Below are 121,266 nucleotides of genomic sequence, written 5' to 3' on the forward strand. Positions count from 1 at the left end.
ATAATTATCTTCGTCGTCGTAGCCATCGACGATGACAGAATTATTATGTCATGATGTACATTCATATATGTCATTATAATGATGATAATCACATAGGCGTCATCGTCACCGCCGCATTCATCGACGATGAACAAATTATGACCATGGGCCCAGGCGCGTACGAAGGATTTTTTCAAGGGGGGGGGGGGGTTAACATTAAAAATCGGGCCGAAAATTTCGCAACGACTCAGCCAGCCGCTGAATAAGCGGGGGGGGGGGGGGGGGGGGTAAGAGGACGCTTTTTTTTGTTTGTGGTCTCTGAAATTTGAAAATTTGACATTTGCTCCGTTGGTGGGGGGGGGGGGGGGGGGTAAGGTCAACTTTTTTAGGTCAGTCATGGGAATTTTTTTTTCCAAAAGGGGAGGGTTTTAGGGAAATTTAGGGGGGGGTTACACAAAAAAAATACCAAAGGGGGGGGGTTAACCCCACCCCCCCCCCCCCCCCCCCCCCCCCCCCCCCCTGTGTACGCGCCTGCCTGGGCCTGTTTCTTTGAACTCTGCAGTTATACGAGACATTAAAACCGTATAAACGATTTTTACAATTTGTCTTCATAAGATAGTAAAGTACTGTCCCAATCATGAGGGAAATTAACATCAGAAGGCGGGGTGGTTTACCCAAGCTATTTTCGATTAATACAATAGTTTCTCTTCACATGCATCTTATTCATGGTGTCTTCAAGAGGGAACTCGGGCCTCCCCACCTGCTATGAATGTGATATTTTGAGGGATTGGTATCTGAGTAAAGTTCGATGTTTATGGATTTTCTTTTCATTCAGAGGCAATCTTTCTTCAATTTCTCGACGAAGTTATAGGACGTAATGCTATCTTCTACGAAAGAGCATGTTTAATATTAGTAATGAAGGGGTGGCAAGGAATCCCGGACCCCAACCCCCGCCCCACACACACACACACACACACCCACCACACACGCACACACACACCCTCACAACACACAAACACCCGCCTCTCTCTCTCTCTCTCTCTCTCTCCCTCTCTCTCTCTTTCTCTCTCTCTCTTTCTTCTCTCTATCTCTCTCTCTCTCTCTCGCTCTCTCTCTCTTGTCAATTCCCAGTAAACTGGAACGTGATGGCGCCATTTTCCTCTCCACTGGTGTGTTTCGAGCAATCGCTTAACTTTAATCGATCAACAAAATGCACACAGACTAGACCACTGCAACATGCGAAGGACCATTACTGCCACATATCTTTCAAACTATATAAGCACGTCGCATTATCTCCCTGGTTGTAATGTAAGTGTTGTCGCTAGAAACAATATTCAGGTTTCTGTTCTTAGAACTCTTCTCCGAAGCCAAGTGAGTGTTCGAAAAATAGCCGTCTTTTTGAAGAAAATTAGTATTTTAAAGGTACAGAACATTCACAGAAGACAACTCAAATCACTATGAGCTTGGTATCAGTACGAGCATGAAGAAAGAGAGCATGCATTATTTATGATATTAAATGCGAATTTGGATGATGGACAATGGAATTAAAGTAATGCAAGGAATACAAACAGGATTTTTTTCCCTCAAAATATTTTTTTTTTAAGTCTATATTTTATAAATCAATATGCTTCTTGAGAAATAATTACGCTGACTCGAATGCTCACACTCACGAGTACTAACACCACGGTGAGCTGTGCAAAGATCTACATTTATGCAGTGGTGGACTGAGCGAGTGCGATGAAGCGATGCCCCATTTCATGCCAAACCAGCCTTCTTGGTCGATTTGTCAGTCGATCACATCGGCACCTTCATTTCCCACTGCTCACATTCCAAGTAATAGCTTTATCACTTGGGAAATGAACGGTGGCGTATCCAGGAATTTGGAAGAAACGGGGGCGTCCTCTGGCTCTTTCTTGGAATAGGCTACCTTTAATACTCAGGCAATCATCATCTGTCTCTTCATTCAAAAACGGACTTAAAACATTTCTTTTTTGTAATCCAGATTTTTAGGATTCTGTAAGTTTACATTTGTGTAGGATTCTTCTTGTTGCAAGCGCTTGGGCCGCTCTGGAAAAGCGCAGTATATAAATAATAATAATATAATAATAATTTGTGAGTTAACTTTACATACATGCAGGCGCGGATCCAGGATTTTCCAATAGGGGGGGCCGGAAATTTGGAAAGTGTGCAGACCATTTTTACAATCAACATATCAATACTGACAAGGTCATATCAGAAGCACCATACAGGTACAATTTTAAAAATTTTCATCGGGGGGGGGGGGGGGGGGCTAAAGCCTCTTTCATGACAAAAGTTTCATTAAATTATTAGAGAAAGAAGATGATTCGTTGTTATATTTCGACTCTAAAATAATCCTTGTCTGAATTCAGTTTTCCCCCGCCCGCGCGTAGCGCGTAATTTTCGGACGCTTTATTAAATTATGAGAGAAAGAAGACCATTTGTTGTACCATTCTCGACTCTTAATCCTTGTTTGAATTCAGTCTTTCCCCTTCCCGCGCAAAGCGGGCAGCTTTGACGTTTCATTAAATTATTAGAGAAAGGAGAGGATTCGTTGTACCATTCTCGAATCTAGATCCTTGTCTGAATTCAGTTCCTCCCCCCCCCTCCCGCGCGAAGCTTTAACTTTCCATAGTTTAATGATATTGTTAGAGGAGAAGATGATTGGTTGTTCCATTCTCGACTGTCCTACTTGTAGCTACCTGCTCCCTCTATATAGAAAACTTCCCCAATCGGTGTCTGTTGGTCCCCTCTTTTTCTTACGTTAAATGAGAGCTGAGTTAATGAGATAGCCACCTGTCACAGTGACCTTGCTGGCTCGCTTGGTGGTCTAACCCCTTCTGGCTGAAGTAGTAAAGCCTGCCTTTAATCCTTCACTGAATTCAGTCCCCTCCCCCCTCCCGCGCTAAGCGCAGAAGCTTAAAGGTAAAGACCAGTTATGGTCATGCGCAGTGGCGGATCCAGGGGGGGGGGGCCCGGGGGCCCGGCCCCCCCCCCCTGGCGCTCAAGGGGGGGGGGGGGGGGGGGGGTGCAAAATGAAATTTTTTTTTTGAGGATCAAAAAAAAAAAAAAATGTGCTCACTACCCCCCCCCCCCCCCCCCCCCCCCCCCCCCCCCCCCCCCCCCCCCCCCCCCCCCCCCCACTGAGCGAATTTTTGGCCGGCGCGTTTTTCAAATTTTCGGGAGCAAAAAAAAAAAAAAAAAAAAATTGTGCTCTTTGTCTGCTCCTTTTTTGTCTTATGTCCTCTTACTGCCCCTACCGCCCTTGGCTACACGCCTGCTTTAAAGGGAGCATGAAGCAATCATGATTGTGATAGCACACAATTAGGTTAGTAGAAACGAAAGAGAAAAAAAGATCTATTACACCAACCATGGATAAATCACGGCCGGGAGCGTCATATCATATCATATCATATCATAGTTTTGTGTTATCGGGCGAGGGCCGGGGCGTAGCGACCAAGCGAGATTTTGCAATGTTGAATGCTGAAATTATGCATTCTAGAAAATCCCTAAGCCCAATAATTCTTTCCGCTATATGTCTTTCTAGCTGTATTTTTAAATTTCCAGGGCGACGTGTCCCCCTATCGGGCCCAGGATCGCCGCCCCTGCCCCTGTCCATGTACTTGTGTGTTGGCTAAGTCAGTAGAGCGTCCGCCTCACAACCGGGAGGTCGAGGGTTCGAACCCGGCCGCGTCATATCAAAAGACGTTAAAAGACCTTGTTTGGCGTTCAACAATAAGGGATAGAGCAATGTCGATCTGGCGCTGCTCAGTGGCTGCCGGGCTCACGATCAATTGGGCAAAAAGAATTTCCATTTTCGGTCTAACTTAATAAAAGATTACAAAATATGGACTATAAAAGATTATTATTATTATTATTATTATTATTATTATTATTATTATTATCATTATTATTATGATTATATGCTGCTTAATGGTACGGGTATTTCCACATACCCATGTATTGTCCAACTCATATTGTCGGAGCTTGGCTTCACATATGTATACTACTCTCGATCACATTATAACACCGGCTTTTAGCCCTGCGGCCATGATAAGCATTGAAGCAATCTATCTCTTCCTACCGGGTACCCATTTATTTCACCTGGGTGAAGGATGGCAAATGTAGATTGATGTTTTGCCGAAGGACATTCGCGCTGTGGCAGGGGTTCGAACCCTAATATTTAACTCTTTGTTAATAGTGCGTTTATTTATCCAATAATCAAACTACATAGTCTCCATCTATATTAGTTTATTTTACACAAGGTCGCAGCCACCGTCTATTAAAGTCTAAATGACGAGACGAAATAGTAATGACGGCAATTTCTAATGACAGTTATTGAATATGGTTGAAGACATAAATATCTACAAATTCAAGTTGGAAGATTGTTTTACAAGTTTCATCATTTGTTTTTTGTTTTTTGTGGATTTGATTTGATTTATTTTTCACTCAAATATCCACAAATTAAATGACATATATAAACCATACAATAATAGAACAAATGAATTATACAAGTAACGAAATACTGACAAGTATGTTCGTAATCAAATAAGTTTACAGAGTACATTCAAGTTTGAGAATAAAACAAAATATTTTACTGAGAGGGGGGAAAAGGGAACCTCAGAAAAGCTAGGTTTGTTGAGCGAGATTCCCAGTATAAATCCAATAATGGACCATCAACAACGTGCATCAAAATCTGCACATGTCCGCCAGATCCTCGTGTCTCCCCGCCAAGGCCAAGGCCAAGGATATGAGTGTACCTGTACTTTTAAAATCAAATTCATCATTTGCAGACATGCAGGGTACCATTTTTAATATCTTTTGTAGATGTGATGCATGCAACAGAACGTTAAAAGAAAATACATCAATAAGTGCCACGTGATACTATAAATTCTCATGACAAACAAAGAAAATATGAAATCCGTTTCATTTTTTAAATCAATCACTCTATATTGTTTGCACGACATACAGCCAGCAAGAATAATTTTTGGTACGTTTTATTTTTATCCGTAGTATTTAAAATATACAGTTGCATATGAAGTTGGAATACATGTTCTTACCTCTCAACCTGAATAAACCTCCGACAATATGATTTATAAGTTTGTGACTTCTCATAACCTTATAGATCAATCTTTTACCTTTTTAGATTGATCAATAAAGTTCGGAGAAGATATTAACTTTATACAAACCATATTGGCGGAACCATTTCATGAAAAGGCGAAGGACAAACTTATTCCAACTTTACGAGGAAAAGTGCAGAAAACCAAAGAGGGAAGGGCGAGGAAAATTCATGTCCACTTGTCGATCCTGAACCCTGTAGCTTGTGATTTATCCACTAGACCACAGCACCTTAGCTCTAAACCGTGTGAGTCAAAAAAAAAGTTTACACCTAGAAAATGGCTAATTATTTTAAAGATCATCTATGGACAGTAACTTATTATACATCTTATGAAAGAGTGTTATATCCCAAATCATTTGGTATCTTTTTTGTGTGGTATGTGTTCACGCTTAATAAAGAGAAGGTTGGAATCTGGGAAGAGGTGAAAAATAATTTGTGAGCATTACTCATTCTTATTATGCAAGTGTGGAAGAATATCAGTTAAGACATGTTCCCTGAAAAGCTTGGCTCTTCAAATGCCTTCATATTCTAAATATACATGTAACATCGTAACAATCGGGGGCCGGCTTTTTACGCCACGTGTTCGTGTAGTCCCATATACATCTTTCTGTGCAAGTGTTTGTAACTTTACCAAGACTTGGCCACATTTCTTATCATTTTGATGATTCCAGAACCTTGCAATACACACAAATTCTTATATGCTAGATGATCAACCTTTTCTGGTCGGTTCCACACCGTTTCTTTCACAATGCAATCGCATGACCAGAACTCAACTTCATCTTTAAATGAACAGGAGGCATTGTTTGCAAGGGTGCAAAAATCGACTTGCGCCAAAGTTGCTTATGTGATGTATTAAAGTAATAGAGGATGAATTAAATGTATCAAATAAGATGCATTGCATAGGCTTTTTGCAGAAGCAAAGTCACACACACATACATTTGATATTTGATGTTGTGTTAAAGCCTCTTTCATGACAAAAGTTTCATTAAATTATTAGAGAAAGAAGATGATTCGTTGTTATATTCTCGACTCTAAAATAATCCTTGTCTGAATTCAGTTTTCCCCCGCTCGCGCGTTGCGCGTAATTTTCGGACGCTTCATTAAATTATGAGAGAAAGAAGACCATTCGTTGTACCATTCTCGACTCTTAATCCTTGTTTGAATTCAGTCTTTCCCCTCCCCGCGCGAAGCGCGGCAGCTTTGACGTTTCATTAAATTATTAGAGAAAGAAGAGGATTCGTTGTACCATTCTTGAATCTCGATCCTTGTCTGAATTCAGTTCCCCCCTCCCGTGCGAAGCGCGGAAGCTTTGACTTCTCATAGTTTAATGATATTGTTAGAGGAAGAAGATGATTGGTTGTTCCATTCTCGACTCTTAAAGGCACACTGTCCTACTTGTAGCTACTTGCTCCCTCTATATAGAAAACTTCCCCAATCGGCGTCTGTTGGTCCCCCATGATCCTCTTTTTCTTATGTTAAATGAGAGCTGAGTTAATGAGATAGCCACCTGTCACAGTGACCTCCAGTGTGTAAAGTCAGTACGGGCCGGATTTTGTGTATTACGGGCCGGACTTTGTTGCGTGAAAAGTTACCCTTTATCGGAGATTCCCGGAGTGGGAGGGAGGGGGGGGGGGGGCTTTCTTTTTTTTCTTTTCTCCTTTTTTTCTCTCTTTCTGCTTCTTTTCTCTTCTTTCTTTTCTCTTCGCTTTTCTTTCTTTTCTCCTTTCTTTTCTCTTCTCCTTTTTTCTTCTCTTCTTTCTTTTTTTCTCTTCTTTTCTTTCTCTTTTTTTCCTTTTTTTGCGCCGCCAATAGGGGGGGGGGCCGCGGCCGTTTCGGCCCCCCCCCTGGATCCGCCACTGTACATGCATGCTATATTTTTCAGGTGTGGGTCTGAACATTTAAAGATTTTTTAGTCAGACGTGAAAGAATAATTCAAAAGCTATTTTTAAACGGCTTTTCAAGACCTACATATTAAAGATAAATTTGCTGAAAATCATGATCATGCAATTGAATTGTGAAAGAAACTACATACAAGTTATCACATATGGTTGTTTTATTTTGTAGCTTTAGAGTTATCAAAATGATAAGGAATTGTCTCGATGTGGCTGAGAATCACATTCTTTGAAAAGCACAAATCTGAAAATCTGATTCAACGTATTAAGAAATTTCTAATCAAATCTAGAACATAAGGACACTTCAGGAACACTCCTTTTCATTAGACATTGCAACTATAATGATTCTAACTCAAGAAGAAGAGGAATGAGAAAGATCAGATTTTACATGACACAGGCTTTATAAGACCTCTACCCTGCCTTTTACATCAACATCGCATGCCATTAGGGGTACCCCCACCATGGTTTTATTTCCTTGTATTTATATGGTGTTCACATTGTTTTAAACTGGAAATAAATGAAATTGAACATCCGGAGGACACGATTCAGAATCAAACACAGAGTTCCCCTATCTCCTTATAAGGGATTGAACCATAGTCTTCTTTTGAAGAGATAGAGGTGATCGGTGATTGGATGGAACCCCAACTCCGGGATCAGAGGGACCGCATTCATGTTCCCTAAACGTCCGGTAAAGGGGTACTTTTCACGCAACAAAGTCCGGCTCGTCGTAATACACATTAAAACAAATCGACCCGTATTGACTTTACACACCCGACGTAGGGGGTGTGTTCAAAGGGAGGGATTTTTTTTGGGGGGGGGGGGGAGGGTGGAACCCAACAACAACATCGACAACAAAGACATAAAATATTTGTTCATTTTATTTCTGTGTGATGAACTCAGTTATTAATGAATGAGAGATTTGGGAGGGCAAGATTAATCATAGGTACATGGGATAAGTGTCCCTGCCACCCCCCCCCTCCCCCGGTCTGGTTCTACCACTGAAGGAGGACCTGAGGGTGAGCGGTGCTTCTGCAAACACGATAAAACGGGTGTGCTGTGCAATACTATACTAGTACCATGGACCTTTGTATTAGGTCCATGCTAGCACATGCTTTATTCTTGGGAATTCAGTGATGGGATTTACTTCACGTTTAATAAAGAGAAGAGATTTCTACTGAAAGAGTGAGCGGAAACGGAACACCGAGATGAATGGCCAAAAAAGTCAATACAAGATCCACAGTGGCAAAGAAATCATTAAACGTGTGATCCTAAATATATCTTTGTTTTCCAAGAAGCGTTTACGTCCCGGCCCCAGACTCATTATTTAGGGTACGCATATGCATGTTCCCTCCTTTTGAACCCCCCCCCCCCCCGAATAAGTCCGGTGTGAATAAAGTCAATAAGGGACTGATTTTTGTGTACTACGAGCCGGACTTTGGTGCGTGAAAAGTACCCCTTTACCGGACATTTTGGTAACACGCATGGTATCCCTCCGTTCACGGAGTGGGGGGGTTACGTACACATTTTATGACAAAATGAATACACCAAAGGGAAACAAGCAGTGATTTTGATCACATATGTTATCATGAATAAAGAATTAATTAAATAAACATTGTCATTTTGCCTTTCCTCAACGATAAACAACTGTGGATCACATTGTAAATGATTCGAATCCCCGGCACGCCACTAATGCCTTTTTAGAAGACATTAATTAACATTTGCAGATCTTCATCCAGGATACTTCCCCCATGTGCACGACAGGAAGAAATTCCGGAAAGCCCCGAACACCTTGTCATGGGATCTCGGCTATCAATGATGGGATAGGCCTACCTTTGTGTTAAGCGGAGTTAATATTTTTTCTAGTAAACGCTCTACCTGTATATTATGAATTCATCATCTATTGTTTCAATTCCTTATAATTTTTAGTTAAATTGTGAATATCAGAATTCACAAAAATATCACGAAACTGTTTAGGGGGCTTCCCCAAACTGAACTAGGCTTCTAACAGATTTAATTGGGCCATTGTTATTATTTACGACCATTTCTAATCATATAATTTTGTTCAAGGACTCATAGAATATGAAATAACTATGCTCACACTGCGTGACTGGCATGATCCCAATTGCCAATCATCTTCAAAATGATCAATATTATGTTTCTTTTGATATATGAAAGAACACTTTAGTTTAATATTTATTTGAAAATCTACATTATGACTAGTGTCCTTTCTATTTTGCTGACTATACGGATTGAGAAAATGTCTCCCAAGTTTGACCTACATAGTGTTGGTCGGACGCTTTAAATAATCTTCACGTTGGGTGATCTTTTACAGTTTACAAATTCAGCAAAAATATCACAGAGAAAATTGGCCGTCGAAAACTAATGGTTAGACGTTTTGCTTTATCCCCCCATAAATAAATCATACGCCTTCGTATGAATGTCAAAAGCCTTAATTAACGTCAGTATAAAGACGTCTGGCATCGATCAAATGTGTTCTGTTGGCGTTTATTTATGTAATAAAGGAATCACACTCACTAGGTTAAAGGGAAACCCGATCTTGATAGCAAAATACTCAGGTGAAAGCAGAAGAAACAGAAAAGTAGTCAGCTGAAAGTTTGAATGAAATAGGACGGCAAAATGAGAAAGTTGTGATCTTTTAAAAAGTTGTTATCACTACAATTATGTATAGGCTCTTCGAATTGGCCCAATCGGTAATGTCTCTGCATGTGAAGTAGCGGCGGACAACTATCAACTTTATTCAAATCAATCGCAACTCTATATGAGATGGGGCCCAGGACTTCACCTTGACCGAAGTCTTTTAATAGTAATATTTAATCAATTCAATAGTTATCAACCGACCTCGGGAACCGACCTTGGCAGTATTACCATATAGGGAGTCCAAAAGCAAGATTCTCGATGGGGATCAGACAGCTGGTGAAGAAGAAAAAAGTTCGACCCGTACCAATATTTTCATGTTGTGTACAGCCATATCCTCGACCAAACATTACCCCCCCCCCCCCCCCAATAAAAAGGGGGGATATGGGGTGGTAAACTGAAAGAAAGTTGGGGAACACTGCAATATAGGATATCTCCTCACATTTTAAACAAAATATGTAAATGGCCCCACTCCGAGAACACTGCGCTCTAACCCCCCCCCCCCCCCCCCCCCCCCCCCCCCCCCCCCCGCGTACGGAGTACATTCAGTGATGTACGACCGTGGAGGCTGAGTGGCAGCAATAATTAGCACTTGGTAATATTGATCGGATGACCCTCATCCACAACGAAACTACCGAGGGAATAATATATCATTTAGATAATGGATCCAAAGCCCGGCGGGCCGTGTCAAAGACGGAATTAACCATGCCGTATCTAAACCGTTCTCCATAATAACAAGAAAATCCCTGAATGGATGCGCTTTTCAATCCCCACTCACTAGAGACAAGATGGATACTGGGCTCGCAGTGTGATCACACGCATGCAGCGTTGTCATTGGTTTAAAGAGAAGGTTGAGTTCTGGGAAGAGGTGAAAAATAATTTGTGAGCATTACTCATTCTTAGTATGCAAGTGTGGAAGAACATCAGTTAAGCCATGTTCCCTGAAAAGCATGGCTCTTCAAATGCCTTCATATTCTAAATATGCATGTAACATCGTAAAAATCGGGGGCCGGCTTTTTACGCCTCGTGTTCGTGTAGTCCCATATACATCTTTCTGTGCAAGTGTTTGTAACTTTACCAAGACTTGGCCACACTTCTTATCATTTTGATGATTCCAGAACCTTGCAATACACACAAATTCTTATATGCTAGATGATCAACCTTTTCTGGTCGGTTCCACACCGTTTCTTTCACAATGCAATCGCGTGACCAGAACTCAACTTCATCTTTAACACTTAACGCAACAGCTATAGTCCTTAATGGTTGTTATTAGAAAAATAAAATCACAGAATGTACGGCTTGACATCATGTCTTTTATATGTTAACAAAGAGAAAGTTGATCTAGATCTTGTCAGTTGGCATTGAATAAGGTTGTCATGAATTTGAATGGGTATTACAGCTAGAAGTTGATTACAGTAGGCCTAAAGCATTTTTGTTCTTGCAGTTTTCAACGTCGATTTTCACTGTATGATATGTAACATGTACGGGATACTGTATCTCGGAGAAAAGTTTCAGATTTCCCACTGTAGAAAATATCCCGAACGTTCCAAGAAAAATAACCAGCTTTCTGTATATAGTAAATAGAAAGGTAATGAAAATTCGTATCGCGTTTCGAATAGCCCTAAAGCGTCAATTCAGGTAATATCTGAGGAATTCCATATTCATTTATTTATTTATTTATATCTGACGTTTGTAGCACATTTTCACTTTAAGTGGTGGTCTTTCTTGACTGTTCTCACTGTTCGGTAACAACACATGTAATAACCATCATGAATATAAACCCATAACTTACAGTAAGAGAACAAAAAAAAAAATACAGAAAAAAACTAAATACATTTATTTATACAAATTCTTTGGTATCCTCGTAATAAATGTGGGTTTTTCAACAACGTATTGTTACATATTTGTTTATACCGTATAGCATGTATAGGCGGGAATCTGTTTTCTTAATGAAAATAACCTCATATAGAAGCTCATAAACAAACATACCATTTTCACCATCCATAATAATGTTGATTTTCTTCACCAAAGGCGAGTATATTTCAAAAGTTTAACGGCATCCAAAATTTACTGGCGCGTTGCGTTTTTATAGAATTTGAGGCAACAATTCTTACAAACTACCCAACTAATACTCTGACTACGAGGAATACCTATTAAAAACAACAACAAAATATTTTCATTTGTCAGTCTTATTCAACTGCTTGGCGAGACAGGGCGGCAAACAGAGATTTTATAGAAAAAGACGTGATTTCAAAGAAACAAATATAATTTTATGACCCCAAGCCTTGAAGGGTAATTCGAGCTGTCGTGTCTATTCATACATGGTGCATTGTTGAAAATATATATGCATTCCGTGAAAAAGCGGATTTAATAGCGACCTACTTAATTCACGTCTATGAATGATTTCATATCATATGCCAATACCGTGTATTTAGTTTCTCTCTCTCCCTCTATCTCTCTCTCTCTCTCTCTCTCCATCCCTCACCCATTCCCTCTCTTTCTCTCTCTCTCTTTCTCTCCATCCCTCCCCCACTCCCTCTCTTTCTCTCTCTCTCTCTCCCTCTATCCATCCTTCCCCCACTCCCTCTCGTTTTCTTTCTCTTTCTCTCCCTCCATCTACCCTTCCCCTCTCTATCTCTACCTCCTCTCCCTCATTCTCTTTTTTAATCTCTCTCTCTCTCTCTCTCTCTCTCTCTCTCTCTCTCTCTCTCTCATTCCCTTCCTCCTCCTCTCTTTAAATTCCTTTTCTTTCTATTCTGCATTTTGTTCATTATATTACCATTCAATGAGCAACCTTAGCGCTATACTGTCGAAACTACATACTCCAACTTACAAGGTAAGATAATCATGAAACTAGGTCTGAAGATGTCACACAAAACTGAGTTTTTATAAAAGGAAACGAATTTTATATACAACACGAAGTTGTTTATAAAAGGGAACGAATTTTCATAAATTTAATACATTTATATTCACGTGAACATGATTTTCGCGAAGTTTGACTAAGAATATAAAATAATCTGCTCAGAGAGTTGCCTTCAAACTGCGCTCGAACTATCCACATGACCACAAAGAAATCACACGAGCTTTTCCTCTCCATCAGTGGCATAGATAAGGGGTATGCCCCCTCCCCATCAAATGACAAACAAAGGAGGGGGCAGGCCCCTCCCTTACCCTCACCCTATACGCAATAAATTACTATACTACCTGAGGTCAGATTGATATATCTTGTCTTACTTATTTATTTGTGACTAATTGTATTTTTTTATCATTTTTTGTTCGTATCTTGTATTATACTGTTCCCCACATGGCACTCTAGTATTAAAGCATTGTCAAAAGCAATAATGAAACCACCGTGGTAGAAATACCTTAAATTAAAACAATTCTTCCCTCCATCCTCCCCCCCCCCCCCCTCTCCCCCCTCTCTCTCTCCCTCTCTCTCTCTCTCTCTCTCTCTCTCTCTCTCTCTCTCTCTATCTATCTATCTCTCTCTTTCTCTCCACCCCCACTCCCTGTCTTTATCTTTCTTTATCTATAAAACAAAATAAATAAATAAATAGCCTTGTTGGTTCACATTCACTGAATGTGACTGGCGCCCCTCTCTCGATGCAGCTTTCCCCTAAATCTCGTAAAATCTGGACCCATGCTACGCCAGAATTTCAAGGAAAAATTAATGACACGTAACGAGAACGTGTAATCGGAGACGAGGATGACATTGAAGAGGATCCGCTATTCACGCCTCAACACGGCTGACCGAAGGAGGGTATTAATAAAAAATGTTATGTGGAATTCCAGTAATTATGATTATTCTGTTTACTACTACTACTATACTACTACTGAATAATAGCTATTTTAGCGCACATTTATCCACTCAGGGGGTGTTCAATGTGCCTTCAAAGTAATATAATGACTACACTGGCTTTAGCCCAACTGCCATAAGGCGCCCAAAACATTTAAGGAATAAATTTCTACCATGAGCATGCCCGTTTACTTCACCTGAGTGGAGAGTGGCGAATGTAGATTAATGTCTTATCAAAGGACATTGTAAAGTATTGTGTTGTGTTTTGTGCATTCTTACAGGGAAGGTTGAGTTCTGGGGAGAAGTGAACAATTATTTGAGAGCGTTATCATTGTTATTATGCAAGCGTGGAAGAACATCAGAGAAAAAATGTTCCCTGATCAGCATGGCTCTTCAATTATCTTCATATTCTAAATATGACAAGTAACAGCTTTGAAATGAAACCCGATTTTTATGCCACATGTTTGTGTAGTCCGATATATGTATTTCTGTGTTGTTGTTGTTGTTTGGTATTATCGGCGTTTCATTCTTTTTTAGAATATTTACGCCTTTCACTTTTTTTCTTTTTTTTCTTCACTATTTGTAAATTCGTACTCTTCTCTTTTTTGGGGGATAATATAATCTCAGATCTACTGGTCCATGAAAACCCCTCACCGCAATTGGCACCTTCCTGCCAGACCGGCAGGAAGGTGTACTGTGTACAGTTCTTGTTACTTTACTGAGACTGGGCCAAATTTCTTATCATTTTGATGATTCCAGAACCTTGCAGTACACACCAATACTTATATGCTACATGAACAACTTTTTATGATTGCACACCGTTTCTTTCACAATGCAATCGCATGACCAGAACTCAACTTTATCTTTAAGCAGGTTCCGCGACAGGATTCAAACCGCGAACCATTGCTTGTGACGGATCCATTAGACCAAGACACCTCTCATTATCATAATCAATGCTGGAGCATTCAATAGAGAGGCAATATTGTGTCTTTTTGCCAAACAGACAATATGAACAAGAATATTGTGAAAATCAAACATTGCAGACATGATTTTGCTTTAAAGAAGCATGACCGCAAAGATGATTGAAAAATCATCATTAGCATATAGCTTGTCCAGGGGCGGATCTAGGGGGGGGGGCACAGGGGACACGTGCCCCCCCCCCCCGGCCCCCCAAAAAATCATTAAAAAAATAAAAAAATTAGTGCTCACTACCCCCCCCCCCTTATTCAGCGGCTGGCCTGAGTCGTTGCAATTTTTTGGGAACCAAAAAAATAATATATATATATGTCCTCTTACCCCCCCCCCCCCCCGCTTATTCAGCGGCTGGCTGAGTCGTTGCGAAATTTTCGGCCCGATTTAAAAATATTAACTCCCCCCCCCCCTTGAAAAAAATCCTGCGTACGCTACTGATTTCACCCTATGCAGTTTTGTGCCCCCCCCCCCCCGGTAAAAAAATCCTGGAACCGCCACTGTTGCCCATCACCCATTTCCAAACATTGCATTGGCGTGCTGGGTAATGCCATCATGCTTGCTACAGAAAACAGGATATAATAGGGGGGGGGGGGTTAAAAGTTGCCCTTGAGTTAATTTCCTCGAAAGCATTTGCGATAGTGATAAACAAAATTGCTTTTCGAATATCTCAAAAGAGATTCAAGTGAACTCAACAATAGTTTTGAAAGATTTTAACGTCATGCTACACAGCACCTTTTATACTCGACGGGAAATTCCCTTTAAGCGTAATTTCCTCGAAAACATTGTCAGGCTTAACATGTCATTGACATTATCAAGTGTACAAAATGTATTGATCTAGACATGTTTCAGGTAATGTCCTACTTTAAAATTGTGCGGGCTCACATATTACTAAATATTTCATCGAATTACAACAACCAAAACAAAATTATAAGGTAATTGAGTACGTGTTGATAACCTGTCCTGTCAAAATCAATTTTTAATGGCCCTTATCAAGGTCAGTTTTATAACACCGATGGAAACAATGGAAATTCGATTTCAAAATGTCAGTTAATTTCTACGAATTAGATATAAATTAATTACAAGTATTGATATGTAGCATTGAAACCCAGTATAAAGTCCCGTTCGCCTATGTGGATCAAGAGGATGTAAGGCCACCCTCCCTTTCCCCTTTTTAGGAACAGATTCCCCCTCCTCGCGCGCTTAGAGTGCTGGAGATCGAAGATCTGGAAAATAAAATAAAAAACACGTGAGAACATTGCTCAACCCCGACACCTCCCAATAACCAAGTGGAGGATTGGTCCGGGAGTGGTCCAAAATCACACGATAAATATTACCGGTAAAAGATCATGCCGCTTAAAATGCATTTAAACGTATTCATAACTACATTTTTAGATAACCAGCCAATGTCTTCCCTATCTTTATAATCATTTCATATTTAGTTGTTAAAGGTACTATGTCCCATTTGCAGACCCAAAAAATGAAAAAGTTAAATTTCAACTGCATTTGAAAGATAATAATAATTTAGAACTTCTCTAAAAAAGGTGGGGCTTGAAAATGTCTACAAGTGGGAAAATAACGACTATTAGTTGTCAAATCGACTTTAGGGCTATAGAGCCCAAAAGTAATAGTCTTGATTTTCAGACATTATTGTACCGAATGGTCATACGTTTTATGCTGCGCAAAGACTCAATCAGTTTAATCTTGGCCATCACAAGAAGTGGGTTATTGATGTAGACAAATGCTCATGTACCCTTTACAACTCTTTTCATGTATGTTATTACCAAAGAAGAAAAAAGCCAGTCAGTCACTCAATAGTGTCTGACAGTGAAGTCTAGCAAGTAAACAGGTTTCCTTGCATAATATGAATATGAGGACACTGCTAACGTTTAAATTTCACAGATAGGACATACATGACATATTCATAATTCCTGCAAAGTTCTACAGCATTTGCGGTTAGCTGCAAAAGGGACATAGTACTTTTAACAGTACTGACTGCTAAGAAAGCATGTGTATCACAGTAAGCAGCTAGACGACCGACGGTTTTCAATCCTCTTCAAGAGACGTGGCAATGAAAATTACTGCCCTACCAATTGGCTCTAGCGCCCCTACTTGGTTTTGAACCAGGGACAACCGAATTACGAGACCACTGCACTATAAGTAATGTAATCACAGCATAATTACAAAATAGAAATTCCATAGAAAAGCACATACTTGTTTGGTGGAAAAATTCAATGCGTTCGTGTCACCATTTCAGTGTAGCCATTAATAAATGAGAGATGGGGAGGCAATGAATGCTTTTAATGCCATTATTACGCATGAATGCGAATGTTCACATTATTTTATTTTGGTATCCCGGGTTCGGATTAATTTTCCCGCGTTCTCGCTCATCATCTCTCATATTCGACGAAAACCCAAGGACATCAAAATAAAGATTTTTTTTGTTGGTTTTCCCGCAGCGACTGAAGCACACAAATTAAAATCATGTCATTTGATTAAGTAAATGGAGGGTACGTAATATTAGGTAGCGTGGTTGGGAGAAGATGTTATACCTTAGTCACACCGACATTAGATCGGCACTAGACCGACACTACACCGATATTTGGACCGACATTAGACCGACGTTGGACCGACATTGGACCGACATTAGGCCGTCATAAGACCGACATCGGATCGACATTGGACCGACATTGGACCGACATTACACCGACATTACACCGACTCTAGACCGACACTAGACCGATCAACAACAAAAAATATCTCCTAATCAGTGGCGTAGCATGAATCTATCGCTTGTGGGACCATTTGAAAGACTAATTGGGGCATTGTTCTTACTCGGTAAAAAGAAATGGGAATTTCCAAGGCTACTGGTCATTTTGTAGGGCCCGGGAGGTGTTTCAGGCCTAAGTAATTGTTCGTTCTTTTACTGTGTTCCCTTTCTATCTGTCTCTTTTCTCGTCTTTTCTTTATTTCAATTAAGAATCGGTCGATTCGAAGTCAGTCTGGAGTCTGTTGGCTGGTGTGACCGGGGCCCTTGTATTGAGTGTGATTGGCGTTAATGTTCTGCATGTGAATGCGAGTGAGTATAATATATGGAGCATAGTAATTTGCCATGTGCACTTTTCGCTGAAAGTAATGAAATAGTCCATTAAGGGAACCGGTAACTTTGTCTCAGATTCTGAAACAAAATTCTGGATTTAGCTCATGATGCAGTGATAATTATAAACCTTTAGGTCAGTCAGGAACCCCATGACTTTTACAAGCCGATCGCCTGTCTGATTATCAAGATATTTATGATTGGAATTACAAATTTTGAAAACCGTTCGCCTGACGGTTTTAATAACACTACAGTCTATTGGGGGAAAACGAGTATGGTAAAACCGGTCACTCAAAGATTTTTACTTTTTTGAGGCACTTCTTGATCATTTTGAAGCGCAATTTTTTTAGGGCTTCAATATTACACCATATCACAGACACCGATAACACGTAGGGCCGTGCATCTCAGATTTAACATTGTTAAACGATCCCATTAAATTGAACGTCTATTAGATTTGAAGTCTATTTAATAAGGGGCCTTCGTTTTGTATAGCTGCTGTCTAGTTAATCCATCAGTATGAGACGGACAATAAAATTCTACATCCTGAGTTAATAGTGCAAAGTTAGGTATAGAACTCACTTTTTTAACGTTTGGTTCCCCCGGTATATTATGCACTTAGACCTTTCTCTCTTTTTTTGGCGGGAACATGCAGGTAACCACCACCCCCCCCCCAAAAAAAAGGAGAGACTGACATAGAAGTTCCTCAATCATGAATTTGAGTTCTTTAATTTAATCCTGCTTTCTATAACGTCATTGTACGCTTCTTACAATAAAGACCTACGACTCTACCCCAACGAAGCCCTGCAAACAGGTTGTCGGTAGAATCATCTTCTAGAATCATTATTCTTCCCCCCAGAATATATATTTTTTGTTTTCTAAGCATATAGAGAGCAGCCCCAGTTTATCGTGCACCTAATTAAAGTATCTGTTATCCTTTTATCATTATATCATTTAATATTATTATCGTTATAATTATTATCCTTATTATTATCATTACTGTTATTATTTTATCATTATTATCTTTATCATTACCATTATTTTCATTACTATTATTATCATCATCATTATTATTATTATTTTATTTTGTATGTGAATGTTTCATTTTGGATGATTTAACTAATGTGTTGGCCCTTTGTAGTGGTGGACACAATATCAAACATTTCAAATTAATCAATTGATCACAGTCATGGATGCAAGTCATGCAACAGATGAAACTGAAACAATCTAAAACCGTAAACACCAAATAATTATAATCCCTAGACGAGAGAGGGCGGTATGATTCTAGGGGGAAATCCAACACTACCAACCAACCAGCACTGCGAGCTACCTGAAAAACAGACTCATCGGAAGTTGCCCGTATAAAACAAAAAGGACGGATAATACCAAAAATAGTGGCACACACTGCACGCGACCAACGCGATTACATCCGCATCTGACACACATACTGTGCACGCATATCCGAAAGCTGAATGAAAAGAGGGGCATGAGCTGAAGTGTTGAAACATGGAGTGCAGACGACAATCGCCAAAATGACTTTGAAATATGATCGCCCATTCGGCCGACACAGACATTTTCATGACCATGGTGACACAGTTTGGAATACCAGGATTAATAATGCAGTAATAGACGGACCTAATATTGATAAAGTTAATTGTTGCATCCAGGGACACAGGACTCGCACATCAAGACAAATGCGGAAGAAACGGTATAAACAAAATACAGGAATATATAGCTGCGGGCATTGTATACGGACTACCAGTGACAGAGGTACCAGTGAGGTACGGGGGAGGTCCGGGGGACCGCTCCGATGGTCTGACGGTGGAAGTGGTGGTAGGAGTTTTGTGACGCCGATGACTCGGCCAGCTTCTTTGGGGTCTTCAGACGTTGCGATGATGAATTTGTTATGGAGTTTGCTTCTTCTCGCCACTTTTGCTTTTAGTGAGTCCTTCTCAAAACTTTACACTTTCAGTATATTATTTCAATTGTTGTATGCGTAGAACTAAAAAGTTCGAGTAAACAGTGCGTGTGTATGTGTGCGAGTTAATGATAATATTTCTTTATTTGTGCATGTATATGCTCTGATGATTCCCCCGTCCTTCTCGTCAATTATTTCGAGGATGAAGACGAATGAGAAAGGTAGAGAGAGGGAGAGAGAGAGAGGGAGAGAGAGAGAGAGAGAGAGGGAGAGAGAGAGAGAGAGAGAAAGGGGGGGGGGGGAAGGGAGATAATACATCTATTCATCTCATCAATAATATCTAACATAAACTTCCCAATAAATTGAAAAGAAAGAGAGAAAGAAAAAAACAAGAAATTATAAACCACAGTGATGTGTCTGTCCAAACCTCTTGACTTCGAAGTGGTATCAATTTTCCGATGAGGATCCCAATATATTAATGTGGGCATAGTTTGGCGTATTCAAAATTTATCACAGAAAATCACTCTTGTATATTAAAACAAAAATATGTTAAACACCCAACATTGTACTAGAACAGACTTCTAAAGGTAAAAACCAGTATTGGAAACGCCCCAATTTTAAAAAAATGAAATGGAAGCTCTCATTACCAATCATGCGAAAGAATATATTTTGACTAATACATGATGATAAAAAATTTGCCGGGAAACCGCCCACTTATTCATATATTTGGTAAATTTGTTTTTCTCGTGGTCTGTGAGAGATATAGGGTAGTCCCATATACATATTTCTGTGTATAGTGCTTGTAACTTTACGAAGAATGGGCCAAATTTCTTATCATTTTTATGATTCCAGAACCTTGCAGATGCTAGATGCTAGATGATCAACCTTTTCTGATCGATTCCACAACGTTTCTTTCACAATGCAATCGCATGACCATAACTGGTCTTTACCTTTAAAAAGATCGAAATGTTGTAACTTTAAAGATACGACAGGCTACTTTGATATAATATCACCCAAACAAACCAAGTATAAGGGAACATTATTTGCCCTATAGTCTAGCAGTATTGACCCAATGTCCAAATCTTTTGTTTGAGTGTATACACGAAGGTCTATTAAATCTTACGGAAACAGGATATTGAGCGAAATAAAGCCACAGGCCGATTGTTTACTAAAACAATGGTTCTAAAAAACAACACAACGAGGTACTCTCAACTAACTGTGGAACTTGTCTCCCGACAAGGAAAATAGTTTTGAACTTTTTATCACCTGCAAGGTGCTCAGTTTGCAGTGATTGCAATACACGTGGGTTACCATTGTATGTAATATTCAGATGAGCAATTTGATATTTATCTTTTAAAATTTGACCCTAATACCGAACATTTTAAATGAAAAGTTGCACGCAGCATCACAATTTTGTCAAGGTAACATTTGTCAAGGGTGTATACTGGAATCGAGAGCTAAATCGTTTACTACTCCCGTGAATTTGTTACTATATACATGTATATAATATACTATATACTTACTATCATGTAATTTGATTTGCAATCCACATTTTTTAGTTTTTTTTATATCTAGATCTAGTGGAAATATTGTCTGTGATATATTTTTGAATAGGAGTTTACAAGTATTCATAGAACAGTCAACACCTTCATACATGTAAATCCTAATACATAAATATCCCCCAAGAATTGATAATAATTGATTATAATTTATATCATGCATGGTGAACTGTGAACTCATTTACCGACTCTATCTATCTATCAGGCTATAGTTCATCCAGACGTTAGACAAAGCCCTCCTCATGAAATTTCCATTCTCTTCTGTCTCTAGCTGTCCTAGTCCAAGCGACCGATTCTGCTTAAAGTTAATTGGATGACGAGTTGAGAATACATGGACCGTTAACTCATTCATTAGGTGCAATGGAATGCGAATAGATGTGTCACTTATGATATGAATAATTGAGTTTGTGGTTTATGTCAACTCTGAGTCATAAAACAAACAAACATACAAACCCAGTATACATCCTGTATCTAGAGGTTATGGCCCTAGCATGATTCGGGAAAAACAGTACTTACAGATAAACTTGAGTTCTGGTAAAAAAAAGAAAATTAATTTTCACAGAATCTAACGAAACTTACACTGAATGTTCAAGATTACAAATAAATGACATGTGTCAAACAATTTTGGAATAAAATGTATACTGGCTGAGTAATGAGCATTGAAAGATAAGGAAATCAGGGTAGTACTAGCCCCGACACCATGTGTGCTGTCCCATCTTCCTGTGTAAGTGATTGTTACTTTACCAAGACTCTGCCAAATTTATGATGATTTTGATGACTCCAGAACCTTGCATTACACACCATTACTTACATGCTATATGATCAACTTTTCTGATCCATTCCACACCTTTTCTTTCACAATGCAATCGCATTACCAGTACTAAAGTTTATCTTTAACTAGTTCGTACGGATTGATTTGTTGTACAAACAAACAAGGGACATTGAATGTAATTAGGCCTACTTTCTAGGTGTCAACAACTGCAGATTTCCTCTGCTAAGACAGCTGTACTCAAAGCTACGATCATTGCATTGTCATGGTTATAATATCAAAAGCTGAAGTATCTTGTAAGTATTCGCTTTCTTTATAATAATAATAATAATAGCTAGTTCTTATATAGCGCTTTTCAGGACCGGAGGCCCTCTCAAAGCGCTTTACAGATATATATCAGGCTTACCCGCACACAATGTATGCACATTCTCCACTCCCTGGGGAGCATTCTAGCCAGGCGTCTTTTTTACAAGCGCACACATGCTAATCTCACCACATTAGCTTTCGCATCCTACCGGGTACACATTTACACCTGGGTGGACACTGGAGAGTGGCAAATGTAGATCAATGCAGGGACTTGTTAGTTGACAATGTACGTACATCATCTTCGCTATAGCAGGGACAAGTCCCTGGCTATAGCAAGGAAAACTCATGTAGGGTCCATGGATAGAGCACGGATTTAAGAGCACGCCATGGTTATAGGCTATGTAGCCCTTTGCCTTTGGAGATTACAAGTAGAAGAAGGAAGAGAATAAGATGAAGAAGGAGAAGATGATGATGTAGAAAAAGAAGTTGAAGAAGAAGAACATGATGATGATGATGAAGAAGAAGGAGGAGAAGATGCAGAAGAAGAAGCATAAGAAGGAGGAGGAGGAGAAGAAGATGGTGATGATGACGATGATAAAGAAGAAGATGGTGATGATGACGATGATAAAGAAGAAGAAGATGATGACGATGATAAAGAAGAAGAAGATGAGGAGGACAAGGAAAAAAAGAAGAAGATTTACGAAGCAGGGCTTTTGAAAAAGCTATCGTACAAAAAAAAAGCTTGTCATGCTGAAAACGTGAGAAAGAATCAGATTATTAAATTGTGAACAAGTTTTGATGCACCATCCTTATTGCCTAACTATACATGTACATGTATGGAGCTTGACTACATCTTAAGTAGCCTAAATCATATAAATGATGTTTTCAGCTGGAAATGTCCCCTTTGGTTTGACCTTTCTGATTATAATAATATATGATATTATAATATCATTATATAATGTATTTAATGAACATACAAGGTTGACATTGACTAGAAAAGTATTTGAGTATAACATGAGTCATATACTTAGCGTAAGCAAGGACAGATATTCATTTCTCACAATCGTCATTTTAGATTTCGCCAAACTTTTGTATATGAAATGTACTTTTTTGACCCGGATGTTTCAGTAGTAAGGTCCTTCCTTCCTTCCACACCCCATTATACCATAATTTTCTATATTTTGGAATTGACAACTTTTCAAGAAGTAGTGCTGACACTACTGCATACAATTTGTAGTACTATTGGAGTTGTAGTTCTTTTACACCCCTCACGTTCTCTCTTTCTCTGTCTCTGTCTCTGTTTCTCTCTCATTTTTTTATAGTTTTTTTTAGTTTTTTTTTTTTATTTTTTTTTGGGGGGGGGGGGGGTATGTGCTCCGTGTTCACCCGTAAAAGTACTGTAGATGTACATGTGCAGTACGTAACCCTTCTATTCTTTCTATTTGTTTAACATCACTTTTCACTGTGCCGCTACAAAAGTAAGGGTTGTTCCTACATGTATATATAGGCCTACTGATTGTTCCGAACATAAATATACATGTTTAGCGTCTCCGTCCGCTTCCTTTTTGGGGGCCTCCTCCTATTTTTATTAATTAAAAAAAAAAAAAAAAATTTTTTTTTTTTTGTTGAAATTTTGTTTTGATTTTTTTTTTTTAAAGAAAAAAAAACATGAAAAACACTGCTAAAATGGATCTATTTCTGATCGATTGAATAACTGATTAATTAATTAATCGATTTACTTGCTAAATTGAATCCAGTGACCGGGGTATAGTAAGCGCTTTGAGTCAGTAAAGCGCTATTATTATAATGAGAAGACGAGGAGTCATGCTTCATACATTTTGTAATCATCAGTCAATGTCCTTGTGATCAGTGTAGTCAGGAAAGACGGATGGCTGTCTAGTGTTGATTTACTTCCGGTAAACATGGTGTAATGTGCATGTCATGTGTTAATGTTAGCCAAAATCCTCCCTGCCTGTTTCTGTGCTTCATATCCGATTATTTTCCTGAGTAGTCGCAAACGCACAATCTAGAGACACACCTGTGTTAGTGCCCTTTGGTAAGGCATTAATCCTCATTACCAGGTCCCTCGGAGAGGACCTTTAGCAGTCGGTCGGCTGGTTGCTTACTAACAAGCATTTACGCTTTCTTAGCAGTCAGGTAAAATAACCACCACCACATAATTATACCACATATTACATGTATATGTCTGCGATTTCATCACGATCCGTTTCATAGAGCACGAAAATGTACGTCCACACTATACGATCCAACTGCGATCTTAATCTTTGAAGAAATCATAATGCTTATTTTAACAACTTTAATCTTCCTGATTTATGTTTGATTGATTAAATGATATGACCTAATTGAAATCAAGATTTTAGTCCGCTTGAGATTTCTATATACAGTCAAACCTGCTTTAGTGACCACCTGTCTACAACAAGCACATTTTTTGCTTCCCTTGAAAAGGGTTTCTCATTGAAACATGTACTAAAGTAACCTGTCTACAAAGACCACTTTTTGTGTTTCCCTTGGGCGGTCGCTGTAGACAGGTTTGACTATAGTTGAAATCATGACCAAATCGGCATCGTATCGTAGATAATCGCACGAATAATCTGACGTCACTACTTATTCGGAGCCGACTTGATTTTAATTCCTGTATGGATGCTTGAAAACACTGAAATTTAAGTTTGATTATTAAAATGACTATTCAAAACCCCATCATTATTATTTCACATGTTCGATTGTTCATGAATAAAAGTTGCGAATTCTACCCAAATCGGATAGGCTAGCAGTCAGACCGTTATTGCGCCTTATGCGTAAAGAAACGGTTGCTAATAGAGCGAAGTCTACCTTTTGAAATAAAAAAGCCAAATGCTTTGTGAAATATTATTACAAACAATGACTCAAAGATTAAAGTGCAGTTTGTTTGTTGACAAAACAAATACGCCATATAAATACAATCGGTGAGTCTAAGAGGGAGTGCTATAAACAGATTTTAATGGCAAAATGATTTAGCCTATTTGTACATGTATCGGCTACTTCCTTTACGCTTTACACCATTGCCAATTAGCCCTTGCAGTGGATAGACCGAAATAGATATTACATAATTAGTAGACGTATGGTACAACCAACAATTAACGACGACCTCAATTTAAACACTCAAGGCTAATACATTGTACCATGCATGATAAACAGTTATATGATAATGCCATAATCCTAGGTAGTCGTGAGAAACGGGCGGGGAGGGGGGGGGGGGGGGGTGATACACACAAGGCCTGTCAATAGCGGGCTATTTTGGGAACAAGACCAAGATATCTCTGGATATTTTCTCGACCAAAATAACCCGCTAATTGCAACTGCGGGCTGATGAAGATGCAAATTAGCTGGCTATAATTTGAGATCGGGCTAGTTAAAGCCCCACTGCAGTACTTATAGCTGATTGCGCCCTTTAACAAACAATGTCTAAGTGGTGACCATTGGTCCCCCATGACCCCCTTTTCTTATGTTAATTGAGAGCTGATTTGATGAGATAACCACCCTTCAGTGACCAATCATGGAGATCTAATCCCTCCTGGTCAAACTAGTGCAGTGGGGCTTAAAATAGCGGGTTATTTTGCAACTTCGGTCTGATGAAGGCCTATGGAGATAGTAGGAGGGAGCTCAAGCGGGAAGAGAGGCGGAGAGGGAGTATATGCGTAGTAGGTCCATGCTGATAGTGAACATTGTATCTTACCCGAAATCGGCGCTCTTTAAAACCACCGCGATCTTTTAAAGGCAGGCTTTACTACTTCAGCTAGAAGGGATTAGACCACCCAGTGAGCCAGCGAGGTCACTGTGACAGGTGGCTATCTCATTAACTCAGCTCTCATTTAACATAAGAAAAGAGGATCAAGGGGGACCAACAGGCTCCGATTTGGGAAGTTTTCTATATATAGGGAGCAAGTAGCTACAGGTAGGATAGTGGGCCTTTAAAAGTGGACTTTTGCTTTTCTGCAAATAACTGATTTATATATTGACTACAATATTTCAATTCAATTCGTATTTATCTCATTTCCAACAGAAAGATAAACGATATTAATTGCCACGGCGTCACTGTAATACAGGACCAATATGAAAAACAGCATCAGTTGATATTGTCATCCTGTATAAATATTTTTTAATAAATATATATAAATAAATAAATAAATAATCATCTTTAGTGAAGCCGAAAATCCTGTACGAAGATGCGTGTACTGATATACATGTAACCTATTTCAATCTTGAATATTTATATAGTTAGTCGCACGACAGTAACTATGTCAGTAGGGCACGTACACGTAACTGTAATCTAACGTTTATCAGCATTTGTGGTAATTATATAATATTGACTGGCCTTGAGGGGTATATCAGAAATATTGACCAAGCTCAGATCATATTGCCCCGAGTCGAAAGACGAGGGCAATATGGTCTTAGCGCGGTCAATATTTCTGATATCCCCCGAAAGTAAAGCCAGTCAATATTTTTATTGTTATCCAAATCAGACATCTAGAGCAAATACAGACATCCACCATGACAATCTCAAGAACTGAACAAACTTTGTCACACCAACACTGTGCATCCAGTGCTTCACAAAATTTTCGATACACTACAAACAGTGTATATTTGGTGTGATTATTACGTCACAATAGAGTGCGCAGGTTCTCGTACGCATAATATTAATAGATGCGCAATGAAAATGCGAGACCGTGGAAAATACCAAGGTATATTTTCACTCGTCTCTACACGCAAAGTCAATACGCGCAGGGAGACCAAGGAAAATACAAAGAATATACCCCTCCGTTCCCACTGCTAGTGAAAACTAGGGCAATACGGTTTTGTAAATGACCAGCTCAGATGTCTGATACGGGTAATAATGATGTATAGGCCATGACTAAGGCTTGTTGTGAACATGAAACATGATTTGACAAACGTGTATGAACAAAACAAAACAAAAATCCATTTAGACTCATAGTATATAGACTCTATTTTGAAACTTTACCACAATTCCCTTACATTTCATTGAAAATAGACATGTATAAGTAGGCCTACGTCAATGTTGTGATTATTTGCTGGTATATAACTGATTGAAAATCGTATCAAATCATAAAAAGTACATGTACAATGTATTTATCTTCTTCGACCAACGAATACACAGACTTGTTAGAGAAATGAACTATTTTTTGATATATTGTTTCTTTTCGTTGTGTTTTGTTTATTAATAATGGACACAAATGAGTAATAAATAATTGGGTCGAAAGTGAATGTGATACACGAACGCGCGTTAAACTGTCAAGGGATAATAGATCTTTGATTTATGTAGGTCTGTCTGTACACTTTTGAAACGCTGGTTATTTCAAGGAGTTACCAGCACCTTGTAATAACTCCTTGGTTATTTATAGCAGGCACCGCGGAACGTTTTTCAAACTATTTACGATTGCATTGTGAAAGAAATGATGTGGAATCGATCAGAAAAAAGTTTATCATGTATATTGATATGTTACATTACATTGTAAATTGACTTATATGTTTATAAACAGAATATTGATGTACATCAATGAAGTTTAATAAATACAATACAATACAATACATGTAGCATATAAGTATTGGTGTGTACTGCAAGGTTCTGGTATCATCAAAATGATAAGCAATTTGGCCCAGTCTTGGTAAAAGTAAGATGTATATGTGACTACACAAACATGTGGCATAAAAATGTGGTCCTCATTTTTAAACTGAATACGTCATATTTAGAATATGAAAGCTTATGAAGAGCCATGCTTTTCAAGGAACATCTTTTCTCTGATGTTCTTCCACACTTGCATAAACAACAATGAAAACGCGCACAAATAATTCTCACCTCTCCCCAGAACTCAAACATATCTAAAATTTAAACGCGAGCCTGTGTATTTCATCGTTGTACTTGTTTATCTTTTTCAGTGTTAATTCTTTACCCTCTGAAAGAACAGGTACACTTCCTGAATCATGATACAGTGTACACATATAAAGTCATCAAACCGTTAATACTTACGTAATCGCTCCTATCTATTATCCGTGTGTATCGACCATTGTCATGGCAGACCGTTATTGATTCAAGGTCTCTAGACGTGTGTAATCGACAGATAAGCCTTTATTTAGATGACACACAGTCCCAGACATAATACAAACACATGTACATGTACACGTAGACAAAATGCGGGTACGAGAGGACAGTGGTGAAAATTATGAATACGTTCTATCACTATGAATATGACGGACAAAGAGAGAGGACAAAAATACAGTTCCTCATTCTACTCTCAACAATTGCTGTGGTAGACAAATGAACATTTCCTTCACTGCTATTATGTAAACATGTGTAGGACAGGTGAATATGCATGTGACACCTGTTTTACATAATATCCGTGAAGGGATGTTCCTTTGTCTACTACAGCAATTGTTGAGGGTAGAATGAGGAGCTGTATATTTTGTCCTCTTTCTTTGTCCGTCATGTTCATAGTGTATATAAATAGAGGTATCCCTCTTGCAGCCAACATCAAATTCTGTAGAACTTTGCAGGAATTATGTATGTTATGTACATTGTATGTCCTATTTGAGAAATTTAAACGTTAGCAGTGGCCTATAGTGATCAAATTATGCAAGGACACCCGTTTACCGTCTTCTTTTTTTCTTTGGTAATACCATACATAAAATGAGCTGTAAAGGGTACATGAATATTTGTCTACATCAATAGCCCACTTCTTGTAATGGCCAAATCAAACTGTTTGAATCTTTGACCATTCATTTCATTTCATTTCATTATTGTGTCCATATAGGATAATTGTTTATATTTACATGAACAATCTCGCTTCAACATAATAGTAACAACATATAATTGACAATCATAGGGCCCTGTTTTAGTATACATTCAATATAATATACATGGTCATGATGAATATACTTTTCAATTCTCTTTCTTCTTCTTCTTCTTCTTCTCTCTCTTTTCTTACATACCCTCCCTTTTCTTTTATTTATATGCTCTAACCTGAAGGTACACGGGTCTGAAAATCAGACTATTTAATAAAAGGACTGCAATCTTTAAAGTCGATTCGACAACTAACTGTTGTTTTTTCCCCACTGAAAGACATCTTCATGTCCTTTTTGAAGGAAGTTTGTATTCTTAGTAGGTCCATTATGTACCTATATTTACAATGTACATGTACGTCACGTACGTCTACGTACATTAATGTGGCGCCCCTTAAAATACACCTTGACGTTCATACTGGTGGTCTGCATGTGCAGTGTACGCCTACGTATGGCGACACCATGACACTGGAGGTCTGTGCATGCGGCGCGGCGCCACGTTAAAAACGACCTTACAGACCTAGGCCTACATGTTGGTCTACATTACCGGTATTTGGCACCACAACCTCATGTAAGACCTACGAGAAATGCGTAAAGGCTCTAAAGGTCCATGGTTTGTGTGATGCCTCGACCTTGTTGAGTGTAGACCAACATTTACGTATTGAGTATAACGAACATGCGATTTATAAGGCAAGGTGCTTTAAGAAACAGAGGGTATAAAAGATTTAAATAAAGAAAAATAAGCGAAGTAAATTTTTAATGCTTGGTTTTTCTATGAGATGTAAATATGCGATGCATAGGCCTAAATGTTTTATTACAGCTATGATATGAACTGAATTGAAAAGGTTTGACTAGCTGCATGACTATAATGAACCAATGTACTAATCGTTGACGGCGATCCTTACAATGATGTATACGAATGCAGTCAAGTACTTTGTTTGGCAAACACAAATAAGGAAATAATTCAAAACGTGTTGTAATCTTCTATTAATGACAGAACGTAAAGGTGAACACGACAGTAATTGTTTCTCTTTGTTTGATGAACTTCTCAACTCGGTCGTCATGTGTCTACTCTTTCTCACTTCATTACTGTCATGACTGTAGTAACTACAAAACCCGTTCCATGTTATTCCCCCATTCCTCATGAAAACTTTGACTAATTTAAATTTTCCCTTATGTTATGTTTTAATATATCCGATCAAAGTTCGTTGTGTTTTTCCTGTTATGCATGTGGCTGCAGTAACGAGTTATTCCTCATGAAAACTTTGACCAATTTAAATTTACACAAATTTGATCTTTTAATATAACCGATCAAAGTTCGTTGTGTTTTGACCGTTTCCTAAATTAGATTAAGGGCACTGTGTTCTTCCAGTTCAAAGTCTGCTCGAAAATTATATATTGTGATATTTTATTGATTGCTCATTCCAACTTCATGGGGTAAACTAAAAAAGCTCCTATAAAGTGTACATGTAGCTATCTTTTCGTTTATACAACAAACATGTAGTCATTCATATAGGGGATCTTTTGATTTGCTTCGTTGTAGTCCATTCGGTCAATTCGAGAATTTATTCAAATTTTTTCAAATGATTTTTATTTCTCATGCAAAACATAATACAAAAATAATTATATCACAACAAATATGCAATGAAACGATAAATATAGTGGAAATAGCACGAGAAAAGAGTAACTTGAAGCAGAGCTTGTTGAAGTGTTAGTTCCTCAGATGCAAATTTTACAATAAAACATGAACAAAGTATGCTTATAGATCAATAAATAGACAATATGTAGCTAGGAAGAAGAAAAAAAAAGAAGAAGAAAAAAAAATATATATATATATATATGAAGGCAGCCGCACGCATGTCGGTCTGGCTGCGTTTGAAAGTACAATATGATTAGACAAGTATGAACATTTACAAATGTAAGTTTGTTAAAAATGAAGGGTTGTTACATTATTGTAGGCGCCACCCAGTTCGAAAAGACCCGATCGCATGCGAATCGCGTTGACGTCAGATCCGTCGCAATACTTGCACCGACTTGTTATCTTTTCTAATAGTAATATTGTATTCAATGCGATTATTTCGACCGTCAGTCTTTCTTCTTTTTTCTGCTTTTTTTTTTGGAGGGGGTAGGTTTTTCCATAAAATAACCCATCCTAGAGCGAACGTCTTTGACTACATGCTATCATTGCAATTTAAAACTATTAATTCAGCTTATGTTAGCTGCCCTATACAGTTTATATACGCCATACACCCGGAATACATTCGACTCAAATGCTCTTGTGGATATACAAAGCCTCATTTAAAGTCCTAGGCCTACCGCCCTCGTTAACCATTTCTGTCCCTATATTTGACTATGTATTTAACCTTTCAAATGGTTCGGTATCTATATCAGTTAATACGTCCCCATGGGCCATGGACTTTGTATTCGTCTTCATCCGTATTCAGATCTGGTAAATACTGCACACCGGTATCAAATGAATTGAGCGATAACCCAAGTAAATGAAGGGTAATTTGTGTCTCCGGTTAGGATATGGCGTTCACATTTATCGCAGCAAAACATCCCGGAGCACCACCTATCTATCAAGGTATCTTCTCCCAGCTCGTAGGTTTATTGCAACACATGTATCTCTGTTTTCTGCCACACTATACACTATACTCTGTCAGTGTCGCTCCACTCCATGTAATGTTCCCCTCTATGTAAGCTTTTGTTTTCTCTCTTGGTCTGGTGTACCTTCCTCTATTCCTTCTGATGAAATTTTCAAAAACTCATAAATTCCTCATTTTTGTACGATTTTATTTAAACTTTCACCGTTGTAATTCACATTTTATCGCTTTCCTTTAGAGTAGTTTACTATCTACAGTATGTTGACTTTCCCTTTAAGCCCTGCCATATGCAGAGTTTACATGTAATATATGTTAGGGTTCATATATTTCCATGACATTCACATCATTCTCCTGTACGCCCATTTTTCAAATGATGTATTTTTTTCTTTTCCTCCCAATACTAGAAGCCCTAAATCACCTACAAACATGTAATTGTCCCTATATACGACCAAAGAGCTTCATGCATATTGTAGCTCCATTATGATATTACTTCCGATGCTTCCAGGAAGTGGCAGTGTTCAGTCTTCCTATTTCCCATTTCTGTGCAAAATATAATTGTCAATATGAGAACGGACCAGCGTGCTCTCAGCCAGAGAGGGAACTTAACCAAGCGCTCGGCTCGGGAAACCCATTTCGTCAAATCACCAGATTTCCGGCCGGTTCCCATGGTATTTGTTTTGAATAAAGGGTGTGAATGAAACAAAAACAAAAAAGGTTTATTAACCTACATGCATCATGTTACAGACAACCTGATATTCTTGAGTCAAGCTCAAGTTTGCTTACATGTAAGTGATGGGCAAAATCTTGCAGAGAAAGTCAGTCTAATGTTTTAAAGGCACACTGCACTACTTGTAGCTACTTGCGCCCTCTATATAACAAACAATCCCTAATCGGTGACCATTGGTCCCCCATGATCCTCTTTTTCTTATGTTAACTGAGAGCTGAGTTGATGAGATATCCACCTGTCCAGTGACCTTGCAGGGCGGTATAATCCCTCCTGTAAACTAGTACAGATAAGCTTAAAGGTATTATTGCAAGTACATGTACTGTATCAGACTCACACAGTGAACATCATATTCGATTTCACTGAACATGATAAAATACAGTTTTTAAATACATGTACATATCAAAGTTTAGAGTTATCTTGATATCATATTTTTTTTGTCACTAAACAAACTGCAGAAGTGCACTCGCGAGCAAAATTAATTTACATGAGGAATCAAAATTTTATGTTTAACAAATTGTTTTCGAAGCATTTTTTTCTCCCGTTTTTTTCTACATAAAACAATATTCTCCGATGATATAAACCAACCTATTTTGCTGGTACCTTTCAGTAGATTGCTCAGTGTTGTATAGTAGATTTCTATAAATTAATCAACTGTTTTACTTTTTATAAGAGATAAAATATCTGTTCTGAAGCCCCTTCTCGCAGAAGCCATTCTCAGACACTCGTCACAATATAAGTATGCTTCGTGATTGTTTGTGTTACATAACTACTGACGTAAGAAACCACTTGAACATTGAAGCTCGATCAAACGTTCAACGAGTGGAAATTGGAATGAGGTGAGATGATAATTAATCATCTTGAAAGAAAGAAACCCTTTGCATGTCAACATGTGAATAATGTGTGCAATTGGGCTTTTACAGACGTGTATCAATCAGAAATAATTAATATAGGTCTGAGACTGACCTTTAACGTCGCCATCCGAAAGACGCGATTCAGTTTTGAACCGGGGTCGCCTGAGCCAGTTTGTAGGCGAAGACAGAGAGCTGAACCTACTCACATCTTTCTCCATCACGTGTCACAAAGACATGGGGATATTGGAAATATTAAAATCCTTAGCTGCGTAAGAAATATAATAATATACAAGTAATACAGTGTACAAGAGAAATATTTGAAAAATGTAAATTCTTACGAAAAGTATATGTATATAGGAAAACTATTCAAGTAATGTATGAACGTGTACATGTATGAGAAACATATTAATAATTTATGTGACAAAAATTATAATAATTATTAATGAATGTATGAAACGTAATGAAGAAGTAATAGGTTAAAAAATAATAGAAATGTAAAGGTATTTTTTTAATGAATTAATGGAAACACTGAGGATATCTATATGAGATAATATATATTTTAAGAACAGGAAACGAATAAGGAAAAAAGTAATGTGCGTGATGCATACATATTAATGCGAAACATAATTAAGTTTTATAGTTACAGCGAGAGCAACATGTTTAGAAAATGGTCGAGAGTGAAGGCTAATGTCGCCATGTCGGACATGTTCCCTTATAAATTTGTAATATAAAAACTATATTAATAATTCACGGGACATGTCGCTAGACAGGTCAACTTATTAATGACCGTATTATTATTGATAATAATGATGATGAGCGTGTCCATGTAATTACCTCCGGACCTCATCTCGGCAAGAGCGTGGGATTTTTAACACGTTTTTATTCTCAGTTTTCATCGTTAATGATGCATGGCAAATTACGACCCGAGATGGTCTAACACACTGCGTTATTTATAATTAGGAAGATGTTATTTGTGATGCTTTCTCTCTTTCGAGGAAACTGAAAGTTTACTAGTTCTGATGAATATGATGAGGGTGTTCTAAATTTAGCGTTTGTCATTAATGGGGCAGTGTTATCGAGGGTGGGGGGGGGGGGGGGTTAATTAAATGCGAATCAACAAGGCCACCTTTACGGTTGATGACGAGGAAGGGGTCTTCTCTTTTCTTCTTGCCCATTCAACCCCCTTTCCCTTTTCTCTTCTGTTTCCTCCACCTTGTTTTCGCCAATCTGTAATCTATAGGCCTATATGTATATATCGGACTGGGAAAAAAGTAGGCGTTTCGATGACACCCCCCCCCCCCCCAGTTTACTGGAGATATTATCACGACTTGAGGAAAATTCCTTTCACGGTTTCTATCGTCGGTGTCTTAGTATAAACGAGATAAGGTTAACGGCATGACGTGCTCTCTATGAGGAATGATGGGAAGACATTAATGTGATATAATGAAAAATGAGACTGATAAACCGCTCTTTCATGATGTTGATGACAACGAAAAGTGATCCTCAATTCCTCATACATGTAGGTGTAATTTCTTAAAACATGTCGTCCTTACAGGTGTTTTGTTCATAGGCTTAGTACCGGCGTACGTGGGGTGGGGTGCGGCGGCCGGTGTAATTATAATAATAATAATGATGATAATGATAGTACATATCGTTGATGAAAAAAATGTTTTTCTCTGTAAGAAAGTGTCTATTCAGCTGACTCGCTTCGCTTGATTAAACGACAGAAGTTCACCCGCGACAAAAAATAAGCTGTGCTCGTACACCCTTTACTTGGCGGCTGAAGGGTCGTTCGTGCATAACTGGTAATTTCTATATACTGTAGATATAAGCACAAAAAAAACCCAAAAGGGTAAAAACGTAGATTGATTTTGTGATCTCACTGGATTTTAACAAAGTTAAAGCCGGTGGATGGACCTGAAATACGAAATGTCTTTGTATCTACATTATTCTGTTTTCGGTGTGTTTAACTTATAGTGTACCAATGTAGTAAGTAGCCTACATTGTACAAATCATCCATTTGTTACCAAGTCCAGCCGTCGAATGTGATAATCATGATAATGCTAAAGTGATCATGGTGAATTAAATCTGGTTCAGAAAAGCTAGGGATGTGAACTCCTCTAAGTCCCTAGCCAGTTAGCCATATGCCTGTAGACACGTTTTGTAGTTCAGACGAAATAATGTTAATGTCCAATTGTAGAGAGAATGGTTTTCTTCCTAGCGGAGCCCTGTGTGTCTGCTGAGAAGGTTTTTTGTCACGATTTACGATTGCTAGCTGGATGATTCATACGTGAACAACATCACTCCGCTGTTCAATGTTTCACCTTGGGACTACATTAAAACACTCAGAGCTCGACCATGTCATGGAGATAACTCCTTGATCATCCATCCACCATGTCGTCTTAGATTAGGGAAACCCTGTGGAGAGGAGAATTCCAGCGCCCCATCACTCCCCCAACCCCCTACCTCTCCTACCCCGTCCTCATCTCGTTAAATAGATCAAGACAGAATTCCACCTCCTTGGTGAGATACTACGTTCGTGAAAGCACGACCTCCGCACCGGCATGCTTGCTTAGGCCTACTCCATCACGTCGATTGATTGGAGATCTCTTGTAAAATTAAAACTGATGTTGATTTTCGGCAATGGAATTTCACGTTTCCAGATAAACTGTCTTGCAAGTAGTCAGAATAGTAGATCACAATATTGCATGTACGCAAGGGAAGATATTATTTAAAAAAACGACTTATTTAAAGATACGTAAAGCATCAGGTACTATTCTTGTGAGTTTCAAAGATGCTGAAAACACTGCACATAATTGGCAAACATCTACTCTAGGGTGTTCCCTCCAGGAAAAGAAGCTTGCTGTAATAAAATAATAAACTCAAGGAATGAAGATTAATTCCCCTTATTCGGTATACCTAAAATTTTGAAATTTGTACGCATTTAAAAAAGGAATTTTGTCATAATAAAATATTGTGTATAGGGTTATCCATGATAAAAATGAGACGATTCAAATTTGTTTTATTACTTAAAACCCCCTTTCTGTTGGTCAGCTCAGGGAGGGGGTAGATTCTCTCTCCTTCTTTCCTAGATGTGTGCCCTGTGGTTTTAGATGAGAATAGTCTACGATGAATCGTAATTGATACTGGGAATGCGTCTATGACGGGCTGTACATGCCTTTATTATGTCCACTATTCGTTTGTCGAATGGCTTTATTGATTTGACCAGCCAGAAACGCTGAAAACTATACAACAATACAACTTCATAAAGTTCATATTACATTCAAGTGTACATGTTAATATGCAACTATCCAACTAAACAATTCCGAATGGACGTTTACGTGTAGTTCCAATCAATCCTTAAGTTGTCCCCGTAACCCGTTATTATAATCTTGCACGATGAATAAACATTTTATAACATTTTATTTTTCTGGGTATTATGAGAAGTTAATGTTTCTTTTGAATCTTTGTTATATCATATTGATTGTATTTGTTTAGTTTTTAACTAAATGTGGAAATAAACTACTGTATAACTATACAACTATGCTTGTATCGTTGTAGCTGTGTAAGTAATGGCATGTATGGCCTGCCATATTAATTATGCGTGAATTTATCATGCTTTGATGAAAGTCGGTCTCACCTGTTTAGCGAGAATACAGGTGATAGATGTAGATCATATTGACCTGGAAAAACAGTAAAGTTTCCGTTTTTTCCAACTATTCCAATGATTGCACCTGCTCTGATTTATGGGTAATTACCAGAGATTGAGACATGCTGCCTTGAATTATGTGGGTAATACCGTCCTGTATCACTCCACTATAATGACCCGTACGTGTGTAGAGAATTCCCTGATGTGACAATGGTTGACCTATACAGTAAAGTCTCTTCCGTATGACTGACTCTATCCATTAATTTTCACCCACAAATTAGAAATTTCTTGAAATGAATAGCGAAAAGTTGTTCTTTGGTATTACAATCAGTAAGAAGAAGCAGGAGAAGAAGACGAAGAAGAAGCCGAAAAAGATGAAGAAGTAATGTAAATCATAATCTATTTTCTCGTGAAACTAAGTTCAAGGAAAGTGATGTTTCAGAGACCGCGCATCAAACCAATAACCTCTTGTTTTTCAATATTCGGAGAAATATTACTAGCTAGCACTGCCGGCGTTTTCCATCTTCGTAATCTCTGACGACAGCAATTTCGATTCATTTTGCATCTAAGCTTTCCCTATAGGCCTGTACATTTAATATCCTCTGCAAACCTTCTTATTCGTCCGATTGACGTCATTGTCCGAGGAAAACTAATGAGTCACTTGTTACGTAATTGATATGGCAGCCGCTCGTTTGTACTGTATAACCCTGCCATAAGTCTGCAGTAAACTGGAATAATCGAGAAACGATTTGTATATCCATTAATATATGATGATCCTTTTACAGCAATTTTACGAGGAAGAGTAACAAAATTAGAAAATATAAAAGAGCAACGATATGTTTTGCAACTATATTGCTATATTGATGACGACATCAATGGTACTTTTATCAACCACTGAAATCTATTTCGTATAGGCCAATTTGCCCTCTAAAACACAAGAGTTTCCTATTTTTATTTGTATTATTTTATGTATTTGTCTTTTAGGATATGATGTAGTAGCACTCTCATTTGTGGTAATAAATGACGGTCTCGTTCATGATTGGTTTAGTTTGTTAGATTTATTGAAAACACTTCCTTAAAAATAGGCCTCGCTACATCGCGTGAAGGATCTTGCTGGTTTAATAGAAGGTCCATGGTTCGAATCCCTGACTGGTTGGTGCCCATCTGTCGGATAGAGATATGGAAATTATAACTTACCGCTATGTATCATTTGATGCGGTTATGGTAATAAAAAGAAATACATATCAAAGTAAATGCGCTGGCCAACAACAAGAATAACAGGACATAAAACAGCAGCAACAACAACAACAACGACAACAACAACTTAAAGATAAAGACCAGTAATGGTCATGCGATTGCATTGTGAAAGAAACGTTGTGGAATCGATCAGAAAAGGTTGATAATCTAGCGTATAGTTATTGGTGTGTACTGCAAGGTTCTGGAATCATCAAAATGATAATAAATTTGGCCCAGTCTTCGTAAAGTTACAAGCACTGTACACAGAAAGATGTATGGGACTATACGCACACGTGCGCGACGCGTGCGTTTATCTCTCACACACCAATAGATAAACTAATTAACCAAATATATCAATTAGAAGGCGGTTTCCCGGCAAAATATGTATCATCATATGTTAGTCAAAACATATTCTTTCACATGATTGGTAATACGAGCTTCCATTTCATTTCTTTAAATTGGGGCGTTTCCAATACTAGTCTTTACCTTTAATCACCGCAAGAGTATGTCAGCAATTCTTAATCACGATATATACGGGCACGAGAATACATGTATCTACAGCTCTCATTTCCCAATAATAACCAGACAATTTCCTCCCTCACCTTTCAAGATCATATGATGAAACTATTGATCTTCAAACCTGCATGTTTTTTTCTAGCCGAATTTAATATGACGTCATCAAACATTGAAAATGTGTAAGATATAATGTACTGTACCTTGACCGCTACATTTCGCCAATATGAGCTTAATGAGCTGCAAGTTGTAGCGCCATATGTTGATGGGTGTATTCTAATTTAAGATGACGTCATGGGAAAGCAAACACAAGAAAGCTCACACAAACTAATGTTTTATTTTCAGCAGATCGAAATCCTCTCTTTTAATGACAATGTCATTAGACTTTTACAGTTTTGCATAGTTTGTCATGTGAAAGATGAATAGCTTTTCATGCCTCATCTCTCTTTCCGTATATTGCCCTTCCCTCCCTGTCTCTCCCTCTCTTTCCCTCCATCATCCCCCACAGACACGCTATCCCTCTATTAACAAAAATGGAAACAAATATGATCATTGATTGTTTTCTTCTTGAGTTCATTATTATCTATTTTAATACCTTGTATGGCAAAGTATAAGGCCTCCATGCGGGGGTCATATGACATGCCGAGGTTTCTGTCTGAAAGTACCGATGCTGAAATGATGTGCAAGATGTTAATGGATCCCGAGTACATGTTTTTTTAAATTGAACTGAAGGGCCCTTTCATATTAAAGGTTGAACTCACATTTGTGGTATAATAAACTAATGTAATTCGAAGGGGCTATCCGTGTCATGTTTATGAAGGCAATGCATATTTCATGAGTCGAAAATTGTGTATTTAGACTTCGCGTTTGAACCCATAATCATGCGTTCTTGTAATGGAATTCCATTTCGATTGGACGGGTCGAAGAAAATCCGAACGAGTGACCGGACCCTTCTTGAGAGAGAGAGAGAGAGAGAGAGAGAGAGAGAGAAGAGAGAGAGAGAGATAGAGCGAGAGGGGAGTGGTTCAATTATTTTTCTTTACCTGGCCTGTGCAGTGCAAGTATTCAGAATGACTTTTCGACATTTTCACTGATTTCAGGATGTAACGACTGTCTCATTAAAACATACTAATCATCACGAAGCCCCTTTATCATGATTGCTTTCTACGATTTATTTCTCCTTTTCTGTTGGACTGTAAGGTAGCCGTCAAGAAGCAAATTTCAAAGATAATATAACCAATTTGTTTGTACCACGTATCGTAACTCTGAAGATTAATTTTGATGATATGTTACGTTTTTGTTGTCTCAGAAAGTTTACATATTATATTTTTGAAACTTTCTTTTTCAAAGTAGTCGATTGAAAACCAATTAATTAGTACTTTTATGGATTTATTGATATGATTACGATCATGCAGGGCAATTCCCCAATCTCCATTTCATACAAAAAGTATCAAAATTCGAAGAGATCAGTAATGCTATAGACATCGGTATGTCACAATACATGAAAGTAATACATGGGAAATAACATGAAGCAGAGGGAATGTAGGTCTAAACCACCCCCAATTATCTTCTTGTTCTTGTGACGGATGAGTCTTACATTGACCTAGTCTACAATATTCATGTTTTGTTATTTTGTTGCTTACAAAGATACAAAAGAAAATTTATTTCTTCAGAAGTTCAGAGCTGTTATTGTCATAACGAAAAAATTTTACAGTCAAATCATACAATTACATCTGGTGTGAAAGCCATACACTTGAGACATTTCGGCAAAAAAAAAGTAAATCATGGATGATGTGCACGTCTTGTAAACACATTGACATACCTAGAGGGAGTTTCTAACGATTTTCCTTCTACATATTTAGAGATCAACGGCACGTTCTGCATAATGATAGTCGTGCAGCAATTCAGATTTTATTTTCTTCTTCTGCCTCATGCAACCTCAAGCTTTTCTTAATTGTGTACTTGTAAATATTTATATTTCTGTTCGTCTTTTCAAAACAACTATCGATGAAGAGAGCGTGTTAACGGAAATTAATATTTCTTCTGGGCAATCCCCTGGATTGGTTATTTGTGTTATGGTGCACCATAGTAACTCCATGGATGCACTTAACCTTTCTTATTGTTTGACGGTCTGGTCTTGGACATGTACTACTTCCATACACCTTCCCATACACCCTCACACACACACCCTCACGCACACACTCCCACACACACCCTCACATACACTCTCCTATACACCCTCCCATACAAACACACACACTCACACACATCCTCACACACACCCTTAAATACACCCTCCCAGACACCCTCACACACACACCCTAACACCCACACCCTCACGCCATCCCACACACCCTCACACACACACACACATACACCCTCACACATACCCTCAAATACACCTTCCCATACACCCTCACACACCCTCACGCACACGCATCCTCCCACACACACACCCTCACATACACTCTCCTATACACCCTCCCATACAAACACACACACACTCACACACATCCTCACACACACCCTTAAATACACCCTCCCAGACACCCTCACACACACACCCTAACACCCACACCCTCACGCCCTCCCACACACCCTCACACACACACACATACACCCTCACGCATACCCTCAAATACACCTTCACATACATCCTCACACACACACCCTCAAAGACACTCACTCACACACCCTCACACCCACCCTCAAATACACCCTCACACGCACACCCTCAAATGCACCCTCACACACACCCTCCCATACCCTTCCATTTACCCATCCATTGGCCTACATGTATACATATGTAAAATACGTACGCGTACATTCCATATAGGCCTGCAACATTACGAAAATGCATTAATACATTAATAGATTGATAAATGTAAATTAATGAATACATGTACGTAAAGGAATAGGCCTTAATAATAATAAAATACCTCTTCTAAATATTTGCTGTAAATCCAGGGCGCTGGTAAATCGGCCGCATGAAAAGCAAAGTAACAGAAGCCTAGCACCATCGACCAGCTTTTCTCCCAAGAGAGGGAGCGGTAATGAGGGCATCTCGTTCCCGGGGGGGGGGGGGGGTGGAGAGCTGAATCCGTTTACTCTTTGCATCAACCTCGTTTCCCGCTTTCTCCTAAATTCCCTTTAATTCCATTCTCTCCCGATGAGATCAGTTACGTGATTGTCCTCATTCCATCCTTCATTGATGTCCACCTACGAGATGAAAGGACCGTTGCTATACCAGTGAGGACCGTGTTCATATCGCTTAGGACCGTGCTCTTTCACCAACTACATGTAAGACATAATACATCTAGAGGTTGATTCTTCCCGATTAGTCTCATGCGTTTATTTTTAATAATCTCTGCTCTGTCCCTCTCTATTTTGGATGCACTTTATTTTTTTAATCATTTTCTTGTTGATGCTACGTGATTATATTTATTTACGATCCATCAAGGGTGCTTTTGTGGGCGTGGGGGGGGGGGTCAGCAGTTTTACTTAATCTTATCCTCATGGATGATTCATTTAATCCAAACATAACTACTTTCCAAAAATCAACCTAGCGTAATTTTAATTACATGTAGGTCATCCTTTGAACTGTGCGAAAGACTCATATTAAGTAACAATAGTTACTGCTCTTTCTGCACACTGGAATTATTATTACCACATTAATTGCCAGGCACCCATTTACACCTGGGTGGAGAGTGGCGCATATAACGTACTACCGAATGACGTTAATGTCGGGCTCGGACTAGACCCTTTAACCACTATACTACGACAACACTAGTATTGGTCATACATGTATGTAGGCATATCGATCGCCTATGGTTATACCAAAGATAATATGGGACTGTATCATTCCTGTAGATCCACTGGGGAAAAGAAATATATCAAACTATATATACTTTTTATTTTTGATAAACATGATGTTGTTGATGTATATTTTGTCACAGGATAATAGGCTCGCCTCTACGCAATGTGTGCATATTCTCCATTCCGTATGGGGTGGAAAAAAGATTATGCCTTGATGAATATAATACTAGTCTCCGATTGATTTTCAGTCGATTTGTGAAGTTGCCATGACACTAAGGTACCGGTTCACAGGTTCAGTCAGAAATCTCACGTAGAGGTCATGACCCGAATCGAAGGTCATGCATCAAGACTGAAAGTCAGCGTTCATTTCCAACAACCTCCCCATAAACAACGCGATTACCAGAAGAGCAGTGTTTTTCTAGACAGGGCTACATTTCATGCCTGTAGTGATCTGTGCTACTGGAGCGATCCATCTCATGTATCCCTTCCCCTCATAACCCCCCTCCCCCACCCCTCACCCCGTCTTCCCCCGCCATTACAGTTTAATAGAGTGTGTTGGGGGCGGGGGGGGGGGGAGGTTAAATTAACCCTCGGTTTAGCAAATTAGATATAATGAATACCATCTGTAGAAAAAAACTTAAATGGGATATTTGGAAAGGTTTCCTTATAATTACCCCTTCGGCAGTATACATGTATGTACATGTATGTTTGGGAACATATGGAATCAGGCCTATGTAGAGTAACAGCCATCATTTTTTTGTTACTGAGATTACGCGGATAGCACATTCTAAGTCCTATTCAAAATAGAATCGTTACAAATGCATATAATAATGTACTTCGGATGTACAGAAGATATTGCAACAACAACAAAAACAGCAGCAAAACACTGTATTTTTAATGTGGATAATAGACTTACAATATGAAACATAACAAAACATTGTATTCATGTCACGAGTTGTAATGTATCGATGCCAAAATCCGCATTCTGTGGCAGATTTATCGGAAATGAACTACTGTTACCGAGGGCAAGGTAGCCGGAAAACGAAAGGATTGACGTCATCATGTCGTGTCTCCTCATAACATCAAAGCAGTCTATCGAACTCTCAAATGGTTAAATCTAAAATGTCATGCTTGGAACCGTTATGCATACTATATGTTTGATATGTTTACATTTCTTATATAGGCCAGAGATCAACGTGATTGCAGATAAATGATAATAAGAACAAATACAAATAAATGATAAAAACAAAATTCCTTTGGCTAGTTTGATGTTCTTGTCGAAATAATTAATGTCACCAAACTGCCAAAGGCAAATTTGATGACGATACCAAATCTGCCAATGGGACCGTCACTCAACTTTTCACCCTCGAAACCTGAACATTGGTGGTCATACTATCTCTCCATCAAGTTGAGCTAGGAATTTGGGAGTCGTCTTTGACCATCTGTTCAATATGGAAAAGCAGGTTTCATCCATTTGCAGAAGTGCAAACTTCCACCTTCGGAATGTCAGGAGAATCCGTAAATACATGTCGAAGCAGACTACAGAACAGATCATCCATGCCTTGGTAACTTCCAGATTGGACTGCTGTAACGCCCTCCTGGTCGGTGTCCCTTCCTCAGCCATTTCTCGTTTGCAGCGAGTACACAACAACGCAGCCCGTGTTCTTACTAAGGCAGGGAAGTATGCGAGAATAAGTCATATCCTTCGTCAATTGCACTGGCTACCGGTACAGAAGAGATTCGTGTTCAAGATTTGTCTGACTACCTTCAAGATTCTGCATGGTCAGGCCCCCCAGTACCTCTCTGAGATGGTATCAGTAACGCAGTCAGTGAGGTCACTGAGGTCTTCAGAGGCTACGAGACTAGTCGTGCCAATGACAAGAACTGTTACCTATGGAGACAGGTCCTTCGCAAAAACTGCACCCGTCCTCTGGAACTCTCTTCCTTCTCATCTTAGACAATTAGATTCCACAGAACAATTTAAATCCCAGTTGAAAACGTTTTTATTTATCTGATGTTTAAGTTTGATTACCTAAAGAACTATATTATGTTGAATTGTATTATATATTTATATCTGTTTATCCAATACTTGCATTTCTGTATATATATATAAGATTTGAATTCCTATTTATCTAAGATTTAAGTTTAATTACGTGTAGAAATAATATCTGTTGAACTGTTTTGTGTAATCTGCATCATTTTTGTCTGTCGCGCCTTGATCGGAAGTTCCGGATACGTGCGCGTTATAAATTTATATTATTATTATTATTATTATTATTACTACCGTCACATGGTATTGGCCAATCAAGATTCAAGTTTTAATGAGTCTCAAGCGATCGCTTATGAGTGATTGGCGATTAGTCGTGAACTTGTGCAAAGAGGTCTCATAGCAGTTAATCTAGAGTTCTCGCAGTAAACCCGCATTTTGAAACAAAACTGTCTAAAATGTCATTATGCTATACGTTACAGTTTTTGATGATAATATAGATACTTCACATACAATATGACGCTGCCATTTTGTTTTGTTCTTGTTTAATTCTAGTCCAGAAGGAGAATGTGTTTGTTATATGAGAGAGGATTCAGATATGCAGTACTCGGACATGGCAGAAGGAAAACTATGATATGTGGTCACGTTTAAATGACGAGTACGGGCCTTGCCTATCCGTAACACTACCCTGCAGTTTCGAAATTGGTCATTTACCCTTTAAAGCCGGGGAATGTAATATTTGTCACGTTTTAAACCTGGTCAACAAATCACCATGGTAACTTGATTCGCTGCTCACTCCACAAAACCTTACATACAGTTGTAGCTTATTTACCACTCTTTACTACTGCGAGCAAGTAGACGCGAGGGTCGCAGATTCTGTGTCCATTTTTTTGATGACTACTTCATTAGCTTTTTTGGTGTTAGTGTCTTCCCGCCACGCACCAATGGAATATATAATGTGTTTCCTCATGCGTTCAATGGAATGAAATCCTCGATGTGGTCATAACGTCCGTGACTGGGGAAGAGAAAGGAAGATAAAGAGAGAGAGAGAGAGAGAGAGAGAGAGAGAGAGGGAGGGAGAGAGAGAGAGATGGTACACTGTGTGTGTGTGAGCGTAGATTATTGAGAGTGAGGGGGTGTGGATAAAATAAAACTCTTTCACTTTCATTCAAGAATCAATACATGAAAGAAATCAGATTTGAAACTTTAATTTTGTTTTTGACCCCAATGCATACAGTTATCACGAAATGAATTATAGTATGTGTCGTATACACACACGCACACATATTACACACACACATATATATTTGCGTGTGTGGGTGTGTGAGTTATTACCTTTTGGTTGGTTTCTTTCTTTCTTTTAGCATAATTTTTACTATTCTTCCATTTTGACAGTGCCAGTAACATGCCAGAACATATTGGTGACGGTCCATCCAGATACAGTGCAGGTGACCGAAGGATTAAGTGCAACTCTCCATTGTAATTACACCGTGCCCATCATTGACTCAAGCCTAGACCAATTAGACCAGGACCTAGAACCAGTACAGGTGTCCAATCAAGACCCAACGATCACGTGGTTGAAAGATGGCGCCGTGCTTCGGACGTACAGTGGTGTGGGCCGCAATACCGTTACCCAGAGCGATAGGATAGCCATAGTTGCGCCCACGTCGTTGATGATATCCCGGGCTGTCGACGAGGATGCTGGTACCTACACCTGCCAAATTGAGCAAGGAGCTTTGATAGGGTCAGCATCAGCCACTCTAAACGTTGTAGGTACGTAAATGTATATCTTTATCTATTGGTCATATTGGGGAAAAATTCGCTATACCACCGCTAGAAAATACCCCTTAAAAAATTACCCCCAATTGAATACCACCATTAGACTGTTTGTGGATTTTTGCCCCACTCCCTAGAAAAATACCCTCCCCCCTGCAACCAGCTATTATAAGAACAACTGCACCCTTGCATTACCACCCTTGCCCGACATCTAATCCAGCCATAGGGGTAACATGGTAAGGTGGGGGAGGGGAGGGGGCATACCTGTCCAAAAGATAGGAGTAGTTGTCGTAGATGAGTACATGTAGCTATCTTTCACCCATCACATTGTTGCGTTATCATTATGTCTACATTGTGAGAGTTTACATTTTACTGTTTACATAGTGAGCCAAGCTTTGTCATTTATTAAAGTAGCTTTCCATCTCCATTTTACTATTCAGCATTCGAATTGTTTTCCTATTATGTACACGCATATATTCCTTTTTATTTTGATTCATTGTCTTACTTTTAAATGAACTATAGCTATATTTCGTTGATGATATCATGCTTGTATATATTTCACAGTCATCATGATATCAGTGTGAATTGAGCAAGAAAGGAGTTAATAACTTGGGGGGGGGGGGGGGAATGCATTTCCGAAATCAAAGATACCAAAAATTTGCATCACATTCCATGAATACATATTGGGCAATTATATCCCATAATAGAGGGTTTCCAGCTATCGAGGAAGTAAGGATAAACCTTGATATTAAGTTCTCTTTTCCAGTCAAGGAATTTGAGGAAAGTTACTCAAATAAGGAAATTTTATTGGCAGTGAAGAAAGTTGTTCAGTACCTTATATTTCGTCTCGTAGCCAACATCGTATGAATTTGTATGATTGGTTATGATAACATCTTAAACTGGAAATAGGTTGAATTCGCGATCCTGGAATTTTGAAACTCCGTCAGGGCAAAGACAGAGATAATCAAGGATTCCTTTTCTCATGAAATGCTGGAAACACTGTAATATGCATGCAGCTATTTCGCACCAGCTGACAAGATAAGAAGGAAATATAGAGTCATACAACATTTATATAATTGAAATGATTCTTGTTCATTCATATCCCGCAAACTTTTTGTTGGAACAGGGGTTATCGAAGGTAAGATCATGTATACCTGCTTTCATGTTCCTTCGTAGTATTTGCTCATTTTGATTTGCGGGAATAATCTTTACTAGGTACTTACCATTAGCATGCATGGGCATATGGATTTGTAATGAATTTGTGTAATTTTATAATTTAATATGTTTATAAGATGTCGAATAATAATTATTTGATTCAATGGATGTTCTTTTGAAATGAAGAAGGTCCATTGCCTAAAAACTACGGTCCTTAAATGTTGTTGTCTTTATCTGAATTGTACGTGTACAGTACATGTATGTCGACCAAACTACAAAATTTGAAAACGTTTGAGTGCTTGTCGATTAATATATACGCTGCACAATACTATTTTATCTATGCACTTACATGTATAAATAACTACAATGTTTATACCCGTATCTTTCTTAATACTGCGCTAGTTTTGAAGGTTTATAAATATTCCAGCCATTATGTATTATAATTTGTGCATTTAGTTTGGTAACCTCCTGTTATACTTCGAAAAATGATGTTGAATTTTCCATGTCGAGACTGAGCTCTAGTTATTTGCACATTTTCCCATTCTTGTATACACCTGCGTTTGTATCCACCCTCTTCTCTCTCTCTCTCTCTCTCTCTCCCCCCTCTCTCTCTCTCTCTCTCTCTCTCTCTCTCCCCTCTCTCTCCCTCTCTCTCTCCCTCTCTCTCTCTGTGCACCCTTTCTCTCGTACTACATGTATCTCTATCTTCACCATATCCATCTTTCCCACCCACTCTTTGTCTGTCTCTCTTCGCTGCCCCCTTTCTCTCTCTTATATATTTCTCTCTCTCTCTCTTATATATCTCTTTTATCCCTCTCACTTTCTCTCTCTCTCTCTCTCTCTCTCTCTCTCTATTTCTCACTCTCTACGCCATTTCAATTTCTTTATGTTCCTCTTTCACATTATCAGCCGTGAGCACTCTTACAAATTTACCACTGTTTTTGTCTATCTTTATATATTTAACTGTTGACACATTTCTAGCTATTTTTCGTTTTTCGCTCATATTCGTTCTTTTGATTAAATTTCCATTTATTTTCTCCTCAGTCCGTATCTAGTAGAGCATTTATGTTTTATTTCCCAAATTGGATATAAAATAATCTACATTTTGATTCCATTTTGCAATTATTATGCACTAATTTTTAAAATGTCGTAGTGCATGTCAAATATAGGAGAATGATGATTCATGCATTTCAAATTTCTTTCTCCGACTCAAATTCTTTTATAGAGTCTATATTTTGCAAATTAGATAATTTCAATTTTTAACCGCTTTTTGCTTGAAATAGTAGTTATAACAAGTAAAAAGGAACGTATTATAATTCTCCTCCCACAGGGCCATAAATGACTTTTCCTGAAATGTTTTCTTGTTTTTTTTCTTTCAGAAATTTCAATCATGCCTTTATTTTTGCACGATAATTGTCTATTCATATCATGTGTAAAAAGCTTTGATAATTAACTTTTAAAACAAAGCAAACACGTGCGTTCTGCACATACCACGCGCCTGCACATGCTTCTGCTGATTCAATGTTTCAATTTTGTTGTGCCTGACATGTGGTGATGTGAAACTCTGAATGTCAAATGGAAATCCGACCCTAGTAGCAAACTATTCTAAAAATGAAAGCAGACGACAAAGGAGAAAAGCAAACTAGTGAAAGTTTGAACGAAATCGCACAAAGATATAAGACAGTAAATGTTATGAATTTACGAAATTTGTAATCGTTTGTACGTGCACTTTAATTTGGATGAATCGGTAATGTGACGAAGTGCTGGATAACTTTCCCATTTTTACAACACAAAGTGACTAAAATTTGTAATAAGTCTGTGACTCGGGAGCTTCTTCTTTTTAGAGTCTTTTAATAATATGCTATCCATGATATATTTGGAGTAGTACCAGAATGGAGAAGGCGCTGGAAAGAAACATTCCCATTATGCTTACTGACAAGTTGTGTCTGCTTCACGCTTACCCTGAATAAACATTGCTAATTTTCCTCACTAACGTTCACAGATGTTTTTTTTTAATATAGCAAAATCAAGAAACAAAACATCTACTACCACGACCATGCATGGTAGAATAGATGGTACCATTAACCTTTTGATAATTGTCTGAACAGATTGCGCCTCTACCACCATCGCAACTGGCGCCCTCAATATAATTATGATGATGCATTGGGAATATGTTAACAGTTTATTATCTGAGTTAACATGATCATGATGATTAAATGGTGCATAAATATGTTTTTGAATATTTGAAGAAGATAACAAATGATTATTCTTCATTAAGACAGACGTGACTCTTATTTCGTTCATTTTCGACGCCCGCGACCTTAAAACGGACACACACAAAATTGAGAAATATTGTACACTTTGTTTGTTCGGTTTTTCTTGTTATCCTGTTCTGTATATTTGTTTTTGTAATGTTTTTTTGGAGTTTGTTTTGTTTTTGTGATTTGGTTATCATTCTGTTCGCAGCGACAGAAGTTACGTCAAAATTCTTTTATTGATAGAACACAATTTATCCATTGAAAAAAAAACATTCTGAGGTTCGTTAATGACATTATCTACAACAAAAGTCACTTGTATTAGTATCAAAGCTAAAATTCTATGCAAAATATACCCTGTTGCCGATACGGTTGGAATAACTTATTTATTACCTCTTTCCATGAAGTGATTGTGTCAATACGAGCATTATTGATCCAACTTCATTGATCAATCTCTATTGATCAATCTCTATTGATCTATACAGTTCTGAAAAGCTATGAATCTTATCTATCAAGAATACAATATTATGACACAGCCATTAACCATGTCATGAGCAGATGTTAGAAAAATTGATTCCAAGTTTACGGGCAACAGCGTCCTTGGCTGACATTGTATTTCAAGATACCATTATAAAGATTTGGTTTTATCATCATCCTCCTCTAGGAAGCACCCCTGACCTCTTGGGTCACGAAGGCAGCTATGAGACGAGTATCCTGGAGGGAGAGACACTTCGTTTACAATGTAAAGGATCATATCCTCTCAGCTGGACTTATTATCAAGGCATTGACCACAGCAAGGTGTTCATCCGTTCTACCCTTACTCCGATACCAGGTAAACTATTAAACTTCACCTCTTACCCCGATACCAGGTAACTATTAAACTAGACCTCTTACCCCGATACCAGGTAACCTATTAAACTAGACCTCTTACTCCGATACCAGGTAACTATTAAACTAGACCTCTTACCCCGATACCAGGTAAACTATTAAACTAGACCTCTTACTCCGATACCAGGTAACTATTAAACTAGACCTCTTACCCCGATACCAGGTAACCTATTAAACTAGACCTCTTACTCCGATACCAGGTAACTATTAAACTAGACCTCTTACCCCGATACCAGGTAAACTATTAAACTAGACCTCTTACTCCGATACCAGGTAACTATTAAACTAGACCTCTTACCCCGATACCAGGTAAACTATTAAACTAGACCTCTTACTCCGATACCAGGTAACTATTAAACTAGACCTCTTACTCCGATACCAGGTAACAATTAAACTAGACCTCTTTACTCCGATACCAGATAACTATTAAACTAGACCACTTACTCCGATACCAGGTAACTATTAAACTAGACCTCTTACTCCGATACCAGGTAACAATTAAACTAGACCTCTTTACTCCGATACCAGATAACTATTAAACTAGACCACTTACTCCGATACCAGGTAGCTATTAAACTAGACCTCTTACTCCGATACCAGGTAACTATTAAACTAGACCTCTTACCCCGATACCAGGTAAACTATTAAACTAGACCTCTTACTCCGATACCAGGTAACTATTAAACTAGACCTCTTACTCCGATACCAGATAACAATTAAACTAGACCTCTTTACTCCGATACCAGATAACTATTAAACTAGACCACTTACTCCGATACCAGGTAACTATTAAACTAGACCTCTTACTCCGATACCAGGTAACTATTAAACTAGACCTCTTACCCCGATACCAGGTAAACTATTAAACTAGACCTCTTACTCCGATACCAGGTAACTATTAAACTAGACCTCTTACTCCGATACCAGGTAACAATTAAACTAGACCTCTTTACTCCGATACCAGATAACTATTAAACTAGACCACTTACTCCGATACCAGGTAACTATTAAACTAGACCTCTTACTCCGATACCGGGTAACAATTAAACTAGACCTCTTACTCCGATACCAGGTAACTGACTAGACTTCTTGTTATGACGCTGGGCCTATTTGAAAGTTTATATATCTTGCTTCCAAAATTTGATTGAATTACTACCCTAGCTGTTAGTTAGGTCGTCTTGAAAGGAAGAAGTTGAAATGAAGTGCTTATAAAAGGTTCTTAAGCGATATTGGAGAATATGGACTATTCACAGATTGAGGCTTTCGGTTACAACCACGTGGTAGCCTTATTGAAAAGGCAGTTGATATATTCTCTGTCAGAAAAAACCCGCTTAAGGGGAGGAATTGAGGAAAAAGTATAAGGGAATGAAAGGAAGAAATGATAATGAAATATTTGCTGTAAAACTTTCATACGGTCACTACACCTGATTTAAAAAAAATGGTCTGTTGTGAGCCACAATGATCTTAGCTATGTGAGCTATTAAACAGCTTCTGTTTCTGAACAGACGATGTTTCTGGACAGACGAGATCACTGTTGGTTTATTGATTGAAGTTTGCAGATCTCTGTAAATCCTGTAGGTGGGAATAGGCGGTCACAGTTCCAATAGTTCATAGCTCTATACTTCGGGCTCATGTTGCAGTGTGCAGTCGTTGAATTGATATAACAGCAGACAAGCGAAAAGAGCAGATATTATTCCAAGCATTTGTGAACTTGTATGTTCCAAGTCAGCTTTGGGGACTCCTGCTAGGTGTTATGTGACTCTGTTTGAAAGGCAGCATGTAATGATATGGTAGCGTGTATCGTTCTGAAATTGAGTAGCCATAGGAGAATGAGAGTAAGGCCATAATAATAATAATAAACATTGGGGAGGTAGGATCTATAGCTAGTTATATCGACTCGTTTGTCTGTAACCCGATCCTTGAATCCGTATTAAACTTGACATGGCACGCAACAGCTGATGATGCTTCACAGCGTGCTGTTAATGAAAGCTATATCTTTGGAGTTATAATGGATGTGACAGCCGTCCCTTCTGTTTAACGTTCCTGATCTCGTGAATGGTCAGTTTAATGGATGATTTTCTGAGAAATATGATTAGTGGGAGAGTATTAGGACATAGAGCTAGACAGCTCCATGATGGAGATAGGCTGGAAGTAGGTTACACGGATTTTGTGCATTACTGGTTACTTACAGAATTAGGCCTTCGGGATTAGGGGACTTCTCAACCGTGTAGTATTTCAATTTCGTTATTATCATGCATTATAATATAAATCCTTTCCCCTATTACTACTTAGTAAACCAGTTTGCTAGTGGAAGGCATATAGAAAATGTTTTTCTAAATACAAATCTTGAGATAAAGATAGTACACTACAACATCCATACATTGTTAGAAATGTTTCCTCAAATAACAGTTTGGGGTTATTTCATTTACTCTTTTACCATATACAATCGGTAGTGGGATGCTCATGGGCTATGTCAGACATAGGCAAGGAGTTTATAAATTAAAAGCGAAAAAAAAAATATCACATCGGGTGTAATGACATTGAAATACTACCTCTAAATGATACCCCCTCTAAATGATACCCCCCCCCCCCCAATTCCTATCATTCCTATATTTACTGGTGTTAGGCTTGTAGGAAGATAAACAGGATGATAATTGCGTTGAGTTTATAATAGCCAAAAATACAGTGAAAAGCATCCCCATTTGGCATTTATACCATTTACCACTAATTTTAGAAATGTTATCAAATTCAAAACATAACGATCAAGGTTTTCCTAAGGTATCATATAGGCCTTTACTGCAGAGGATAATAATAGTGAAAAATTAAAAACTAAGAAAGTATTTCAAATTTTCTCTGTAGTCGCCACGCTGTGCATAAACCTCCCCCCTCACATTTTGTTAAATAAGGGTATCCCATATATTTATTATAAGAATTTTCCTAGTCCACTAAGGGTTTCACTTTGAATAGCTCTTCATTCTTCTTCATTCCTCTTTTATTCCATGCATTCCTTAAGATTATAACAGGGTTTCGCTTTCAATCCAATTTCATTTAGGGAGTATATTTTCAGGGTTCAGTGACACAAAGACGTAACCAGACCTGCCAACCAGTACGATTTAGTCGTATTTAGTACGATTTTTAGAAGCAATTACGACAGTACGATTTTCCTTAATAAAATACGATTTTCAAAAACAAAAAAAACAAAAAAAAACACGATTTTTTAATTTTTTTTTTATTATTTTTTTTTTATTTTATTTTTTTTATTTTTATTATTTTTTTATTCATTAATATTTTGTGTGTGCGTCCGCTATTTTCAATGGCAAAATGTCCATTCTGTCCTGTAAAGTATCCTACAAGCATCTCACATCGGCAATTTGGGGATGTTTATTGGTTCATCGAACACACCAGTCGTGACAAAATAATGCATATTCAACCAATGATCAAGAAAAAAAATTCTTCCTGTAGGTATAAACTGTAAGAGGCATTGATCCGCGTAAAAATCCGTGTTTATTTTCAAGAATACAACTTTTGTCAGTGAAATACAACTTTTGACACTAAAGAATACAGTTTTTGAACTCCAGAGGTTGGCAGGTCTGCGTAACTCCATATTTTGCCAAAATGAGTATTTGATATCAAAATGTTCGGGAAAATGTGGGCTTTCCAGGAAACACAAAGAGTTTACTCCACCCAACACTCCATTGAAGTCAATGGTTAGTGAAACATAGACTTTACTCCTTAAGGCCCAAGTGCTCAGTGACACATAAACCACTTTTTCTCAAAATGGTCAAAATGGAGTTACGTCTTTGTGTCACTGACCCCTCGCTTTCTTCTCTCTTTTCACCATGCAGATTCATCTTCTTGGAACGAGACCAGTGAACTGCTTGTAGTGAATGCAACCACCACAGACACAGGGTATTTTACCTGCACACATACCCATGACAGTGAAGACTTCTCCAGGGATATATATGTCTATGTCAATGCCTCTGGTAAGTTTGAAAAGGGGGTTAGGGTACATGAAATTTTTCAAATTACGTTAAATCCAACTGTTCAGATAAAAGTGGCCTAAGTGAACAATGAATGTGGTGGGTAAGTTACCTTTATTTACATGTAGACCTGCAAAATGAATTAATAATCATGAAAACAAATATGCTTGTCTTTTTTTCGACTCATTGGTCAGCTGTTAGAGATATTATATTGTTTTCATAAGGCAGATATAATTTATTCAAAGTCTGTAACGTAAGGAATTTTGATTCTGTAAAGTATATTTGCATTGATTACTAGAACTCAATTACTTGGCAGTATACATGCATCAGTGTCAGACTGCTATGCAATTGCATTGACATAAATGTGCTTTACTCCTTGTCGATAGATGCCAACAGGCTATTCTTGCCAAGTGACACCACAACTATTTCCGTGTATGCTCTGGACCCGTTTATCCTGCCATGTCGTGTCACCGTACCTTCGACCGAAGTGAATCTGGTCCTGTCGAACGGTGGAGTAGTGTCGCGAGATGAGTTACCAAGTTACGATAACAAGATAGGGTTCAGTGTGAGTGGTGTGGAGGCAGACTTATACCAGGGGGACGTGTCCTGTAGAGCAACCTATGAAGGATCCACAGTGGAACAGACATACTTCGTGCAGATCATCAGTAAGTTACAAACTCCATAAGGGTGTTGATCGATCAGGGGAGTGCTTCACAAAGAATAAGATTGACTTTAAGTTGGACTTAACTATGGCAGGCAATTCATGCCACTGCTTGCTCTTACCATTTACTGGCATTGGTCTCTGAAGGGACGTATAAATTGTAGTCGCAAATCTACATAATTTACCTTATTTGACAGTTCATTATTGAAGGAAAATTTATTATCTGAAGATCATAATTGAGCAGGGGCGTAAATCCCGGGGGGGGGGGGGGGGGGGGGGGGGCTGCTTCCCCCCTGGTTTGAAGTAGGGGGGGGATGGCCTGTACAATCATCCCCCCTGATATTACCCAAAAAAAAAGAGAGGAAAAAAAAGGAAGAAGAAGAAGAAGAAAAAATATGATTGTTTCAATTGCAGCATAATGCATGAGAAATGAGTTATTTTGTTTATGTATAGCCTACACGTATACAGTATGTCACGATAAGGAAACGTCAAGGCTTCCGCGCTTCGCGCGAGAGGGGGGAACTGAATTCAGATAAATAGGGCTTATTAAGAGTCGAAAACGGTGCAACGAATCGTCTTCTTTCTATAATAATTCAATCAAACGTCTAAGCTTTTCGCGCTTCGCGCGGGAAGGGGAAACTGAATTCAGACGAGAATTAAGAGTCGAGAACAGTACACCCAATCGTCTGCTTTCTCTAATAATTTAAGGAAACGTCAAGGCTTCCGTGCTTCACGCGAGAGGGGGTAACTGAATTCAGATAAATAGAGCTTATTAAGAGTCGAAAACGGTACAACGAATCGTCTGCTTTCTCTAATAATTTAATGAAACGTCAAAATTTCTGCGCTTTGCGCGGGAGGGGTAAACTGAATTCAGACAAAGATTAAGAGTCGAGCACGGTTTAACAAATCGTCTACTTTCTCTTAAAATTTAATGAAACGCCAAAACTTCCGCACGGGACAGGGGGGGGGGGGGAAGGGGGGAACTGAATTCAGACAAGGATTTACAGTTGAGAACGGTACAGCAAATCGTCTCCTTTTTATAATAATTTAATGAAACGCCAAAGCTTTCGCGCTTTGCGCGGGAGGGGGGGGGGGGGATTCATTCAGACAAGGGTTAAGAGTCGAGCACGGTTTAACAAATCGTCTACTTTCTCTTAAAATTTAATGAAACGCCAAAACTTCCGCACGGGACAGGGGGGGGGGGGGGGGAACTGAATTCAGACAAGGATTTACAGTTGAGAACGGTACAATAAATCGTCTTCTTTTACTAATAATTTAAGGAAACGTCTAAGCTTCCGCGCTTCGCGCGGTAGGCCTATCACCCACACACCCCTAATGAGCGAGGGTGTGTGTGTGTGTGTGTGTGTCTTTGTTGTGTGTTTGTGCGTGCGCGATCGCGCGCGCTTGCGTTAATTAGTGTGGGCGTGTGCTCCTGCTAGTATGTGATGGCTATCGCCGATCATCCCCCCACTCCTCGGTACGGATTTACGCCCCTGTAATTGAGAGACCAATAGTGAGAGCAACCAGCGTCATGAATGGCCTGCCATAGTTAAGTCCAACTTAAAGTCAATCTTAGTCTTTGTGAAACACCCCCTGGAGCTAGGTGCCCCCATTATGAAATCAGGGTACTATCAGGGGGGCAACTATAGCATTCTCCCTACTAAAAAGAAATCCATAATGTATGTATTAAACATATGTGTTTCTTCCCTGGTTGTTTTTTAATTGCAAAATATATAATTGGGCTATTTTCTCTATATTTGTGTGGTATATCCTAGAAAACTAGATTATTTTTCTGCTATTTTCATATGGAAAAAATTGAGAAGGAAAAAAAAATCTATTTTTTCCCCATTTGATTTACGACTAGTTTTAGACTTTTCTCATTTGATTATTTGCCATTACCTAAGAATCTTATCATATTACAAGCAACTATCCATTGTTAATGGTGTGTTTTCTCAACATTTGATCAAATAGATCAGTGTAATGACTCTTCAAGCAACTGGATCGGCTTTAGACTGTACTAAATTGAGTGAGTTTTGTGAACACTGGCATGTCACTTTAAAAGGCGTTCACTTTGTTTTCCTTTCAACAGGAAAGCCTACTATCTTGAATTCAACGGCTGACATTAAGATCAAGGAGTTCACTAAACTCACCCTGGTGTGTGAGGGCGCCCAGCCACTTATCTGGGTCCACGAGCTCCCTGACCTGGAAGTGAATATCATCGTCTCCACGTTACGGCGACCCAATGGAGACGTGTATTACAGGAGTATCTTAGATATAGATCCTGCACAGTATAGCAACACAGGGTATTTCTCTTGTCTCTTCTTGCGGTACATCAAGTCTGAGGACCTGTCTCTGAGAACCTCGGTCTATGTCTTCGTCAGTAGTGATGGTTTGTACTATCTCGTTCTCTGTTTTGCTCAAGAAAGTTGAGTTTTGAGCCAGAAGGCCGTTAAGTCATATACTTTAACACAGAGTAAGAGTTAACGTCCCCCTGACTCTGAAGAGATGATGCTATAGAACAAGGGGCATCTTATTGAGGAGTGTGAAGGGTATGGCACTCATTCAAACTATGCTACAATTGCTGAACAAAATAAAGTTTGAAATTAGAATTCTAGAACTTTTAATAGAGTGTATAATTTATTGAATGTTTAATTGTGATAACCTTAAAGGACAAACTGGGGTTGGCCTGTACAAGACAAACCATTTTGATCAAAATCTTTAAGGTAAAGATTTTGGATTGAATAAGCCCCCTTTTCATCTGTCCCAAGTGAAAAACTGCAAATAATGACAAGTGCATCACTCTCATATATGAATCAAGAATATGCAGACTGTATATGCATATGTGAGCCCATGACAGGCAAAGCGGGCTAGCTGTTTTTAATAGTGTAGTAATTCAGTATTTATAAACAAAATTGGGAATAAATATTGTAGAATTCAAATAGTGTTATTTCTAAAAGATATATGTTTAATCTGACATAACACATGTATGTACAATTTTTGATTATTGCATTATTATACTTAAGGTTTTATACTGTTATTGTATTATGCAGGGCTTTCTTGAAAAGCAGGTCCACTGGCTTCCAGTGGAACTGAATGAAACTACCCTGTTGAAAGAAATCGTGAATAAATAAGTCAATAAATAGGGTCACCCATTTTGCTTTTCCGTGACTCGTGTGTATCTGTGTTTATTTCCCAAACAGATGAAACCCGCATATTCCTTCCAAAGTACGCTACAGAGCATATAGAGTACAACAAGTCAAATCCAGTCACCGTTCCCTGTCGAATATCTGACCCAAGCCGTCTTGTGACCTTCAAAGTGTTCTACAAAGACACTTACAAGGAATACCTGACTTTCTATTGGACATATACATATGACCCAAAGGTTGGCTACTTGCTGGAGCCAGAGCGAATCGATGTTGAGGCGATAAGCCTCATCTTCACGTGCTATGCCATTACTGCAAATAGGACTAGCAACCAAACATTACCAGACAATGACCGAAACTTGGCATCTATGACTATGATCTTGGATGCTGGAGCGAGTAAGTTTTTAATCAAGGAATCGGGTTCAATTTTTAGAATACTGGAGTTACCCTAATATGTGCTAAAACTTTTTAATCAAGGATTAAATCTGTCTTGTGATGTTTGATATTACTTTGATATTGAGCTAACAAAATGAGCCTCCCTGGACGGTGTGTGCTATCTAAAGTTTACACTATTATTATTATTATATTATCATTGTTATTATTATTATTATTATTGTTTTTGATTATTATTATAGTAGTATTATTAATGTTATTATTATTATTATTATTACTGTTATTCTTATAACTATTATTTGAAGAATTATTATTATCATAACATTATTATTTCCACAGATGAAAAGCCTTTGTTGAAACTGCAAGTTACTCAAGACAAACAAGAGGTTATCGCCTACAAGGAGGGGTTTCAACTGAATTGCATAGGAACGGTAGCTGCCTATCTTCTGTCTCTGGAAAACTCAGTAGAATACCAACCCAGCTTTGCATGGGTGAGACCAGGGGGTCAGAGACCTACAGAGGTAAAGTCTAAGTCATATCCTGAAAAATGTTCCTTTTAAAATTTTGGAGACTATTTTCAAAGTGGGTAATGCCCAGGTTTAATAACCCCTACCAGGGATTTACAAGCCCTCAAACTTATCTCAAATTGTATCTCTAGCACCAAGTTGAGTTTATGAATGTTTGTGCAAAAGTTTTGTACATAACAAATCAGGTGAATAAAACACTACCAATTGCGAAATTTGAATTTGAATAGAAAAATTACTGAAATTTTTGCTAACAATGAGTATTTTTCCACCAAACTTATAGGGAAGTTTTCAATTTTAATACTATTCTACATTTTTGGCCCTTTTACATGTTTCGATATGTTCACCTTGCAAATCCCTGGCACACACTTTCATTCTTTTGACTAGTTTATTGTATGATGTACTAGCTTATCTGCATTTTATACATATACCTCTTTCTGACCTTGTTAAAATACATATATGCTATAAAGTGCATTAAAAAAATACACACTTTGAATATATTCTCAAAAATTTGGATTTAATGATATCTGTATGATTTTTCTTATGAAATCATGGGTAAGGGTCTATCTATTTGGATGACAATAAAATGAATCTACACTATTTTAGGCTTGAGTGAGCACTGGCTAATTGATTGTAATTGAATGAACTGACTTATGGCATTCTGAAGTCAATTTCTCCTTGTCATTCATTACTAAATATTACCCTTGTAATTTTTTGCTCAATTATTGAATGACAGTGATTAATGTGGAATATAGATGGACACTTTATTGCTTTATAAATTACTAGGCTAAATGATTTTAAATGCATTTCATTTGGCTTTCATAAATTCTCTCTATGGTAACTATGTTGCTCATGAGAAATTTGAACACATTTACCATGCATGGACCTTATGCATATTTTGAGCTTTTGTCTTTTATCAACTAAAGTTAGGTACACATGTATAACAAATCACCAACCCCCTCCCCCCCCCCCCCCCCAAAAAAAAAAAAAAAAAAAAAAAATGTGCACACAGATCTTGCCTGAGACATAGTATAGGAACCTAATTCATTTCTTTTCTTACACAAAAGGACTAGAATTATAATATATCCAAATTGTTTATCACTAAGCAGATTATTTTATCGGAGAAAAATATGCTACAGGGTATCTATATTACAACCCCAAAGCAAAAGTTACTTTAATAGGAGAAATCTAGAAATTCATATTATTTCACTGTTAGAATAATTTGGTGATTTAAGCTCCTCGTACCATTAGTGATTTAAACTTTGAATTTTGTGCTTTCAGCCAAATCGAAGGATGGATTGCCCCTCTACTGAATTTGGGGTAAAAAATTTTATGTGTTAGCTGCTAACCAATATGCAATTTATTTGGTTTTGAGATTGAGCCAAAGAGTTTTGATTACTTCCATTTCTCCTTGCAGCTAGAACGTAAATATGATGAATTAGGTTTTGACACTACCACATATGACGCTCAATTCATCAAATTTATGATTGTTGAAAATGCTACATTAGAAGAAGATGGCACCTACACATGTTATGCTGAAAATATTGGACTGGCGTTAGAAGAAGAGATCACCGTTCAAGTGCATGGTGAGAAAAGATAGTAATGATAATAACAATATTGATTATTTTTTTACCCAGGGAAACCTCATCAGTATCAATAATGTTGTTCCTGAGGGTCCTGCCATTATATAACTCCAGTAATTGCCAGGTACCCATTTACACCTGAATGTAAAGAGCATAATACATATATATGAATAGACCTGGGCCCTGTAACATCAATATATATTTTTATAGTATTTCCTAAGACACCAGACTATTTTTCTTCTACTTTCTCGTAAGAAAAAAAATGGAAAATAGACAAAATACATATTTTTAGGCTAAGGATTCAAAACAACAGATTCATAAAAAATATATTCAGATTTATAAATGGTCAAAAAACATATTTTCTGTGCTTTTGTTTCCCCCCCACTATTTTGTGACTCGTTTGAGACTATTTTATTGTGAATAGGATGTGGTTATCTATCTTTCGCTTCATCGAATAATGTCTACCTCTACATAAACTCTTGAAACATTAACTGTCCTTTCATGCAGCTAGGGGATACGCAGGCATCAGCCATCGTTACAATGCTACGGATCCTTCAACCAACCTTACGGCTATTGTTAATCATCCCAAGTGCATCTCCTTTGACGTCCCCGCATACCCACCGCCTCAGGTCAAGCTTTCTCCTCAAAGGAACTGGGTCCTCACGATGGATTCTAGCACAAAGATTCTTAGCATGTGCAGTCCGAACGTCTCAGAGGCTCACGAAGGAGACTACACTGTGTATGTATGGAACGAGTATGAGAATGCCACTATTAGCTTCTTCTTCTCAGTACAGGGTAAGACTGATAATAATGGTTAATGGTTATGATGATAATGATAATAATGATAATGATAATAATGATAACGATAATGATGATAATAATAATGATAATGGTTATGATGATAATAATAATGATAATGGTTATGATGATAATAATAATGATAATGGTTATGATGATAATAATAATGGTAATGGTTATGATGATAATAATAATAATGATAATGGTTATGATGATAATAATAATGATAATGGTTATGATGATAATAATAATGATAATGGTTATGATGATAATAATGATAATGGTTATGATGATAATAATAATGATAATGGTTATGATGATAATAATAATGATAATGGTTATGATGATAATAATAATGATAATGGTTATGATGATAATAATAATGATAATGGTTATGATGATAATAATAATGATAATGGTTATGATGATCATAATAATAATGATAATGGTTATGATGATAATAATAATGATAATGGTTATGATGATAATAATAATGATAATGGTTATGATGATAATAATGATGATAATGGTTATGATGATAATAATAATGATAATGGTTATGATGATAATAATAATGATAATGGTGATGATGATAATAAAAATGATAATAATGATAACGATAATGTTAAAGATAATAATAATAATAATAACAACAACATCACAGTAAGACCACCTGTCTATGCAGGCAAAGGAAAAGAATGAGGACCTACATCTGTTAATACAAGTGCCATTATTATGATTATGTAGAGGGGAGTCACCACCTTTGCATGTTAAGAACCCACTGCACTATTTGTATAAGAGTAGGGGGAAACCCCGATGTAGTGGTCTACTTGCACACCCCCAATCAGAAATATACATGGAGGAGATCGACACCCGAGGGTAACAGTGATTCAGTTCACTTTTTGCCTCCCAGGCACAGGTGACGCTAAATACTTCTTGAAATATTAATTTGAATGTTTCTCTTGACTTTTCATTATTATATTTAGTACCTCCACAATCCTTCATCTCGATGGATCCTGCACCGATCAGACTGTTTAATTCAACTATAAATGGTTTCGTCAAAGACGAGATGTATACTTTAGAGTGTAAATCAACAGGGAAACCTAAACCAATGTAAGTTATGAAAACAGCATGATATGCTTTTTACATTTTCTCTTTGGAAAATCATTGAATAATGATTTCTATACCAACAACGCCTTGCTAATATATTTTAAGAAAATAGATTGAAATACATTGGAACATTAATATTTCACAATGGTTTTGCTGTCAGTGATATTTATTAATGATTACAATATCATAAGAAAATCCTTTGCACTCTATCTTTTTCTAATTCTCTTTTTATTTGACCATTGTTAGAGTCTTTTAAGCTAGGCTATGATCCTAGGTACATGTACATGTACAGTACAGTGCCATAGCATGGATCCTATCATCGAGAAACACCTCCTTTATTTCAAATATATAGTTAAGATTAAGGTTGTATTGGATGTTAAATGAATTTAACAAGTAGGCTTAGGGTTTGGTAGAGTGTTAGGTCCAATCTTGACAATCAGGAGGGTGTTTCACAAAGATCCTAAGTAGAACTTAACCCTAAGTTGGACTTAAAAATTATGGACAGCCATTGGAGTCTTTAAATGAAATATATTCAAAAGCAGAAATTCAAGTATTTTAGACTTTTTATTAATTCCACATCCAGAACATGAAATCTCCTTGATGATAGAAAATATGAATGATTTCAATAAACAATAAATGCCTTTCAAAATAACTTTTACAAAATATTTTCAAAGATGCTAATGGCTTTCCATATTTTTTAAGTCCAACTTAGAGATAAGTTCAACTTATGATGTTTGTGAAACACCCCCCAGGACTTTTAGATTTGCACATCGACATAGAGGACTGTTACGTGTGATGTCCTTTAAAGGCACTAGCTGTAACATCCTTTTATGGCTCTAGCTGCAACGTCCTTTTAAAGCACTGTCAGCGTCTTAAAAGGACGTCACACTTAGCAGTCCATTATGTCGACGTGCAAATCTTAAAGTCCCTAATAACAATATGTTTAGTGTAGAATACTTCACTGATGACTATTGAAATTGACTGCTGATCGATTGTTGCCAGACCACATCATAGTACTGGAAACTAACTGACGTTCCCCATCCTTTTCAAAGGGCACGTTGGTTCTACAAGAGGTGCTCGGCTAACCCCTCCGTGGAACTAGAGTGTGGATCTAGTGAGAGTTTGGCCCCGGTTTCTGTTGAGTCTGGTTTTGAGAGTGTGGATTATTCTCATGATGGCAGCATCGCTACACTCACAGTTGAGGCTAGTGTGTGGACCATGTATCACTGTAAAGTTTGGTCTACGTCTCCATTTTTTGACGATGTCGAGGAAATCGTTGAATTTAAAGTCCTTGGTAGGTTACATCTTTCTCATATTAGGAAAAATTATTATCTAAAAGAGAGTATAGATATCATTATTGAATTGTGTGTAGCTATAATTTTCGTATGAGGCAGTCAAATATTTCTCAAAATGTCCCCAGGGGATTTGCAACACCCCTCCCCCCCCCCATTCTCTTGCCCCTGCATTATATGTCAAAAGTAAGATTTGTACACATGGCTTCCAAATTCCCTATGCAATTACACTGTGTTGCATACATTAGACAATGTGATTGCTGTGGTCACATACATTTAGTGTCATAAGTTTTGTCACTGTGTACTATCTGCGCATGGGCAGGTAAAGGTCATTTCTGATAAAATTGTAAAACCCACCGAGATGAATACGTGCTCATGTTATGTAATCATTATTCATTTGTGCTCCTAATGTACATTCTATGATACAAGAGGGCAAACAAAAGCTATTCATGAAGCACATACATGACTTTAGCATTGATTATTCTAAAATACACGAAGTGGGACTTCTCCATGAGTAAAAGATCTGTGGATATTTGAGGTCATTTGACCTATGTGCTAACTACGAAATGGTCTATTAGGACGACTGCTAAAGCTTGAAGACTGCATACACGTGTGTGTAGTCTTCACAATGTGAGCATGTCCTGTAGAGATCACAAGTATCTGTAGTTGACAGAGCAAGTACTTTAAAACTGCACTGGGAATTAACTCTAGAAACTATGGAAACAAAATGACTGAAAATACTTTTTGCTTTACTACTCTAGTTATAAAACCAGATAGAACACAGTTTGTTCACTCTATCAATGTTTTTAAAACTTAAAACTTCCAAGTCCTCTCTGTGTTCTTTCTGAAAAAATATGTATTATTACATGTATTTATTGTCATTTTGTATTTCTCTCTCTTCACATTTTCTTAAAATGTGCGTAGATACTGCTGCTGGCGTTAGCATATCAACAGGATCTGACATTGCCTACATTAGTGATGATCTTACTCTGGAATGCCATGCGACAGTATTCTTCTTCACCGAGATAAAATGGGTCTTCATCAGCCCCAATGGTACTGATGTCTGGTTGAACAGCTCAGCCCCAAAGTACAGCTTTCCCCTCTATTCTCTCGTTTCAACTCTATTGGTAACCAATGTCAGTTTTAGTGATGCTGGATCCTACGTCTGTGTTGCAACCAACGGCAGCAACCCTAATTGGGAGAAGAACGCATCACAGGTCATCAGTGTCAGAGGTAAATAGTCCTTTGGGTTTTTTAGTTCTCAAATACTTGGAAAGTAATTGACATAGTTGAAGACATGATTGCCAAGCTCAGCTATCAATTCCTTGATATATATATATATATTCAATTCAATCAATTCAATTCAATTAATAAAAATGTGCTAAATAAAAAGTCCGGAGACTCATACAATTCAGTTTACAAATTATAAATATATACAAGAATATATTAAGAAATCTATACTTCTAGCAATCTTCATATTAATTATTGATCCTAATAAACTAAACAACTAGTATCAAATAATCGTAAAATGATACATGCTGTAATTATTTTGGTTATAACAAATATTTATGAAGTATGGAGCGATGCTCTGACTTTGAATAAAAATGTGTAAAACAATATATATCAAATATATAAAGTCTTACAAGCATCCAGTAAACTCACACAATGCACTACAAGATTTGTGATGATGATAACTCTTGTGGCTTGCCTTGTAGAAGTGAGTAAGCCAGAGATTCTCCAAGCCTCAGAAGAACCCAGAGTCATCAGCCTAGATCGCATGAAGGAGAACCTCCGCATCCAATGCCTTGCTCAAGGATATCCTCGTCCAAGCTTGAGCTTATACCGCATCCAAGCTGGCAGCATACCCTTGAATGATGCGGTTGTCGGGGGCAACGCATCAGTGGTGTGGCTGGATTATGAAGTGGCTAACCCACCACTTGATAAGAGCGGGAGGTATGAATGTGTAGCAGAGAGCAGAGGCGGAGAAGATAGGCAGACTTATGACGTTTCCATCACAGGTTAGTTCTTCAAGGAATATAGTCAGTGATCCAGAGATTTTCAGAGCCTCTGAAGAGCTTGATGTCATCAGCCTAGATTGCATGAAGCAGAATCTCTGCATCCAATGCCTTGCTTAAGGACATCCTCAACCCAGCTTGAGTTTGTACCACATCTCTGAAAAAAGGCTCCCTCATTTCTTGCATTGGGCATTTATCTACTGTAAAATACCTTGAAAAGTACTAAGTTTGAACCAAAAACATGAAACAATCTTCAAACTGGCAGGGTCTTTTTGCTCCAATAGGCCTTTTTAGTATTGGTGTGTAAATTTGCATGTTATAATCAAACAGTACAATTTCCATTTTGTAGAGGTATAAATTCTTGTTCAGCTCTCCGAGAAACTGTTCTCAATGACTTAACATTTTCAATTTCTAATTTCAGAGCTCCCAAAATTAAAGATTGAGATTGGCGACAGTGAGGTCAAAGCTGGGGAGAATGTCACTATCAGATGCTTTCTTGTAAGAGGACACCCCATTCCAAAGGTTCAGTTGAAGAAAGAGAATGTTCAAGTCTACCTCTGGCAAGGTGTCGGTAACATCTCTTACACTCTAACAGCGGATATCAACGCTGGAGGAAATTACTATTGTGAAGCACTTGATGCCAACTCTACATCAGAATATGCTGAGCTAGTCATTGGTAAGTACAAGATAAGACCAAAGCCCTGTTTCATTAAACTCCTTATCAATAATAAGTTATAATAACTGTTATAAGCTACTGTTATAGTAGTAGTAGTAGTAGTAGCTGTCTGTCGCGAAGCGACAATGACCGCCTTCATTTTCACTTTACAGCTGTTCTCCATACAGCTCGCTGGCCTGCAGCAGTTGTCCAAGTCTTGGTTTCAATTTGCCTCCGCTTACTGTTATAAGCTACTGTTAAAAGCCACTGAGATAATTGCAAGGGCTGTAAACTCCAAGAGAATTGCATGCAGAGCCATCACAAGACTCACACTTTTCTTCAAATCACTCAACCTCAAAATTGCCATACAAACTGAACAATACCAAAAACGCTGCAAAATGAAAGTGGTATCGACGTGGTATCTGAACAGAAGTTGGAGAATCTACATTTGTCGACTCATTCAAAGCATGAACCTACTAAATTCAAATTACTAGATTCCCCTGTTAGCCACAATTGTGGCTGCTACAACTAGGTTTATCAAAATTTAATTCTATCTTATGCACTTAACAGTTGTAAATCGAACAAACACATTCATGTAATCCAGTAACGTGTAGGAATTGACATCTTAATTATAAGATTGACATGTTTCTCGTAGACCCTAATATGCATTTTTCATGTTTGTTGTTCTTACAGAGCAACCACCTCCTGGCATTCTGGAGAGGATCCTACCTTATCTTGTCTCAATAATATGTGTCATCTTTCTCATCATCCTCATATACTGCATGTACAAGGTAAAGCAGATGTGTATAGAAAAGGCCTTCCAAGAGAGGAAACACACCTGGGGCAAGAGAGTCAATTTGAAGTAAAACTCTTACATATGTAGTTCTAAAAGAAAATTCATGCATAGGACAAGAATGTGTAATGTGTAGGTAAAATTTTGAATATGAGAAGGGGAGGTAATCTTGAACAAATTAGAATGTCTATCTTCAGGAGTTTGTGATTGTGTGACATCCAGGGCATTGTCATATGTTAGGTACTGGGAGCCTAAAATGAGCCTAAGAGCCTGCTGCGCTGCACCCTTCCAATCAAGGATCTTTGTCTTTGAGTAATACCAGGATGCCAGACAGGTACAGCATACTCTACCAATGGGCGTATGTACCATCTATAAATCCAAAGAATATCGTCAATTTGTTAACCTTCCCATTTCTAGTAAGGTTGAATTTGGACGCCCCAATTCTCCATTACCTTAAGCAGACAGGGTATGGTCGTTCAATGTCAGGTTCAGTGGTGGCAGGCCAATTCTCCCGAAATCGAAACATATTGAGTTATATTTATTTGCTTTCAATCACATTTGATTGTTCCACACCCGCCATTTAGAGAGTCAAGAGTAGTCTGCACCTAACATGTTGCACCTGTTGATTCCACGATGGTCATGTCATCAACGTACATGTATTTCCAATACCTAACTCCAGAGGTAGAGAGAGCATCTTGATAAGTATAAAAAACATCACTGGTCCAAACTTTGTACCCTGTGGCACACCTGTTGTCAGTGATGACTTCTCTGACAGACAACCTTGGTGTTTACCAAGTTCACTAGACAATGAGTTGTTGATCGTCCAGCCCAGCTGCTGAATCGACTTATGTCCGAGAGCAACCATGTGGTAATGAATTGTTCAGCAACCGTATCTTTTTTGATACCGGAATAACTATGGCTTCCTCTCGTAGCTGTGGTACTATTCCATCCCTTAACAGGGCATTCAGTACATCATATAGTGGGGTGCTTAGCTCACAAGTGAAGAGCCGAACAAGCTTAGCCGGAACTCTGTCAGGTCCAGCAGACTTTTCTGATCTCACCTTGGAGAGCTTGTGGATTTTTTTTTTATAATTGGATCATTGGAGGCTCTCTCATGGGTAGGAATGCAGGAATGATTTCGAAGTTCATAGTTGCACATTTAAATCTGCAAATTGAAATTCATACAATTGCCTCGGTATTCTTCTCATTTTAGTATCGACGGAGACCCAAGGTTCGTCGTGCATCTCGCCTACCCCCCATTGAGATGCCAAGGTTTGGCAGTAACAGAAGGTCTATTTATTCAGTGAGTGACGACCCCTATGAGAACATTGCATACAATCAAAGGTGGGAGTTCCCCAGAGAAAGATTAAAACTGGGTAAGTGTGAGAGGATTTAATCTCTTTCTCTAAATTATTTAGAAGGACTTGAATGTCGGAGCTTTGTGAGTGAATTTAGTGAGGAGACTCATACAAAGTCTGCATTCAATTTGCAATCACATGACCTGTGTAGATCTGATGTTGAAGTGTGTGTGTGTAATTAGGTTTTTTACAGACGTGTATCAATCAGATATGATTATTTATGTCTGGGGACCGACCTTAAATTTATTTATTTAAAATGGTTTATTTCATTTAAAAACATTCACGGCCCGAGAGCCGAATTGCAGTTTCTTTTACAAAGTATACATCAGTGACAAAGTAAAATTACACTTAAAACATTATGCGTGGTATCATTATGGTAGTAAAATTGGAATTCTTTTGTACATATGATATATAATTGTGCTTCAACGACCTTGGCAAATTGCTAGGTACATGTACAGAAATTCGAAATGTATTTCCATATTTGCAATAAAAATATATATTGAACTTATATAATAAATGAATAGTAATACATTTTTTATATTCAAAAGAATTAAATGTTTTGGTTGGAAAATGCATAGCCAGATGGGTAAGGTATGGTTATGGTGTTTTCTTCAATAACAAAACCATCCGATAGACGTGACTCAGTTTTGGACCGGGGTCTGTCTGAGCCAGTTTGTAGGTGAAGTAGGTGAAGGTCTCTAGAGAGCTGACCAAGTGAACGACCTCTAGATCAACTCACATCTCCCTAAGATGGACATGGGTTAATATCTTCGTAGCTGTCAGCAGACAATTATTGATAAGATTAATATACATGTTCATGGATCATTGTATGTTCCATGCTCCATAGTTCTATATAACCTAATTATTAATGACAAATACAGAATATCTCTTGGTGATGTTGTATGTCATAATTATGACAATACTATAGCGGTGGTGGTGATTGTTGTTGTTGTTAGTAGTAGTAGTAGTAGCAGCAGTAGCAGTAGCAGTAGTAATAGTAGTAGCAGTAGTAGTAGTAGTAGTAGTAGTAGCAGCAGTAGCAGTAGCAGTAGTAGTAGTAGTAGCAGTAGTAGTAGTAGCAGTAGTAGCAGCAGTAGCAGTAGCAGTAGTAGTAGTAGTAGCAGTAGTAGTAGTAGTAGTAGTAGTAGCAGCAGTAGCAGCAGCAGTAGTAGTAGTAGTAGTAGTAGAATTAGTATGAGAAATAGTGCTGTCATCATCATTGTTGTTGTCAGTTGTTATTAATATTATTATTTTACAGACGGAGACAGACTGCACCTGTTCTCTGGAACTCACTTCCTTCTTATCTGAGGAAGTTAGATTCAACAGAATAATAAAAACACAGCTAAAACGTATCTATGTTGAGCTATTTTTTATGTAACTTGGGTATTTATTATTGTCGTGCCTTGATCAAAAGTTTTGGATGCGTGAGCATTATAAATGAATAAATCATTTTTTCTTTTAACTCTTGTAGGTGGTGTAATAGGTAAAGGAGCCTTTGGTATGGTCATCAAAGCTGTTGCTGTAGGCATTGATGGGACTGAGAATAACATCACAGTGGCAGTCAAGAAACTCAAAAGTATGTATAGTCGATATTTTGTCTGTTTGGAGTTGGAAGGTGTTCACTCTATAATCCCTTCACAAAGAATTAGTGCCTTCTGGTTCGAAACAGACAATTTGTTGTGTTGTGTAGTAATTATATTTCATTTGTTTTCTTGAGTAACGCTGACAAAATATATTATTCACCCTTTGTGAAGCCAAAGTTGACCTTGCTCTAAGCACTTTACTGCACCAAACACGTATGTAGCTATCAACAAATACCCAATGGTTAAAAAACAAAACATTGTTGACCATCTTATGCTATAACCTGATTTGTCTGGTAGAGTGTGTCATTTTTTTTAAAGCTCAGGTAGGGCCAGTTTAGAAAGTAGGAGTCTTATGTAGTATGAATGATATTCAATTTATATTGATTTAAAAAGTATGTCGTACACTATTAGACTCCTCACCCATTACAGACATAGTTTTGTGCTTTGACAGTTTGCTGAGCTGAAATAAGATGCAGTTCAAATACATCTTAAAATGTATTCATTGGTGATTATAGAAGCTGTACAAGATTAAATGATTCAAGTAAAATGATAGAACCAAATACAAATGAAGTTCATCATGTCTGATGTGAAATAAGACAAAAACTTTGGTGCCTTTAGGTCAGTTAGGAACCCCATGACTTTTACAAGCCGATCGCCTGTCTGATTATCAAAATATTTATGATTGGAAATTGAAACCAAATTTTGCATTTGCCTAACGGTTTTCATATCACTACTGTCTATTGGGGAAAACGAGAATGGTAAAACCGGTCACTCAAAGATTTCTATTTTTTGAGGCACTTCTTGATCATTTTGAAGCGCAATTTTTTTTAGGGCTTCAATATTACACCATATCACAGACACTGATCACACGTAGGGCCGTGCATCTCAGATTTAACATTGCTAAATGATGCCTTTAATGTGGTTTATTACTTGATTTCTTGGCTGGGCAGGTGGAGCAACGTCTCTGGAGAAGAAGGCCTTGTGGGCGGAACTCAAAATGCTTGGTCACATCGGGAAACATCTCAACGTGGTTAACTTTCTTGGTGCTTGCACCCAAAACGGTGAGAAAAGCTAGGGTTCATTCCATTCAGGATAGAAACTTTTAGTTGTTAAATTGTTTAACGTTCTTTATTTAAATTGGGAGTGCTGAAATTTTTTCTTTATTGCTATATTTGTTCTCATATGAAGTCATGTTTTTAATAAGCATCTCAACATGGTCAACTTTGTTGGTGCTACCATTTGAAATGATGAGAAAGGCTAGGATTTATTCCATTTAGGATAGGAATTTTCAAGGGCTAAATTGATCAGCTTTCCTTATGCAAATAGGTAGCACTTATATTTTCTATAGCGACAAAAGAATAAATAAAATTGTATATGACTTCATTAACAAAACTGTGACCTATGTTTATATTTGTCATGGTATTTAATGATGCAGAATTGTTTATGTGTTTAATAAAAAGTGTTTTAAAAATGATCTTTCGTCTAACAGGTCCTGTCTTGGCCATTGTTGAATTCTGTTGCCACGGGAACCTGCTAGACTTCCTGCGGTCCAAGAGGAAATACTTCTCGGAGACCCCTGAGGGTACAGGTAGTCAGAGTCACACCGGTCATTCAAGCAGTACTGGAGCTAGTAATACCTTCCAGACCTCCTCGGGCAGTGAAAGACGCATGAAGGCCGTCTATGACCAGGTGAGGAATGCTCACATTTTGAAAGTCTGGATTAAGAAACATCAATCAGAAACTACTTTGGTGACCAATTGTAAAGAAAACCTTTTGGCTTGCACTCAGTAGATGAAGATCTGTGCTTGATCTTGTAATTACAAAACAATTCAGACAAAATCTTGGAACCAGCGGGATTTGAACCTGCCATTTACTGCTTGCCTAGCAGCGACTCTACCAACAACAGTTGAAACTTCTCCCAGCCTAAGCCTTACATTCAAAATATGTTAATGAACACCTCTGTAGGACAACTATCCGTATATAAATGACCACATGTTTCCCCTAATGTGTTTCTCATTGTAACATGAAAGTCAAATTTATATACAGGTTACCTGCCTCATGTTCAGATCACTTTTTCACTTGCATCCATTGAAAAGCAGAACTTAAGAGATGCTCATGGATTCGAATGACTAGCTTTCATTTACCTAATTTTCTCTGCGTATTACTAGTCTCCTCTCAAAATTATATGGAAGAAATCAGTTATTAGAACTCTTAAATATCAGTCTAAGTGTTTGTTTGATCCTTTCAGATTTTATTTTCACAATACTATAACCCACCATCCTCTCTATTGCTAGTATAAAGTGCGCACAGGCCTATTTGTTTCATTGCTCTTGAAGAAACAGTCATTCTTTAAAACCTTTTTTTTTTATTACAGATTATTCCAGAGGAAGTTTTCTCCCCTCTCCAAGATGACCCTATTAATAGTCAAGATCTCCTATGTTATAGCTTCCAAGTGGCAAGGGGCATGGAATTCCTTGCTTCTAAAAATGTAAGACAACGTGTCTATTTGAATATGTTGAAGAATAGGTTGAGATTTCCTACTGAAATGAATTGGCACATAATATCATGGCTTAAAAAAACGAAACATGTCTCGAAAGTAATCAAAGAGCTTTCATTTTATATGGGATCTTGCTAGCCTAGGCAGCTCCAAACATGCACTGGAAGTTGTAATTCAGACTCCAGGGGGGCGTTTCACAAAACTTGTCAGGTTTTTATGTGCCACTCCACTTCACAAAAGAATCTTCCTCACCTTCGTGTATGATAGATTAATGCATAAATTTGTTATGGATATTTGAAAAACACACTGGAAAGTTAAAAGCAGTATGCTGATTACCCCTTGTAGAAATAGTCTTATTTTTATTCATCTTATGAATTTTACACCACGTGTTAAGTGAATGTATGTACATTTAAAAAGCCTGTTGCTGCATGTATATTTAATAATAAATAATAAATACAACATTTGTTATGTGCTATCGATCTAGTAAGTTATTCTGAGGTGCAGATGGATAGAATTAGAATGAGTTACATAGAGAAATGAGAACAAATATGCATTGATATACATTCAACATATAATCAACTAAAATAACATGCAAACATATATGTCTTTAGATTCTTTTTAAATGTTTCTATGATTTTATTTGATGAAAACTCTCCGTTTCTTTTAATAAACTTCAATTTGATCTTGTATACAAGGTAATTCATCGTGATCTAGCAGCCAGGAACGTACTAGTAACAGAAAACTACACCCTCAAGATATGTGACTTTGGGCTGGCCAAGCATCTATATGATGATCCGGACTATGTCGCAAGTGGCAAGGTACTTTTAAAATACTATTATTATTATTTATTCGGCAAAAACAAAGAAAATCGTTGAATACAAAACAAGAGTACATTTGGAAAGAGTCACATGGATGCTGGGAAAAGAAAAGGATTAGCTAAATAACTGTAACCTGAAGGTCTTCTTTTCCAATCCATGTGACTTTACAGCAATGGTAACAATAAAATGGTGAGGTATAACAATTTATTATTATTATAGCAATAATGTTTGATGCCTGTATAACACTCATTTCCACAGGGCTAGGCACTTAACTCTACCTTCGCCACTTGGTATTTATCATTTATCACCATGTACATTTATATTATCATACTCTACTTTTGTAGCAAGAAAAAATTACCAGTGTTGCCAATTCGAAAAAGGAATAGTGATCTATGTAGGCCTTAAATACTTCCTTTCCTGCAATGGAATATGTATAATAATAAGGATGAACTTTATGTTTCTCATATGTTTTCCACATCCTTCTCTCCATTGCAGCAAGGACGTTTACCTATCAAGTGGATGGCACCAGAGTCTATTTTTGACAAAGTATTCACAACATACAGTGATGTGTAAGTTTTCACAGCATGATAATTTACAATAATCATTTAAAGCCTGTCTGTACTCGTTTGGCCAGGGGGGATTTAGACCTCCCAACAGGTGGTTATCTCATCAAATCAGCTCTCAATTAACATAAGAAAAAGCGAATCTTGGGGGACCAACAGGCACCGATTAGGCATTGCTTCCTATATAGAGGGCACATGTAGCTATGCATAGTGCAGTGAGGCTTTGAATGTTGCTTGTTTATCATCATATAAATAGTCTACCCTAGAGTAGTAACCTTAAAATTCTCAAAGATTATCTAACTCTAAATCCCTCATTCATAATACATCAAAATTATGGGGGATGAGTCATATTCACATTGTGCAATTTACCCAATTAAATGTTACAGTTGTTCACAATATTACTGGTGTTGATCACTTTGAAAATTACCTGAGGAACTCATATGATCACAGTAGCTCTGATGTACATTTACCTTTACACTAAATATATTTGTATGTATGTATTTGTTCCAATGTGGTATACTCTAGTGTGTTTACTCTTCTTCTTTTTTTACTGCACCTTGAGCATTAGTGTATATCATTACTACAATGATTTGTTTGGGTCAAAAGATTACATTGCTCTACATAACCATATTTCCATCATCTTTAAATTGGGCAGTATGATTACAATCTGGAAATATAGTCTCATATCCCCCTTAAAGTTGGTCACCGGTATATAATTATTTTATCATTGTTCTTATCAGGTGGGCCTATGCTGTTTTCTTGTGGGAAGTATTTTCTCTCGGTGGTTCTCCATACCCAGGGATTCAGATTGATGAGAAGTTCTACAATAAGATCAAGAATGGATATCGAATGAACGCACCTGACTATGCACCTCCAGGAGTGTGAGTAGCTGGGACTAATATAGTAATAATGACTGCTATGAGAGACATAGTTGTTTTTATATGCTCAAGGGGAGGTTACATTGTGCTATCGCCTCGAGGCGTGCTGAGGGTTGATACCACGATGTACCCTCCCCGAGAGCCTATAAAAACAACTACCCGGTATGCCTCAAATATTAAAGCAGTCATTATAACTTTTATATACAAAAAAGTGTGACTTACCAATCATGGTAATCAAGTTTGTTTACGCTATCGAGACCTAGTCTTAATAGGGTGTCTGATCGCGCACCACTCAAGTTTGTGTGCTAAAATCCTTCCCATTGAGATTGCACACATATATCCCTCTGCAGTCTAGATCTACACAATTAACACGTAAACCAAAGGGGATCGCAGTACTCAGGGCGCTTTTCAAAAGACTATTGACTGGTAGGCTGGGCATGGCTAAAATCACGACTCCAATTTCGACCAATCAGATGGCTAGATTTCTAAAGTGAGGTATATAGTACTTGTTAATCCGTTGACTACTGAATTATTGCATTCCCATTGGCTTTACACAGGGACAAGCCTGTTCACGTAGGCAATGGGTTCAAGCATAATTTATCCATTCATGACATCCAGCATAACATATTATTATTCTGAGTATGAAAACTTTCAAGATGATAGATTAGTTTATTTCTGAATTCTGAATATGATAAGACCCTTTATCATGTATGTGTATATAACATATAAGACTATCTTTTCCATTTTCACTGATGTCGCAAACTGAATCTTGTGTGTGTTTTGTAGTGACACAGTGCAAATAACAAGAATATCTTTATTTTTTCAGATATGATACAATGTTGGAATGTTGGACACCGGAGCCAGAGGCGCGGCCATCATTCAGTATCCTAGCAGTCAGATTGGGTGATATGTTAGAAGCTAATGTTGCATCAGTAAGTATCCTCTAATAGATTGTAGGTTTACAGATTTACTTTGTTAACATTGTCATAATTTATATTAAATATTCAGAATTCTCTTTTCTAAATTTAATGGGATTTATCGGATTATGTTTTGTTTTGCATGAATTTGACTCATTTTGGACATTAATTTTGGCGATGAAAAGAGAAGTTAGGTGGAATGGTGCTTGTACACAATAAAGACACACTTTTTCCAACTTCATTTTCTTTTTGGTTAACATTTCACTCTGTCACTGAATTGCTTTGTTCATATGTTAATTAACTTAATTTTTGTCTTGCATATTGTCCGTATTTAAAAATATTTTTCAATTATTGTCAAACTTGTTCTTTCTCTAGGACTATATAGAGCTGAATATGCCATTCGAACAAGCGAACAACGAGATATTACAAGAGCTTCCTTCTCCACACGAGCACACGCCCCTTTTGCAGCCCCACCCACCAACCCATTTCAAACCATCTCCGGCAAACAGCACCCCCAACACACCCCCTGTCACAACCTGCATGGTGCCCAGTGATTCTGGTGTATCTGCACAGGACCGGGACCCTTCACTGCCCAGTAATGGGATGGGTAGTCAGCCATTTTTGTCGAAGGATGGTGTTCAGAATAACACCACTGTCCAGGAGATTAATGAATTAGAGGAGGAAATGAACTCGCATGAAGATGACGTCTTTCTGGCTCCAGAAGCCACTACTAATGGATTAACAGGTACACATACTGAAGCTCATCTTACAGTATGAGATATGAACAAATTAAAAACCTAGATTCTAGGTTATATCAACAGTTTATTTGATACTTGTTACACCAGACCCATGCATAATAATATGTGTGATATACTTGGTTGATGTGCCCATCACTTGCTTTTAGTGTAGCACTCACGATTCTGAATCATTTTCAGAAAATTTTAATGCTGCATTCTGATGTATGGTTAAAGTATATTTTAAGTGCCTATTTGTTTTAATTCTTTTGTTTAAAAACAAACATGTTTCAACTTTAGTATCATTTGATACTATAATGATTTACTGAACAAATATTTTATGACCCAAAAATGGAGGCGAAACATACTATTGCCATTTCAAGAATATGTAAATTTTGTTGGAAAAGTACTAACTTGTCATGAACTTAATCTCTGCAGATGTCACTCCATTTGAATCTAAATGTGAGGGTTTTAGAGTGTTTACATAATGTGCAATACGGAATGGAATATTTAAGTACTTACAATCAAGAATAAAATGTTTTTTAATCAGCATTGTTATATATCAGCATATTTGTTAATTTTGTGATATTTAGTTGAAAATGGAAGCTTTCATAGGTTTTCCTATTCCATGCAACTTGGGCAGAGATCTGTTGAACACAATTATTCAACAATGGATTGAGTAGATTTGTGAAGATTTCGCTCACACAAAAAGACATGTAGAGGCTAGGAGTGCACAGCAATTCTCAAAAGTTTGTTTGTATACTGTACTCTTCCAAAAGTGCCTTGTTATGAACTTTCATGTTCACTAGTCTCTTCATTTAACATGACTTCTTTCTTTAAGTCTCTATATATGTATGAAGACTAGTCACATTTTAGTCAGTGTCTATGGGAACTGTGTTGACTTACACGTAAATGCATATAAAGCCGGGTAATAATAATATGATTGCAGGGCCCTCATGGAGAACAGTATTAATGCTGATTAAGCTCACCTGGGAAAGCAAGACATATAATTATCATTATTCTAATATATATATATATATTTTGTAAAAAACAATGTTCTCAAGAAGTGGTTTGACAATGTTCTACTGATAACATTAATGGTGTAAACCTAGCATAAGGATGCAAACACACATTTTGTACAATGTTGTCCTTCTAATTTGTTTATATTATGAATGAATAAATGAAGCAATGATTTAGAAAAGGTTTATCTAATCACAGTTAACATGCACTATTTAGATATATCCAGAGAAAGATCATAACTGCAGGGTGACGATCTTCATCGGCTGGTTTTATTATTATTTCATTTTTTTGCATTTGGCTGAGCCCACAACGATGCGTAAATTAATTTGTCAGGACATATTTGTGATGTCCATATTTCTTTACTCTTACCGACTGCAATTTTTTTTCTTCTTAAACCACAGGATTTCGTGTAAATGCACAAAACACATGGTTATGACCAACCAATCACTGCATCGCTTGTTTGCACCTCATCTTCTTTCGTTTGCCTTCTTCACCCTGACCTCACCTCCTCTCTATGTATTGTGCTCTCAGCTTTCTCTGCAAAATGTGGCATGTTCGGTGCTTTTGAACCACATTTAGCATCCTTTTGCTTCTGAACTATTTTGTGTTGCATGTTGAGTTTGTGTCTTGAAAACAAATGTAGCGTGCTTTTGCAAATGAGCTATCTGATTTTGCATGTTGAATGTTTGTCTTAAATCCTCAAGTAAAGTCCTTTTGCTTCTGACTTCTATTTTTCTATGGATTCAAAATTCTGTTTTTTAAGCCAGTGTTTGCATCTTTTTTTAGTTTGTGTTATTTTATATTTATTTCTTTGTGAAATCTAAATTCATTGTGGCTGTGCTCACTTTCCTTCTATGTCCAACCACATGTACTCTTCTTTTCTTGTACCTTTTCGTTCAGACTTCTCTCAAGAGAGGACCATATTTTCCCTTCATGTCAACCTATTATTTCTAGCACCTTTAAAAAAACCTAATCACAGAGGCTTTATCTGACTACTTCTTTATTTCAGCCAGGAATTTTCCCCATTTGTCAAAAATTATCCTGAAATTTGTTTCTTGTCTTTTCTGACCAGGTAATCAGATATGTTACATTTTATCTGTTTTATCATCTCCCCAATTATAGTTTGCATTATGTATTTGATATTTTCTCTTTTTTCTCATCCCTCTCCATCTTCTCTGCCCTCTCTCACTTTCTGATCTTACTCTTGTGAAGACAGATGGAGCAAACTATTTACCTCTCACATTGAACAATGAAATTTGCTGCTCACATTCACCCCATTAAACTCATAAGACCTTCAACTATTAAACATACATGTCACTTAATGATACTTTTATAAACAGGCTTTGTATTTTTAAGTTATGTAAAAAAAATAATGTGCAATAGCTTAGAGGTACATTTAGATACAAAATGTATTTGTATGATAAATTGTTATTTTTTTAGAGCATGTTCTATTACATTGTTGTAGTGTAGTATGATTTTAGATACATTTAAAGAGATTATTCAGGGAATTAATGTGTGATTGTGCCATTGCCAAAGTGCGATGAGAAGTTCTTTCATCATGTCAAATCCAAAGTAAGAGGATACAAATTGATAAAGATGCTGTCAGTCACTAGGATTTGTTATACTTGATCTTAATACAGAAACATTCCTGAATGATGTTAAGTGTGTGGGTGTGTCTGCGTGTGTGTTTGTGTTTGATTACAGTATTCTTTATCTTTCATGACATTTTTTTTTATTGAAAGCATTTGAAAATGAAAAAAGTAGAGGCTGTAAAGGTTTTAATGCAACAACAAGAACAAAATTTGATTGATGTTTTGTAAATTGGTTGGATGAAGTTGATAAGATATTGAGATGTGATCAGAAATTTAGGTTTAAATCATTAAAAGAATATTACAGAATGTCATGACCCTCATTCCCAAAGGTCATCTGAAAAACCTTCCCTAGTGTGAAAAAGGTATGGTACACTATCACAAATTCAGTTTAGTCCTTTACTTTCTACACATGTACGTGGATATTTATTATGTATCATGTACAGTGCTTGCTTTATGATTGTAAATTAAGTTATCATCATGAAATTTGTATCTGCATAATCCCCCAGTTTCATGAAAGAGACCGACAACACACCGCAGAGTAACAGAGTATGAAGTTATGTTACACCAAATGACCAAGAAGAGGTTGCTTTGGAGCTTGATTTAAAGTCAGTTTTGATGGTGTGACTGTGATATAAATATGCATGTTAGAAGAAGAAATATATATTTCTTCAACATATGATCCAAAGAATCGGATAGCCTCTGAAATATTAATATGCATCCATCCCCCAACTTCTTATCACATATTTCTTGTGTAGAGTTCTAACAGCATAACAAATAAATTTGCAAGATAAAAGTATTTTGATTATTGTAAAATGCAAGATATGGTCAGTAGATTTGTGTCAATCGAAGCACCATTTGACACATCCTCTTTTAAAATGTTTAATGTCAATTAAACTTAGAAATGAATTGATTGATTGAATTAGGACATTCATAGTACTATTCTTTAGGGATGTGCTTGTATTTGTTATGTGATGCATGTTTAGATGACTTGTAGTTTGTCAAAAATATCTGTATATCTTTGCATTTTTGAACATGATCATAAATTATTCCTTGTGTATCTCTTGTGGAAATGTAAATAATTTTGTCAATTTTTCAACTACTATAATGCATTCTTGCCTTGAAGATTCACTTGTAGACTTGTACATGTTTTTAATGAAATTTCTAATTAGAATTTTCAGGTACCCAAATAGCGGTAACACATTTACACTGATAAATGTAGTGTCCATTATAATTATGTATGTAGTAAAATATACTGTAAATATTACAGTTCAATATATTACAGAAATATATTTGTAAAGATAGATTATGATAGAATGTATGGAAAGTAACTGCGTTCTTCTTGCATGTGTTTTTTAATGAATTTATTCAACTCAACTTTTTATGTTCGTAACTACTTAATCTCAATTCTTCCATTTTTTTCTCTATAGTGGACAATTTTTTTAAAGGTTAAGCAAAGATCTTTTATCCCTTCGGAACAATAAACCTGTACTTCAAAAACGTTCAGTACCATTCTACTGATTTACACTTTTATTACAGTTTAAATTTTGACGTCAAATGTTTAGGGTTAGGATACGCTCTTCAATTTCTCTCCTTCTCCTACGAATGAATAAGTATTGCAACCAAAACTTATAATTATTTCATAGATTTTAACAAAACTGGTGCTTTTAATTTTGCACTAAGTCAAGGAAGTGGAAAACTAGGAATTACTTTGTGTTTCAGCTTGTGAATAGTCAGTAGTGGTTATTGCAAAAAAGTGTGATTTCTATTTTTCAGCGATCAAAAGTATTTTTTATCCATTTCTATTGGGAAGAGGTTAAATGAACACTTATGAGATCAGTGTCCAACTCTATTACACACCAGAGTAATGTAGAATGATTGTTCCACCATGAAAGTTTAAGTACCTACTAATTAACCTTTAAAGCCATCGATTACCAGTACTAAATTCTCATATTCTCCATAGGGTTAGTACAGGAGCCACCCTGTTCCAGTAGGTAATAATGGTAAAGTAGGCCTATTCCTTTGAATAGTCCATTCGAACGTTACTGTATACATGTACACTGTACAGTGCGTATCCCTTTGATGTAGAATGTAGATAGAAATCATTCACATGTAGTCCATTCGAACGCTACTGCTCCAATATACACTGTACATTGACTGTAGAAGCCTAGAAGGGAATTCCCCCTACAGATTTTTCCTCTCTCTCACACACACACACACACACACACATTCACATGCATGTAGATACATGTATGTATGAATAACCGAAGACTCAAAGAAATACATATATATAACCCATATGTGTGTTGAACATGATGAAATGACCACCGTTTCCATGGAGCCTCTTATTCTAATTTCTCATGTGAAAGACATTTTAGACTTATATGGTCCTTTTAAATATATATATTCCACATTAAGAGCAAACCATAATCTGATTCTTTATGTAATGATATAAAATGCAATGTTAAATCAGTACCTTTTATTTTAATTTTATCAGTACCCGTGTGCAGTTGATCAGTACAATCTCAGTACACAGTATTTTCATGATTTTTGTATAGAAATAAGGACTACATTCCACACTGAGTATATGATTGTATATGTCCATCTTATTATACTGATTGATATTATACATGTATGTCAACTATTTTAAGTCAAAATAGCTTGAATTAAAATATAAAATTATGCACTATATTGTGGTTTGATGTGTGTATTTGTCATAGAGGTCATGTTTTTTTGTTTTGTTTTTTTACATTTTAGCACGGTGGCATACTTCAGCCAATGGCTGTTCTTCAGCATAGTCGTACATATAAAAGCAATCACAATTTTACAAAGAAACATACAATATAGATTAACATGGTTTACATACAAAGTTAAATAAAACATACACACGTATTCACTTTTTAACAGATTTGCCAGGTAGGGAGAAAAGGAAACAAGGAAAATTTCCCCAGTAAAAATAAAGTAGTGTAAAACTAGTTGAAAATTAGTGACAAAACAGCACAGAAATTATTTTTTTTTTACTCTTTTCGACTCTGAATATATTTTTCATTGATGTTTTGTTCCAAATCCTTAGCCTAAACAGTTTTTTATTGGTGTATTTTCCTTTTTTCCCCCCATAGGAAAATTGTCTAGTTTTCGAGAAAATACCTTAAATATATAGAGGAAATAGCCGAAGTAGGTATATGCTTTTGCAAATGAAAAACGTCCAGGGATGCAACAGGAAGAAAGGCAGAGAGTGAAAAAGAATGAAAAAAAGACAGAAAGGATAAAAGATTGAAAGAGAAAGGAAGAGTTGGCATGAGAGATACAGAGAAAAGGTGGGGAATAGGGACAGAGGGAGAGAGAGAGAGCGAAAGAAGGGGAGGTGGGACAGAGAGAATTTTTGGAAGAAAATCATTAGCAGAGCATTGAGAAAAGAAAATCATAAAATTGAGCATTAAATGTGGTCTAATAATAATATATGTGCAAAATGTGTGCTGTAGTAGGTGAATAATGTTGTTGATAAGGTAATAAAAATCAGTGGAACAAATAAACCTAAACCTTAAATTGCCGCTGCACTACTTATAGCGACTTGCGCCCTCTATATAGCAAACAATGCCTAATCGGTGACCATTGGTCCCCCTTGATCCTCTTTTTCTTTTGTGAATCGAGAGATGATTAGATGAGATAACCACCTGTCGATGAACATGCAGGGAGGTCTAATCCCTCCTGGCCAAACTAGTGCAGTTGGGCTTTAAATATTAACAGAAACACAACAAAAGTATTCTGACAAGGACCTTTTTTTTTCTCGCTGTGTAAGAATATTCTTTATTGCAATGTATACAATCTTCTTGATACTCAACTAGCCCCATTCCTCTCTCTTATCTCCAGCTGCCACTTTACAAGGCAACTAGTGACTGGTTAACATTGTATTCTGACGTGAAGTTCTGACAAGGATTTCAAAATGTATTCCATTTCTTACATTTGATTTGATGTGAACAACTAGGCCTGATGAAAAAGTGATGGAATCCACCTAACAATGGGTTCTTCTGCGAAGCCATCTAATGTTAATTATTAAATTTTAATTTTTGTATCTTCTATCTCACTCATGTCGTTCTTTTGTGTACAAGGCAGACCCTTTTAATATCATTTCATTTTTTGGCACTAGTGCACCTTGAGCATTTGATTTCAAGCGAATTTGGTGCCGTATGAATCTTTCATATCAATATTATCATTATTTTAGGCTGACAATGTAAAACAGAAAAATTATGCAGAATATTTGTAGATGAAAGATCTGACATGGGTACATTTTTCTGAAGATGAACTCCTGCATCTGGCTTTATAATATCTTCACATGAAAGACAGTTTGAACTTAGTAGGAACTCTAGAATTAGTTCGTGATATTTTGATGAGGATTCTTTATCCGACGGGACAGCAAGCAGCTGCCCAAGTAATTGTGTGTCAAAACTGAGCAAAGCATTGTGTTGTCCAAGTACCTTTGTCTCCAATATCAGTACTGAAAGCTATTACAGTGTATTGAAAATATGCTATTGATGATATCGAGGGGTCAGTGAGACAAAGAAGTAACTCCATTTTGAGAAAAAGTGGTTTATGTGTCATTGAGCACTTGTGGGAGTTAAGTCTATGTTTCACTAGCCATTGACTTCAATGGGGTGTTGGGTTGAGTTAAGTCTTTGTGTTTCCTGGAAATCCCACATTTTCTGAACATTTTGATACTCATATCAGATACTCATTTTGGCAAAATAAGGAGTTACGTCTTTGTGTCACTGAACCCTCGATATGCAATAGGGAGAATTGCTAACATTGGTTGCCCTTAAAACACAGTTGATAGATGTAACTGTCTTGATTGATGTAAGATGTCATTTGATCAAGTCTGCAGGTTAATCTCCCCACCAGTAATTGAATCGTTCAATGTTGATACACGCTTTTCTGTCTTCATATGAACACTTCTCTTCAAATGATGCAATACCAGTAGTCTTACAGATGTTTGGCTTGATATCAGAGTTCATGTAGTTAGCATTCTCAACAAAACTTTGATCTTCCTATGAATAAGCTGTCTGACCTGGGCCCTGTCTTACAAAGAGTTACGATTGATCCAAATCAATCGCAAGTCCTCTGCCGCATTAATGTCCTTTGGCAAGACATTGATCTACATTTGCCATACTCCACCCAGGTGAAGTAAATGGGTACCTGGTAGGAATTTATTCCTTGAAATGCTAGAGCATCGTATGGCAGCCGTGCTAAAGCCAGGGTAATAATCGGGAGCGCCAGGAGGGTCAAATCTGACTGACATGAGCGCTATACAAGAACCCACTATTATTATGATTATAATCAATCACAAGTTTGCAGTCTCCTGTCTCATATGTACATAGTTGCGATTGATATGAATCGCAAATAAGTACAGGGCCCTGGTCAAAAATACAATCCTCTCTTCAAATTGGCAATATCTGTTGCCTTAAAGTAGTAGGCTTGTTACTAGAAGTCATATATTCAGTTCTGCCAGCAGTTTCCTCACCAAAACTTGATTCTTTTGATCTTGATGTTAGCCTCTGTAACTTGCTCTGAGATGTCCTCCCCAAGTGGCATCCTTCACAGAAAAAAAGAGGAAAAAAGAAGAGTATAAAAGATATCAAGAGAATAAAATGGGGAAAACTACTGACTGTTCCTCAAAAAAGCAGGCCTAAATAAGTGTAAAGAAACTGAGCAGTTGGAGTGGTAGCAGAGGGATGAGCATGTAAAAATGTCCTTTGGCAAGACATTGATCTACATTTGCCACACTCCACCCAGGTGAAGTAAATGGGAACCTGGTAGGAATTTATTCCTTGAAACGCAGCACGTGGTAACAGCTACACTGCTAAAGCCAGGGTAATTGTGCTGCATTATTGTAGAGCGCTTAGAGACTTCTGATAAAGTAAGTGTTACGGGCTATATAAGCAAATATAATTATTATTATTAAAAATGAGTAGATTATATAATATATTACAAAAACCTGGTAAATCTCTTTCTTTTATGTAGTTCAGTAGAATATATACTAAATGTTTGATAGTTTCTGCGCTCTATAAATGTATTATTATTATTATTAATATTTAAAAAATCATGTATTTACAGAAGGGGCAATCAGTGATATATTTAACCTAGATGCAACAGTACACTTTTTATAGTTTTCTTGCTGCTGTTGCATATTGTGATGGTGTTGTAACTGCCATTATTTGTGTTGTAGTTGTTAGTAGTGGTGGGTCATGTTGGTGTGTTTGTGTTGATATTGTTGTTGTTATTGTTGTGGATTGTGGTCATGGTGGTGGTGTTTCTGGTAGTGTTATTGGTGTTGTTATTTGTGGTGGTGTGGTTTTGTTGCTTACTTTGGTTGAAATCTTAGGGACTGGGGATCTTCAGCGAAGCCCATATCCAGTCTTAGTCTTTCTACCCCAGCCCATGCAATCATTACTCCATTGTCTGTACACAGGTACGGTGGTGGGCAGATGAGTTTGTACTTGAATAGACTCGTGGTGAAGTCTAGAGCCTTGCGAATGTAATCGTTGCTGGCAACACCTCCAGAAACAACCTGTGGAAGAAAATTGAACTCCATTTTGTTCTGTTCTTTGAAAAAAACATCCAAAGCATATCGATAGCATATATCATAAGGCAGGAGTTTGAACAACTACTATTGTAAATAGGTAATAGTGAAATGTGTGATATTTTAACTCCTACATTTGAAACCCGTTACTTCATTCTCAACAAGTCAATTACAAATTTGCAATATTCTTCCATGGGTTGGCACTTTTTCATGGCAATGAAAATTAAACCCAATCTAGCAACCACCTGTACAAAAAAGACAACCTATCTATTAAAGAGAAGGTTGAGTTCTGGGAAAAGGTGACAAATAATTTGTGAGCGTTATCATTCTTATTATGCAAGTATGGAAGAACATCAGATACCTGTAACAGTATGGCTCTTCAAATGCCTCAATATTCTAAACATGGCATGCAACAGCATAAAAATCGGGACAGATTTTTATGCCACATGTTCGTGCAGTCCCAAATACATATTTCAGTGTACAGTGCTTGTAACTTTACCTAGACTGGGCCAAATTTCTTACTATTTTGATGACTCCAGAACCTTGCAGTACACAACAATACTTATATGCTAGAAGTTCAATCTTTTCTGATCGATTTCACACTGTTTCTCTCACAATGCAATCGCATGGCCACAACTGGTCTTTACCTTTAACCCTTACTGTACTGGGCTATTTTGAGCACCCTCTGACTGGGGGGGGGGGGGGGGGGGGGGGCCTGGGAGGCCCCCCCCCCCTATGATCTCGGTCGTTGAATGTCTGATGAACACGAAAATTTGCATATTTGTAGATATTTACATAAGGAACAACATGGTATAATTACTTTTTTCCTAATATGCAAAATTTTTGTCGTTATAGCCTAATTAATTATGCAAAATGCTAATTTTATGCATTTTACAGAAAACTCTACATATTTGTCCATAGACTTGTGAAGAATCTTGAAAATGTATTGAATAAATTTTTTCCTCCATCTCAAATTCACGAGGTTTCATTATTTTTATGATATTTGAAAATGCAAAGGTTAATTTGCATAAATTATGAATATGCAAATTACGCATTCATGAATATCAAATCTGGAACTATATTTAGGGAACTAGAATCATTACAAAAATTGTCAGACTCCACTTTTTGAATGTTGTAACTCATTATTCATATGAAACTTCTTTTCTAACACAAAATAGTTATTTGATGTAATTAATAATGATAATTTATGCAAATTTTATGCGATTTTCAACTAATTAATTTCTTATGTATTTTATTGTTTTTTTTATTTCTTATTATATCTATTGTTTTATTTCTAATGTATTCTTTTGTCCTAGAATACATCAAGCTACTCTGAGAAACATATAAAAGCAATTTGATATCAATTCATATCTTCACATTTCTGCTTGTACATGAATATATGCAACTATAGCACTTTTTTGATGACATGCGCATACTAATTGTTATGTAACACCTTACAGGTATATCCGATTTTGACGAAAATGGTATTAAAATGTGCGCAGGACTTGAGGGAAAAAAGTCATGAAACGACAATTCAAAATTCCAAGCGGTTGCGGCGCGATCTCCAAAAAAGTCGAGGGGGGCCTCTCAGGCCCCCCCCCCAGTACAGTAAGGGTTAAGATTCAGGACCATTTCTAAATAAAAACCTTATGACATTACAGACATAAGACACTACTTGGGTACCTACCAGGGTTTGGTTGCCTTCTGGAATCAATCCAGTCTGCTGACAGTAGAGCATGGCCCTAGCGATCCGGATTACAAGGTGCTGAGTGACTTTGTGCTGGAAGGATGCTGCAATGTCACTGATGGTGGCTAGATGGTGGTCATCAGATGCAGTCAAACCTTGAGGTAAAGAGAGAGACAGACAGAGAGACAATGAGAGAAACTTCCCAGTCCCTAGGTGCTTTGTGACATTGTGGTTGGTATGGTAGCAGCCTAGTGATCACCTGGAGCAGTCAGCAAGGAGGACAGCCCTTAAAAAAACATCTTTGAACAAAATTCTTGTTTGCGTAATTTCATATCAATGTACCAGAATGTGCGTGACCTATTAAAATAGTTTGTTACTTCTGCAATATCATGATACATAACTTTTCATATTTACTACCTAATCAATTATTTCTTCAAGAATAATTCTTTAAAAACAAAGTTGCGTGAATACGGCACTCAGCATTACATATGGTACTGTATACAGTTGACAACTAATTTATTCATACCTTTACCAAGCTTGGTACTTGTTTTAGTATGTGAAAAATTGATTTGTTCCAATTTATGTTTCTTTAGAATGGGACATATCGTCCTTGTTTTCACGAAGTGACGGTAGTGAAAAAAAATTGCATTCACTTTGCGTTACGATTTTCCTCACTACCGTCACTTCGTGAAAACAAGGACGATATTAAAGCTTACATCTAAAATTATTCAACAAAGGCTCGGTCTAACTCAGCCAGTCCATCTTTCATTCCTGATTTACAAAAAAAATCATAATAAACGTCAAATTGCCAAAGGTATTAATATTTTAGTTGTTAACTGAACATGCAAGACTTGACATACCTTGTCTGACTTCATGATGTTGTATCAGCCAGTTAGCCATGTTCTTCAGACCGGCGAAGGAGAAGTTACAATCCCTGTGTCTACTCATAGGCACCCCTCGCTCTATTAATAACCTGAAGTTGCCATTCTCAGCCATCTTCTCTATCGCTTGGCCTCCGCACAGACCTAGGCAGTCAGGGTGGTGTTGCAGCTTCAGTCGTCTAGCTACCTATAGGAGTAAAGAGAGAGAGGGGGGGGGGGGAGGTAAGGAGGCAAGAAGGGAGGGAGAGAGAGAGATGGGGAGGGAGAGAGAGAGGAGAGAGAGAGAGAGGGAGAGAGGGAGAGAGAGAGAGAGAGAAGAGAGAGATTGATAGGGAAAGGGGGTACAGAGGGGAAACACAAATATGAATTATACATGTTCACTGTAGCATTCTCATCATAATCATCATCATGTCTATATCTATTGTCATCATTATCATTCATCATATTCACCAATGTCATCATCATTTATCATTATCAGAGGGCATCATCATCATCATCATCTGCATACATGCCAACATTTGAAAATCAGAAATCTGTACAAATTATGCTATTTTAAAAAAAAAGAGGAACAATCCTAACTCTCCTATTCAATACTACAGACAAATTTGTACAGGAAGAGGAACACCTGCATTAAAATGATAATTATCTTCTCCCAAAAAGAGGAATGTTCCTCTTTATTCTGAACAGTTGGCATGTATGCATCTGTACCAACCACATGACCATCATCATCAAAATCTTCTAAGCAATGCAAAGCCTGTCAAAATTTTGACAAAGAAAAACACTCTGAATGTCACAAGTTATTATTAGAAAATTTATTTCCAACTATGCTCATTCCCATAAACATGACATGAAGTTGGATCCTACTTTCTTAAGATAATTCACAATAGATTAGATCGTCAAACATCACAAGGGGGGGGGGATTTATTACCTTATCAAATGCCTCGCCAGGGGCATCATCCCACGTCACCCCAAGCACCTTGAAATCCCCTACTCCTCTAGCTACAGCCAGGATGCAGTTACCACCAGAAACCAGAAGCACCAGAAATGGGAAATCTACTCTGCAAACATAATACAAGAAACCTGTAAGACTTGAAAACATTGATGCACGTACACATTACTCTCAAAATGATGGATTTGAGTGAAACGAGGATACGGGAAACTGAAGTATATGAATTTTAGCTTTCTCATGTTCCAACCTCTAATAATATACAAATTCATTTTGAAGGAAGGTAAACGAGAGATAAGTATGAATCATACCTCTCTACCATTCTAACTGTAAGGGCATGAGCCTCCATATGATGGATGGGTATAAGTGGTAGATGAGGATGGCGGAGCAGCATATCCTTGGTATAGTCCAGCCCAACCCGTAACGATAGAGGCATGCCAGGCATGGTGCTTAGTGCTACTGCTGACAGGTCCTAGATGGAAACAAAGAGAAAGGTAATAATAAAGAAACATAAACATATACATCATCATCAAAATGAGCTGGCCTCGATAGAAGCTAATAGAAGGTTTACAATGATCATTCTTCCTCAGCTTATACTGAAATTTTTGTCTCCAACTTTTGTTTCTCCGGTAATCCTCACAATTCCCTCATTCACTGCTCTTGATATTAGTCTGAATCTTTTTAGAATGAAAAGTTGACCTTTTACCTTCATTTCAATCCCAGCATCCTCGATAGTCCCTTGAACCACGGGGTCAATGAACTGTCGGTGAAGGGCTTGGGCTAGGGGCGGAATGATACCTCCATTCCTAAAAGGAAAAAAAAGAGAGGCATTTTGGATGAAAAAGATGTTTAAAGTGGATACCAAATCAATATTGGATGGAAGCGCCAATCAATGTGTAGATTATCATTATGATATTAGCCCACTGTCTCCTAAAACCATATGGTAGCGGTTTTAAGCCATTGAGAAAGATGAAGTTCAGTGCTTCACAGGTTAATATTCCAATCTTGTATAGCCCATAGCACGTTTTGAGCTAACATTGAAAGGCACTTCTAAAGACCTATGGGTGAGACTTTCTTCTTTTTTTCCCCTTTTTTTGGGGGGGGGGGGGGGGGGTGGGGGCGTTTTTTACTCTTCTTACAAGGCAATGTAAACGTTTTCCTTCTGAATAGTCTCCAAACAAAGAGATTATTTGTACTACAAAATCAGAGATAGCAGTGCATAAAGAAAATTTAGGAAAAGTGTTTACATTATTTGTAATGGAAACATCCTGTCAAAGGAATTATGTTTCTGCACTTAATATACATTAAAGATAAACTCCAGTACTGGTAAAAAAATAAAAATAAATTCTCACAGAATCAAACGAAACTTACACTGAATGTTCAAGATTACAAATAAATGACATGTGCCAAACAATTTTGGAAGAAAATGTATATTGGCTGAGTAATGAGCATAGAAAGACAAGGAAATCAAGGTAGTACTAGCCCCGACACCATGTGTGTTGTCCCATATATAGCTTTCTATGTGAGTGCTTGTTACTTTACCAAGACTCGGTCAAATTTATTATGATTTTGATGACTCCAGAACCTTGCAGTGCACACCAATACTTACATGCTACATGATCAACTGTTTCTGATCCTTTCCACACCTTTTCTTTCACAATGCAATCGCATTACCAGTACTAAAGTTTATCTTTAACTTTGATTGTTTGAAAAAAGTGGAATATTCTGAATTGAAGTGAACCAGGGGGTGTTTCACAAAGATCCTAAGTCAAACTTAACTCTAAGTTGAACTTAACTCTAAGTTGGAATTAAAAATTATGTAGGTAGCCATTTGTAGCCTTATACATGTATGAAGAGCAAAAAATCAAGTATTTTAAACCTTTTATAAATTCCACTACAAGAACATGAAATCTCCTTGGTAATAGAAAATATTAATGATTTAAATCAACATTTTATGCCTTTTAAAATAACTTTTACAAAATATGTCAAAAGATGACAACAGCTTTCCATTAATTGTTAAGCCAAACTTAGAGTTACGTTCTACTTAGGATCTTTATGAAATGAGGCCCAGGCCTTACTTGGCATGGATCCTCTTCTGTGTATGCAGTCTTTCAGCGAGGACCCTCCCGGTCTCATCCATCACAGCAGCTCCTGTATCATCACACGTCGTCTCAATCCCCAGCACCAGCCTGCTATGACTGTGCCTCTCATGATGTCTGCCAAGCTGCTTGGTGAGGTTGGATAATAATGTAGGACGTCTGCATCGCTGAAGGAGATGCAAGACAGGCGCTTTGCAGGTAGAGATGGTCGGTGCAAGCATTTTTGGGTCAACTTTCATCCACTTCTGATGATAGATAGAAAATATTCAAGTAATAACTCGATCACAGTAACGTGACTATAATTATGTGTAATCTAGGCACGTGTATGGCCAATTTGGCTGAACAGCACAAGTGTCTGGATAAAAACACCACACCACACATGGCCTTAATGCCATGGAAAAAAATATTGGCCAAAATGTCCTTCTTTAAATTGTACATATATTGTTGCCTTGCTGCTTGCATTATAACTATACCTCTATAGACTAAGTATAACCAGTAGGGGTGCTGGCCTGAGAATAAAGATCGTCTGCGTAAACGTCCGCATTTTCACAGTACGTTTCATATTTCCGATTCCGCATATTGGCGACATGAAAAACGGATTCCGCGATGATTTTCTTGATGCATTTTCCATTGACTTTGTAGATTTAGAATCTAGACTTCTCCAGTCTGTACAGATATCGACTTTCACGTTATGAGCGATAAATCCTCAGGAAGATGGACAACCCATAAAAGTAGACGGTGAACTGGGGTTTTTGTCTTACGTGGAATCAATTTTTCGCATCGCCAGCGTGCGGTTCAGGAACCTTGAAACCCGCAGAGCACCGATGTAAAAAAAAACCCGCAAAAAATGATTTTATTGTTTTGGAAGCAATTTGTCCATGTTTATGAAGATATCCTTGTTTATGCAGATGATCGATCCTCATTCTCGGCCCAGCGCCCCTACTGGTAGGGAGCAAGGTGGAGAGGACCATGCAACATACACAGAGAAACTGTGAAAGTAATTGCCAATTTGTGTTTGATTGATTGCAACTTCAACAGTTCAAGAGAATTCATAACTTTAAAGTTAGAGTCGAGTAAAGGAGCCCGTTTTCGGCCACTTAAGACAAAATCCTATTTTTAGGACTCTTTACTTCCTATTTATTATCATTTCTTGTTCAAATCATGAAGCAAATATTATTATTATTTAAACAAAAAAAGAATCCCAGAAAAAAATCACGAATTGCCATGACAATATTCATTTCAATTTTCACTGTTTTGGAGCCCGTTATCGGCCGAGCGTTTCAGTTTACGGCCGCATGTACAAAGTCAATAGGGAGCGCTCGCGCGCGCCGTGCGTTTCCGCGCTGATGTACAGCACAAGCGGGCGGAGCAGGTATCCCACGCCGGAGCTCCCTGGTGCTCGCCTGGCCGAAGACAGGCACAGCGGTGATCGGAAGTTGGAATCTGAATTAGACAGAGATATCGTGTGTGCGTCGCGGTGTGCGGCTGCATTGATTTAATACATGCGATGACATACTTTTGAGCTTGCGACTAGCACAAAATCGGGCTTTAAATCTGAAAAATACTTGAAATAAAGCTAATTTTATGGTACCCATATTTCTTACAGACACGCGTAAGATAGACTACTCCATTTTTCAGATTTGGGTAGCGGGACCGGCGATTACATCGCCAAAATGTGATATTTTAGGATATATTTTCCATTGCAAATGTGGTTCTTCAGTGACACTGGCATGGTATGGTATGTGTGGGATATGTGTTATGCTATTATGCGATGTATTTTAGAGTGATTTTACCTTGCATCCAACCAATCGGCCGAAAACTGGAGCTGGCCGATTACGGGCTCCTTTAGGCCTACTCTCTATTCTTTTTAATCGGATTGTGCTCAAACTTTGACTTGACTTGACTGACCTGTTCCCCTCAAATTTCGAATATACTGCAATCACTCACCAAATTATTTCAGATAGATCTACAATGATTACTTCTGACTTTGTCGGGTGTGGCTCTTCGATCATCGGCTCATCGCATCGCATAAACTTGATCAGCTCAGTGCATGCTCGTTTTCGATATGGAGGCATCCATGTTTTTTATTTTTAGTACTTAGTAGTCTCCTTCTCAGACCAGGGGACTATTTGGATATAACCAAGAGAGTGAAGGGCAAAAATAGGCCTACATGTGTCGATATCAGACAAAGCAATACATCTTCTAAATTATTAATACCCGTATTATCATGAGATGGATGAGTGTAAAACTTCTCGATTCGGTGCATTGCAACCACGCTCGACCTTGGAGTATTTTTTTAGTGTTTAGAGAAAAATGATTAACGTCTTGATTGTAATGTATTAATTGATCGTCAAATTTGACCTTTTCCCCCTGTGACCTACTCGCCTTGACGCCGTATCAACAACTTTTACCGAGGACTTGTTCACATTTTTAGAATTCCTCGATGGAAATCCCATGATTGTTTTAGCGCTAATTTGCTTCATGATGACGACATGACAGAATGTAGAAAGAAAACCGACATTTCAACGTAGAAGGTAAGCAGTTATTGACAAGGACGTCGCGCTGCACTGTCTTGTCACAGGAAATCACGTAGCGACGGTGGTGGTAACAGACACTTCGAGCAAGTCGGCGGGCTAGTTGCGGCATCCCAGCCGTCGGCAGTCCCACGGCTGTGCTGTGGAGATAGCTGTGTACGTGTGTGAATGTCAATGTGTGTGAGCTGTGGCAGTACAAGTACAAATCTAGTTGATTTGGAAGCTCATCATTTGTTTATTTTGAAAATATTTTCAAGTTAAATTTAAGAGTAGGCCTAGACTATTTTAAATCTTACAATTACCATTAGCAGTGCTCTCCTAGGGCTACTTTTGTGAATTGAAAAACAAATTTAAAATTTAATTTTTTTAATTAAAATAAAAGTGTTGGTAATTAATTTTGGGTGCTTGCCGCGGCTTGGGCTTGTTTAGAACTTAGAAGCCTATCCAAAATTTGACCTGTAACTCCGGCGTTGCGATACCTAGATGTAGGGTGTCTGAACGATTTTTCAATTTTCAATTTGGGATCGTTTTTCATCATTTTTGTTTGATATTTGAATAAAAAATGTTATCAGAATAATACATTTCAAATTTCAAGTCTCACCGATGTTTCAGTCAAAAGATACAGCCCCTCCAAAATGCTGGAATAATAGCATTTTGATCAGAATCGACGAAAAAAAGACGTACAAGCAGAGTTAGACCTATGTTGTTTTGATAAATTTAGCCAAACAGCTGTATTGCGCGATATGCAAGCGGCAATATCGCGGAGACAACATGCATGTTGTCTCCGCGATATTGCCATTGACTTTAACGTGTATTCACTTCCAGGTTTATTGTGCGAACGGCTAGCCATACTAGTCAATGGCACATATCGCTGAGACAACGTGGCTCAAGCTGCAAGTTGCACATAACATGCGTACGGTATGCATACGCTTGCATATTGCGCGATACAGCTGTTTGGCTAAATTTAGCAAAACAACATAACTCTGCGTATATGAATATTGCAGCGTTCTGGAGGGGCTGTATCTTTTGATAGAAACATCGGTGAGACTTGAAATTTGAAATGTATTATTCTGATTACATTTTTTATTCAAATATCAAACAAAAATGGTGAAAAACGATCCCAAATTGAAAAATCGTTCAGACACCCTATTATTACCTGTTTCGTGTCAATTTTCTAGTTATTTTTGGAGTATTTTTCGGAAAAACATTGATTATTAGTATACACTTTTTCACAGGTTTCACGGCAAACCGCTGCACAATACAAGTGCATAACGATGGTGGGTTGCGGGCGGGCGCGCGCCTGTGTGAAGTTATCTACCATAATGTCTCAGATCCTCATTACGGTAGATAACTTCACACAGGCGCGCTCGCCCGCAACCCACTATCCCCTTTTTTTTTCTTAAAATTCAAAACCGGTCAATGAATTGTGAAGTATGGTTACATATTCAAAATAAGCAATTGAATTTGGCTTAGTGGTGGAAAATTTGTCTCTTTTTTTTTTAAAGGTTAATGAAGTTTGAAATGACTATATATGGATGATAGAACAATGTATCAAAATGAAGAATGAAAATTGGCACCATGCTTGATAAACCTGTCTCACATAATTTGATATTTTTAAATACTGGTATTTATTTTCTTAAACTTGATGCTGCTTTTATACTTTAAAGGCTTTTGAAAATGTAAATATGACACTGTTTCCTAATCCAGGTTCACCCAATGTATAATACAAATTATTGTTTGTGTGGAGATTTCAATGCAGACTGAATGCTCTTTTTAGCTCTGCATGAACAGACACTATTGAGGATTTTTGTCGGAATTTTTTCTCTGAATTTCAGGTACCGTAATTGTAAAGATGTCAGGCAAGGCAGCAGACACCAACCTCCATGCAGGTGAAGTGGACCCCACCCTTGTGGCCAACGCCACGGCCAATCGCATGGCAGCTCAGTTCTTTGAAAAGTATGACCGCTTTGAGGTGCAAGAAATGCTAGCCCAGACTTCCTACCATTGGTTCTTGTCACAGGTACATGTATAAAGATTTCATTTATGTACAATAACCGGTACATAAACATGTAGGCCAATTCATTAACAAACTTTTAAAGGGAGTCGCGCGTCGGTTTCCATGGGCAGAAGGCCATAATTCGCTGACACCAGACTTGGTGGAAATACCATTGATTAGAGTACAAATCTGCACACAGCAAACCTGTTGGCCAGTCAAGAATTCCCCCTTTATCTCTCGGCGAATACTCGAGAGTGACTCGGTGAGGGAAAAGCAAGCATTACATAAGGTTTAATGGTCATAAAACTCAAGGCTAACCCCGGTGATTGACAACATCTGTTGTTGGGTAAACAACCGAACGGTGTCAAATTCCCTATGAGAGCTGACTACTACATGAGTGTCTTTAAAGGTACTATGTCCCATTTGCAGGCCCAAAAATGAAAAAGTTAAATTCCAACTGCATTTGAAAGATAATACTAATTTAGAACTTCCCTAAAAAAGGTGGGGCTTGAAAGTGTCTTCAAGTGGGAAAATAACGACTATTAGTTGTCTAATCGACTTTAGGGCTATAGAGCCCAAAAGTAATAGTCTTGATTTTTAGACAATTGTACCGAATGGTCATACGTTTTATGCTGCGCAAAGATGCAATCAGTTTAATCTTGGCCATCACAAGAAGTGGGTTATTGATTTAGACAATGCTCATGTACCCTTTACAACTCTTTTCATGTATGTTATTACCAAAGAAGAAAAAAAGCCAGTCAGTCACTCAATAGTGTCTGACAGTGAAGTCTAGCAAGTAAACAGGTTTCCTTGCATAATTTGAATATGAGGACACTGCTAACGCTTAAATTTCACAGATAGGACATACATGACATATTCATAATTCCTGCAAAGTTCTACAGCATTTGATTTTGGCTGCATAAGGGACATAGTACCTTTAAATGATGAATCGTGGATGTGTCGTAGTCGAGTGGTTTAAGCACTTGACGTGATGTTCAGAGGTTGTGGTTCGATCCCGTACACGGCACTTATGTCCTTTGGCAAGGCATTAATTTTCATTTGCCACACTCGACCCAGGTGAAGTAATTGGTTACCTGGCAAGAATTAATTCCTAGACATGCTGGAGCGCTGTAATGGCAGCTAGGCTAAAGGCGGGATTATAATAAATGTGCCTCGGAACAGAATTTTTAGATTGACGGTGCTATAGAAATGCCTATTATAACTATTATTTATTATAAAACAACATGGCATAGAAAAACAGTTAAGACCCCCTCCCAACTTCCTCCCCAATCCCCCCCCCCCCCCTCTCCTCCAACAAAACAAACAAAAAAAGTTGACTTTATTGTCTGTCATGTTTTTTTTTATTCCATAATTTTTTTTCTCAAAATTAAGTTTTAAATGTAAACATTTTAATTATTAATGTGCGAACCGACACCTAACAAGCATTGCTTTCAAGTAGGTTCGTTTTTTTTCATTTCTTGTAACCAAGTCATTTTGCATTACGATGACCAAAAACAATGTCAGAGATGCTCACTTCTGTTATATCATTACGTTTATTATTGTTTGTCATTGTTTATATTATGTGAAAAGAAATGAAAAATAAATTTGCTCTGTATAGAGCTACTACTACTACTACTACTACTACATGTACTACTACTACTATTAAAGTACATTCCACATATTTGTTTGTGACTTTTATCAGGATGAGCACAAGCTGCAGGCAGAAGCACCCAACGGTATCATCATGACCAGTAAACCCTTTGATAATAACAACTGCTTGATTCTGATGCCCTTTGACCCCACGGTGGAAGCTATCGACTTTCGGCTCGTACACCAGATCATCAGAGAACTTGTGATGGGCATCTATGGCCTAAACCAGGTATGTCTCTTTCTCAATCTTTTCCCACTTTCTCTTTTCCCTTCTTTTTCCTTTTTTGTTTTACTTTGTTTCTTTATCTCAGTCTCCTCTTGCTTCTTTTGTATCTTTATCTCATTTTCTTGCTTTTTCACTTTCTCTTTCTCTCTCCCCCCTCTCTCTCTCTCTCTCTCTCTCTCTCTGATCATTTGACCTTCTACTTCTCTTTCTGATTTCTTTTCTCATTATATTTCTCCCTTTTTTTTTTCTCCCTTTCTTTAATAACTGTTTTCAATTGAAAAACCACTGTATCTCGCTGGTACTTTAATTTTCTTTGCAAAAACTCATCATTATTTTTGTTTTTAATATGTACCCCTTAAGAGGGAGAGAAAGAATAATTGATATTGATAATTTGCATCTTGATACTGTAGATAGGTTGAAGAATAGAGATAACAGAATGATGTATAAGTGTGTGCTAGAGAGAGAGAGAGAGAGAGAGAGAAGGAGATATAAAGTGAATGATTAAAATATTTATTTGTTTATTTATGTATTTGTAGTTTTGTTTTGAATAAGAAACTATCTTCATGTTTGTTTTAATATAATGAAAGTAGCAGGAGAAGACTTTCCAGCACTCTCTCCAATGATGTTATTAGTTTTTCACATTTCTAAAGTACAATAATGACTCTTCCCTATCCTTGCTACAAGGAATTCCTTCAATGCTGTGAGCGTCAAAATCGGCTGCCTAGCAGAGCCGGGGTAATTAGTTGGAATGCCTTGAGCACCATGCATAGTTGATATGTGCACTACATAAATATCCAATATTGTTTTTGTTAGCTGGTTTTTTTATGAAATGTTATACATTTTAACTACCTTCATGCTATATTTTGCAGGTCTTCTGGGTGCACCAGTTGGTCAGGAAGAGGGACCAATACGGTTACAGTGATTTAGTTTGCTTTCCTTTTCCCGGCAGCCAACTGATGCACTCAGAGGATCTCCAGGAAGATTGTTAATTTAAGATTAACATTCTCTTAATGTTTGTTTACTCATATTTACATTGTTATATTTTTTTGTGAATTGCCGAATAAATAATAAATAAATAAATAAATTATTATTATTATTATTATTATTATTATTATTATTATCAGGTACCCTCAATCAGCCTAGAAGCTAACTTTGACCAGAGCACCTCCTGCCAGCTACCACCTGCCTACAATGACACCTACGTGGGTCAGCTCCTGACCAACGTGGACTATATGATGAAAGCATTGTGGCATGGGACGTACTTCCCTAGAGATAAACGCACCAAGTTCTCAGAGCGCTGGCGCTCGAGCCTGGACCTCAATGCTGAGGGCATCCCTGAATCAAAGAAGATCATCCTTACAGAGTTCACATTAGCAGGTGAGTAAGGAGTGGTCCCAGAGGTGCGATTGCGGCTGCGACTTTTGCTCCTATAACATTTACTCTTACATTAACTCCTCCAACATTTGCTCCTACGACATTCGACCCTACGACATTCGACCCTACAACATTCGACCCTACAACATTCGACCCTACAACATTCGACCCTACGACATTCGACCCTACAACATTCGACCCTACAACATTCGACCCTACAACATTCGACCCTACGACATTCGACCCTACAACATTCGACCCTACAACATTCGACCCTACAACATTCGACCCTACAACATTCGACCCTACGACATTCGACCCTACAACATTCGACCCTACGACATTCGACCCTACAACATTCGACCCTACAACATTCGACCCTACAACATTCGACCCTACGACATTCGACCCTACAACATTCGACCCTACAACATTCGACCCTACGACATTCGACCCTACAACATTCGACCCTACAACATTTGACCCTACAACATTCGACCCTACAACATTCGACCCTACAACATTTGCTTCTACGACATTTGTTTCTACAGCTTTTGCCCCTACAACATTTGCTCCTACGTCATTTGCTCCTACGTCATTTGCTCCTACGACTTTCATCCTATGACATTTGCTCCTACAACATATACTCCTCCAACAAGTGCTCCTACGACATTTGCTCCTACAGCATTTGCTTCTACAACATTTACTCCTAAAACATTTGCTCCTAAAACATTTGCTCCTAAAACATTTGCTCCTACCACTTTCGTCCTGTGACATTTGCTCCTACAACATTTACTCCTACGACATTTGCTCCTACGACATTTGCTCCTTCAACAATTGCCCCTACAAAATTTGCTCCTACGACATTTGCTCCTACAACATATACTCCTCCAACAAGTGCTCCTACGACATTGGCTCCTACAACATTTGCTTCTACAACATTTACTCCTTAAACATTTACTCCTAAAACAATTTCCCCTACGACATTTGCTCCTACAACATTTGCTCCTACAACATTGCTCCTCCAAAATCTGCTCTTACGACGCTCGATCATGCAATAGATTTGTTATTCTTCCATCAGCTGTAACATTTTTCTTTCTCCCCAGGAATGATCGACATCACGAAGGACCCTGACTATGCCACCATCTACGATAAAATGCGACTCTTCCCCATGAGCAAGCACGACGCCAACATTGACAAGCGTCTCTTCATGCAGTACGTCAATGACATGACTGTTCAACTGACCTGGAGACAGAAGACTGTCCAGCAGCACAATAACATGTTTGTGATTGATGCAGCCTATGAGGTTTCAGGAGCACTCAGGCTGCATGAGGACAGGACAGACCGTGATGTATACGAGAGACTGCAGACCAGATTACAGGTAATCCAATCCAATCCAAAAGATATTTGATATAGCACCTTTTTCTTGCAGTTACAAAGCGCTGCACACATGCTCCACAATGTTTGGGCCACTTAAAAACAAAAGATCAGTAAAGTATATGTGGGCTGGTAATAAAGTAATTTGTAGCAGAATGGATGTAATGAAACTAGAATAGAAGGATTTTTTTATTATTTGCATTGTATTGACATCTAGGATTGATTTAGATCTTCATAATGACTGAGATGGGTAGAAATACATAGAAATATGGCATGAAAAGATGACATTTTGGCAAATTATACCATTCTATGTTTCTGTTTTATAATAATAATAATAATATCAGATATTTATATAGTGCACATATCCACCATTCCAGGTGCTCAAGGCCCTCCAATATTACCGGGCTCTGCTAGGCAGCCGATTTTGGCGCTCACAGCATTCGAGGAATTTCTTTCTACCGGTACCCATTTAACACCTGGGTGGAGAGTGGCAAATGTAGATTAATGTCTTTTCACATCATTTGAAATGCCAAGTTACTGGTATGTTAAATAATAGTCAGTGCAAAAAAAGATAACGAAATAGAAGCATGTGAGGCCTTTGGAAAACAACAACAAAGATAGAGCTCTTGTAATGCAAAAATGTATAAAAATAGCTACAAGCAAATATCATTTTTTATAATGGCAAATGAAAGAAAAGCCGTACGAAACACCATTTTTTAACACTGGTTGTGGTATCTTGAAATTGATTCCTACAATGTGTGTTGTATTCTTCCTCACCAGGCTCATGTAGATGTGATAGAGAAACACCTGTGCAACAAAGCTGAGGTGCGCCGTCAGATGTCCCTTCTAAAGCTAGTAAGCTTTCTCGTTCCATTCTTGATGGGACTGAGAAGAAAGAACAAAGTTCCAGACATGTCTAGACTTCTACCTCAACTTACAGGTAATTATCATATCTTCTATTGGTAGTGTCATGATCTAGTGGATAAGTTACTTGACCACGAAGCACAAGGTACTCTGTTTAAATCCCTGCCATGGCTCTAGAATATCTTTTGGCAAGAGATTACTGTACCTAGTAGAGAAAAATACTTGCATGCTTGAGAACCTTATTATTGGGGCTATACTAAAGTTTGGTTATATGATTGCTGAGCCCTCAACAAGAGTAGTATTAATACTGATGATCCTATCCTGAGTAAAACTGCATTAATATCAACTGGCTCGGTAACTGTAAATACTTTCAATGGGACTATAGAGAATGAACAAGTTCCCATGCATATATCCAGATTTCCGTTTCAACTCATCAATGAGTCCAACTCATCCGCTGAACACAGAATTAAGATTGGCTTTTTGTAAAAAATAAAACATGGTCTCTTTCTTGAAGCAGCTTTAAAACTTCTACAAATTACACATTACAAACCGGTCACTCAAAGATTTTTTTTTTTTTTTTTTTTTTTTTAGGGCTTCAATATTACACCACATCTCAGACAATGATATCATGTAGGGCTGTCATCTCAGATTTAACATTGTTCAACGATGCCTTTAATGAATGCCTTGTTTTTTCATGATAGCGGATGAGTGCAAGACAGAAAGGGAGCTCCCACCTATGATGCTAGCCCCAGACTTCCGCTGTCCCAACTTTGACTTTGGCAACAAGTACTTTCACCTCCATGGAGGCATCCAGATCGACATTGAAGGGGACGACGAGATCCTGGAGCCCCCGGAGGTGATCGTCAACCATTACAACAAGATCCAGCTGGAAGCAACAGAGAGATTGGCCAAGCTGACGGAACCAGATACATTCCAGGAGTCTTATCCTATGGTTGTCAAAGAGCTTGGTGGAAAGAAGTGAGTGTGGGGAGGGGTGGTGATGATAATAAAGATAATAATGACAGTGATCATCTTAAAGGGATAGTTGAGTTCTTGAGTTCCAAGCTGACGGAGCCAGACACATTCCAGGAGTCTTATCCTATGGTTGTCAAAGAGCTGGGTGGAAAGAAGTGAGTGTGGGGAGGGGTGATGCCCTCTCCATACCCCTCTGGATTTCTCTGAATATGATGAGGAGGAGGAGGAGGAGGAGGAGGAGGAGGAGGAGGAGGAGGAGGAGGAGGAGGAGGAGGAGGAGGAGGAGGAGGAGGAGGAGGAGGAGGAGGAGGAGGAGGAGGAGGAGGAGGAGGAGGAGGAGGAGGAGGAGGAGGAGGAGGAGGAGGAGGAGGAGGAGGAGGAGGAGGAGGAGGAGGAGGAGGAGGAGGAGGAGGAGGAGGAGGAGGAGGAGGAGGAGGTCAAGGAGGTCGAGGAGGAGGAGGAGGAGGGAAGGGGGGAGGGAGGGAGGGAGAGGGGGAGAGGGGGATACCATCACTGTTTATGTTCAATATGTGCATGACATGCTAGATTAACTTGAGAGATATTCAGTAATGAAAGTGTGAACAAGATATATGCTGTATATATGTCTCCAATCTTACTATCATACTTGTTTGTTTGTTTTATTTTCCATATAAAAAAAGACAACATGCATTCAGTAAAACAATAACGAATAGAATTATGAATTACAAGATAAAATAAACTGCTGGATAGCCCATATTCAGCAGTATCGTTATGATGCTGCTGGTCTTCCATAGGGACCAGAAATGGTACAGTAAAACGATACAGTGTACATAAACAAATGACAAAGAACAAACTAATCCATTATCATTGCAGGTACTACGTGTTCTCCATGGACCTTGAGACTTACTACCCGGTCTCTCCGCCACGCCCGCTGTGGTGTCACTCCTTCTATGAGAAGATCAAGGATCTGAAACCCAAGAGGTTACCCTTGACTGATATCCACATGCATGAACAGTTCAAGAGGAGGTATGGCTACCATCAAGCCATCAAGTTCAAGGTCAGTAAATACTCTTTAAGTTTCCTTGCATAATTTGAATACTAGGACACTGCTAACGTTTAAATTCACAGATAGGAGTATACATGACATATTCATAATTCCTGTAAAGTTCTACAGAATTTGATGTTGGCTGCAAAAGGGACCTACACCTGTAGTACCTTTAAGAGACGAATTGTGAGAGAAAGGGTTGATTCGATACTGATGCTGCTGATGAGGAGGTGGATGATAATGGTGATTTTGTTTATGCAGATGATGATAATGGTGGTGAAATTTGATGCAGTTTTTCAAGTTATCAATCATCTTAGCTAGGGCATCATCCGCATGGAGCTATCAGTCAGGAACCAGAGGCCTAGTCTCTGCATTCCAGACTTGCCTTGCATCTGAGATAAACGATAATGCATTTCACGTTGTTTATTCCTGCAATCCCAGTCCTTACAAAATGGTCTTAGGCAAGCAGCTATCCGAGGCCTAGTCTCCGTATTCCAGACCCTTGCCCGCAAATGTCCAGCCTCCCGGCTAGGGAACCAAGACGAGGATGGATACTCGCTGGTCCACTACGCGGCGCTTCACAACCGGCCTCAGATCCTCCAACTTCTTATGATCCAAGGTCAAGACATCAGCGTCAGAAGGCATCATCTCACTACGCAAGTTGGTAAGGGAATAGTTAGAAGCAGAAGGAATTTATTACAGTCAAATCTGCTTTAGTGACCACCTGTCCACAAGGACCACATTTTTTTGTTACCATTGAAAATGATTTCTCATTGAAACAAGAACTAAAAGAACCTGTACATAAAGACCACCTGTTTGTTAAGACCACTTTTCTTGTCTCCCTTGGGCGGTCGCTATAGACAGGTTTCACTGAATAAGGCTGTAATCGGTTGATGTCTATGAAGACCTTTTTTAAACTTCTCCAAATTCAGCAATGCTCATCAACAATAGTTTGTTTTCCTTCTTCTTCACATATCTAGAGATTTGATGTTAGAATATGGAGTATTCATGTAGCATACAGCAGCATTTAGGCCCTTTCTTTAAAGGGATCTGTTAGCTTTGTCTTAGATCCTTTAAAAAATCCTTGATATATAGCTCATGCTGCAATGATAATTATAAACCTTTAGGTCAGTCAGGAACCCCATATCTTTTACAAGCTGATTGCCTGTCTGATTATCAAGATATTTATGATTGAAAATCGAAATCAAATTTTGCATTTGCCAAACGGTTTTCATAACACTGCAGTCTATTGGGGAAAACGAGTATGGTAAAACCGGTCACTCAAACATTTTTACTTTTTTGAGGCACTTCTTGATCATTTTTGGGGGGTGGGCCTCAATATAACTCCATATCACAGACACTGAAAACATGTAGGGCCGTGCATCTCAGATTAAACATTGTTTAACGATCCCATTAATATAAACAGCTGGGATTGATTTAAATCGATTGCCCAATCAATCTTCCAATCTCCATAAAACAGCATTCATTGTCTGTTTGATTCATTGATAGAATAGAATAGAATAATTTCCTTTGTACACATCTTTGAACAGATCTTGATTTTTTTTTCTTCAAATAAATACTACTGATCATTCATACTCTGGTTAATTGAATTTCTTTCTTTTCAAGTATTCAAATTCATTTTCATCCTTGTTTCTGATTTCAATAGCATTTTTATAAAGGAGAGATTCATTTACCCTTACAAAGTAGATTCATGATAATTACCATCAATTAACAATCATATTTCTTTGCTGCTGTCCTGTTGGAAAGTTTCTTGGTATTACAATGTAGAGAGAGAGAGAGAGAGAGAGAGAGAGCAGAAAATGCAATCCTATACAGTATTTTATCCAAATGATCAGGGGGGTGTTTCACAAAGATCCTAAGTCGAACTTAATCTAAGTTGAACTTTGAAATTATGGAGAGCCATTTGTAGCCTTAAAATAAAATATATTCAAAAGCAAAAATTTAAGTATTTTAGACTTTTCATAAATCTCACATCAAGAACATGAAATCTCCTTGATAATAGAAAATATGAATGATTTGAATCAACATGTTATGCCTTTAAAATGAACTTTTACAAATTGTTTTCAAAGATGCTAACAGCTTTCCATAATTGTTAAGTCCAACTTAGGATCTTTGTGAAACATCCCCCTGATGTCTTTTCAAAGAGATGAACAAGACCCTGGATTTATTAAACCATGTTTGAAATCATGTTCATAAACAGGACCAATCTTTTGTCTATCAGGGTGGGGCAATGGTATTCCTCTCACCTCATGCCCCAGTATTTGTAGGCCCCTGTATGTCTCCATGGCCAAAGTATTCCTGTGCTATCCTCAAATCAAAACCAAACTTAGGAAATCAAGGCATACTATAATTCATTGTAAAAACAAAATTATGAAAATGAATGTACCAGAATATTTATTTGAATGAGGTTGTGGGGACTTTTAGGCCTCCACCCACCAACTGTGGTGCCAGAGGCATTATTAAATTGAGATACATATTTTTCAAGTTGACGTTTAGCTTGTTTCCAAATGTTGTGGATTTCTCCTTTCACACATTGTCACTATCATTATAATTCATCATTTTTCTTTCATCATCATCTTGTTGTATCATGTATCTGTTGGTTCACTTCTCATCTGTTTTTATGCCTCCGTTACGAAGTAGCCGGAGGCATTATGTTTTCGGGTTGTCCGTCCGTCCGTCCGTACGTCCGTACGTCCGTACGTCCGTCCGTCCGTCCGTACGTCCCGTTCTCGTGATCACGTTATCTGAAGAACCGATTGATGGATTCCTGCCAAACTTTGGTCATGTATGTTACTTGCAGAGCCGATGAACTGATTAGATTTTGGGGTCACAAGGTCAAAGGTCAAAGGTCACAGGGCTCATTATGTATGCAAAAACAGCTCGTGATCGCGTTATCTGAAGAACCGATTGATGGATTCCTGCCAAACTTTGGTCTTGTATGTATCTTGCAGAGCCGATGAACTGATTAGATTTTGGGGTCACAAGGTCAAAGGTCACAGGTCACAGGGCTCATTAGGTATGCAAAAAGAGCTCGTGATCGCATTATCTCCAGAACCGATCGATGGATTCCTGCCAAACTTTGGTCATGTATGTATCTTGCAGAGCCGATGAACTGAATAGATTTTGGGGTCACGAGGTCAAAGGTCAAAGGTCACAGGGCTGATTATGTATGCAAAAATAGCTTGTGATCGCATTCTCATTAGAACAGATTGATGGATTCCTGCCTAATTTCGATCATGTATGTATCTTGCAGAGCCAATGAACTGAGTAGATTCATGGGTCATGAGGTCAAAGGTCATGGGCTCATTATGTATCCAAAAATAACTTGTGAACGCATTCTCATTAGAACTGACAGATGGATTACTATTTAACTCAGGACATCTTGCAGAGCCAATGAACTGAGTAGATTTTAGGGTCATCAGGTCAAAGATCAAAGGGTCATATATGTATATGAGAAATTGCTTGTAATCATGATATTCTGAGAACCTCTTAATGGATTACAATTGAACTTGAATTTGAAAAATTTCTTCTGTTTTGGTTTGTAAAATTGCTCTATGACGGAGGCATCATTTTCGACTGCGCGCAGTCGAAGTTCCATCTAGTTTAGCAAGTATTTGTGGAGGTAAGTCAATCACATAGATGATCCGCTGTTAGCTAGCTAGCCTTGTAGTCCCCTCAACCCGATCTTGTATCCCTCTCCAAAATGACCTCTGCTTTTATCAACTAAATATCTTGTAAAAAAAAAAAGGAGTGAATTTGCTGCATTTAAGCTGTTTTTTTTTATACCCCCCCCCCTCCCTCTTCTGATTTTTACTAAATTGACTTCTGTTCAGTTCCTTGTTAGTTTGTTAATCATCTTGATTTTCCTGAAGTGATTTGCTGCATTTTCATTTGTTTTTTAAATTAAAATAGTTTTTCTTGCCCCCCCCCCCCTCCCTCTTATTTCTTCAAGTCATTGTTATCACATAGCTTTGTAACAGCCTCTTTTCCAAGTTCTATAGATTTCATTGAGACTCTCTACTTTTGTAGCTTCAGCTGTATAATAACCAGATCCCCCAATTCCTCTTCTCGTTTTACTAAAACAAATTAAGGTATTCCTTCAAAGTGACCACTGGTTCTTACATTGTTAATGAGCTGAATATCCTAAAAGTTTAACTTTCTGTTTGATAGATTTGATTACTTTTACTATCAGTAACTTTAGGCCTGTTTTCATCAGCTCAAGATTGCCAAATAGCCCGCTATTTCTGATTTGGGAAATAATCCCGAACCTACAAATCGCGTCTTCATCAGCTTCAGACTTGACCTTGAAACTTAAAACTCAAGCTCGAGAAATTAGCTCGAGATATTTTGCTCAGGGTTCGTGCATAGTGCGAGTCTATCGGTTGGTGAAGACGCACCGGACAAATAGCGGGATATTTTGCAAACTATCCCAAGATATTTTGGGATCTTGACCAAATATTCTGCTAATTGCAACTTTGGGCTGATGAAGAAGCAAACTAACTGGATAATTTGCGATCAGGATAATTCAAATAGTGGGATATTTGGCAATCTCAAGCTGATGAAGACCGGCCTTTTAATACACCCTTGACTTCCCATTTAACTAAGTGAAGGTAAGTCCTTCTTACTTTGATCCCCTCAATGTTTAAAAAAAATACCAAAGTTTCCTGTGTCATGTTTGAAAGAGCTGTAACAGGTATTTAAAGTACATTTCAAATTGCACTTTCAAAGAGGCTTATATGATCATTGTATGAAACTCTGCTCTTCACAACAAACAAAAAGCAAATACAATCAACAATTATGGCTAGGTACTACGCATAAAATTTGTGAATTGATGTGCTAGTTTGCTCCCTAGTTACTATGCATGTCTTGTTCCCCATGTGTCATGTTTCAGTCAATGAAACTGCTTCCTCTCAGCTGAACTTATACTTTGTACTATGAAGTGCATAGCTGGGGTTCATTAAAAAGAAAGGAAAAGTGTATATGTTCAGCTTACCATTTTCCCCAAATATATACTTGTTTGTGGTGAAATTGTGTCACGAAATCTCATAGTTCCATACATGTATGTTTGTATTTTTATGCATCTGACTTTTCTAACAAATTCATGTATTTGTACAAAAGTTAATCATTACTTCTAATTTTCTAACTTAAAAAAACATTCATGACCTGTTTTTATTTCCATTAAAATGTTCATGATTGAACAGCGAGAAGAACTCTTCTTGGGGGTAAATTCTTATTTGTATTGCACTTGAAGTTTTTGGTGCAAAGTTGGAGGGTCTATTTCATTCTCATTGATCTATCTTCTCTTGCTTTTCCCTGTCTTTTTCATATCTCTATCTATGTCAAACTCTCTCTTTATCTTTTTCTGAATGAACATGTATTGTAGTTTCGTTACAACCTTTTCATTCCTCTCCTTGAGAAGGTTTAAAGTTTCTTCTTTCCTGTTTTGAATTTTCATTGTTTTGGGTTTTTCTTTATTTTATTTTAAATCATTTACCGTCAAAAAGTGTTTCGTAGCCGTCGAAACAATGAAGACATATTTGTTCAGAAGACTTAGAGACGGTAGTGATCACAATGTAAAGATCTGTATTCTCTAGATTTAAAACAAAACCAAATCATGTGTGGATTGTCTTATGGTTCAATTAAGGTTTGGGTATGTCTATCACTGACTTCTCTTCTCTACCTTGTTTTAATAGTCAATTCCATTCTGACAATTAAAGGTTGTCAATATTCCTTTCACATCCTAGCTGACACTCTTCTTCTTTCCATGCACAGTAGAAAAAAGAAATTCACAATTTTGGTTAATGGGATAATTCATGGTCACTCCAATTGGTGATTTATTGATTTTTTTTCAGGAATTTGAAAGTGTTTGGTTTATTAATTATTCTTTATAGGGATCATTTTGTTGCACAGTGACTTTCTCTGATCTTTATAACACTTTTTTGTTGATATCATTAATATTGGTTTAGGATAGTCTTATATAAGATACTACTTCTTAAATGAAAAACGCAATCAATTAAATAATTCATAAGTATCAGGAATGAAAGAGTATTGTTTCAGCTACCTTTTTCTAAGCACAGGTAAATTAAGAGTCAATAGAACCAATAAGATATGATATCACTTTGACCTTCTGAAACGTACTTAAACCTACATTTTTTTCAGAAAAATTATATTGATTGTCAGTTTAAAAAAAAAAATTGTGTATAAGAACAATATTGGTGCTTGGGTGAGTGTCTCTTTTGCAGGTATTTACCAAAGATTTTTCCTAAATGTTGACAAGTTTGTTAACAACATAACACTGTTTTACTATATGGATATAAGATAACCTAATTTTCAGAATACCACCCTTTCTGTTCAATATTAATATATTACTTTCTCTGACTGTCATCATAGGTACCACTCCCCTTCATCTAGCAGCCAAGAGCGGAAGCTTGGATTCTGCCCTCCTGATGGTAAGTAACCATGGCGATATGGTGAGTGCAGACAACGCTGGCTGGGCGGCGATACACCACGCCTCCTTCTACAACCACGCACCCATAATCAGGATGTTCATTAGGAAGTTTGAAGATCAGATGGAACTGGAAACCTGGGATAAGTAAGTGAAATATTTCCAGGGACAAGCCTGTGATAGGCCTTTGGCCTTTGTTCCCCCCCCCCATACTTTGATATGTATTTCTGTTTTTTCTTTCTGTTGTAATTTTGTGCTATACTGTTTATTGTTGTTGAATTCTTTATACCTTTAATGCATTGTTATGTGTATAAGTTGTTTGGTATGTTCGTATTGTCATTTTTATTGAATTGTGAAAAGAGTTAATTAAAATTGAAATATATGTCTCATCTTGTAAAGAGTTCATTCACGTTACATACAAATAGATAAATTTTGATTTAAAAGTTCAACCCGTGTATTCTTTATCTTGCCAGGTTACGGCAGACCCCACTGCTCCTAGCCGCCAGCAGTGGAGCGCTGGAGTCTGTCAAGATCCTGATTGAACTGGGTGCTAAGATCCTGAAGACTGACACGGAGAGGAATAACATGGTTCACCTGGCTGCTCTCAGGTTCCATACCTATGTCCTGGAATTCTTCATCGAGTGGAACCACAAGGATGCACCAGTTTGGAAGACTCTCGTTGGTAAGCACATGATCTCTAAATTCAAATCTGCTTTAGTGACCACCTGTATAGAAAGTCAACCTGCCTACAAAGACCACTTTTTTTGTTCCCTTGAAAATGGTATCCCATTGAAACATGTACTAAAGTAACCTGTACATAAAGACAACTATTCTTGTCTTCCTTGGTTGGTCTTTATAGACAGGTTTTACTGTACTTAGTTATTCATAGTGACTATACCTTGGACTAGAAATTGCTCAATGGTTTTTATGTAGTTGCTGCCTTGACGGAAGTACATGTAGATGTTAGAAATGAAATAATAAACTTTTTTTAAATTTTATTTAATATAATTTGTTTAAATCCTTTATTCCTCACCAAATTCTTATGGGAGCCAGGTGCTCCCTTTGTTTACAGGACGGAGACAATTTAGCAGTTGATAGGTTTTCTTTTCTACTTCAATCTATTCACTCGTATATTCTTGATATTAATCATCAGTTTGCACACATGTATCAGTACAAGGGTGCCTTGTATTTGCTTTACTACAAGTAGTACATAACTTAGGTACTGACAACTCTAGAGTGATGTTTCCAGTCATTTAATTCATTCTTTTATCTGTTCACATCCATTGAATTAATTCATTTCCCTTGTCTCCCAGATGGAGATGTTCAAACCCTCTAACTGTCTGACAACAGTACTGTAAATAGATGTAATACAGGTATTGACAACTCTAGAATTATGTGTCCAGGCCAGTGACATTACGTGTACTCTGTATATAACAGTGTGCTTACCTGTATTTCATTGTATTTCCATGTCTCCCAAACAGAGATGTTGAATTCAACAGATTTCCGTAAGAAAGACAGTGCCGTCCGTTCTCTGGAGGTTCTTACAACGTCTGGTAAACCCCATTGGAAAGCTATCCTGGAAGCCAGTAAGTCTAAGCTGTGATTGAATACAAGGGGGGTGTTTCACAAAGATCCTAAGTAGAACTTGACTCTATTAAAGTTGGACTTAAAAATTACGGAGAGCCATTTGAGCCTTAAAATGAAATTTATTTAAAAGCAGAAATTCAAGTATTTTAGACTTTTCATAAATTCCACATCAAGAAAATGAACTCTCCTTGATAATGGAAATATGAAATATTTAAAATAACTTTTACAAAATATAAAAAAGATGCTTAATGGCTTTCCATAATTGTTAAGTCCAACTTAGAAACGAGTTCAACTTAGGATCTTTGTGAAACTCCCCCAGGGCCCGTCTTAGGAACAGTCGTGGATGGTTCACATCAATCGCAACTCTGTACTAAAGAGACAAGAGTCTATGAGTTTGCAACCAATCGTGATCAGTCATAACTCCTTATCAGACAGGGCTCTAGTCTTCTTTGGTGTCAGTAGTACCCATTTATGCTTACTGTAATGATCATGCTGCCAGGATTATACAGTATTCTTTACAAACTTGAACATTAAAGCTAATTCTTATATTCCATTAAATTTTCGGACTTATCATTTGCTGCATTTTGGTACATGTAAGACATGTCCCTTTTTACTTATTGTATTCCAGAAGGAATATTTAGTTAAGATAGATTATTATGCAGTTAGTTCAATATTAAAGTTATTCTGCATAAGTCTTCTTATACATGATTCGATATCTTTGTGCAAGATGTGTAACCTGTTACACAGAAGAGAGGCTTAACATTAAAGTTCCTTTTACGTGGATTGAATATGATGCATTAAAATAAAAAAATTATTCAAAGTTTTATTTCCTTTCTGCAAAAGTCAGCTTCATTATTATTTTACAAATTGAAGCTTTTTTGACACTCTGATCTGTAATACAGTACTGCTAAAGCATTTTTTACATAGCCATGAATTTGTTATTACAAAAGCACAAAACACAAAAACATACACACACATTAAAGAAAGAAAGATTATCGAGAGTCCTTCCAGATCTCCGCAATCCTCCCCCTCTCTCACATGGTGCAACTGTAAGCCTACTGTGTATCATGTTACTGTTATACTGTAATTTCTCATACTCCGATTCAACATTTATTTTTTTGATCAGATGGTATCCCAGCCTTGGTGAAGATCCTCCAGATGAAGTCCTCTGAGATGCAATCCCTCGGAGCCGCCGTCCTGTGCAATATGTCCTGCAACGAGCCCATCTGCCATGCCATCGCCAAGGCAGGGGGAATCCCCACTCTCATCAAGCTTCTCTCCGCATCCCGAGACGACATCCAGTCGCGGACGGCCATCGTCGTGGCCGACATGGGCGCTTATGATGACCACCAGACGGAGTTTAGCCGCGAGGGGGGTATCCCTCCTCTCATCCATCTTTTGGATTCAGAGCTGGAGGATGTTCTGAAGCAGGCGGTCAACGCAGTCAGGGTGCTGTGTCTGGACCATGAAGAGAATCAGACGTTGGTTGCCAAGCATGGAGGAATTGGACCGCTGGTGGAGTTTCTAACGGTCAATTCAGGTGAGAATGTCTTCTGATTAACACTCTTCTCAAGATCAATAGTCTACCTTCTCTATCCTTCTCGGTCTTTTCTCATCGGCACCTCTGCTTGTCTCATGTACATTGTATTCTCAATAATATGTATTCTTTAGGTTTTTTTTCCTCATTTCTTCTGTTTTTCTTACCATTTCAATTTCTTCTCATCACTTTTTCTTGTAACAGTTGTTTGGTTCCTGTTTGCAATTCTTGTCTTGTTCTCGATTTCTGTTATTCTATTAACTTCTCATCATTCTTCTATCATTTCATTCCACAATCATTCATATGTCATCTTCTAGTTTCTGTCTATTTCCTCATTTTCAGTCATTCATGTCTTAAAACCTGATTTTTGCAACCACTCCATGTTCTCATTTACCTTCTTCCTCTCCCTAGTAATATCTCCGGGCCCTGTCTTATAAACATTTGCAATTAATCGCTATTTATTTGTGATTGATATCAATGACAACTGTATACATAGGAGATAAGAGACTTGTGATCGATTTGGATCAATTGCAACTCTTTGCAAGAGGGGGCCCAAAGACTAAGATCAACTTTGAGTTGGACTTAACTATGGCAGGCCATTCATGCCACTGTTTGCTCTCACCACTTACTGGCATTGGTCTCTCAAGGGACGTACAAATCATGGTCACAAATCTACAAAATTTACATTTTTGTTAAAGTTCATTATGGAAGGAAAAAATATTATCTAAAGATCATAATGGTGAGAGCAAACAGTGGCATGAACAGCCTGCCATAGTTAAGTCCAACTTAAAGTCGATCTTAGTCTTTGTGAAACACTCCCCAGAACTGATTATATACATGTTATAGTCCACCAGCCAGATAGACAAAAAACAAATAACCTTTTCTTATCTTCTGCCTTTCCAGATGAGCTGAAAGAGGCCTCAGCGGCCGCCCTGGCTGCTCTTACCTACGGTCACCTTGACAACCAGAATGCGGTCATCGCTCAGGGAGCGGTTAAGCCGCTGGTCAAGCTCATCAAGTGTCACAACATCAAGGTCCAGGTCAAGGCCGCCGCTGCCCTAGAGTCTCTGGGAGAGAGCAACCCGGAGTCTCAGAGGGCCATCCTGGATCTACATGCTCCAGGAGCTCTCATCAAGCTCCTAATGGTGAGTCAATGGTGTTATTACATATACATTGTAATCTATTGTAATCTATTACCGGTATGTACTTGTCTTCATGTAGTTCTGGGCGTTAGATGTGAAGGGGCTAGCGGCCTGCTCCCTGTGGGCCTTAGACGCCAGGAGACAACGAAAGGAGACACCAGAAGGAGATCACTAAGTACATTGAGACACACACAAACACACACCCACACACACATCTATTCCATTTCATTACTGGTATGTATTTGTCTTGATGTAGTTCTGGGCATTAGATGTGAAGGAGCAAGCGGCCTGCTCCCTGTGGGCCTTAGCAGGAGACGCCAGGAGACAACGAAAGGAGACACCAGAAGGAGATCACTAAGTACATTGAGACACACACAAACACACCCACACACACATCTATTCCATTTCATTACTGGTATGTATTTGTCTTGATGTAGTTCTGGGCATTAGATGTGAAGGAGCAAGCGGCCTGCTCCCTGTGGGCGTTGGCAGGAGACTCACACAATCACACCCACACACACATCTATTCCATTTCATTACTGGTATGTATTTGTCTTGATGTAGTTCTGGGCATTAGATGTGAAGGAGCAAGCGGCCTGCTCCCTGTGGGCCTTAGCAGGAGACACCAGGAGACAGCAGAAGGAGATCGCTCAATACATTGGGATCAGCGGCATCATCGATCTCATCGTCAAGTCAGAGAGATTGCAATATGTTGGTAAGTTAAATAGACTCTAAATTTCTCTCAGCATCCAACACAATTTACAAACGAATTGTTTACCACATAATGATCATGGTTAGTATTGGATTTATATGTATATCGCACCTTTTCCACGAGATACAAGGTGCTGCCCTGTAGTCTGAGGATACATTGGCCTAAATTCTCAAAAGGGCTTTGATTCAAACCATAACCTAAACCATGGTTTTCAATGTATGTGATTCTCATCAAGTTTATAGTTTTGGTTCAATTTTGTTTGCAAACATTTTGTGTAATGTATAGCAATTTCAGTTATTCACGTAATAGTAATAAATAATTTTCACTAAAAAAATGTAATGAGTTTATATCAGTTTTGTCAATTGCATGGTCAAAAAATTTTCATAATAGTAATTAGTAAAGAATAAATAAAATTTATTTGATTTTCACCAGTTATGATCACTAAAGTGCAGCACCCTAAATATTAATTCACTTTGGTTTGCTTAATCAGGGATACCAGTTTTCAGGCAATAGCCTGAATTCAGGCCCTGGCGAGTTATTTTCAGACCCTAGTTTAGGCTTTTTTGTGTATAAAATAACTCATTCTCTGTGATTTTTAGGCCCTCTGATCAATTCTAACTGGCATCCCTGCTTAATATTCCCATTACAGCATGCAAGGCAATGATTGCCCTTACGAGAGAAAGCTTTGACAATCAGAACGAGATCAAGAAAGAGAATGGTATTCTACCTCTCGTTCGTATCCTGCGCTCCTCCAAGACGATAGAGCGGGTTCTCATGACAGTCATCAGGGCACTCGGGACACTCTGTATAGGTAAGATGTGCACCATCTCCATCATTCTGTATCAACGTTTCCTTTTCAAATTGGCAACACATTATATTTTCATTTTATTTTCTGGTACGTTCTTCCTTAACTTAAATATGAGTTTTATTTATGGGAACCTATAACCTACAAGCTGAGCTTTTCAATAGGTTCCTCACATTTCACCCTGTATAACCTACTATTCAATACAATTAATTTCAACGTCTTTTCAAAGAATTGATTATATAATGTGACACTTTTAGCATATTTCATATTATGTTCTAATTTTGTCAATTATGTGAATTCTTTTTTTTTGTGAAATGTGAAACAAAATAAACTTGAAACTTAAAACCTGTTTCTTAATTGAAAAGGTACAAAGAAATATTGACATGATTGTATTTGGCAAGTTGATAGCCATCAATTTCTCGTTTACATTTGTCTACATGTTACCAATTTGACAATTCTTATCACTGATTTTTTTTTTAAACTCGATTTAAGGACCTTAATTTATTTCAACAACAACAAAATTGTGAATAGAAACACATAGTACTGATATGTGTGCGTGTGTGTGTGTGTGTTTGTGTGTTATTTCTGCTCAAGTATCTTGAGCTCTTCATATATATTACTACTGTATATACTGTTATCACTCAATTGCACTCCTTCATCCTAAAAGCCATCAGGTAAAAAGAGAGCTTGAGTGAAAAGAAGAAACAAGAAAGTGCTAAGTTTTAAAATAATAATGATAATAATATTCCGCTTTTATATAGTGCCCAATACATCAATACATCAATGTGTCTAAGCGCTTTACAGATATATTATTACCCCAGTCATCGGATTCAGGCTTACCCACACACAATGTATGCACATAATTCACTCCCCGGGGAGCATTCTTAATGACTTTCCCCTTCATTTTTGTGGTGGTTTCCTCCCTCCTCTATCAGGTGTGGCCAACCGTAACAACCCCGTCACCCAGAACAAGATTGCTGAGGAGGGGGCGATCGGGACCCTGGTGGGTCTCCTGCGCTCCTCCTCTAACCATCACATCAAGGTGGAGATCGCCATTGCCCTCGGAGCCATCATCCTGGGTAACCGTGGCAACCAGAAGCTGCTGGAAGAAGAACCGATGTTCAGCATCCATCTTCTGCTACAGCTCATGAATGAGAAAGACGATGTAAGTCTCGGTGTACTTTGATTATCAATGATGCTAGAAAACGGTAAACCTTTCTGTGATGTTTAATAGTTTTCTCATTGTAATGTGTACGAACGGATGAACTTAAAAACCACCTGCCAATTAAGACAGCTTATCTTGTCTCCCTTGAGCGATACACGGGTCTTACTGCATATTCTGGTCTTTCTTTAAACCCAGAGCGTCCGTCTGAAAGCAGGGACAGCGTTGTCCACCTTTGCCTTCAACAACACCAGCCAGCAGTACAACATACGGGAGGCAGGTGGCATCAGGATGTCTAACTTCCAACGATTCTTAGAGTCAGAGGACGAGACTCATCAAGCTTATGCTGCCTTCCAGGTCAGTGGGGTCAAAGGGCAAAGGGAGGTCAGTGAAATGTGTCCTGGGTGTGTCAAGTGACATTTTTTCCTGATGTGAGAGACTGTATGTTAATACTGTATGCTCATCCTGGACAACAGAAATCTACCATTTTATGATACTTACTCTGGTGACAAGTGCTCTGTGCTCAATTTCTAACACTCACCAAATCCTTAACCCTGGACCACCAATATATACCCAATTAGGTAAGCCTTTAAATAATTATTAAACTTCTAATCTAAAAACCAAATTCCTAACCTACCCCTAACCATATTTCTTATAGCGTGGAGGAAATGCCAGTAGAAGAAAAGTTAAACTACAAAACAATACATTTGAACCTGCAATGGATGATGTACTTGAAATTTTTCTTGGTGTATTTATATTGCAACTGACATATATTTACAGATTGTGGTTCTGGCCCGTGTTATCGTAGACAGGGATCAAGTTTCTTTATCAGCAGACGGCGTGACCAGATTGGTAGGACTACTCAAATCTGAGAACGCAAACACAGTTATTCTGGCAGGTAAGATTTCAGCACTTCTTGGCCTCCCGAACAGTTCTGCCGCTTAAAAAAAGAGATTAAATGAACAACAAGTGCAGGTTAAGGTTCAGGGTTCAGGTGTGTACTTATATCTGTGTGTTATAAGATATCGAAATGCGACTTGCAATGTTGCATCTAATTTTTGTTCCAGATTTTTTTTGGAATTAATTTTTTTGTTTTTTACTGAGGGAAATTATGTGATTTCCACTGGCAACACTATACTATTACCCCGGTCATTGGATTCTATACTTGCCCGCACACACTGTGAGCACAATCTCCACTCCCTGGGGAGCATTCCAATCAGGCGTTACTTGACCAACTTGACCAACAATGCAGTCGCATCCTACCGGGTACCCATTTAACACCTGGGTGGAGAGTAGCAAGTGCAGGTTAATATCTTGGTAAAGGATATTAGTGCCGTGTACGATCACATTTCTTATTTCCCTAGAACAGAGTCTCGAGTTGAACCCTGTTGGAAAGAAGGAACCTGTTCATTAAGACCACTTATCTTTGGATATTTCTCATCTCCCTTGAGTAGTCTTTATTGCAGGTTTGACTGTTCTCAAAACAAATCTCTTTAATCACCGTTTACCATTCAACCCTACTCCAGGGAGCCTCCTAGCGAGTCTTGCCCATACCAGGGCTGGCATTCCTGATGCCATGATCACCTCCGGTGCTGTAGATATCCTCATCAATCACCTCCACTCCGACAACATCGAAGTCCGTTGCTCATCGGCCGTCGCCCTCGGCTACCTGACCTTCAACCGGACGGCGACCCGGCTGTTGCTGATAGCGACCAGGAACACACCGGGTTTGTTTCATAAGCTAATGGACAACCTAGATAAAGATGGCAAGATCTCAGAGGACTTCACGGAGGAGTACAGGAGACAGCAGATTGTAGGACTACCAGCTCTCAGGTATGATCAACAGCCGGACAGTCATAACAGGTTCTCGCCTACGTAGCTCTCATGTCTGTCACACTTGACACTTTAGGCGCTCCAGATTTATCCCAGCCAGACTTGTTTATTGTGAAATTTACTGTAATATAGATGAATTTTAGCCAACTTGATAAGTGCAAATTGAACTGGCGCTGGTTAAAAAAGTTCAATGTCTGAATATGAAAAAATTGTATTGTATTGTAATTGATTTGTATTTTAAATAATTAAATGATCTCTTGTGTTTTTCTTTTCTGTGTGATTAGTTTGGAGAAGCATGGAGGTCCATCTGCTGTGCCCCCTCCAAGACCAAGAGGTAAACATTGACAACGACAAAAACAACAATACTGAGTTTCATTTTCTTGTCAGTAATACTTGTAAATGCAGCAATATTCATTCAACAAAAGTTCACTCACATGAAGGTGCCTGCATGTATGCAAGCTCATACAATAATGTTGAAAAGAAGAACCTGGAAATACATGTACATGTAATGTGTGTGTAAAGGTCACAAAAGAAATGTAGATTAGCTGCTTGCTTTTAACTGTAAATTAACTTTTATCTTAATCTCAAATATCAGAGGCAGCTATAGTGGTATGATCAGATACAATATTCATGTATGTGAGCATTGACAATTTAAAAACAAGGTGCAGTTATAAAATTTGTTTAATCCATCCTTTCATATGGGGTTTCTTCAGAAGTCTTTTTTTTTACACTTTTTTTAATTTCATAAGACCAATGAAACATGAAAGGATGAAACTAAAGACTAATATCGCCAGAAGCATTATGAATATTAAAGGTGATTGTGAATTGTATTCTACATTGGGACAAACCATATTAACAAAGTTTAACCGTTTCCATTTCTCATACCAATTATAATAAAAATATATATGCCAACTCTCATTCTTTCCATTTATCTATGTTACTTGTAGGTTCCAGCAGGCAACAGAGTCGACCGAACACAACCATGGGTTTCAACAGCCGTCCCACGACAGCAGCTACCTCCACGTCAGGCAAACCTCCCCCAAGGTCCACCTCGGCTCCGGTCCGCTCTCGTCAGGTCCGTACTCCAAAGGTCGTCGCCCAGGGCAACGGACGCAAAGTCAAGATAGAAGAGGGCAACATGGCGTCGGCGAAGGCCAAGAATTCGAAAGTAGCTTGGGACTGACTGACATTGATTGCTATGAGAAGCAAGATTTGTCTCCTTTAATTGCCCCATGCAATCATGACATGCTAAACCAGTTCAAAACACAGGAAACTGCTTTTAAACAAAAACTGCTGCAGGAAAACTTAGCATGTGTATGAGTGCCAGAGGATGCATTTGATGGGTATGAAGAAGAAAAAACCTGCGTATGACGATGGCCCCTATACAAACACTCACAGATCTGTGTATTATAGATATATTCTTGTATGCAATGCAATGTAAAGGACATAATGATTTTTTTTTAATTGTTTGCTGCCTTGTTTTTGTTTGTTTTTCTTCCGAATGATCTATTGCCTTGTGTGTGAATTGACCTTCATGGATGGTTTCTTCAGGCATCCAACTAAAAGTCATTTAGAACGTGGAGAACTGGTCTGTAGCTCCATGTACTATGAGGATCAGTCTGTCTGCATGTGATGCTGTAGTCTAGACATTCAGCCCCAGGTCAGCTCCTAAAATGAGTCTTTAGAGACAAATTATATCCGTCCATATACATGAATGTCTGTTATCCTTTTGTGCAATTATTTTTTCAGAAAGTTTCAATTCATAACAGTTTTTGTACATCAAGAGCTCACAAGTATATCGTATTCAAGAAAAATGTAAAAGGAGAAAATGAATATGTTCAAGCAGTGGATAACCTTATAAACGACCGTGTTACTTGAAGGTAGATCTGCACATGTACCTGTATGATACACTATGTAGAATGTAGTAGATTTAGATTTAGGGTTATTCTACATACTCGCATGACAGCTAAATAATTGTAGGATGCAACTTAGATGTGTCTTTTCTGGGTAAATAGATAAGTACTTAACTAGATGGAATTTTGACTGCGCGCAGTCGAAAATGATGCCTCCGCCATAGAGCAATTTAAACAAGTTTGGAGTTTAAATCTCCAGTGGTTCTTGAGATATCATGATAACAATCTCAATGTATGGAATTTCATAAGTTGACCTCTGTGACCCTTGACCTTTGACCTACGTGCTCCAAAATCTAATCAGATTGTCTTCCTATGGTGATACACACTATCATTAAGTTTGAAGTTTAAATCTCCAGTGGTTCTTGAGATATTATGATATGGTGATACATACTATCATTAAGTTTGAAGTGAAAATTCTCCAGTGGTTCTTGAAATATCGCGCTAATGATCTTAATGTATGGAATTTCATAAGTTGACCTCTGTGACCCTTGACCTTTGACCTACGTGCTCCAATATCTAATCAGATTGTCTTCCTATGGTGATACACACTATCATTAAGTTTGAAGTTTAAATCTCCAGTGGTTCTTGAGATATTATGATAACAATCTCAATGTAT

At 37.9% G+C, this 121,266-nt stretch overlaps 3 protein-coding genes across 4 annotated transcripts; 2 read left to right on the plus strand and 1 right to left on the minus strand.

Moving 5' to 3' along the window:
* Window positions 1-18,900: 18,900 nt before the first annotated feature.
* On the plus strand, window positions 18,901-80,245 carry LOC105437797 (vascular endothelial growth factor receptor 1-like). 2 transcript variants are annotated; one of them, XM_030990039.1, is made up of 28 exons: window positions 18,901-19,463; window positions 45,704-46,081; window positions 47,211-47,222; window positions 50,159-50,326; window positions 54,228-54,365; window positions 54,749-55,027; window positions 57,113-57,412; window positions 58,224-58,562; window positions 58,899-59,080; window positions 60,501-60,669; window positions 61,174-61,461; window positions 62,451-62,577; window positions 63,627-63,868; window positions 64,791-65,099; window positions 65,582-65,884; window positions 66,303-66,557; window positions 67,230-67,327; window positions 68,543-68,705; window positions 70,159-70,263; window positions 71,221-71,331; window positions 71,760-71,959; window positions 72,645-72,758; window positions 73,463-73,585; window positions 74,081-74,154; window positions 74,889-75,029; window positions 75,853-75,958; window positions 76,319-76,688; window positions 78,099-80,245. In XM_030990039.1, the coding sequence occupies exons 1-28, from the start codon at window positions 19,055-19,057 to the stop codon at window positions 78,131-78,133; spliced, it is 5,538 nt and encodes a 1,845-aa protein (XP_030845899.1). In that variant the 5' UTR covers window positions 18,901-19,054; the 3' UTR covers window positions 78,134-80,245. The 2 variants fall into 2 exon arrangements, with proteins under 2 accessions (XP_030845899.1, XP_030845901.1); XM_030990041.1 differs by lacking the exon at window positions 47,211-47,222.
* Window positions 80,246-84,621: 4,376 nt separating this feature from the next.
* LOC588275 (probable tRNA N6-adenosine threonylcarbamoyltransferase, mitochondrial) lies at window positions 84,622-91,711 on the minus strand. Its single transcript, XM_030990042.1, has 8 exons — window positions 91,453-91,711; window positions 90,081-90,180; window positions 89,686-89,846; window positions 89,357-89,486; window positions 88,408-88,615; window positions 87,548-87,702; window positions 85,646-85,848; window positions 84,622-84,873 (listed from the first exon to the last, which is right to left on the minus strand). The coding sequence occupies exons 1-8, from the start codon at window positions 91,692-91,694 to the stop codon at window positions 84,798-84,800; spliced, it is 1,275 nt and encodes a 424-aa protein (XP_030845902.1). The 5' UTR covers window positions 91,695-91,711; the 3' UTR covers window positions 84,622-84,797.
* Window positions 91,712-95,848: 4,137 nt separating this feature from the next.
* Window positions 95,849-120,758, plus strand: LOC579943 (ankyrin and armadillo repeat-containing protein). Its single transcript, XM_030990044.1, has 21 exons — window positions 95,849-96,027; window positions 97,706-97,882; window positions 99,004-99,256; window positions 100,360-100,634; window positions 101,411-101,570; window positions 102,196-102,472; window positions 103,322-103,505; window positions 103,935-104,157; window positions 109,905-110,106; window positions 110,433-110,641; window positions 111,441-111,545; window positions 112,673-113,086; window positions 113,987-114,228; window positions 114,790-114,940; window positions 115,587-115,748; window positions 116,678-116,907; window positions 117,103-117,261; window positions 117,685-117,802; window positions 118,431-118,737; window positions 119,022-119,071; window positions 119,685-120,758. Exons 1-21 carry the CDS (start codon window positions 95,860-95,862, stop codon window positions 119,918-119,920), a joined length of 4,302 nt encoding a protein of 1,433 aa, XP_030845904.1. The 5' UTR covers window positions 95,849-95,859; the 3' UTR covers window positions 119,921-120,758.
* Window positions 120,759-121,266: the final 508 nt, after the last annotated feature.

Source organism: Strongylocentrotus purpuratus, unplaced genomic scaffold, assembly GCF_000002235.5.
Source record: "Strongylocentrotus purpuratus isolate Spur 01 unplaced genomic scaffold, Spur_5.0 spur5_scaffold_19, whole genome shotgun sequence".
NCBI lineage: Eukaryota > Metazoa > Echinodermata > Echinoidea > Camarodonta > Strongylocentrotidae > Strongylocentrotus > Strongylocentrotus purpuratus.

Excerpts from the sequence above, each read along its gene's own strand:
- LOC579943 (XM_030990044.1), top strand. The coding sequence starts at position 95,860 with ATGTCAGGCAAGGCAGCAGACACCAACCTCCATGCAGGTGAAGTGGAC. Across the intron at positions 111,546-112,672 it reads GAAAGCTATCCTGGAAGCCA|ATGGTATCCCAGCCTTGGTG; the intron begins GTAAGTCTAAGC and ends TTTTTTGATCAG. Across the intron at positions 117,803-118,430 it reads AAACACAGTTATTCTGGCAG|GGAGCCTCCTAGCGAGTCTT; the intron begins GTAAGATTTCAG and ends ACCCTACTCCAG.
- LOC105437797 (XM_030990039.1), top strand. The coding sequence starts at position 19,055 with ATGACTTTGAAATATGATCGCCCATTCGGCCGACACAGACATTTTCAT. Across the intron at positions 73,586-74,080 it reads ACTATGTCGCAAGTGGCAAG|CAAGGACGTTTACCTATCAA; the intron begins GTACTTTTAAAA and ends TCTCCATTGCAG. Across the intron at positions 75,959-76,318 it reads TAGAAGCTAATGTTGCATCA|GACTATATAGAGCTGAATAT; the intron begins GTAAGTATCCTC and ends TTCTTTCTCTAG.
- LOC588275 (XM_030990042.1), bottom strand. The coding sequence starts at position 91,694 with ATGCTTGCACCGACCATCTCTACCTGCAAAGCGCCTGTCTTGCATCTC. Across the intron at positions 85,849-87,547 it reads CAGAAGGCAACCAAACCCTG|GTTGTTTCTGGAGGTGTTGC; the intron begins GTAGGTACCCAA and ends TTTCTTCCACAG. Across the intron at positions 84,874-85,645 it reads TCCCTAAGATTTCAACCAAA|GATGCCACTTGGGGAGGACA; the intron begins GTAAGCAACAAA and ends TTTTCTGTGAAG.